The sequence below is a fragment of the Schistocerca americana genome, chromosome 4, assembly GCF_021461395.2.
Source record: "Schistocerca americana isolate TAMUIC-IGC-003095 chromosome 4, iqSchAmer2.1, whole genome shotgun sequence".
In the NCBI taxonomy this organism is placed as follows: Eukaryota; Metazoa; Arthropoda; class Insecta; order Orthoptera; family Acrididae; genus Schistocerca; species Schistocerca americana.
The window spans coordinates 384,984,538-385,128,716 of NC_060122.1; the positions used below are offsets into that span (position 1 = coordinate 384,984,538).

The following is a 144,179-nucleotide window of genomic DNA, read 5'->3' on the forward strand; positions in this document are numbered from 1 at the left end:
AGTGCAATTTGTTAGCTGGCATTTTTATCAGTCCCATTTGGAATAAAAGTCCCATAAGCTGTTCAGTTTCAACCTGTGTACAGTTGAGTACCTCTCCATCTTTTCGATTAGCTTACAAGTTGCTTTGAATACAGATTTCATTTTATAATATCATGTGTAACAAATGTTTTGAAATACATGAGGAGTTTTCAAATTTGCTGGAGGGGGCAGGAGATAATTCCACCATGTAATGTTGGGCAGTTCTAAATCTATTTTCTTGCATTCCACTCATCTGTATGTTCTTTTTTTTAAAAAAATCCGAGACATTTTTGTGCATATATTGTCTGAGAAGAAGGTGAATTACTCGATAAATTTTTGGTTGTAGTAGGCCCCGATACAGACAAATTTACATCAGATACACTGGCAGTAGTTATTGCAGGGATGGACAGAAAGGACTTAATGAACTTCGCTGGCAAGTGAACTTCACTGGTATGATCAAGATTTTGAGCTTCGTCACTAGTTCACTCTATCACACAAAAATAAAGTGTTAATCAATATTGTCGGATGTATCATTAATTTCTGACATATTTCCATAGTTTACAAAATCAAGAAGTTCAGGAATTTCTTCAATGGTCATTTGTTTTTTAATGTAATGTTCCATTGTCACAGTCTAGTTTGTCTATAAAAAATAAAAGTCATTACAATATACACAAGTTTTCGCCCCTGATCAAAGCCCAGCTTGTTGACTAGTCACAGCAGAACCTGAAACAAAGAAAATGTAATGTGTATAGGAATAAGATCTCAATTTATCACTCATTTTTTCAATATAAACAGCAAAATATAGGCTATTATTTATTTATTTTTTCTTGACAGTTACTAACCTTTTAATCCCTACATTGTTCATGGACATCGCACATTTGTATCAAGGTATATTATTATGTCAGACATTATTTTGTTGATGGTGACCATTGTCAGAGCAATAATGCAAGTGTAATCTTCATCATAGTACCAAAGAAATAACAATTCATTCGTAAAATAAAAGTAAAATAAACATAAATACACCACATCAACAGCCACGTGTAGACAATAATGTAACACGACGTCATAGCTGGAGAGATTCATGCAAGAAGTGGGTACATGCACCAACAAGTGGCAAAATGTCATACTAGAAGCATGCTGTCCCTTAACAACAAGATGACTTTAAGGATTGATACACAGTATACTGTATTGCCTAGGATCAACACTGGGAATGAAAGGGTTAACTCATAACTCACAAGGTGACTTTTCTATAATGCGTACGAGATGTGGTCTCTGGACCTCTATATTTAAACAGATTTAAGGTGCAAATCATTTGAAAATTTTAATTAAAGTTAAATAACATTTAGTTTTAGAATTACTTTAGTGTTTTTATATATTATTGACCTTATTGCGAAGGGTTAAGCTTGCTGGAATTTACTTTTTATCACACATTTTGCGTGTTCTTTTTAGGTACTACACATAAATGAACTGTTACAGAACTGAATTTTACATTCTCAAAAATTATGTCTTGGGGGTTCAAACTTGCACATAAAAATTGCCCTCAATAGGTACAAAAAGACAATCTGCGAAAGTTACAATCAGTGTTGTGATCCACGGTTTTCTTTATCACCACAGAGAATACATTCGATTTTAAGAAGCACTTTAAGTGTTTTATACGGGAAACAGAGGACCCCACCACAATTGTTCTAAGCTTCTTTCTCTGAATGATTCTCCGCTAGCAGAATTGTGATCACTGGTTGTTGTAAAAACACCATCTTTTCCAGCCCTTTGATCTATATCACTGAAATCTTCTTCCATCAACCGACAAACAATTTCTTCAAAAAGATCATTTAAACTGACTTGATCCTGCAAGGTGTCAACAGCAAACAAAGAAGGTGACATCAAGAAAACGTAGGGTTGCGATTCAAGGATGGTAGTGGGAATATATAAGCAGTCTGCCAGAACTGACCTTGGAGAGCGAGCTCAAAAATTTTTGCTCTCTCTGAGACCACACCTTGTGAGTTAAGGGTTAATTATTTTTCTGACATTTCACCAGCATGATGGGTTGCTATTGTCAAATATTCTCTCTCTATTACTGGGTAGGACTGTGGGGGTAGCATCTTTAATTCGTAATCCAAAATTTAGATATCCACCACCAGCAATGGAGGATGAATCTTTGACGCGTGTGACACCCCAGCCCACCCTGGGTGCTGCAGTGCCTAGGCAGAGATAACCAACATACTGCCTCCACACGTTGATAGGAGTGAAAATGCTTCTTAACACATCTGGTATGGTTAATACTGTTGAATATCTGTGAGTAGATTTTTTTCAGCCACACTTTTCCAGTTGATAACTGCTTGTAAAAGAATAGCTATTTGTGTCACGTTTTACATCACGTCAGCTAACAAGCGACAAAATTATTAGATATGTAGTTGTCACTTCTTTTTTAAATGTGGCAGTCTTCCTGTTATGAGGAACATCGACTATTTTCTTCACATTCGCTCTAGAAATCTGTAGCTGTTAACCTATAAACTCTTACCAGCAATTCCTACCCATTCTTCGATACTTAGATGGAATTTTTGTCATTTGTTACATCTGTGTTTGTGTATGCATCTGTCCAACACTTCCAATGGTTTAGATATCCCCGTATAATCCAATAATCCAAAAGCGTTTCTCCTCTAACATTTCCACCATTTTACAATTCCAGTTCCAATGCTGGCACTTAAGTCAACATTCTTCTTCATAACAGTGGATAGCTTCACCTTCACTGAAAAACACACACAGAATGCAAGTAAATACATTATAGCTTTTTAATTAAGTAGTTCTGTTTTTAAAAAAGTTAAGAGACTGAGAAGATTGTGCAGAAGGTAACTGATGGATCTGCAAATTACTACATCCACACCTGTACTTTGCAAGCCACTATGAAGTGTGTGAAAGAAGGTTCATAGTGTACCTTTCCACCCCCATCCTATTCTATTAGCAGATGCTATATGAGGAGAAAGATTATCAATATTCCATGTATGTCTCTAATTTCACTGCCATCATTAAGCAAGAACAACACTGCTTCATAATTGCTATAAGGAATAGCTGACACTTACTACATGACACCCAACCAATGATAGTAAAGTGAAATGCAAAGGTTGAGACGTGTTAACTGCAGCAAAGCCTGTGCATGAATGCACAGTGTGCTTTTGACCGTTCATGCAGTACCGGTGTTTGATGAAGGTAGATGGACAACTCATTAGTGCGACGTTCTGTGTGTGGTGCAGCAACACATGTGCAAGGCATCATTTGAGTGCAAGCCAGTCAAAGTGTCACTACTGTGGCCACAGTAATGGGTGTGTCCCAAACATGTCATCTCATGATTTAAAAAGGCCACTGTAAGTGCATATAATATGTAAAAGCATGCCAGTGGTTTTAGACAGGCCATCACGCCACAAGGGGATCACTACATAGCCCTACTGGCGAAAAGGAACAGACATCTCATTCCTTGGCAGGTCGCTGCAGACCTTGCAAGCGCTACCGGTATTGGTGCCAGTGCATATCTCTTTGCCAGAACCATTTTGTGACAATTAAATTGGGCTGGTTTGTATGCTCAAAAGCTTGTTAAATCCATCCCACTTCAACTACGCCGTCATCGAGAAAGAACGTTGGTTGGGGTAAACAAGAAAGATGTTCTCCGATGAAACCTGCTTCACTGTGGCAAGTGATTCTGGCTACTTGTTAGTGTGGGCAGAGGGGGAACACATTATACACTACAGAATATCCATAAATGTCACTGGTATGGTTCAGGCATTATGGTGAGGGGCAGGTAATATACATAATGCCTGAATGCCACTACATATTTTTGCTTGACATACTGTTACAGCACCAGTGTTGCAAGGAGATTATTCTGGATCATGTGTGTCTGTTTAGGAGTGTGGTAGGCCTGGATTTTCTGTTTATGGATGATAGTCCCCGCCCACACAGGAAAGATGAGGAGGTGGACACACTGGAGAGTGAAGATGAACATATGGAATGGTCTGCCTATTCTCCTGGATCTAAACCATGCAATAACTGAAAACCTCCTTGAGAGAGGAGTCCCCAAGGACTCCTCAGCTGTCTGGTAATCAGAATGAATAACAAGTGCAAAATATGCATTAATGTTCAAGGAGGGTGTGTATCTTACTGAGAGTCCAATATCAATCTTTATGTTGGAGGGAGGTCTCATTGGTGTCAAATGTAGACGTTATTAATGTCTGTTATTTTGCTTTTCCATAGCATTTGTCAAGCAGTGTATGTTGAAGGAAGTTTACATTTATTGACATGTTTAACACTTTGGAGACTGGCCACTTAGGAGAACATCAGGCCTACGAAAGCGGCCATTTAAAGCATTATTGGCACGTGTAACGGATGTATCTTCAAGAGTAATACATACTAAAAAAGGACCAAGCTCCAAGATTATTCTTTACACTTACTTTAGTTCTTTGATAGGTTACAAATTTTTAAAATATGATGACAAAGTATAATTATCATCCCAAGGAAAAAGTATAAGGCGAGTTATTGAGGGTGGTGGGGTGTTTTTTTTTTTTTTTTTTTTCATAGCATAGCAGGATTTTCCTTTTCAGGCTGAAGCTATTACATGTGCTCGACTTTTTTTTTATGTAAAATTGATTTTAAACTTTGTGCACAAAGTAATAATTTATAAATCAAAACATAACAGTCCACAGAAATAACATACTTCTAACTTTGCCAATTGCTGTGCAAAGCTCAATTGCAAAAGAAGAATGGAAAATGCAGATAATTTTTTATTTGCGCACAAATGTGGCTGTTGCCAAGATGGTGAAGACAACATTTGTACCTCACATAATTACATTATGGTCCTAGTACATACATTAATGTACTACGCAATAGATTAAAATTGCCCGTATTTTATTTTCCGTAGCCTTTGGTGTTTTTCTTCTGTTGCACAAGGTATTTGAATTTAGTGATGCTTTATGGAAATGGAATGAGGTTATCCTGCGGTAAACTGTTCCACTACTTCACTCCTCTACTGGCATATGAGTATTTACCTCCACTGCTGTCCCTGGTTTCACACTTACTTGGTACTAATGGTTTTTCATTCCAACATATACACCCTCATAGACCATGTACATTGTATATCCTCCGATGCACAGGGCTGGCCAGAAATATAGTAACACCAAAAATGCAAAGCTTTAGAATGTCTAATACTGTGCAGGTAGGCCGTTGGAATTCAAAAGAGCTTCCAGCCATGTGTAAATACAAGTCCTGTATGGTTTTCAAGGAAATCTTATACCATAGTTCCTACAAAATAGTAGCAAGTTCAGGTAATGGCGACAGAAGTGAGTACTGATCACACTCCCCTCTCTCCGGAGTAGACCACAAAGGCTTAATAATATTGTGATCTGGTAATTGCAGTGACAATGGGAGATGCAACAATTCATTCTGTGCTCACAAAACCAGTTCTGTACGATGCAAGATGTGTGAACAGGAACCCTGTTGTCTTGGATCACAGCACCACTACTGGAGGACAAATAGTGTATCATGGGATGGACCTGAACCTGATCAGCCAAAATGGTCACATAATCCCTGGCAGTAATGTGATCTTGCGGAGTAACCTTGGGGCTCATGGAATATCATGATATGGTTGCACAATTGTCACTGATCCCCCGCCACATTTCCCTCTTGGGATGTAAACTCAGCCAGAAGTTGGAAATAGTTTGAAACAAGACTTTTCCGACTGAATTACTTTCTTGCATTGCTCCCTAGTCCAGGTTTTATGGCTCTGGCACCACGTTTTCCTATTACAGGCATTTGCATCACTGATGCGTGGTTTCAGAATTCCAGCATGTCCTGTATGGAGCACCTTTTGTGTTGTTTTGGTGCTGACAGGGTTCCCACATGTGACATTCAGTTCTGCACTGGCTTTTGTAGGTGGTGTAATCTTATTTTTCATCACAATCCTCTTCATTGACTATCTGTCACAATTACTTAAAACACATTTTCTTTCGCATTGGACTTGGCAGTTAATATTTTTCTGCTTTCCCTTTATGCGGTATAAATCTTCGATATAGTGCCTCTTGGAACACACATTTTTTGCTCCCTTGATAACGGAAGCACACATTATATGAGCAACAACAATTTGGCCACGTTCAAATTCACTTAGTTCGGACATAATACACCACAGCTACACAGAACACTGTTCTGACCATGACTGACACTTTTCACAGGTGCCGTTCATGGTAAAATACAGAAGCACAACCTGGATATGCATTTATGTTCAAGCACACATTTCTCACAATGTTTCCATATTTTTCCACTCCTGCAGTTCCCATTAGATACTTAGTTGCTCTCCATTGCATTTCTTCTATCTGCTTTGACAGGAATATTTGCTGGGGATCCCATGACCCTGCAGCTGGCGTCTTACGAGGGACACGTAGGCTTTCTCCTTCATACCCTTGGTTGCCCCATTCAGCACCCTCATTAATATGTGCAGAAAGCAGGTGCCTTGTTGACTGCCTCACCTATGTGTAGCCCACAATATTTCACTGCATTCAATGTCACAGTATTGGCATTGTTGTCCTGCTGTGTTGTTGTCCAGTTCTAACTTGTACTAACATCTTTTCCATCACATCTAGTGCCAGTATCATGGGTCCACATGCCAACACAATGTCTCCGTATTCAGTGGAAGTAACTTGTGCGAGCGAACTGTACAATGGCAGGAGTAGATTTATTCTACAGTCAGTTGCGAATGCTGGTTCTGTAAATTTTCTCAATAGTGTTTCAGGAAAAGAACGTCGTCTTCCCTCAAGTGATTCAATTTGAGTTCACAAAGCATCTTCGTAATACTTGTGTACTGACTGAACTGCAGGGAACAAATCTAGCTGCACGACTGAATTTCTTTGTCAACCATTTGCCTTCGTTACTATTAACATTATGTGCTGATTCCACTTCATGTCACTTTGCAATGTTATGCTTGGATATTTAATCATCGTGACTATGTCAAGCAACACGTCACAAATATTTTATTCGAACATTACAGGATTGTTTCTCCTACTCAACAGCATTAGCTTACATTTTTCTATATTTAAAAGCAAGTTTCTATTCATCACTCCAAGTAGAACTTCTGCATAAGTCATCCTGTAGTATCCTACATTAATGCAGAAGTCACACTTTTCCGTACATGCAGCCAACAGGCACAGGTTGCTGTTCACCCTATCCATCAGATCATTTATGTCTATAGAAAAAAAGAATGGTCCTGTCACATTCAGCCCTTAAACTAACTATGCCACATCCATTAATAACCATGTCAATCCTGCATCAATGTGGGACAGAGGCACAAGCAAAAGAACAAAAGGAAGATAGATGCCTTTCTGGAAGCCAAACTGAGCTGTTGTTAAAAGGTAATTCTCAAAAATTGTCAACATTCTGATGTAACCCCTCTTCTCAGAATCTTTTGAGAACACAGGAAGGAGGCAGATGGTACTATAATGGTCAATTCCTTACCTCAAATTTTATAAATGAGTGTTACTACCGCATATCAGTCTTTCAGGGAATACACCTTGACTCGTTGAGGGTACTGCCAAATTTGCGGAAGATATTAGTACTTTGAATATAACTACAAAAATTATCACTTGTTAGTTACATAATGATTTTTGTGACCTTTTTAACAGATGACTGGCCAAAACTGTTGTCAGATGCAATGCCTTTCTATGTACATCTAATCTCTGACAAACTATTTTTTGGCCTGGTGTTTTCCGCTAGCATTAGGAAGATTTATTGAATTTAATGGCCAGTTATTTGCATTTAATAATCTGTCTCACTGCTACTCTCATCAGAGAATTTAATATAATCTGCCTTGCCAGGTTTGTTCGTTTCGTTCCTAATATTGCGACAAATTCTTCTCAGAGTTCTGATATTCTTTTTCGCATAGTTCATGGTTTTTTGGTGAGATGATGAATTTTGCAATACTGCTTGTATTGCAGTTTTAAGTTTTGATTAGAGGTAATCCTTTGGACTAAATAAGGCCCTCTTCCCATCATAAGGTACATTGACCACAGATGTTAGCCACCCTTTCTCTCAGTTTCCAGTGTAACTGGCCTTGATTCATCGAAAAGGAAAGCTGTATTCCTTGTGTAAGATTTTTAGGAAAAAAATTAATTTTCTTATCTACTGTTTGTCCTTGACAAACATCTTCCAAATTTTCATCCTGTTTATTCTCCCTGAATATTGGAACTGAGTCAGCATTTAAAATTCTGTGAAATTTGATTTTTCCCTTTCAAGTTAAACCTGACTAATTGGGAGTATTTATTATGAGGCCTCATCTATTTGAAGAAACACAACTGGATTCAGAAACCAATTATCTGATGTTCATTATGTCCTCCTATTCTTGCTGGAGAACTCATTGTGAGGATCAAACCAAAGCTGGAGATCAGTAACTGTACGTGCCCTTCATCAAAACTTATCAGAGATGACATCAGTATTGAAAGCTCCACAATCATTTCTCAATTATTTATGCTAAGTCTTGGTACTCCCTCTAAACTGCTTATTAAAGTTCAAAACATTTCCTGTTTGGGGGCTGTACTTTCAGAATTGCTATCTTGTATGTTTCCAAGTCAGTTACTAAAGTACAGCATTCAAAAACTTGTGCAATGCAGTACTCATTTAGGTCTATTGTCTGGGATTTTATTCATTGTTAGCTTATCTTTCCTTTTTAATAAGCTTGTTATGTTTTGATGGAAAAGTCCAAATGTATTATGATTGTTATTTTTTGCTCTTTCCAAAGTGCTGTTTTTCGTTTCTCCACTGATCATTGTGACCGTTTACAGTTATTTGGCATTTCTATCTTTAGGAAACATTTACCCTAAAATGCTGAGTGAAAATATTGGAAACAACAGCTTGAACACACAGTGATCTGCGTACAGTGAATACTTCTGAAAATTAGTCATGCAAGTAGCTCAGGTTATCGTCTTAAACTGTTCCCTGCACCCCGAAAATCACTACATGATCATCTTCACCAAGACCTTTCTCCAGAAGGCCTAAACCCCATGTGGCAACATTGAGACCTGTACATCGCTTAAAAGTACTAGTTAGCTGGTGTTCACTACCCAAGGAGTTTTGTATTGTTTCAGACACCAGTAAAAACCTGATTCTGTAAAGAATCTATTTCTCCCATTCAAAACAGCTTCAAACTCCCGACTGCTTTACAAATGAGTTAATGTGTTAAATATTTCACATTGTGCATGTAAATGAGGAAAAGTTTAAAACTATGTTTAAAGTTTGTTGTGAATCATGAAGTGTATTAAGTCAGGGTAATTTGCACTCCACTTTATGCAAAAGACAGATTTTCACGCATCACAATGTTTATGTCACATCTTCTGAACCTTGTGTCATATAGTGATATAATTTTGCCAGTACATTTAGTGGCATGTCTGGATACTCTCTGCAAAATGTGTTACGAATAGAGGTAGTAATAAAGGAGTTATAAATTAAAACATCATGTCAGATGCCGCAGTTTTACTGCACGAACAATGACAATGTAGTAGCGACAAACTTTTTTCCTTTTATCAGTTTATGGGGGCATGCCATGAGTTACGCTGCCATATGTATACCACCTTATGAGTGGATTTGAAGTTCTGAAGGTAGCATGAGTAAAATACAGGGAGTGAAATGTTGTGTACAACTTGTGCAGAAACCAGATAGTAGTTATAAGTTGAAGAACATGAACAGAAACCAGTTGTTAAGAAAGAAAAGGAAGCAGAGGTTGAAGGGAGTGAGACAGGGTTGTACCCTACCCCAGTGCTGTTCAATCTGTACATTCAGCAAGCAGTATAGGAAGCCAAAGAAATATCTGGAGGAGAAATAAAAACTCTGAAGTTTGACAAGGACATTGCAGTTCTGTCAGATAGAGCAAAGGACATGCAAGTGCAGTTGAATGGAATGGAGAGCATCTCGAAAGGAGGATATAATACGAACATTAACAGAATCAAAACAAGGGTATGTAGTCTAATTAAATCAGGCCATGCTCAGGGAATCAGATTAAGAAGTGGGACACTTAAAAGTAGCAGATGAGTTTTGCTATTTGGGCAGTAAAATAACTTATGATGGCTGATGATAAGAGGGTATAAAATGTAGACAGCAATGGTACGAAAAGCATTTCTGAATAAGAGAAATTTATTGACTTCAGATTAAGTATTAGGTAATCTTTTCTGAAGGCATTTGTCTGGAGTGAGCCTTGTATAAAAGGCAAATGTTCACAATAAGCAATTCACACAAAAAGAGAATAGAAGCTTTTGAAATGTGATGCTACAGAAGAGTGCTGAAGATTAGACGGATAGTTCATGTACCTCAAGAGGTGCTGAATAGAATTGGAGAGAAAAGAAATTTGTGACACAACTTCACTAAAAGGAGTAGTCGAATTCATTCTGAAACATCAAGGAATCTTAAGAATTATATCATGACTGTGCTTTTCGATAACAGTGCACATAGAAGCTTTATAAGATTGGAAAATAACAGCAAACTAGTTGTAAAATGAAAAGTTTATTAACCCTTTACCATGGTTTCAACAAACATAAATTTGTCTTCTTCAGAAGAAAAATGGACCTATTGAACAAATTATTACAAAATAGGTACAAGGGTCAACCAGAGAAGGGTGAAATATGACAAACAATAATAACAAAAATTTTCACAATTTTTGCTCTTGTGAAAAGGATATTGAAGCCATAAGGCTCTTGTCTAGTACAGTTTACTTGTCACCCACAAATATCAGCTGTTAAAATGCATACCAGAAGGTGGTAGCCCAATACTGTCGGGCTTTTAAATAAAACCCATGTGACATTTGTGCAATACCTAAACAACTAGCTTCCAATATCACCTTTTTCTTGTTATTAGGAATGTTTTCTTTTCTTCAATAGTAATAAGAAATTTGTACATTGTGCAGAAGACAGCAATGATAGGCTTTTAAAATTATCTTTGTAACAGAAGAGCAATGTCCAGGAATATTCAGTTTTTTTTTAACAACCTTTGTATCAATCTCGCTTGAGAGTATTTAGCTTTAAGCTCTCACACAAAATGGGCATGTAATTTTTACTCGTGCATTAACAACGTGTGTAGTAAATGCTATGTGTGTATAAAAATGCAAGAATGTGTGTGTGTGTGTGTGTGTGTGTGTGTGTGTGTGTGTGTGTGTGTGTGTATATGAAAAGTTATCATAGGCGCAATAATAATTTTATTTATTATGCCAATATTTGTTCGCAAGCATGACTTTTGCCTGCAATCGTAAGAAGAGGCAGTAATTTCTTCCATCCTGCAAGACATCTTAAAATATATATATGCTAATCATCAAGATTTAGTGGATGGACTGTATGATCAGCAACCACAGGTAATTAGAGGTAAATTAATGATGTCAGCATTAAAATGTGTGTGTGTGTGTGTGTGTGTGTGTGTGTAATTGGACAACTGACATTTTGCTAAGCACTAAGTTTGCTGCAAAATCAGACAGTTTAAAAAATCTGCAGCTGACAGAGTAAGAAAATTTATCCTAGATACATTATTCATTTTTGCGCTTTTTCAACAAGACTCCATGCTTTTAATCCAGTACTGCAAGTAGTAATTATCTCTCATTACGTAAATTTCAAGCAGATTCATACTCTTTAGTCACTAGCCAAAATCTAAATTTACCTAATAAAACCAGAAAGAAAAAGATGGCTGATTGCTGTGTTCTATTATTTGAAAGTCATATCTCAGTCATTGAGTGCAACCACATCCCTAATGGAAGATAACTTGAATTGATTTCATTAATTTGACATTTGAATTTTAACTGTGCAACCCCACATTCCAACAGAGTGCACATGTATCATCACCATTATGCATGCTCCTGCACGCCATAGGTGGACCAATTTTCAAAGGGGGCACTAAATTGAACAGATGTCACTCATGCAGGGGCTGCCCTTGCGTATGCATTATCATGCCAATTTTTGGTACTAATTTAGCAATATGAACTAGCAATCTCCAGTGCACAATTCTCACCTGCAGAGGGCTGAATGGTTGTCAGCCAAAATATCCTGCCAAGAAATCGACATCATTCAGCTGCAATCCCAAAACTTCATGGAATAAATAATGAACTGTTTAACATGCTGTGTGACAGCTGGAACTGTCATGAAGAAGAATGAAGCAATGTTTTCAGTTGTTTTCCTGATTTCATGGACTTGTGGCAAACACATTGTTGTACCATTCAGCATTAACTATTGTCCGATCCATTAAAGCAATAGTCACAATACATCCAGTGTAACCAAAGAAAAAGGTGATCATTCTTTTGGGAGTGCTTTAAGAAAGAAGAACATTTCTTGGTTTCAGTTCATCTTTGAACATCCATACAGTCAATTACTGCCAAGTTTCGAGATCATACAAATATATCAAGTTTTGTTGGATACAAATTTTGCATTTCCTCGGTCGAAGTTTTTGAATATTTCCTAATACTAATTGACAGAAGACTTTTTTTGAGCTATGAACAAATTGTCCCTTAGGAACAGATCCTTTTCAAAACTGAATGTCCATGCGAAATCAAATGTACTGCCATCTTACATATTCCTTGAGATGCCTCTACCTCACCGTTAAGTCACATACCAATCCTCTCCAAATGATGATGTGTAGAGCGTTGATGCTTTTTGAAACCAACAACTAATTTTGGTCAGCCTTCACAACTGGAAGCACATCCAAGGCAAAATTCTGCAAAACCATTGTTGACAGTCTTTTCTGAAGGTGATTGATTACCACAAAGTTGAACAAAGTGATCTGAGGCATTGGTACTACATAAGGCCTTCACGAAAATCATAAAAAATTATTATCCAATTGCAACCTTTTTCACTTTTTTAAGATCAACTTCTCCTTCTGCGTACCGGTAATCATGTGGTGGTAAGCCCAACTACTATAGCACAAAGGGTAATCACATCTACATCCAAGCTGTCTGCATCACGGTATACAATATGAAAAGAAGTGTAGGCCAGGCATCATACTGTTAACTATTTCTCACTAGCCTGCAAGCAGTTTCCATATTTGCCTACAGTGGCATTTCTTTTCTTCTTCTTCTCTTTTTTTTTTTTTTTTTTTTTTTTTTTTTTTTTTTTTTTTTTTTTTTTAGCTCAATCAAAAATGACTGACATGATTTCTTCCACTTGTCAGCTTGGGTGGACAAACTGGAAGTATCTGTATGGTTGTCTTGAATGTGTTCAATTATACTAGAAGAAGAGCTGTGGCTTGAAAGTTAATAACATCTCAATGGCGTTAATGTCTTTATAAGTATGACACACCAATCAGCTCAAGGTGAGTAGCTAATTTTGCTCATGTTTTTTTTAATCAAAAACGTTATTTATTAAATAACATTGCTGAAGCTGACAATGCTGCAGCCATTAAGCAAATTTTCACTTGAAGAAGTTTTTAGCATCCTACTTCAACAATGAATGGACATCTATAAGATCAAATATGGATACAGAGGACGTATGAGCAGAGTTCAAACAGATTGAAAATCACATTCTGGTGAAGCATTCAGTAAGTAAGTCGATTAATGATACAGGCCCACTGGGGTCTAATAACACATTTCAAAAAATCATGAGAAAACAGACTGATGCATTCTTTGTTCAAACTAAAATGCAGAAATGTCATCAGTAGTGAAAGACCTTGCCATGAATCCTAGAAGATTCTAGGATTTCTAAGTGGATTTAAGGCTTCTATTAAGTTACTTGTAGATCATTCTGATGGTCAGCAAAATAAAAGCAGAAGTTTTAAATTCATGGTTACGAAATCATTCGCGCAGAGGGATCGTGCCAAGATGTACCATCGTTCCACTTCCACACAAACTTCCATGTGGAGGATATATAATTAGGCATGCTGGTGTTGAAAAACAGCTGAAAGGTTGTAAGTGAGCAAGCCACACTTCTTGGTGGTATCGCTATTTGGTTTAACAGAGGTAAGACTCTTCACATTGGCCCCTTAGTTAACTTGCATTTGTCACTAATCTCTCACACAATGCAAAGTCCCAAGCAAGTGGAAAAAAGTACAGATAACCTTCACATATAAGAATGGTAAAGGAACTGACCAGCAAAATTATAGGCCAAGAGGTGTAATGTCAGTTTGCTGCATAATTTTTGAGCATATTCCAAGTATGAATATACCAGACAGGGAAACACCTATCCATAACTCTACACAAATTTAGAAAACGTCGCTCAGGTGAAAAATAACTTGCCCTAGAACTGCACAGTATCCTGCAAATTATAGAGGCAGGGCAACAGGCAGATTCGATATTCCTCAACTTCAAAAAAAAGCATTTACTACAATGCCATCCTGTAGATTGTGAACAAAGATCTCATACAGAATACATTCTCAGATATGTGAGTGGCTCAGAGACTTTAATAGAACCATGTAAGTGTTCATCAGAGACAAGTACCGCCAGGAGTGCTCCTGGGATGTGTGATAAGACCACTAGTTTTCTACACACGTAAATGGCCTCTCAGATTGAGTGAGCAGCAATTTGTGGCTGCTGACCATGTTGTAGTGATTCATTGAGTGACTGTATGAGGATTTAAGATGACTTTTATGGAATTTCTATTCGGCATGATGAATGGCAGCTTGCTTTAATTGTAGAAAAAAGTAAGTTAAGGCAAATCAGTGGGAAAAGCAATCCTGTAATGTTCAAATTGAATAAAGTATTGGTGGTGTGCTGCTTGGTACAGTAATGTCGATTAAACTATGTAGGTGTAACATTGCAAACCAACAGAAACATAACGAGGATGAAAGGTTTGTGATTTGAAAGGCAAATGTTTCGGTTTATTGTGAGAATTCTATGAAAGTATAGCTTACCTATAAAAGAAACTGTGCACACAACACCTGCAGAACCCACTGTTGAGTACTGCTGACCTGTATGGGATCCTGACTTGGTGAGATTAAAGGGAAACATCAAAGCAGTTCAGAGGTGTTCTGCTAGATTTGTTAGTGGCAGGTTCAATCAACAAGCGAATATTACAGAAATGCTCCATTAACTCAAATGGGAATCCTTGAATGGAAGAAGATGTTATTTCATGAAGCACTACTGAGAAAGTTACGAGTACAGAATGCAGAACAATCTTACTGCCACCATGTCACACGTAAGGACTGTAAAGAGAAGGTAAGAGAAATCAGGGCTTATAAAATTTTTTTCCCTCAGTCTATGACCAGCACTGGTACAAGGTATCCTCTACCATGCACCATATGATGGCTTGCAGAGTACGTTTCTAGATACAAAAGAAGAGAACTGTAGGTATAGACTGGTAGATAACCCACAATAGCTGCACAGCACTTCATACAGTCCTAAGGTCGCAGAATGATGCAATGTACCCAGTCTGCAGTTATAACTCGCAAGGAGAGGTCCAAAACAGTGGGAACGACTTTTTGAAACTTATAGATTCGATCATGTAGGTTAAGGTCCAAGATATCACTCCTTGCAGCCATTAACCAGATGGGCTTTCGTCTGGGGGTAATTAAATATAAATAATAATAATAATTTCAGAATTTTGCATGCTGCTCTACAGCTTTTAAAATAATAATATTAATGAAACTGTTGCAGTAGCATAATAGTCATCGTGCAATCCTCACATGCATGAGGTTCTTTGAAACTTTATTTTTAAATCTTTCTGCAATCATTACTTTTATTCAATTAAATGGTTAAATTTTTTTTATTTCTATTCTTTGTCACATCATTTTAATCAGCATATTAACAGTTTCAATTGCTCTTATTTCTTCTCACAGTTATTAGTTTCCTACTTGGAATCTTTGTTCATGTGAATTTCATTATGTGAATTTCATTATTTTTATTTATCTCTCATACTATGCTGTGAGATCAATAGTATCCGGACACTTGGCTGAAAATGACTTAAAAGTTCATGGCGACCTCCATCGGTAATGCTGGAATTCAGTATGGTATTGACCCACCCTTAGCCTAGATAACAGCTTTCACTCTCGCAGGCATATGTTCAATCAGATGCTGGAAGGTTGCTTGGGGAATGGCAGCCCATTCTTCACGGAGTGCTGCACTGAGGAGAGGTATCCATGTTGGTTGGTGAGGCCTGGCATGAAGTCAGCGTTCCAAAACATCCCAGAGGTGTTCTATAGTATTCAGGTCAGGACTCTGTGCAGGCCAGTCCATTACAGGGATGTTTTGTCATGTAACTACTCCACCACAGGCCGTGCATTATGGACAGGTGCTTTATTGTGTTGAAAGATGCAATCACCATTCCCAAATTGCTCTTCAACAGTGGGAAGCAAGAAGCTGCTTAAAACATCAATGTAGGTCTGTGCTATGATAATGCCACATGAAACAACAAGGTGTGGAAGCCCCCTCCGTGAAAAACACGACCACATCATAACACCACTGCCTCTGAATTTTACTAGTGGCACTACACATGCTGACAGATGATGTTCATTCGCCATACCCACACTCTGCCATCGGATCACCACATTGTGTACTGTGATTCGTCACTCCACACAATGTTTTTCCACTGTTCAATCGTCCAATGTTTATGCTCCTTACACCAAGCAAGGTGTCACTTGGCATATACAGGTGTGATGTGTGGCTTATGAGCAGCTGCTCAACCATGAAATCCAAGTTTTCTCACCTCCCGCTTAAGTGCCATAGTACTTGCAGTGGATCCTGATGCAGTTTGGAATTCCTGTGTAATGATCTGGACAGATGTCTTCCTATTACACATAACGACTTTCGTCAACTGTCGGCAGTCTCTGTCAGTCAACAGACAAGATCGGCCTGTACGCTTTTGTGCTGTAAGTGCCCCTTCATGTTTCCACTTCACATGACAAGTGACACCCAATCACCTGGCCACATTCAAAGTCCAAGAGTTCTGTGGAGTGCACCATTCTGCTCTCTCACGATGTCTAATGACTACTGAGGTCGCTGATATAGAGTACCTGACAGCACAATGCAACTAGTTCGAAAAACTTATGTTTTTGGGGGTGTCCGGATACTTTTGATCATATAGTGTACTTAAAGATTTGAAAATGCCTGTTTATCAGTTAAAATCACAAGACGAAATAATTTACTCTTATCAACTATGCAATGGTGTCAAAAATGTATTTTTCGTTACAATACAAAATGTACATTTTTTAAATGGCAATCATCATATAAACATTTAAAACATAAATTCTCATTGTGCTATATAAAAAATAACACAGATGAAGATTGAAATGCAAGAAGGTATTATAAGTGAAACGAAATTCCAGCAAAATGAAGAATAAAAATACTGAATGCAATAACATGGGTGAGAATATGATAAAAGGGAAGAAATTACTCAAAATCAATCAATAACAGTAATTAAATTAAATGCAAAAAGCTTCCTAGTGGGTAAAGAATGATAGGGAGAAAAAATGAGATCAACTGTAATAGTTAAGATAAACTGGAATAGTTAGTATGCTGATTAAAATGATGTAACAAAGGAATGGAAATTTTTAAAAGTTACATTTCAAGCGTTAAATGAATAAAAATAATGATCAAAGTCATTTCAATAAAAATGAAAAGATTTCTAAACAAGTAAAGTGATTCGAACCTACATCCTTTAGCATGCAAGGACTCCATGATAACCGTTACATTAGGGTAATAGATTAATGTTACTACTTCAAAGCTCTACAGCACAGTGCAAAATTCTAAAATAATTTTTTCATATGTTACAAACGAAGGCCCACCAGTGTGAATGGCTGCAGGGCACTCTTATCAGCATACTTTTAATGTCAGTAACACCTGTGCACTATGATAATAATATGAGACTGGTGACAACTGCAGTGAAACAGCTAATATCTATATTTGGTGATTTGTGAAATCCTCATGCTCACCCCAATTAAATAATCTGTTATTTCTTTTTATGGGAGACATGAAAGCTAGGGTGAATGCAGAAAAATCTTGCCCAACGGTGGCCTTAAAAGGTGACACTCTTCAAGCAATTTGTTGCTATCCTGGCACGAATGTTAATGAGAGTGTGATCGACAACTTTGCACAGATTGAAATCAAACATTATAATGAAAAGGGTCGTTGCTACTCACTATATAGCAGAGATGCTGCGTTGTAGAAAGCCACAACAAAAAGACTGTCGGAAAGTTAGCTTTCAGCCAAGAAGGCCTTTATCAGAAGTAGCCAACATACACACACATCCATCCAGTGAGATGATCTCATGAGCACGTAGGAAAATAAAGATCAACTTTGACACAACCGTAAGTTCAGTAGATGCTTGCCCTTTAATGACTGTTTCACATCTACAAAGAAGTGGCATACGAAACACTTCTTCAACTGATTCTTGGGTACTGCTCATCAGTCTGAGATCCTTACCAGGTTGGATTAACACAAGAGAGAGATAAGATCCTATGAAGAACAGTGTGTTTTGCTATGGGACGGTTTAGTTGTCGCAATAGAGTTGCAGAAATCCTCAACAAACTCCAGCAGCAGATACGACAAGAGAGGCAATCGCAAATAGGTTTATTATTAAAATTCTGAGAGTGTACATTCTGGGAAGATTCAGACAGCATATTACTTCCTCTCACACATGTCTAAAGAGAACTGATGTGGAGGTTTAGTGACAATCATTCTTCACAGACACATTTTCAAATGAATTGGGTAGTGTTATCAGAAGCACTGTCTGCTACACACTAGATATAAATACATTCCTTGTGCCACTGATTTACCATACCGCAATCATCCAACATGGAGGTTACAGTTACAGAGGATGGTGGTAATCATCAGCTTCCAGCTCAAGTACCCTAAGTTTATCACATAAACTCTTAACCAAAACCAGTCTAGTCCTCTCCAGTACTTACTATGTGGCATGACCCAAGAGGTACACATTACTTATTGAAGACTACGGATGTGGGAGATATTACTCGTCTTCTATGGGATTCTTTGGACTAACATGGTCAAATAATAATAATAATAACAAAAACAATGTATAAGATTTGGTTTTGACTGCAAAAGAAGGAAAAAATATGTTTCATCAGGACAAAGCACTTTCCACAAAGGTGCTCTGACAACAGGAAAAAATTAAGTACAAACTGTTGGAGCATCCAGTCCTTTCCCCAGATTTGTAATCATCTGTCACTTATTCCTGTAACCAAAGAAATTTTCTGGTTGGATAAGTTTTGAATCCAATAAAGTTACTATGGCAGTTGTAGATAGATATTATGCTGATATTCCAGAATAAAACTAAATACTGAATCTATTCATTGGCAGAACCTTTGACAATCTGTATTAATTGTACATCATAAAATAAGTTCACACATAAATACATAACATCTTTCATTTTGAGGCCGACATCAGGCTCATAGGATAATCAATGAAAGAGACTGTAAATATAAAAACATAATCATGATTACAGTGATAAGCAACAAATTATTGAATGTAAATATTTAACATGTACAAAGTTGTCACATGTCGGGTTATGACACTCCCGTAACACTCCTATCATAGTACCTTTTTAGGAAGTGTGTTTTCTGTTTTCACTTGTATGCGTAGAATCTGCATACAGTAGCACCTTTTATTGTAACATTTTTCCAGTGTTGGAAATTGTGATTGTGATTGTGATTTTTTGTGTGTGTGTGTGTGTGTGTGTGTGTGTGTGTGTGTGTGTGTGTGTGTGTGTGTGTGTGTGTGCGCGCGTGTGCGCGCGCGCGCACACACATGTGCGCATGCTGAAAACTGTGTTTAGTGATACAAGCAGAACAGCCCTGCAGTTCAGCAAGAACACATGTAGAACAGTACCAACAAACACAACCACTGATGCCATAATAAATTGAGGTGAAACACGTGGCAAAACAAATGCTGCCTTTATTCAGTTGCAAACAGATGGTCATAACATAAAAGCCATAAATGTAACATTCACTTGAAGTTTATAAACAGCAGAAAACAGTTCACTTAGTAAATTACCTTACATCAGGACCCTCCACGCATGGAAAGAATTTTCATTCTTTATTTAATTAGTGAAACACAGTGGCAGTTACGTATTTTTTCATATTTAGCATGAGCATTTTGAGAATTTATTCTTATTTCCAAGGGCATTTGTTTACATAAGTATTTTGTGTGCTCTCTGCATGTCTTTTCTTCTGCCTCTCTTTCACTGTAGTAATATTTTGAGATAATACTGCTATCAGACAAAATAAATCTTGAGATGTTTTTTATATGCTAATGTATTTTCAGTAGCTAATCTACATCTACATCTATACTCTGCAAACCACCCTGAGGTGCATGGAAGAGGGTACATCCCATTGTACCAGTTATTAGGGTTTCTTCCTGTTCCATTCATGTATGGAGCATGGGAAGAATTATTGTCTGAATGCCTTTGTGCATGCAGCAATTATTCTAATCTTATTCTCATGATCCCTTTGCGAGGGATAAGTAGGGGGTTGAAGTACATTCCTAGACTGATTATTTACAGCCAGTTCTTGAAACTTTGCTAATAGGCTTTCTCGGGATAGTTTATGTTTGTCTTCAAGAGTCTGCCATTTCAGTATCTCTGTGACACTCTCCCATGAATTAAACAAACCTGTGACAATTCATGCTGCCTGTCTCTGTATACATTCAATGTCCCCTGTTAGTCCTACCTGGTATGGATCCCCCACACTTTTCAGCAATATTCTAAGATGGGTTGCACAAATGATTTGTAGACAATCTCTTTTGTAGACTGATTGCACTTTCTCAGTAGTCTACCAATAACCCTAAGTCTAAGATGGGTACCTATGTTATCATTCCATTTCATATCCCTACAAGGTGTTAACCCAGGTACTTGTATGATTTGACCAATTCCAACAGTGACTCATTGATATTATAGTCATAGGATACTATGTTTTATCATTTTGTGATGTGCAAAATTTTAGATTTCTGAACATTTAGACCATGTTGCCCATCTCTGCACCAGTTGAAATCTTATTATGATCTGACTGAAAAATTTATGCAGCTTCTCTCAGATAATCCTTCATTATAGATACTTTCATCATCTGCAAAAAGCCTAATTTTACCATTAATATTGCCTGCAAGGTCATCAATATAGAACATGAACAGCAAGGGTCCCAACACACTTCCCTGGGGCAAATCTGGAGTTACTTCTACATCTAATGATGGATCCTCATCAAAGATAACATGCTGTCTTCCCTACCAAAAAGTCCTTAATCCAGTCACAAATTTCACTTGATATCCCATATGATTGTACTTTTGACAATAAGCATAGGTGCGGTACTGAGTCACATGCTTTTTGGAAATCAAGAAACACTGCATCTACCTGGTTGCCTTGATTCAGAGCTTTCAGTATGTCATGTGAGAAAAGTTCGAGTTGTGTTTCATATGATCAATGTTTTCAAAAACCATGCTGGTTGGCATTGAGGTGGTTATTCTGTTCAAGATACCCCAAAATGTGCTAAGATTCTAAAACAAAATGATGTCAAGGATATTGGAGGGTAGTTTCGTGGATCATTTCTACTACCCTTCTTGTAGATGGGAGTACTGTGACTTTTTCCAAGAACTCTGCATGGTCTTTTGTTCGAGGGATCTATGATAGATTATAATGAGAAGAGGGGCTAACATAGCTGCAAATTCACTACAGAATCTGACAGGGATTCCATCAGGGCCTGGAGCTTTGTTCAGTTTTAACAATTTCAGCTGTTTCTTGACATCACTGACACTAATACTTATTTCATTCATCTTTTCAGTGGTACAAGTGCTAAATTGGGGCAATTCTCCAGGGTCTACCTTTGTAAAGGAATATTTGAAAACAGTTAAGCATTTCAGCTTTTGCTTTGCTACCCTCAATTTCAGTTCCTGTCTCATTTGCGGACACTAACTTTGGTGCCACTGACAGCCTTTACATATGACCAGAATTCCTTTCTATTTTGTGAAATGTCATTTGTCAGTATTCTGCTACAGCAGACTCTGAAGGCATCACACATTGCTCTCTTGACAGCCAAATGTGTTTCATTCGGCATCTCTCTGTCTACAGCCCTACACTTTATTTAGCACCTATTATGCAGTAATCCAGTAACAGTAGCTAATAAAGTAACAAAAAACATAAGAGTGATGTATTTTAGTTATAACTTAAACTTTTGTCATTCATGCAGGCCATGTTGCACTGTGTTTGTTTATACAACACAATTAAAACTATAGCCTCTTCATACTGGCTAATAAAAAGAGTTTGATGCAAATTTTACTTCTATAATAGTATTTTAATTATCATTATTTTTGATTCTCATTTCTGCTTGCAGATTTATGATGATTTCTTAAATATCACCAAGAAGTTCTCAAATAATAATATAAATAAATTTCTTGTTTGCAGAGAGAGTTGTCTCTCATGCTGAAATATAACCTCACAATGGTGAAAATTGCTGCATTCAGTGTGTAAGGACAGTGCACTAAAATTACATATAACTGAGCTTTCCAGAAATTTGTTGCAATAGCAGCACTACACTCATGAGCATTTGAATTAAAGATAGTTGATATATTGGGAAAAGAGTAGCCAGATCACCAGGGCAAACTCAGTAGTTCAACATGCCGCGACTGGAATGTTGTTAGACTTTGTACTGGCCAATGGTGTGACTTGGTAACCATAATGTAAGCAAGCTGTGTGATATTAATACAGTTTGTGTTTGTAGTAGGCTCTATCCACGGCTGCCTATTACTTGAAGCACCCCATCTCTGAGGGATTGCACACAATGGGCTTCTCATATGCCACTGTAACAAGAGTGTACCCTGATTTCTGGAAAAATCACTACCAGCAGTTAACTTTTGTGGTCAAGAATGTGTTACTGACAGGTTGCAGTCAGCTATCGTGGATCATCAAACTGGATAAATAGACTGCAGAACCACAAAGCAATCTCCAATTTAACACTGCAGAACAACTCAACTCATGTAGTCATACCAATTAGAATTACCTCTTTGCTACGAGTTATCCCACAGATATTCCTCTGCTCACCAATCAACACAAGATGCTCAAAGAATGGAACGTCACCTGAACTGTGATGAGTTACAGTACATACTGATATGCAGAGACAATGGATCCAACTTGCCAAAAGGGCATTCAAGGCATTTGGTGGAAGGAAGCATACACAGAATAAATTGGGACCCCTGAAGTGTGTGTCATCTCTCACTACGCAAGATAAAGAAACCTGCTGTCTGCAGATGTACATCCATAATTCACGTACCAAATTACGTCCCTAGACATGAGTGTGTTGATGTGCCTCCTGCTCCCATCTTTTCTCCTTTTCTACACAGTGTAATATTAGTAATTTTCGCCTCACAAACATTAATATACGCTCAATAGTAAACGCCTGATGGCCTAAAGTTATCGAACAATTGTAAAGTAAAAGAAATGAACCATTGCATAGCAGCGACAGAATCTATTATTCTTTATCTTTACCGTTCTTGCGCGGTGCCAGTAAATCTCTATGTACATGTATCGATTAATGGTGTAAAAAAGAATTCTGTTGTTTCAAGACAAATGAGGCTTTTGGCGCCTCACCTTTTACTGATTGTATTCCATGAGAGGCGGACGCGGACTTGCTGCGTTCCGCAACTGTATTTTATATTTTATGTGAAAATATTTAGTGAATATGCTAATTGTTATTTTTTCCAATCAGAAAACATGTAGTTTCTTGTAACTGATATCGAACAGACAGCGTCAAGAGGACATTTTGACTGTTATGTATAAAGTATTTAACCACAATGGTCATCTATTGTAATTTAATATGAAAAGGTACGTAGCATTAAAAAAAACGTGTGTTAAAGATAAGTGTGCTTATTTTCGTAAATTAACCTTGATGATTCCATCTCCTTATTTACTTAACTTAATTATTTTGTGTTACTTCATCATCAGAAATTACGATCACGCTGATGGGCCGAACGCAGCATGAGGCAGAAGGAACATTATCGTTTTCCTATTATTTCTGAACCAACTCTTTTTAATTGTGTAGTGTTGCATTTCTTTTAAAGTCTATAAATCTTCTGGTCCCTTAGTGTTGATCCGGGTATGACTACATCGCGACTATAAAAATGCACAGAAATGATAATGTTTCTTCCGAGCGATCTCAAATATATATATATATATATCAATATGCTGCTCTTATTCAGGTATTTAATGATCAACGTATGTTATTATAATAGCGTAATAAATCCCTGATTCTGTTGCCAAGTGGCCCACCAAAATATTCACTTTTTCGACATTAAAAAAAAAAAAGTAACAATTCTTTTTATTTTTTGTCCCCCAAGAGCAACGCTACACTTGGCGCCCGAACAGGGACTTGATCAAAAAATCATTTCATGTATGTGTTTAAAAAATTTTCTTTGCTTGTTCTAATAACTGTTTCATTTTTTCATGTGGATGCAATTCAACCGAGAAAGAGAAGTGGGAAAACCTTTTAATTAATTCAGAAGAACGATTGATGAAATTACCAAAAAACGCGAGTATCCAGCTGTATCATTATCAAGACAGCCATAGTAAGTCAAATTTTTATACGCAGTAGCCAAGCTTTCGTAGTGACGTAGCATCTTTCGAGTTGATCAGAACGTAAACCTGTCTTTCCTTGCCTTGAAACAGCTTTATTTCAATTTGTCCATAGTCCATTCTTATGTAGTTAAATTCAGTGAAAGTGTACCATTGTTGTCAGTGCATAAAAAAAATTACGATATGGCGGATAACTACGCTCAAAACCGGTAAAACGTGTGATATTTCATTTGTTTGTAATTAGTAGGAACCATCTTGTCTTCTTGGCGTAAATGAACGTCAGTTGTTACCCAGAGTTAAAATTTTATCTTAGGTCCCAGTAAGCCATAGCACTACGTCACAGACAAACGACTGACGGCAGTGACAAACAATATCTGTAGCATTTTGACGTTTGACAAATAATTCATGAACATGGCTGACGGTAAACAGCGGACACAAACAAAACCAGACGACAGCGGTGATGCGAATGGACCTCACTATCCATTACGATCACGCGCGATAGGTACACGAGCGGAGGCAGAAGCAGCCTCGACCGAAGTTTTAGAAGCTGGTCCTAGTGTGCAAACTATTCCCGCTTTTGAAAAAAATGACTTGGCTGCAATGATCGAAGCAATAATGGAACGCAAGTTCGAAAGTCAAAGACAGAGAGAGGCGCAAAGACAGGAACGTGAAAAGCAGGAAAAATTAGATGAAAAGGCCCGCGAAGAAAAAGAGAAGGCCGAAAGACGGCATAATAAAAATCAGGTCCTTACAAATCTGCGCAACTCAGTAAAAGAAGACATAAATTCAGTAAAAACAGAAATAAATTCGGTAAAAACAGACATAAATTCAGTAAAAACAGATCTGCAAACGGAGATAAATGACCTAAATACACGGTTAAATTCGGTAAAGGCCGAACTAAAGGCAGACATAACAGCTGATTTAAATACCCTGTTGGGTAATGTCCAAAGCCAAATCAGCAGTCAGATCACGATCATGAGGCTAGAAATTGACACACAAGTAGAGTCAAAAATAGAAGATATTTCAAAACGGTTAGATGAAAAAATCGAAGCAGCCAAGGGGGAGATAAATTCAAAAGTGATAGAATATCAAAAACAAGCTGCGACCTTAAAAGAAGATTATACTGCAATCTCTGATGAGGTCAAAGGAGTTAAAACCGCAGTAGACACGATCGAGAATGTTGTTGATGATCTTTCGAAACAGATTGAGACTCTTAATGTAGAGGACCAAATAAAGAATACTGTTAAGGCACATGCTGAAGCATTGTCTGATCACTACCAAGAGTGGATTAAAAACAAAGACGGATTCATAGAAAACAAGGTCAAGAACGAACTCAGGGAAACTGTCAAAAACGTGGCCTTTGAAATATTGGCAGCCCCTGGAAAAACAGGAGACACGGTGATGTCAGAATTAGGCCAGATAAGACGAGCGTTAGCTCAAGATTTACCTGAATGGCGTCAACAGATAGTTGATGAAGTTCGTACACTAAAATGTCAAGTTGAAAATTCCCCACCTCCCGTGTCAGGAAACTGGAATAATTCACCACGAAGTAATGAACAACAGCAGGTACATTACCGTTCACCATTTGATAACGCTCAAACTCATAGTTCTATAGAAGCACAAGTTAACCAGACTACCAGCCCATCCACTTTTGTCAGTTTGATGCACGAGGAAAGCGTGATCAAACATCGTATTTTTCCGACCTTTCACCCACAGAAAAGAGAAATTCATCCTATAGTGTTCCTCCGAAATTTTTCAGGAATTTTCCCGAGTAGCTGGAGTGACCGCCAGCGAATTCAATTTGTTAGTGGATTTATCGTAGGCGATGCTGCCTTATGGGGAACCGAAATGGTCGACTCTTGTAAAAGTTACAAAGAGTTTGAACAGATGTTTTTAGCTAAGTTCTGGAGTTCTGGTGTGCAGCAGCGCCTGAGAAAAGAGGTTTACAACGCCGAAGTGTTTAACAGTAAGCGCGGTAGTTTGAGAAGATATTTTGAAAAGTATTTAGCGAAAATCAAGTTCTGGGATTCGCCGATCACCGCCAAAGACGTTATTATGATTCTAAAAACTAAGCTACCGATTGCGATCAGAGAAAAGTTAGTAAACGTGTCTGAGGACGATACGGACACTTTCCTATCTGTGTTAGACTCGTTAGATCTGATTTACGAGGACGCTAGAGTTGATGTTGGCAACGCCCACTTCAGTGCAGGCGGCCAGCACAATACAGAATACGCAGGCAACAATGGTGGCCGAGCGAAAGCGCGTCACAGCGACAGCCAGTACCAACCCCACAACGGTTTCAAAAATAAACACACTACGTACTCCAACAGCAAATACAAAAATAAGTACAATAACGGCCAGAGATACAATCCAATATATAATTCGTCACCACCTCAGTACGAAAATACACATTATAGCACACAGCCCCAGCAATATGGAAACACGCAACCGATCAACGGTAATTATCAAAACGATCAGTCTTACGATTCAAATCGTCAGTGGAAAAGAAATAAATGGCATAATCAAGGTGGAGACCAATGTACACCTTTCAGTAACGGTTACAATCAACACAAGCCACAGCAAAATACCTTTCAGCCACAAAATATACACTTCACGCAACAAGCGAACGGACCTTCGGGAACTCTGAAGCCTAAACGCCCGCATAATACGCAAATTTATTATGCGCAAGCGAATACGCCAGGACAACAAGATCCGTTTCCAACCGAGTTCGTACCACAAAACCAACACCAGTTCCAGACGGAAGAAACATCAAGAAATATAAATCAGCAGGAAAGTAAGCGTCGAGCGGAAAATTAAAAGCAGCACCTTTGAGCCTCCTAGAGGATGCTGCAGGTTTGAATGGGGGCACCCTGTCCCTTAGTCCACACGAAATTAAAGCAATTAGGTATGACAAAGAGACAAACTTACGGGATGATCTAGTAGCAGACACTGAGACGAAAGACAATGATGACGTATGGGACGAACAAGTTCAAGCTTCCATAAGGGTATCAATTGCCAACATACCTGTAACAGCTATTGTAGATACAGGAGCTAATATAAATGTCTTATCTTTATGTTTATTTAAGCAAATATCCTCTGTATGCAAAGTTTTATCACTTCCAATTCAAGGTTGCACCATATCGGGAGCAATTGGTCCACTAACACAACGTGTAAATCTTCAGACTCAGCTTCAAATCCAGATAGAGTCTATTTCAGTAACGTGCATTTTTCTTATTGTTAAAAACCTATCAGTGCCATGTATCCTGAGTATGGAATTCTTGAGGCAGACGAAAGCTAAAATTGACATCGAGTGTGGAATCTGTACTCTAGTAGCGAGCCAGCAACAAGTAACTGTAAATTTGTTAAGAAGTAAGGTGAAGACAAACTTTGGGGTGCTTCAAACAGCAGTACGGCCATGGACTAAAAGACAACAGTACAGTCAGACAGAAGACATGACAGATCTTGAAAGTGTTAATGACGATGAGTATAAAGACCTAATTCCCGGTCAGAATGAATTATACGGTAAAGCTAGTGAGTCCATTGAATTATCCAAACAACAGAAGAATGAGCTTTACAATTTGTTAACAGATTACGTTCAAGTATTTTCTAAGAAACCTGGACTAATAAAAGGCTTTGAATATCGAATGGATGTCCTGCCCCATTCAACCTACTGTAGAACAAGCTATTCCATTCCATATGCGAGACGCGAAGCTGTCAAGTGCGAGATCAAGAAAATGTTACGCTGGAATGTGATAGAAGTATCTCATTCACCTTATTCGAGTCCTTTATTGTCTGTGCTAAAATCAGATGGTAGCGTAAGGCTAGTCCTAGATGCAAGATTAATCAATAAAATTATAGTACCCATAAGAACGAGACCAGAGGCTCTTGAAGAGCATCTGCAGAAGTTTCATGGAGTTAAGTATTTGAGTACCCTTGATTTGAAAAGCAGTTACTGGCAAGTAAAACTTGCGCAGGAGTCTAGGAAGTACACTGCGTTTATATTTGCAGGTAGATCTTACCATTTCAAAGTTGTACCGTTTGGACTAAATGTGAGTTCCGGAATTTTTATTTCTGCCCTTGACTATGTACTAGGTCCTGAACTTTTAGATGAGGTAACAGTCTATGTGGATGACGTTCTTGTAGCATCGAAAAATTGGGAAGATCATGTGGCCCTTCTGCAAAAGATATTTCAACGATTCAGAGAGTATGGTGTTACAGCAAATCTTAAGAAATCCAAGTTTGGAAAAAGTGAAATTAAATTTTTAGGGCACATCATCACCCCTGAAGGAATTAAACCCGACCCGGAAAAATTATCTGCTATAAAAAACTTTCCAACCCCTGTTACAAAAAGGCAACTGAGAGGATTTATCGGTCTTACGTCATTTTTCAGACGTTTTGTTCCCAATCAGGTATTGAACAATCCCGCTCTTCACAACCTTTTAAAAAAGAATTCACATTGGAATTGGACGCCGGAATGCCAAGACGGATTTAAGAAAATTAAAGACAGTCTGGTTAACAGTAACATTCTCCATCATCCTCAGATGGATAAGGAATTTTGTATTACTGCAGACGCTTCCTTTGTGGGTATCGGCGCTTGTCTTTTCCAGATTCAATTAGTAAATGGACACGAGCAAATCCAAGTGATTAGCTTTGCGAGTCGAGTGTTATCAGAGTGTGAGAAGTCTTATTCGGTTACGGAGTTGGAGGCACTTGCCGTAATATGGGTTTTTAGGCGATTTAACTATTATATCTATGGAAGAAAAATTAAAGTCTATTCAGACCATCAAGCCTTATCATTCCTCCTTACATGCAAGTTGCAACACCCTCGTCTTACTCGATGGTGCTTATTCCTGCAGGAATATGACTTTGACATTGTATACATAAAAGGTAAAGATAATGTTATAGCAGACGCACTTTCTCGCTCACCTGAGGGCTTACTAGAAACCAGCGAACTGGTGGAACAAATGTCTAATTATAAAGTCTTGTTAATGAAAGATCCAATTCACAGAAAGTATTTTCTTCAGTTATGTAGGCAGATTCAGATTCTTCAAAATACAGATCCAAAATGGAAAAAGGTTATACAAATTCTTCACGAAAATCCAGCCCACAAGTTGTCCAAGTTTTATAAAGTTCATAACCAAGTGCTATTTCATAAGACGTCTGAGTCATCTGAGAGGTGGTGTGTTTGCATCCCTCGAAATTTCATTGAACATCTTCTGTGGTACACTCACATTTCATGGGGTCACTACGGACCAGAAAAATGTAAAAGGAAAATCTCGACTTACTGTTATGTTCCGAATCTACACCAGAGAATTCATAAATTATTGAGAAACTGTGTCATCTGTCAAAAGGCAAAATCCTTAAACATTTCCACTTCAATTCCACTAAATCCAATAGTTGCTGAAAGGCCAAACCAGCTTCTTAGTATTGATTTAGCAGGTCCACTACCCACCGGTAGGGGAGGCGCTAAATACTTAGTAGCAATCCTGGACAATTTTTCTAAGCACATAAGACTGTACGCAGTAAAATCTTCTTGTGCAAATCCAATAATTCGTCGCATTGAAAATGATTATTTCCCACGATTCGGGGTTCCAGAATCAATTTTGTCTGATAATGCTTCAAATTTCACATCACGCCCGTGGCGTGCATTTCTTGCTCGCCATAGAATCAAACAAATTTTGATATCCCTGTTTCGACCGCAATCGAATCCGACAGAAAGAATCTTCAAAGAATTTAACAGATTTATAAGGACGTACATTCCGAATAAGCAATCTAAGTGGGTAGACTTCGTAACACCATTCGAACAGATTGTAAACCACCTTCCTCATCTGTCGACCGGATTCACGCCACATGAGTTAATGTCAAGATCAAAAGAGAGGAATGAATGGATAGACCCCCTTCCAAAGTTACAAGACAACGAATTGGACCTAGACGCAAAAATCAGGCAAGCTCTCATATCATTGACAACGTATGCTAACCTCCGAAAAAAGGCATTTGATAAGAAGATAAACAGAGTTATAGATTTCAAAGAAGGAGAAAAGGTATTAGTCAGGACTCACTTTAAACCATCCCTGTTGTTAAAGAAGAATCGTAAGTGGCAACACATTTATGAAGGTCCCTTTGTGATAATGAGGAAACCACACATTGGTAGCTATTTGTTATCTGACCCTGCCACGAATAAAATCAAAGGATTGTTCCACCATCAAGATTTAAGAAAATTTTATAACGCCAGGAATTAAGTTAATTTAAGCTGTAAGAAAATTCTAAGGTATTGGAGATCAGGATTAACCAATGAGTAACAAGAACGGATCTGAACTGACTACGGACGTTAGCCGGTGCTAAAAGGAAACCTTATGTATCAAAACAACGTGTCTGGAAAATAAAATACAGAATAAGTTGCAGCAAGTATTTACATGAATAATCTTTATGTAAACAGGAGGACATGTCCTAGAGGCGATTTTCAATTTTAGTTATAAGTTAGTATGTAAGGAAAATGATGTACTCGAGAGGTATTAATTAGCCCCGAGGTACTAAAATGAGGAAAGAGGAAGGAGCGAATAATGCACTTCTCTCGCTAAATAGTAATTTGAGAATGAGCAGGAAGGAGCGAATAATGCACTTCTCTCACTAAATAGTAATATGAAAATGATGATTATATGTGCTTAGTATTAGTAAGTGAAATTTAATCTAGGACAAATTAATGGCCTGTTTTAAAAGGAAAATACTTAAACGTCCAGACAAAAGAGGTGACATAAATAAGGCACCACCTGTTAGCGTAAAACAGTCGGTAGATTTAACTTGTAAATTCCAGCACAGTGCTGTGCCAGCGATAAAATGTCATCTCTTTGAAGTGAACAGATACCTAGGATTAAGCAGGAACAGATTGATGACGCAGTGCAATTGTTCTAAAAAGGCCTGACGTTAACCTTAAGTAAAAGCGTGATGGAATAAAAAGGAAGTTTATTGTATAACGCAAAGTAAGATGAGTCCAGACTATAAACAAGCTGAGTCAAAGAAGATATGAGTAACATGGTTTATTATGCCAACTTCACGGTACTATTGAGCATTAGCGATACTGCAAATTCACAAGCTAGCAGCACATATAATAAGGATCTCGCCCAAGCTTCACAGGTAGCGACAGCAGCAAACAACAACACTCTAGTGAGAGGCTTATATATACAAATGATAATTAATACCCAAATGCGTAATGCATAAACTTGACTTAGTCTAAGAAATGAGCAAAGAGTAGTAAGCAAGCTGCAGCAAGATACATATTAGATATACATGCTTGAAGTGATAGATTTTATTTTAAGTGTACACTGCAATATTTATTGTTTTCTCTGTGATTATGTGATTATTGAATCCCTTTCCTAAGTGCAAATCCTTTAAGATCCTTGATCCTATCCACTCCTCAGGATCAACTTGTAAAGATGCACGTGTGCTTAGGAAGTGAGGCACTACATATAAAAATGAGTAGGTTCGCGACGCGCATATTGCTTTTGTAATGCGCAAGGTAAATTAAATTTTCGACCTGGTTGAGGAGTAATTTAGATTCTGTCGACGATCCGCGAGTAGACCCGCTTTTCCCACCTTTCTTTTTTCGACTGTTTGTATTTCTACACGAAACTCAGAGGCGGAATTGCTATTTTCAAATCTGTCCTCGAACTTTCTTTAAGTACAAGCACATACGAGAAAAACTTTTGACATAAATGAAGCTCCCCTCACAAGTCACTAAATAAGACGAGCACTAAAAAAAATGTATTGGTCCTACGAAATGAATAAGCAAGCGTGATAAAGATTACTATGAATGAAATTAATTTGTAAAGGAGATTGGAATGGATTCGGTCAAAGAAAAAGGACTCATAATAGCCTACCTGTGACCGTAGGCTTAAATAAAAAAAAAAGACTAATTAAGAAACAATTGTTTTGATTCAAAGTGGTCAATTAGATTATTTATCGATTTAAATGAACTCTTGTAAATATTAGTATGTAAATCAACTTGTAAACACCGTGTGATGTTATGACGCGAGAATTTCTTTTAATACACCGTTCACGCAGACGCTCACCACAGTGCAAGTGAAGTTTTAAAGTTTGACGATTGTCAGTGGCAGTATTCTACTGCACCATATGTGTGAACAATTTCGTTGATGTGTGCAGTGTGTAATAATCAGTGTCATTCCACACATGCAGTTGCAGCGGTAGCTACCACTTACCTGTGAATCCGTAACTGGATAGTGGACATGAAGTGATGTGAGGCAGTTTCGGTGGCAGAAGCTCCCTCCAGCAATCTAAAAAGCACAAAGCCACGATCCGCCGAACAAAAGCGACGCACGGCACCTCAAGCGCGAAATCAACGCTCTGCAAGAAAGCTCCGGTCACGTGCGCGCGCACAGACTGAATTTCAAGACTGCTCGCAACAGTGGAGGCGGACAGCCACCACGTGACGAAATAATGTAAACGTTCAACCGACAACACAGTTGCTGTGCGCTACATTCTGTAGCAAAAACATTCACACCCAGTACTGAAAACATTTTGTATGTATCATAAACCTTCCGAGAGACTCTAAAATAGAGAAGTTAACGTAATTATTATAATGACTGATTGTACACAGAGACAAGTCACAAGGTCACCTCTGAACACTGTTGAAATGTAAACTTTAACGAACGGTCACGATACGAATGAAAATAAGCACACGAAAATACGTCAAAGGATCCGATCCTTCCTATATCCCATCCCACATGTATATAAAATTAGTTTTGTAAGCTATTCTAATATAAGACATTTTATCTGTTTCATATGTGAAATAATTCGGAGAGCCACACTCGAGCCCTGAAAGTGAAAGATATGGACTATCTTTTCGAAGCCATCACCAGTGGCCGCTCTACAATCCAAGTCTATCATAAATAGTGTATGTGCGACGAAAATAAATGTATAATTAAATGCGACGACGGACAAGGCAATCAATCGGCAAGACGATGACAATATAATGAATACTGTCAAAACTGAAAGTTGTGTACCAGTTGTGATAGTCAAATTACTTTTGCAACGATGAAAAATGAAGTGTGACTCTATTTCCTTATAAATCTTGTAAATATGTGTACTTATAGCCTTAATTTTAAGAATCACCAAGAAAGACTGAATCCATGCAAACACTGATAGAAAACAGAACAAATTCACAATGATCCACCGTCAGTAATTACAAATTGAAACGTTAATTCTTTTATTATGGAATGAATATGAAATGAGACTTTTAATAACCTGTATGTTACATCCGAAAATTACAAATATTCCAATGGGCATGAGGATGAAAGTAATACCTTCGGTATTGCTTCCCTCCTCATGGGAGGCAGTGTAATATTAGTAATTTTCGCCTCACAAACATTAATATACGCTCAATAGTAAACGCCTGATGGCCTAAAGTTATCGAACAATTGTAAAGTAAAAGAAATGAACCATCGCATAGCAGCGACAGAATCTATTATTCTTTATCTTTACCGTTCTTGCGCGGTGCCAGTAAATCTCTATGTACATGTATCGATTAATGGTGTAAAAAAGAATTCTGTTGTTTCAAGACAAATGAGGCTTTTGGCGCCTCACCTTTTACTGATTGTATTCCATGAGAGGCGGACGCGGACTTGCTGCGTTCCGCAACTGTATTTTATATTTTATGTGAAAATATTTAGTGAATATGCTAATTGTTATTTTTTCCAATCAGAAAACATGTAGTTTCTTGTAACTGATATCGAACAGACAGCGTCAAGAGGACATTTTGACTGTTATGTATAAAGTATTTAACCACAATGGTCATCTATTGTAATTTAATATGAAAAGGTACGTAGCATTAAAAAAAACGTGTGTTAAAGATAAGTGTGCTTATTTTCGTAAATTAACCTTGATGATTCCATCTCCTTATTTACTTAACTTAATTATTTTGTGTTACTTCATCATCAGAAATTACGATCACGCTGATGGGCCGAACGCAGCATGAGGCAGAAGGAACATTATCGTTTTCCTATTATTTCTGAACCAACTCTTTTTAATTGTGTAGTGTTGCATTTCTTTTAAAGTCTATAAATCTTCTGGTCCCTTAGTGTTGATCCGGGTATGACTACATCGCGACTATAAAAATGCACAGAAATGATAATGTTTCTTCCGAGCGATCTCAAATATATATATATATATCAATATGCTGCTCTTATTCAGGTATTTAATGATCAACGTATGTTATTATAATAGCGTAATAAATCCCTGATTCTGTTGCCAAGTGGCCCACCAAAATATTCACTTTTTCGACATTAAAAAAAAAAAGTAACAATTCTTTTTATTTTTTGTCCCCCAAGAGCAACGCTACAACAGCCTGCCTCATCCTACCAAGAACATGCAAGTTCACATTGAATAACATGTCCACACTTTGGATTCAGCTCTGAACAATATGCATGATGCACAAATAATGACAGGCAAACATTTGTAGAGATTTGTGCATCTGTAAAAAGATCAAGGCATGAAGCATACAACTACCAAACCTTAGCAAAACAGAACCCAAGAAAATTCTGGTCCTAAGTAAAATTGCTTGGCATGTCGAAGACTTCTATCCAGTCACCTGTTGATCAGTCTGGTGTGGCAGTAGAAGATAGCAAATGGGAAGCTGAAGTTTTAAATTACGCATTTAAGAAGTCATTCATGCAGGAAAATCATGCAACCATACCCATTCTTTGACCACTGCACACAAAGAAATATACATATCGCTGGCATAGAAAAACAATAGGAAGAGTTGGTGGTGGTGGTGCTGTGGGGGGGGGGGGGGGGGGGGGGGAGTTGCCAGATCTGGATGGAAACCAATTTGGTTTTACAAAGAGTATACTATGGCATCGGCCCTTTACTTAGCTTGCATTAATCATGAAGCTCTCACGCAGCATGAAGTCCCAAGTGATTGGAAAAAGTGCAGATGACTCCTGTATATAAAAAGGATACAAGAATGGAGCCATAAAGTTATAGACCAATATACTTAATATCAATTTTCTGCAAAATTCTTGAACATATCCTCAATTCTAACATCACAGATTTTCTTGAGATGGAAAGGCTTCTGTTCACAAATCAGAACAGTTTTATAAAGCACTGCTTGTGTGAAACTCAGCTTGCTCTTTTCTCACATGATATTTTGCAAACTATGGATGAAAGGCAACAGGTAAGATTCCATACGCCCTTATTTTCAAACAGCATTCAACATGATGTTAACAAATATACAAACATACAGAATATTGTTTCAGATATGTGAGTGACGACGACTTCTTAAGTAATAGAACCCAATACATTGTCCTCAATGACGAGTGTTCATCAGAGACGAGAGTGGCTGTAGGAGTATACACGATGACAGAGAAAACTTCTAATTGCCATGATGAATGACAGATAGTTCTAAATGCAGAAAAATTTAAGTTAATGAATATGAGTAGGAAAAAGAATCCCCCGACAGTTATGTCAATTAAAATACCTAGAAGTACCGCTGCAAAGCAATATGAGATAAAACGAGCACATACAGATGCTTTGTAAACTCAAAAGGGAATTCATGAGGGGGTGGGGGTGGGGTGAGGGAGGGGGGGGGGGGGGGGCGAATGGCACCATTCTTTTTAAGGAACACTATTGAGAAAATTTGGAAACCAGCATTTGAAGCTGACTGCAGAACAATTCTATTGCTGCCAATGTACACTTTGTATAAGGACCATGAAGATGAGATAACAGGAATTAAGCCTCGTACGGAAGTATACAGACAGTTGTTTTTCCCTCAGTCTATTTGCAAGTGGAACAGGAAAGGAAATGACTAGTAGTGGTACAAGGTGCCCCCCCCCCCCCCCCCCCCCCACGCACCATACAGTAGCTTGCGGAATATGTATGTAGATGCAGATGCACACATTTTATGTTACCTGGGACTGCTCTATTTTTCTCAAAATTTAAAGGAGAGCTTTTCTCAGAGAAAAGATACAAAAGTGCTGCACAGGCTTATTCAGTACGTAATTCTTAAGAACTATAACAAATTTCAGGATGTTAGCTTTTATAGTTCCTGAGAAAAGGTAAATTATAGCTAAAAAGTCAGTTTATGACAGTTCACTTTTAAAGTTTTTATTTCAATTTTTGACAGTATTGCTGTACCTCTAGTGACTAATGTTGTCCATATCCATAATCTTTATTCTCTTCCTCATCTTCTGGAGTAATCTTTTCCCCTGCCTCCTTTGCCTAGCCAACTTTTGCATTTTCTCTTCTGCTGCCTGAGCTTTGTGCAGTCACACTTCATTGATGCTTCTGAACATCTTAAGAGTGAATGCAACTGTATGGAAGCCTAGTCTCCCTAGTCTCCGCAGGCACTTAATCCTACCTACATTTACACTATTGAACACTAGACATGCATCATATGCAGCTAATCTTTGCAAAAATTGAACACAGATACTGTTTTTGGACAATGCATCCATATAAGGTGATTGTAGTTCTCATTTGTATTCTGTGTTTTCCCTTGTACACATTTTTTCAGTAGTTCAGTATCGGCTGGGTATCTGAAAGTTGGTTCTACAATATCTAAAACAGCAAGTGGCAAACCATGTTTGTTGGTGTTTGGCTTCCCATCGGCTACTGTCTGAAGATATTCGCACCACAATATGTCACAAAGGGAATATTGGGGATTATCATCTGCGAAAAGTTTGTGAAAGAATATTACCCACATGGCTTGCTGAATTGTTTTCGCACTATGTAAGTTATCCCTGATAATTTTCCATAATATATTTGTAAAGTGTGAATTTCCTTGTCTGTCAGTTTGTTAACACCATCCAGTCATTTTCCATTTTCTAATTTCTTGCCTTTCATTTCTTCCTTCAATCTGAGAAGTCTACCTCCCATTTGCTTTTGAACATGCCCCTCACATTCCAGATTTTCAGTTTTAGTTTATGAGCCATAAGGATTAGTCTCTAAATCAGTCTTAAAACCACTGGAATCTCCATCACCTAGATACTTTACGTACCTAACACCATATTGTTCAATTGACCTTTGGAATATTAGTTTCATCCCAGCTGCTTCCCTACCACCCCTTGGCCCGTGGTAATTCTTGCTGCATGCTTTCTTGTGTTCCTACTGCCACCTTTCTTCTTCACTGCCATCATTGTTCTTTCTTGTGTCACATTGACAGCAATATTTGCTAATTTCTTGGAAGATTTTCCCCAAATCCACACTAATGGCAGATGATTCACCATGAAGTGATGTATGGGGCCCTCTTCAACAAGTTCCATCACAAGAGACACACAGATCTGTCTTGACTATACAGTGTCCTCCTTCTTCTTCATTGTTCATATCTGCAGCTTCCTCAACAACTGCTTTCATGACCTCATTGTACTTAACTTCAAGAGCACTGAGGAGTGTCCTGATGTAATCACTGAACCTAGTCACTGGTGCAGGCATGCTCATCAAGCCAAAAAACAAATATGTACTTTCTCAGCCTACACCTAAGCATCTCATAGCATAACACAATCTTGTATTCACATTCATACATCTTCCCGTGGACAGCAGAAGTCTTGAACTGATTTACAAACAATGGAAGATCAAGGATGGAATGTAACACTTTTATGAAAAGGAAACTTGCTACTATAATGGGGTGTAGTTTGTGTTCTTGCCCCAGATGATGATTACACCAATATTTTGTCAGGATTTGAAAGCAGTAGGTCTTTGAGGCATGGTAATACGCGAACACGAGAAGTAAGTTTAAACAGTTTTACTAACAAACGTGGATTATAAAACACGCACGCTACGCGCAGCCATCATCACTGTATCTGACATCCTCTGGCTAATTACAGTTGTATCGAAGGCACCGTGCTGAGCTAACAAAAGAGATATTCACACCCGAGGCCACGCTAGTTAATACTGCGGGCAGCGGCCAATCGCGTACTCTCCGTTGCAGTGCGGCCGGACGCACGTCTACTGACCAAGCGAATTGTCAGCATTCCAGACAAATGCTGTTCACAAAAGACAAATCAATAAAAGCAATAAAAACACAACACTGACAATCAAGTATGCATTAAAAGTTACTGGATGAATCGGAGGATTTAATTTTATTTGCTGCTTCAATGAAATTTAACTCTTTATTTGAAGAGATTACATTTTCATGGATGTCCTTCAGAAAAACTTGATAAGGAATGCTTTCCATATGTTAATATGTATGAATCATTGTAATAAACAGATAACATTCTCGACAATGGCAAATGTGCAGTTGCATGAAATGTAGTTGGCAACACACTAGGTGCATAAAATAGTTCACATGATAAATCACAATGTGTGACATTCAAGATTAATCCACTATTGTTCAATTTTAGTGTAAAGGGTAGCTCAGGTGTATCATAGCTTTTACATCTAAATGTGACATCAAGGGTGGAATTAAATGAGAAAATTATACCTTCAGAACATCGTTTAAGAAATAGATGATAAAGATGTGTTAAAATTCTAGGGCAATCATCTCTTGGGGGTGATTCATAAACAATTCTTTCTCACAGCTGCACACTCTACTGTCTAAGAATACTGCCGATTCAGGGCAAATTAATTTATGACTACGTTTATACATATGCAAATCATTTTCATTCAGGGACACAAAATATCTTCAATCCTTGCTGACCAGTAGATAATGATTAAGTACATACTTCACATGAATACCTACCTGTCTCCATTTCACAGGGTAAGTATAAATCTTATACATTTCAAAATTATGCTTTGATCTAGCAATGGGCATAGGAACAACAGCAGTTAATTCATCTTCAGTCATTAAAGAGTGTGTGGTGGTTAACTTGTAGTAAGCATATAAATTTTAAGAGTTAACAGGGTAAATCATAGTATATGTTGCATCTAGCTTTTGTTCAATTGATAGTAGGATCTGCAAAAATTGTTCTGGATATAGGCCTAGTAGTACACTGCTCAAACAATAATCTGAGCTACTTTCTAAGGCTGTTCTTGAGTTAAGGGCATCAATTCTAGTATTTGATAAACTATCAGTAATCCTTAACATAAGAGTGTTTAAATCTAAGTGTGCGCTCACAGTATTTAATCCTTGGAATAGTTCTTGGATATTTGCATTCATTTCATTACGAATTATGTGGAAATGTGAGATAAATTGTTTTACAATCTGTTCAATGAAAACCGTGTGGTTAGTAATGGTTCTTTGCATATTATTAATATGATAATTTCATTAGAGAGGTTAGTTGAATCTGTACGGGAATGTTGTTCAAGAGCTAATATTTTGCCTTTAACTTCCAGTAGATCTCGACTAGTTAAAGTACCGAATACAGTACAAAGGATACTCCCTCCAAAATCAAACCAGGCACATTTATGCCTAATTAGTTTTGTGTGGCAAAAGCTTTAAAAAACAGTAAATTTCTTGTTCATAATTAGCAAATGTAGACTCTACCTACATTTTGGCTGTGATCCAGTTATTATACCAAGTACCAAGAAGTACCCATTTCCAAAATTGTATCATTGCCCTTAACAGAACGAATTAGGTCAATTTGCTTCTTTACAGAATTGAAATGTTGCTGGATTTCACCCAGATTGTACTCGAGGACAAGTTTTGTATTACTTGTTGAAACTACCATATCTGATCTTGGGTCAAACAAAACACCTGTACTCTGTGGTACTATTACTACAGCATTAGTAGAATACGCTATCATAGCAAACATTAGAATAAAAATGAACATGGTTAATTAGTTCAAAATACTAGAGTTAACAATGAACATAAAATAAATGAGTTTCTTGTGGTAACCTGTAGAATAAAAGGTTTAGTTTCACTTGTGCACTCGTGCAATAGCTTCAATACTAAATTTTCACAACACATTCACATAAGCACGCATTGCACTCCACTCTCACATGCTACACACGTTTACGTAGATTGTAGGGACATCTGGAATAGGATCGCTTGGAACGTGGCGATGGTGCGGCCTCGAAGTCTGGACTGTGACCTCGCGATTCTTGCTTCCCGGGTTTGAGAATAGCAGGTCTGCCTCTCGGTCGGTTGTCATCGTCTTGCGATACTACAGGAAATCTACCCAGAAATGGCTTTACATGATTGACATGAACAACAATCAAATGAAAGGGCAGTTGGAGCTTAAGTGTGACTGGCGACAACACCTCCAAGATTGAAAATGGTCCTTTCCAAAACTTCTTAAACTTTTCAACTTGACTCTTCTTTAACACCACATTGCTCAGATACATAAGATCTCCAATTCGATACTGTGGCACTGCTGCTTGGCAGTCATCTTGTCTTGCTTGCTGAAGAAAGGATTGATGATTCCGCTGTTTCACTCCCCTCCATGCTTCCTCTAGCTTGTGTGCGAGATCCCTTATGTGTCAGATCCCTTAATTGGGCAGGTAGGTTAGAAAATTTAAAAAGGGAAATGGATAGGTTGAAGTTAGATATAGTGGGAATTAGTGAAGTTCGGTGGCAGGAGGAACAAGACTTCTTATTCAGATTGTGAAAGGAGACGAAAATTTAATAGTCATGGGTGACTGGAATTCGAGTGTAGGAAAAGTGAGAGAAGGAAATATAGTAGGTGAATATGGATTGGGGCTAAGAAATGAAAGAGGAAGCCGCCTGGTAGAATTTTGCACAGAGCACAACATAATCATAACTAACAGTTGGTTTAAGGATCATGAGAGAAGGTTGTATACATGGAAGAACCCTGGAGATGCTAAAAGGTATCAGATAGATTATATAATGGTAAGACAGAGATTTAGGAACCAGGTTTTAAATTGTAAGACATTTCCAGGGGCAGATGTGGACTCTGGCCACAATCTATTGGTTATGACCTGTAGATTAAAACTGAAGGAACTGCAAAAAGGTGAGAATTTAAGGAGATGGGACCTGGATAAACTAAAAGAACCAGAGGTTGTACAGAGTTTCAGGGAGAGCATAAGGGAGCAATTGACAGGAATGGGGGAAATAATACAGTAGAAGAAGAATGGGTAGCTTTGAGGGATGAAGTAGTGAAGGCAGCAGAGGATCAAGTAGGTAAAAAGATGAGGGCTAGTAGAAATCCTTGGGTAACAGAAGAAATATTGAATTTAATTGATGAAAGGAGAAAATATAAAAATGCAGTAAATGAAGCAGGCAAAAAGGAATACAAACGTCTCAAAAATGAGATCGACAGGAAGTGCAAAATGGCTAAGCAGGGATGGCTAGAGGACAAATGTAAGGATGTAGAGGCCTATCTCACTAGGGGTAAGATAGATACTGCCTACAGGAAAATTAAAGAGACCTTTGGAGATAAGAGAACGACTTGTATGAATATCAAGAGCTCAGATGGTAACCCAGTTCTAAGCAAAGAAGGGAAAGCAGAAAGGTGGAAGGAGTATATAGAGGGTCTATACAAGGGCGATGTACTTGAGGACAATATTATGGAAATGGAAGAGGATGTAGATGAAGATGAAATGGGAGATATGATACTGCGTGAAGAGTTTGACAGAGCACTGAAAGACCTGAGTCGAAACAAGGCCCCTGGAGTAGACAACATTCCATTGGAACTACTGACAGCAGGTGTTGACAGATGTGAAAATTACCGAACTATCAGTTTAATAAGTCACAGCTGCAAAATACTAACGCGAATTCTTTACAGACGAATGGAAAAACTGATAGAAGCCGACCTTGGTGAAGATAAGTTTGGATTCCGTAGAAATGTTGGAACACGTAAGGCAATACTGACCCTACGACTCATCTTAGAAGAAAGATTAAGGAAAGGTAAACCTACGTTTCTAGCATTTGTAGACTTAGAGAAAGCTTTTGACCACGTTGATTGGAATACTCTCTTTCAAATTCTGAAGGTGACAGGGGTAAAATACAGGGAGCGAAAGGCTATTTACAATTTGTACAGAAAGCAGATGGTAATTGTAAGAGTCGAGGGGCATGAAAGGGAAGCAGTGGTTGGGAAAGGAGTGAGACAGGGTTGTAGCCTATCCCCGATGTTATTCAATCCGTATACTGAGCAAGCAATAAAGGAAACAAAAGAAAAGTTTGGAGTAGGTATTAAAATCCATGGAGAAGAAATAAAAACTTTGAGGTTCGCCGATGACATTCTAATTCTGTCAGAGACAGCAAAAGACTTGGAAGAGCAGTTGAACGGAATGGATACTGTCTTGAAAGGAGGGTATAAGATGAACATCAACAAAAGCAAAACAAGGATAATGGAATGTAGTCTAATTAAGTCGGGTGATGCTGAGGGAATTAGATTAGGAAATGAGGCACTTAAAGTAGTACAGGAGTTTTGCTATTTGGGGAGCAAAATAACTGACAATGGTCAAAGTAGAGAGGATATAAAATGTAGACTGGCAATGGCAAGGAAAGCGTTTCTGAAGAAGAGACATTTGTTAACATCGAGTATAGATTTAAATGTCAGGAAGTTGTTTCTGAAAGTATTTGTATGGAGTGTAGCCATGTATGGAAGTGAAATGTGGACATAAATAGTTTAGACTAGAAGAGAATAGAAGCTTTCGAAATGTGGTGCTACAGAAGAATGCTGAAGATTAGATGGGTAGATCACATAACTAATGAGGAGGTATTGAATAGAATTGGGGAGAAGAGGAGCTTGTGGCACAACTTGACTAGAAGAAGGGATCGGTTGGTAGGACATGTTCTGAGACATTGAGGGATCACCAATTTAGTATTGGACGGCAGCGTGGAGGGTAAAAATCGTAGAGGGAGACCGAGAGATGAATACACTAAGCAGATTCAGAAGGATGTAGGTTGCATGCAGTGGGTACTGGGAGATGAAGAAGCTTGCACAGGTTAGAGTAGCATGGAGAGCTGCATCAAACCAGTTTCCGGACTGAAGACCACAACAACAACAACAACAACAACAACATATGCTACTCAGCATCTCCACTATACAGTGAGTAGCAACTACCCTTTTCATAATATTGTCATATTTACAAACTTTACACAAAATATGTATATTACTTAACAACACCAATTCTGTCACTGTCATCATACAGTCTAATGCCCTTTGACCTAGAATTACCATGTGCACATGAAACATTAATCATATGGGCAAGTATTTCAATATCAATCAACCGAAGTCCACTGGAAACTTGTCTTTAGTATTGTACATAGCATCATCAATTCCTTCACTAATTTTCTTCTTCAATGAACACAGTGAGGTTGTCAATAACTGTTCTTTGTGTTTAGGAGCAGCATCTGTAACATTGTTATTTAAATTACCTATACCATTTACATCTGAAATTCGGCATTTCTTTACTTTTTTAAATATGTGTCCACTGTTACGACCCACTTCAAACAAAACATGTTGACATATGCAAGACTAAAAACTGATTAAGCTTGTAGCATATAATATTAAACACATTGTAAACAGAGGAACAGGCAAGGATAATCTTTCTCATAGCCTTCTAGATTCATCTGCATTTCATTTCAATTGTGTGAATCAAAAATGAAGGCACAAAAAATTTCGAGCATTAAGAAGGTGTGGATCGCTGCATGGAAAGAGGGGGCGTGACAGGCAAAGATACCCAAACAAACTTTTTTAAAACATATTTCTAGCCAGAAATTGATTATGAAACTTTGCGATGTTGTTCTTAAAGAATCAACCTAATAAATTATGCAATTAAAAAAATTCAAACTTTTTCACAATTTTGCCCTACATCTTCCCTTAACAATGGGGGAAAGCTTCAGGTTCAGGTGATGACTGAAAAGGCAGATCAAGTGTACTCTTTGGATTCAGTCAGCACTTTTCTCGAAAATTTTATACTAGTCCTTCATATTAGCGAAGACAGCAGTTGGCTGAACCTGCACCTTCTAACCGTAGAGAAATAATGTTCAGTGTTTGAAATTTTGTAAGTAGATGTTTGCCTGCTTTATTTCTTGTTCTACATCTACATCATTACTCTGCAATTCAAAAATTAATTGGTTGGCAGAGGGTTTATCAAACCACCTTCAAGATATTTATCTACCGTTCCACTCTTGAACAGTGCATTGGAAAAACAAGCACTTTTAATCTTTCTGTGTGAGCTCTGGTTTCTATCATGATGATAATTCCCCCCTATGTAGGTGGACACCAACATAATAGTTTTGCATCCAGATGAGAAAGTTGGTGACTGAAATTTCACGAGAAGGTTCTGCTGTAACAAAAAAACACCTTTGTTTTAATGATCACCACCCCAATTCATGTATTACGTCCATGGCACTCTCTCTCCTATTTTGCAATAGTACAAAACAAGCTGCCCTTCTTTGAATTTTTTGCTGTCCTCTGTCAGTTCCATCTGATGCACATCCCACTCCACAATACTCCAGAAGAGGGCAGACAAGGATGTTGTAAGCAATATCTTCAATAGACACTTATTACACATTGTAAGTGCTGTGCCAATAATCCACAACCTTTGGCCTGCTTTACCCACAACATTAGCAATGTGGTCTTTCCAATTTAAGTTAATTGTAATTGTAATCCCTAAGTATTTAGTTGATTTTATAGCCTTTAGATCTGTGCAATTTATTGTGAACCACAATTCAGCAGATTTATTTTAGTACTCACGGGGGACGACAATATTTTTTTCATTATTTAGAGTCAACTGCCCCTTTTTGGACCATACAGATATATTGTCTAAATCATTAATGATTGTTTTTGATCATATAATGACTTTACAAGATGGTTAATGACAGCATCATCTGCAAACAATCTAAGAGGACTGCTCAAATTTCCTCGTATGTTGTTTATAAAGACCGGGTACAGCAAAGGGCTTATAACACTTCCCTGGGGAATGCCAGATATTACTTCTGTTTTACTCAATGACTTTCCATCAACTGCTACGAACTGTGACCTTTCTGACAGGAACTCAGAACCCTGTCGCACAACTGAGGCCATACTCCATAGTGCAAGCAATCTGATTAGAAGTTGCTTGTGAGGAACGATGTCAAAAGCCTTCTGAAAATCTAAAAATATGGAATCAATTTTACTCCCCTGTCAATAGCACTCATTACTTTATGAGAATAAAGAGCTAGTTGTGTCTAACAAAAATTATATTTTCTGAGTTCGTGCTGACTATTTGTCAATAATTTTCTTCAAGATAATTCATAATGTTCGAACGAAGTATACGTTCCAAAACCTTACTGCAAATTGATGTTAGTGATACGGATCTGTAATTCCTCCTATTTCCTTTCTTGGGTATTGGCGTGACTTGTGCAACTGTCCAGTCTTCAGGTACAGAACTTTCTATGAGTGAGCTGTTGTATACGACTGCTAAATATGGAAATATTGTATCAGCATACTCTGAAAGGAATTTGGCTAGTATTCCAAGCTGGGCCAGAGAGGCCTTGCTTTTGTTAAGTGGTGGCGCTCACCATGTGCTTTGGTGCATGAATGAGAATCCCTACTGAGCCTTCTTAAAAACACAATCACAAGTGTCCACAGCTCGTGGTCTCGTTCTCGCTTCCCGAGCACACGATCCCAGGTTCGATTCCCGGCAGGGTCAGGGATTTGGACCTGCCTTGAGATGACTGGGTGTTTGTGTTGCCCTCATCATTTCATCATCATTCCTGAAAGTGGAGAGATTGGACTGAGCAAAGATTGGGAATTTGTACGGGCATTAATAACTGCGCAGTTGAGTGCCCCACAGACCAAACATCATCACAATCGCAAGTGTGCACATTGTACGCAACCAGTAATAAAAGGTACTAATTGGTGGAACTGAAAATATTAATGATAGCATTTTGTTGAGAGTTTTCATAAAGATTATGGTAATTGTAGATCGGGCATGTGTTGAAGTGGTGCATGTACCTTGGGAGTAAGTTCGCCATCCATGCTGCTGTAACTATCGAATCCAATTGCCTATTATAATTCACACGGTCAAAATAAGTGTGTTAGCTTCATCATAATGAGGAGCAACTAACACGTCCTCAATGTCCACCTTATTGCCCAGCTCGAGCACACACAGGCCTATTCTAGATCTCCATGAAGGCACTGTGCTTTGAAAAATTCCAGAATAGCACTTTCCCGGGAATCGTATTTTTGAGCCTTTATTATGCGATTGGTGAATGAAAGAACTTCATGAAGATTACTTTGAGAAAATGTGAAATTTAAGTTCTATAATAAGCAAGAATTTGCATAAAACTCTAAAACATCCATGTATACCTGTCTATTAGCATGATCATTTACAACAGTATCTATTCTATAACAATGACTACAGTTCCTCTTCCAAATTATGAAAGCTCACCTCTTACTTTTTACTTCTTCGAAATATTGTTCATGCATCTTGGAATGATATTAAATGATTTTCCAAGTTTGTGATGCTATTTTTGCTCATGGGCGAGCATTTCTGCATCCACTGAAATGCTGCATCCTTCTAGATTCACTGACTGCATTTCTGTTCAGTACGACCAACGCTTTTTCCTCTAGAGATCTGCAGCAAGAACTGAACTATAAAACTGTTATGGAAGTCTCAAGAGACATTTATTTAGATATTATACAGATAGGATAAACTTACGGTTATTGTTACCCAACATTTATACATGTAGAATCTTTTCTGTAGACATCATATACAAATTTTCATTAAATGCTCCATTTTATGTCATTTTCTGAAAAATTCATTAGATATAATCTCAGACTGCCCATTTCTGATAAGAACATAAAACAGAAAAACAATTTATGCCAGGCAGAAAAGTTTTCATGTGCAAAAATAACAGTGCACCTTGCATGACACTGAAAGTTAACAACATACAGGGTCGCAAATTGCTCTCGAGGCACTACCAAGCTGTAGTTGCTTTGTAGAAAGAGGGTGTTCCTAGCAGTGACAATTATAAATTAAAAATCAAATAAGGTACTAACAATAATATTATGACAAGGATAGACTGCTACCTGCCATACAGAGGAGACACTCAGTCACAGACAGATGCAACAAAATGACTCAGCCAAAATCCTTTCTTCTGAAGTAATGCATTTTCTATAAAGTGAGTAGCAATCCATCTTTTTCATTATATTGTTAAAAATAATAAAAAACTATGTAGGGCTGCTTCAATGATTCACTTACATTCTCTGCAATAAAAGAAATTGCTTTTAGGAGCAGACAGACACGCTTGATGCGGTAGTGCTTGGCATATATGTATCACTACCCCAATAACTGCTTCTTGAAGTGATGAACCTTTCACAGCAGAAGTATCAATACATTAGGCCTTTTCTGAACCCACACCAATTAAAATTGCACACAAAAGACAGCATTATTTCTTTTATTAAAATTAAGGAGAAGTGCTATGTTGCCATTTTGTAAGAAACTCATTGTACACTTTAATGTAGTGCCTAGTCTATGTAGGAACATTATTGGACATTAAAAACATGATTGTGTCAACTGGAAAGTGCTATTTTCTCAGTCAGATGTTCTCAAGAAAGGATTTTAAGGAGACGTTTCTCAAAATGTGTCTGATGTTGCACACAAATTACCTCATGTAATTGACTGTAGCTAAAAACTTCTTGACACTAAAATTCACTATCAGAATACAGCAAGCATTAGTGAACTAGGATAATAGTCCATATAGTATCTGATCTGTAGGACTACCACCATGTCTTACAAATTAATTTTCTGTGATGACCTCAGATTTTATTGTAAGCTGTAATGCATCTGGGTACAATGTGCAAATGGTTTAGAGGATACACTTTCAAATCAGATGCTTCATGTTAGTCTTTAGTAATGTTGTTGTTGTTGTTGTGGTCTTCAGTCCAGAGACTGGTTTGATGCAGCCCTCCATACTACTCTGTCCTGTGCAAGCCACTTTATCTCCAAGTAACTACTGCAACATACATACTTCTTAGTGTATTCATCTCTTGGTCTACCTCTATGATTTTTACCCTCCACACTTCCCTCCAATACTAAATTGGTGATCCCTTGATGCCTCAGAATGTGTCCTATCAACCAATCCCTTTTTCTAGTCAAGTTGAGCTACACAATCCTCCTCTCCCCAATTCTATTGAGCACCTCCCCATTAGTTATGTGATCCACCCATCTAACTTCAGCATTCTTCTGTAGCACCACATTTCAAAAGCTTCTGCTCTCTTCTTGTCTAAACTATTTATCATCCACATTTCACTTCCATACATGGCTACACTCCATAGAAATACTTTCAGAAAAGACTTCCAGAAACTTAAATCTATACCCAATGTTAACAAATTTCTCTTCTTCATAAACATTTTCCTTGCTATAGCCAGTATACATTTTATATCCAGTCTTTAGTAATACACAAAGATATCTAGATGATTTACCATATGGCCAATCCCAATTCAGTTGGAAGATAACTACACCAATAGCTCATTAATTAAAAACCACGATTTAAAGTAAAAACTACTGTGTAGTTGTTATTTTGGTACACGGTCACAATACAAAATTTGTGAAGTTACCTGTGTTTCCAGTGCTTTCTGCCAGTTCTCACAGTTGCATTTACTGTACTGGACCTAAACACTCCTCATAAAAAAAAAGTTAGCCACCACTGTTGTAATTCTTCCTGCAGTTCATCACTTCTGGTCTCAAACATTTTATATATGGCTTCTGGCACCTCCAGAACACCACTTTTCAATTCTTGTAGGAGTAACTGTTTCTTTAAAATTAAGGATTGCTTATTTTTACCAGCAGCGGTGCTTGCAGATAGTTGCTTTATTTTACTACCTATAACTTTCCGCAGAGCAATATCAGCTTCATGAATGAGATTAGGAGCACATTTTTTATGTGCATTCTCATCATCTTCATTATTCACAGGTAAAACTGGTTCCTTAAGGCTATCCTCTATAACCCGGAATACAGTTTGTGCATCTCTCTTATCAAATGGCGATTCTGAAGAGAGACAACAGAACCATTTCTCCCACGAATTTTTCTTACTGGGGCAGCACAGTTTTCCTGCCATTCTAATAATAGTATCTTGTGCCACACGATCATCTGATCTCTGAGAGTTGCGACTACAAGCCACCTCTGCTGAACAGTGTAAACAGATTTCTGCAAAACTTATTGTATATCTTCTTGCCATTTTAAAATATTCATACCGCATACTACTGTAATACATATTGTCATCTATGAGGACCATTGTAGTTTCGTCTGTAGCTTGTGAAATGTGCCTTTTGGTCTTCTCTATTTGCATACACTGCAAGTAGTCGTCTAGTTCTGAATAGTTCTGTGTTTTCAGGAGGCAAATAATATTTTCAACTACAGCAACAACCTTCTTACGAGTTTCACTCCACTTAGTTTGTTCAAGCGAAAGTAGTGGCACTAATGCATCATAACAAATATGAATTATACTGTGATTTTTTTCACCCACGGATCCAGAAACATTAACGTCGCCACTCAACTTCATCAACACTTTTGAGAACGTTGTTTTGCCACTAGCTGGCAAACCAAGTAAAATAAGCAACACAATCTCACTTTCCTTATTTTCCATGACAGCACAATATTTGCAATTCTTAAGAGTAATTTGGTATACAATTGCTAAATATGACTTAACCCAAACTCATTTGACAATGTCTACATAACGTTACTATTATTTCATGGCATCTGCTTATTCAACTTCGACAGTGAGCTCTTATTTCCAACAAATTAAACGTTTCGATATAATCAACTATTCAACACGGTTGCCGGCAACTCCACACCATTTTTGAAATTGTCACTGCAGCACAAAACACTAAATCTGACACTTGACTCTTTAGCGCAAAAAACAGACAACTGTCGAAAATGTGTGACCAACACTGAAGAAATAAAAAGCGAAAACATTTTGAGAAGGACCTAAATTTTGGAACAAGACACTCGTATGATTTTAATACAAATAACAAAAAAATGAATAATTTATATAGATCCACCAACAATAGCACTATGCGGCCAACTACTGACAGCATATTTCACATTGTACCGCCACCACCATATCCCTGCGACGCGTTGCCACTAAACTCACAACCATCACATTTTATGCTTCCGTCTAGAGCTAGAGCGAAGCAAAACATGCGTCATGCGTAGGAATGAGGAGTGTAAGATGTGAGCTTGCAACAAAAGGTCATCTTTTATAAATACGATGATGTATATCTGGGCGAGTATTCATGAACTATATCAGCAGACAAGTGCTGATTATTGCTCCCAAATTACGGGAAACTTGTAAATTTTCGATAGCTGTAACACAATCAGATATAACTGTAAAAAACCACACCCATATCAGTGCCCATTAGCACCGAGACACCTGTAATTTTCTGAAAGTTAATAGAAGAATAACTTCAAAGTTGAGCAAATTTAGCAGTGTATTATCCCAAAAATGAATAATATTAGGACGCTACTCACTGCCGATACCACTCCATTATTTTAAGTGTCTTGTTATCTGACTTACCTGTTAAAGACAGCCTGACATCAGTGGAAACTTGCTTGATACTTGTAAGGATGTCACGAATCGGGACATAGTAAAAGTCTTATTGTGAAATCCATTGCAAATTTTAGCTCCCAGATGTAAAAATTGGCGCTTCAGCGTTTTTATGATTAGGTCTTAACAGAGGTTCGGTTGGACAAGAAAAGTATTAACAAGCTGCTTCCTTGAATTAACAAACAGAAACTAGTTTTCAAGTTATTTCTTGCCTTGTGGTATAGACTACATGATATGTACACCAAATAAAATGTTATGTATTGTCTTTCCCGACTCAGTGTCGGCTGACGTATGCAAGGATTTTCGTTATATTGGCAGCATGCTGGTGAAATGAAAAACGAGAAGCATGAAAGCGTGCTTTACACCAGATCAGCTGTTTATATAAACACAATGTTATCTTCATGAAGCAACTTTCTTTATCAAGAGAACCATTATTTCTGTCTTTTTATTTTTTGTAGCCACAGTTACATCACGACAGAGAAGTGACGAGCACTTTTGGTGTCATCATTAGGGTAGTTCTCTCATACGTGATTGTCGTGAGACTAAACAGCGAAATTGTAGAGAAGATTTTTGATAGATAGTCCAAACAGATACTGAAATTCTGAGTCAATCCATGATGAACACTATACGCTTCGTAATAGGTAAGTGCTCTCTCTCTCTCTCTCTCTCTCTCTCTCTCTTTTGTGTGTGTGTGTGTGTCACATAATACGAAAAAAAGTTTTAGAAGTAGAGTGTGTGCAGGCATAGCCGTCACGCTCTGCCGACGAGCTAACAAGACCGACAAATTATCTGTGATTTGAGGGAAAAGAGAGAGAGAAGACAGTGTAAAACACAATCCAATTCGTCTTATTCTTTCTTCAAATACTTTCGCCGCACTTGTTAGATACAAAACGTTCTCATCCGCGAATATTAGTAATTACAGTGTTATGGAGTCATAATTACTTTTCTTTTCCCCAGAAAGAATTGTAATAAGGTTGCAGACAGAAATTTGACACTTAGAGAACTTCCGAAGCAAGATATAACTTATACAGTGCACGTAACAGTTATATTTCCCTCTACCTCTTCCTGCTCGATCTAGTAACTTCGACCTCCATCCCCCGCCACTGCTTTTTTTCACCCCTCTGCAGCGTACAGTATCCAGGAAACAGCATTCACAAACCAAGTATGACTGTATTTGGATGTACCAGTACTGTTAATCTGCTCCAACATCTGCATCTACACTCTGCATACCACCTTTAGGTGCATGGCAGTGGGTGTATCCCATTGTACCAGTTATCAGGGTTTCTTCCTGTTAGACCTACTTTCACTTGTGGAGTGTGGGAAGAATGATTGTTTGAATGCCTCTATGTATGCAGTAATTATTCTAATCTTATCTTCATGATCACTGTGTGAGCAATACGTACGAGGGTTGTAGTATTCCCTGTAGTAATCATTTAATGCTGGTACATGAAACTTTGTTAACTGACTTTATATGGAAATGAACCTGAACTCCACTGACATAATTTCTGGTTTTGTGCAGAGACAAATACAGAATATTTTTGTATAAGGCACTCATGGTCTTCAGTGTATTGTTGTAGGGTGACTACATTTAGTTTGATCTCTTACTGCCATTTCTCTCAGTAAGAGCATTGTGCAGACTGACCTCTTGATTATGTCCCATAAATGTTTGATGGGATACATGTCAGGCAATCTGAGTGGCTGAATCATTCAAAATGTTCTTCAAACCAATGATGAACAATTGTGGCATTGTCATCCATGAAAAAAACATATTTGTTTAGGAACATGAAGTCCATGAATGGCTGCAAATGGTCTCCAAGCAGCCAAACATAACCATTTCCAATCAATGACTAGTCCAGTTGGACCAGAGGACACAGTCCACTCCATGTAAACATAGCCACACCATTATGGAACCACCTCCAGCTTGTACAATGCCTTTTTGACAACTTGAGTCTATTGCTTCATGGGATCTGCACCACACTCAGAACCTACCATCAGCTCTTGCCAACTGTAATCAGAATTCATCTAACAATGCCACTGTTTTCCAGTCATCTAAGGTCCAACCAATATGGTCGAGAGCTCAGGAGAGGGACTGCAATGATGCCATGCTGTTGGCAAAAGCACTAGCATTGGTCATTTGCTGCCATTGCCTGTTAACATCAGATTCCACTGCACTGTCCTAATGAATACGTCCCACATCGATTTATTCATGTAGTGTTGCTTGTCTGTTAGCACTGACAGCTCCATGCAAATGACATGGCTCTTGGACATTAAGTGAAAGCCATCATGCACTTCGTTGGCCATGGTGCGAGGTAATGCCTGAAACTTGGTATCCTGAGCACACTCTTGAATCTGCAGAAATTGGAATATTGAATGCCCTAATGATTTCTGAAATACAATGTCTCGTGTGTCTAGTTCCAATTACCATTCCACATTCAGAGTCTGTTAATTCCTGTCATGCATGCAGCCATAATCACTTAGGAAAGTGTTTTACATAAATCGCCTGAGCACAAATGACAGCTCTGCCAATGCACTGCCCTTTTGTAACTCGTATACATGATACTACCACGAACTGTATATGTGCGTTTTGCTATCCCATGACTTTTGTCACCTCAGTGTATGCTTGCATTCAGGATAGTGCTTGCATTCAAGGTAGTGTTAATTGTGTTAACAGTGATACACAGCAGTGTAGATAGGTTTAACAATGGAAGATTTGGACAGTAATCACATTGTGCAGTGGAAAATGGCACATTTACACCCCAATGAGTTCTTCCTGCTGTAAAGCCAACTATATCACAGTACTTGCATTACTCTGTGATTTGTATTTTACCTTTCGGTGTTTCCATATCACAGACTTGTTCACTGTTGTGAGGACATTTTCACAGAAATAAAGTTAACTGGAACAACAAAATGACTAAATCATAATTATGTTATCACTCTAATCAGTTGCCAGAGGTTGCAGATTCCATATACCAAAATACACAGGAGATATCCCTGAATGATCTCCAAAATTTTGGTGACAGAGTTCAGATTCACCGTGCATAATATTCATGAAGGTATATAGTTACATTAGAAACAGAAGATAAATTTTGTGCTTTGTGTTCCTCTAAATTGCAAGTTATCTCATTAATCAAGCAGTAGAAAATCCAGGAAGGATTGCAACAATATTATGAAAAGGAAAGCTGCTACTCACCATATAGAGAAGATATTGAGTTGCAGACTGTCACACATAAAGCTTTCGGCCAATAAGGCCTTACTGGCCGAAAGCTTTATGTGTGATAGTTTTTTATTGTGCCCATCAGCAACTCAGCACCTCCACTATATGGTGAGTAGTAACTCCCCTTTTCACAATAAAGTTATCTCTTTCCTGTACTGATATGCTCTTTGAAGGACAAATAAAAATATTTATTATTTTGTACAAAATACTCCTCATCTTTGACATAGGTCATCCACAACTGTTGCTATATTTGATTAAATAACAGTTCCAGCTGCATGTATGTATTTATTTTCACTAAATAAGATACGTTTTTTATGTAGCTGGAGCTGCTATTTAATCAAATAAAAATGTTGTCAAAGTATGCGTAATATGCAGTTCTTATATTCTGTGCCCTTAATGGGGTTAAAAGCTGGAAACTCTTAGCCTACTTGCTGAGATATTTGGCAATGATCAGCATTTCATGTGAATATTTCGTATCTGAAGTGGTTGATTCCATATGATTGGTGAAAGCTAATTTGGAGATATGTCTGACTTGGCTTCTGAATTGGGCATTACAGGTTATTTCACAATCTGACAGCTATTCGCACAAATCTTCCAAGTGGATTTACAGTATTGGTATGTGGATTTACAATTTTGGTATGGATTATGCTATGTTATTATATGTCAGGGGCTTCTAAATTAAAATGCTGAATGGTTATTTGTGCTATTCACTCAAGAGACCCTTCTACTCAGGAAATTTTAATCAAAAGTAATCAGATTTGCAACTTATTGCAGTAGAAATTGCTGATAAATAAATGTGAATCTCAAGACAGGATCAAATGTAAATCAAAACTGTTAACTAGGGAAAAATTTCTATGATTTTTATAATTAAATTTGAGTGACTTTTGTACATCATACTTTAAATGAGAAATTAATATCAGTGATTACCTGTCATGTGCCTTTGTGTAGTTTGATTTGTATATTGCAGAGAGGATGATTATGGAGAAATTTAACTTGTCATGCTCCCATTCCCTTGTTATCTCCTCATATTGGCTCACTGTTGTCTGTAGAATAACTGCAATTTTTAAGTTTTACTTATCACTGTTTCTGCGTATAAAAGACATCATTCTGATAACATCTGAATTCTGACGTCATAAGCTTTCTTCTAAATTTCCATTTCTATTTATTCAGATTATTTTCTTGTTTTAATTTGATGGGACTAGCTCATGTAATTTTTCTTCATAGATGAACATTGAACATGTATTTTTGCAGGATGAGCTCATAAATCAGCATTTCCTCAGCATGTCAGTAATCCCATTAAATTAATTTTATAGTTAAAAGAGGAGATAGACTGGAATTTTATCATTGGGGAGAATACTGAAAGATATAGCCTTGTCGACCATGTCAGTCTGAAGTTTGTCATTTGCAGTTTTTAATTTTGTATAAAGAAGAAAATATATTGTTTTATCAGTGTCTTTAGAAGTGGAATAGAAACTTCAAATAAGCTTAACTCTTATGTGAAAGAGTTCAGTATATCTATGTAGCAGTATGTCACTCAACTGTGACTAAATGTATTTTCTTCATAAACTAGCTCAATCTTTGTGAGATACTATGCGTATTATTGATGGCAGACTTCAATCAAAGGAAAATTCAGTTAAAGTTAAAAAGAGAGATAGAGATTGCTCACACTGTGACAGCCATTACTGTGATTTGAAAGTGAGTTGTTTGATAGTATTTCAAATCATAGAAAATGCAATAAAACAGCAGACCATTTATTGCAGATAAATTTACTGCTTAACGATGACATTAAAAAAAGTCATCCATCATAACATCATCAGCAAGGCGTGCTCGAATGTTTCACAGAAGACTGATAATTGTTAGGAATCTCATGGCAGATTGGTAGTGATTTACCCTCAATTTTACCCTTGGAATGAGTTAACAAAAATAAATGAATAAATAAATAAATAATCAAGTTGGATGACAGGCATAGACCTTGCAGATTTTCAGAAAAAATGAAACATCTCAGAGATACAATGTTCAACAGGGCACTCTGAGCTGTCTCCACTAAGGAAAAGACACACAGTTTCCCATATCACAACTAGAGGCAGTTGAAATTGTATTTCCTGCTTCCATATACTGTACAACCAATAATTCCAGTAGTGATATTTTGCAATTAGCCTGCAAACTTGAGCCAGATAAGACGACCAACCACCCTGCAAAGTTGAATTTTATCTTCGTTGATGACCACACAAAATCTGAGTGATAATGACTGTTGGGGATTGGTAAGTGTTTGAAGAACTCTATGATGATTTGCATGGATCTTTCAGAACATTCTGGTAGAGTACATGTGCCTGTACTGAGGACATGGTAGGGTTTTGGACAACGATAACAGTGGAGGTTCAATTGCAAGCAGTCATTGCACAGTGGGGGAGGTGCAATTCAGAAACTGAAGGCTACTCACAAGCAGAACTTCTAAGCTACAGCTAACAAACCTGTGAATTATACTGTTAAAAAGATACGCCAGTAAGACAAATAATTTGACAACTCTGATGGTTGCTTCTAGCAGGTGAAGTGCACAGCTCAGCAGACAACAGCATACTAAGGTGAGTGCCCTTCAAAACAAAGAAGTGGACTCATCCAGTGTTGAGAATAAGAATGCGTTTCTGCGCAGGTGCCAAGTTATTTTACACTAGCCCTACATGCACTTTATCATTCACACTGTGCAGAGAGACTGCCACAGTCACTACTGTTTCTCCAAAATGACGATCTTCTCTCTGAGTATTTCATGATTTGACTTTTTCCAAAGTCTCATAGTTTTTTAAGCATTTGTCACACATATGTTTGTTATATTGTTACTTGCTTCTAGATGAACTCAGTTACATAATGGTTGTGTCAGGCAGTTACTGGGTTTTATGTCACTCATTTTTAAGGATCACCATGTAGCCTCTTTAGGTAACTTCTTACTTTATGTATTCATATCAGGAAGAAAGCAGCTACTTTGAAAGGTTGAAACAAGTGCACCTAGTTTCTGCAGAAACACTTGACTTTGTTATTATAGTGTGACTCCTCTTTATGACCAGTGTCTTAAAAATTGTAGCCATTCAGTCCCCAGGAGGATAAGAGTGCAGTTTTATTCCCATTCAGGAAATTTATTATTTCAATGTTATTTTCCAAATGTAAAACTTCCACTATAATATTTTACTATGCTTCATTACCTCCTGGTATTCTTTGTGGTCAGGTCGACATCTTCCAGTAACTAATAACATGAAACAACTGAAATATTTGTCTACAAAAGCAGCATCACAACCCTTGTCAGAATCTGTGACTGCACCAAAGACAGCAATCCTTATGCTGAACATGGGTGGTCCCAAGACAACAGATGAAGTCCATGACTATTTGCTTAGAATAATGACAGATAGAGATATGATTCAACTGCCTGTACAAGGGTAAGTAAGAAAGTGTATTTCTGTGTTCTGCAAAATTGTCAGGAAATTATGTGCTTTTTGTCCTAGGTTAGAATAGTCTGAAGTGGAGCGTGCTTCTACTATGGAGATTTTTGTTCCAAGTTAGCCTCAATAATTTTACATAATTAAATTACTTTTACATCTTTAAATTTACTGGAACACATAAGTTGATGAAGGATTCACCCCTCCCATTAAAGATAGTCACTGCCTTCCAGAATAAGAATGATAGGCAAAATATTCATGACAAATAAGTAGACAAAGTATTAAGTGAAAGTCTTTGGTTTTTTTTACACATTATATTCGCTCTGTTCCCCTAGATTGTGTCAAAGAAAAATACAATACATTCTTAAACAATGATACAGTCATTACTCTCCCTGATCTCTGTATAAAATAAACAGTTAAAATAAAATGCTGGTAAAAAAAAGAGCAGCAAGGGGGTGGGAACTATGCACATAGATGATGATTAGTAGTTGTAGGGGAGGAGGAGGGTAAAGTAAGATAAGCCATCAAAACATACAACTGGAACAGTACAGGTTACGGTTAATATGCTAATACTGAAATTTGTGCAAAGGTCATTCATTTTTGAAGTCTCCTGTGCTGCAGTTGACTGTTTCAGTTCCAAGAAATGTGCTTGGCAGTGACACCAGTTCTTGGTAAAACATGCAAGTTTCACCTTGCTTGGTCTACTAGGTGGGACACCAGCCATACACTTGTTTAGTTTTGTGCACCAGTTATAGTGAGGTAGCAATGGGGTTGACATGAGAGCATTTCTGCATGATGATTTTGTATGTAAGGTAGGGTCAAATGCAAATTGGTGTGTGAATATTTGCAGCTGGATTAATGAGTTCAAACATGAGAGAAACTCTTGAAGATGAAAGTTGGTTAGAATGCTAAATGAAACATGGTTAGCTGTCAAAAGGTGATGCCCAAAGTCGTGAATGAATACTATAACAAAATCCTATTGAAAGACCTGTCTAAAAACCCCAAAAAAATTGACTGTCAGCAGCACCAAAGTTGGCATTCAGACACTTGTGCACAACACAGAAACATGAACTGAGGGTAGCAAGCCAAAAGCAGAATTACTAAACTCAACTTTCAAATATTTATTTCTAAAGGAGGATCCAGGACTACCTTCTCAGATCGGTTCTTATACCACTGCATATGTGAATGATATAGATGTTGTTGTCAGTGGCATCAAGAAACAGTTGAAATTGCTGAAATTGAACAAGACCCCAAAATCAAGTGGACTCCCTTTCAAATTGTGTCAGACTTTGCTGCTGAGTTAACCCCTCCTTTTAAACAATATGCATGATAGATCCCGTCCATCTCGACAGCTAAGTGGTCATGGGACTGCTATGTGGAGAAGCCAGGTTCCATTCCTGTTACTGCCAGAGATTTTCTTTGATGGAAGGAGTGATATGATGTGTACTCAACCTCAAGGTGCCAATTGAGTAGCTTCTTGGGTGATAAGTGGCAGACCCAAGGTCAAGGAAGCTGACAAAGGTCAGTAGAGCTGTAGGCTAACCCCATACCACATCTGAATGGTGCCATTGGCAGAGGATGTCATGACAGCCAGTCAGTACTGAATGGCTCATCAGGGCCAATACACGGAGTTGAGATATAGCCATACATCTCCCAAATAGAAAACTGTGGCCAGTAATTGGGAGATAGCATACTGGTATCCCCTGGCACATCCTTGCCCTCGAGGCAGAAAACTGTCCCCAAAGGAAGAAAAAATTAGCAATTATCAACACCATGAGGATGCAGAATGCAATTGAAACCACTGCATCAAAGGTACACAATAGGGATCCACAACAGAAAATACAACATGTAATTGGAAAACAGTGTCATTTTGTGCTGTCCATTGGCAACAAATTCTGGAATAGTTTCCCCATTCACATCTCTGGAATGGAATTGCCAAGGGAAAAATGATCATGAACAACACTCGAAAACCAATGAAGAGGTAACATTTTATGAATTGAAGCATGCAATTTTAGAAACCTAAATATGGAAGGAAAGATAGCAAATGTGAAAAGGCCACAATTAGATGCAGTAGAAAAGAAGAGGAATATAGGGTAATATCAACAGCAGTAGAAAATTATATTACAGGTCTAAGATTTGTTATGAATAGGAAGTTAGGGTAAAGAATGAGTTATTGTGAACAGTTCAGTGATAGTATTATTTTCATCATGAGGAATAAACAGCCAGCATGCCAAAGTCAGAAGCAAACAATTGAGGGGGGGGGGGGGGGGGGGAGAGAGAGAGAGAGAGAGAGAGAGAGAGAGAGAATCGTAGGTTAGGTGATGAGGATACAGCCTTGGTAGCAGGAATAGGAGAAGCAAAAGATTCCTTTAGTTGTGCTATGTATATCAGCTGGTAATAGCAGATAAAGAATCACATGTCAGGAAGCATCAGTGTGTAAAGAGGGCTACTGACAGGTTGAGGAATGTTGGTTTGTGCCTGAAGTTCTCTGAGGCTGTAGAAGCTGTGATATGAAAAACATAGCTGACAGTTCAATTTAAGAGAAATTAACAGCCCATAAAAGGACAGTCACAGATGTTGGATAGATAAGTGCAGGTCAAGGAAGGTAACTGAAAGAAACTGTGGGTCACGGAAGAAATATTTCACTTGATTGGCAAAAAAAGGAAATACAAAAATTCGCCAGAAGAAAGAAATAAAGCAATATAAGTCACTCAGAAATGAAATCTACAGAAATTATAGAGAACCTAAATGGAAATGACTACAGGATAAATCAAAAATGAAACAATTATCAGGCCAGATTCAGCATATAGAAATGTCAAAATAATTTCAGTGAAATTTAAGGTAAAAATGCCAAATTAAAAGTGCAAAGGAATTCCACTGTTAAACACAGAAGAGAGTTTGGTTATCTGGAAAGGGCACACAGAGGGTCTCTATGTGGGGGAAGAACTGGGTGTTGATTTGGAAGACATAGGGGATCCGATGCTAGAATCAGAGTTTGACAGACTTTTATGGTGCAGAAGGAATAGATCACATTCTTTAACAATTTATTAAATTGTAATCCACTTGATCATATTCAAGTTAGACTGTAGACGTACTATCAGAAAAATATCATCTACATAATCCCTAAGACATAAATGAGAAATAAATGCGAAAACTATCACACAAGCAGCTTAACGACTCATGAATCTTATAAATGATTTGCCATCATATATACAAGAGGCAGAAATAATTTTCTTTGTCCACAATGTGAGTGCTACAATCATAACTAATGGAGAAGCATTTACTCTTCAAAATGTAAATAAAATTTTCTTGAAAATTAATAATTTGTTCTCTGCAAATAGACTGTAGTTAACTAAAACACAATACATGTAAGTCTGTACTGCATGAGGCATGATCACACTATTAGAAATAATGTGTAAGAATAAATAAGAATAAATCAAAAAATGAGACAGACTATTGTAAATTATTAAGTATTTATATAGATAAGAACCTGAACTGGAATGCGCATTCTACAAATCTTCATAAACATCTAAGCTCTGCAGCTTGTGCATTACAGATTGTATCAGATTTTTGGAGAGGAAAATGTCAAAAAGTTGACTTTCATTCCTATTTTCATTCACTAATGCCTTATGATGTCATGTTCTAGGATAGTACATCACTGAAGAAAAAAAAGAAAAAACCTATTTGCTGTACAGGAATGTGTAATATGGATATATGTGGTGCTCACTCCAAAACCTCTTCTCAGTATGCCCAGTTGTTTAAAGAGTTAACTACATTTACTTCCTTAGGAAATATTTTTATGCATATATTTTTATGCATATGAACAAAGAAATATTTATATGCCAACACAGTGGTAATTTACATGCCTACTCAATAAAAATTACTAATTATTTCTATTCAAGTATTCCTCCTAGTATGGAAGAAATTGTTGAGGAGAAACATCTTTAATTTTAAAAACCCTGGTGGTATCTGGCAGACATTTCATTTCCTTTTGTAGATTGTCAAACAGTTTGACAGCTGCCTACATTATATCACCCCTTTCTGTGCTAAGGCTATATTCATTAAAAGGTAATCAAGTTCCTTTTTCTTTCAAGTGTTATACTTGTGAATATCTCTGTTATTCTCAAACTCAGATGGATAGTTGATAATGAATTTCTTAACTGAATAAATATACTGTAAGGTTTTGGTTAATATTTCCATCTGCTTAAAGAGATTCCTGCAAGTTGTTTGTAAGTGTATCTCACAAATAATTCTAATTACTTTCTTTTGTGCAATGGATACTTTTAGCCTAAGTGAAGAGTTACCCTAGCGTGTTATCCCATAAGACATTAGTGAATGAAAGTATACTAAACATATTAATGTACTGACTTCTGTATTCATAAAGTTGGTAATTATTCTTATGAAAAAAGTAGTAGAAACTGAACCTTTTAGCAGGTCTTCTATATGGTTTTCATCGATATGCACACATAAGAAATTGGAGGTTTTTTTCCCCAGATTTTAACGCTAGCCAGGTTGTGAGAACCAATCGGTAATTTTCAGAGAAACGTCATTTGCTGTTTTATCTATCGATGCTTGTTTGCTTGGCTTCACAACAATGCTGGAATAATCTGCAAATAGGACTGATTATGCCCCATGATTCAAATGAAATGGTAGATTTTTAACTTATAGCAAGGAAGGTGGCATATCAAATACCAGATTTTACTTTTCTTTTATGTTTGACTACTTACAAGTAGTTGTGGCAACAAAAGTAAATATGTTTCATGATCTGATAATAATTTTGGTTCTGTATGTCTTCAGTATTGTGGTATCTGATACACTGACGGGGATGATTACATTTGTGTTCAGATATTTATTGTTACTTTTACTATGAGACACACTAAGTTTTGGATTCAGTACGATCTATTTTGTGAAATATGCTTAGTTCAATGTGTTCCCTTATTTACTATTCAAAAACAAATCACCAACTGTATATTTTTTGCCTGGGTAAAAGATTATACTTTTTTTTAAATTCAGTAGAACTAATAAGTTCCTTAACATGCTGTGAGCTCCCTACCAATATCTCTGCTGCAGGCGTATTATTGCATAGACAGTTGCATAAAAGAAACAATTGCCTTTATTCTTAAACAAAAAAAGAAAAAGAAAGAAATACAGACTTCAGTTTGTAATTTAAAATGATTTCGCATCTGACTTTTACTTTTAATGGTGTTGTTGCTTGACCTATTTTTATTTAAATATTATTCCTGCTTCAGTGTAGGTATGACAACTTATAAATGCAAAAATGTGCAAAATGAAATAATTTCTTCTAGCTACAATTATATCAGTTCTGCAGGACCACTGGAGCTTTATTTACCACAATTTGTACACTTGTTGGCCTGATGTTTAGTCAAAATATGCGTGTGACCATGCCACTTTCCAAATTAAGCTTACTTGTCATAAAAAATAAAAGAAAAACCATATCTATTCCATTTTTCACCTTAAAAAAACTTTTCCTCTTCATATGTTGCCTCCTATCATCAAACATCTCCCAGTATGATGATATCTAGATGCTGTTAACCATACTCCTTTAATATCTTCTACATCTACATCTACATTTATACTCCGCAAGCCACCCAACGGTGTGTGGCTGAGGGCACTTTACGTGCCACTGCATTACCGCCCTTTCCTGTTCCAGTCGCATATGGTTCACGGGAAGAACGACTGCCAGAAAGCCTCTATACGTGCTCAAATCTCTCTAATTTTACATTTGTGATCTCCTCAGGAGGCCTCTCTTGCAGAGTCTGCCACTTGAGTTTGCTAAACATCTCTGTAACGCTATCACGCTTACCAAATAACCCTTGGATCTTCTCTACCTCCTCTGTCAACCCGACTTGGTACGGATCCCACACTGATGATCAGTACTCAGGTATAGGATGAACGAGTGTTTTGTAAGCCACCTCCTTTGTTGATGGACTACATTTTCGAAGGACTCTCCCAATGAATCTCAACCTGGCACCCGCCTTACCAACAATTAATTTTATATGATCATTCCACTTCAAATCTTTTCATACGCATACTACCACGTATTTTACAGAAGTAACTGCTACCAGCGTTTGTTCCGCTATCATACAGGGTGAGGCAGTGAAACGGCACGATTTCGATAGTGGTTGTCGGGCGCGGAGGGGGGTTGCGAGAGTGGGGGAAGTGACCTTGGGCGTCTAGAGTGGTGGAAGTTTCAGTAGCCATGGAGCGTTGGTCGATTGCGCAACATGCATATGCCGTAAAGGGATATTACAAAAACGCGGATAGTGTGGTTGGTGCTCAACGCGCCTTTCGTCGTGAATTCAACCTGCCGCCACGGGCTCCCGTGCCATCAAGGAAAGCCATTCTCCTTCGGGTTAAAACCTGTGAAGCTACTGCTAGCACAACAAAGAAAAGAGGCGGCAGCACAAAAACAATCCGGACACCCGAGAACATTAATCGTGTGCACGAAGCGTTGGGACGAAGTCCGCGAAAATCCGCGAGACGGCACAGCGCAGAACTTGGTCTCAGCAATCGATCAGTAAGATGGATTTTGAAGAGTGACCTTCACTATCATCCATACAAAATTCAGGTAGTGCAAGCCCTTAAACCTAGTGACTACAATAACCGTATACGCTTTTGCCAGTCAATGCTTAACGTTATTGAACGAAATGAAGAAAGAGTGCATAACTTATGGATGAGTGATGAAGCCCACTTTCATCTTAGTGGGTACGTAAATAAGCAAAACTTCAGATATTGGTCCTCAGATAACCCGCACGAACTTCATGAAAAACCTCTCCATTCTGAAAAAGTAACAGTCTGGTGCGCAATGTCATCTCGTGGAATCGTGGGGCCCTATTTTTTTGAAGATGAAGATGGCAACACAGTGACGGTAAACTCTGGACGTTATGCTGACATGTTGACCATTTTTGGTCTGCCTGGAATTGATCGACATGATCCAGATGCTGAAACACTCTTCCAGCAAGATGGTGCAACAAGCCATACTGCTAATGTCTCAATGGAATTGCTCAGACTTGCATTTCCACGACGTCTAATCAGCAGGAATGGCGATTTCCCCTGGCCTGCCCATTCACCAGATCTGACGGCACCAGACTTTTTTCTTTTGGGCTACCTCAAGTGCAAAGTCTTCCAGGAAAATCCACCAAGAACAAAAGAAGACCTGAAGGAGCGAATTCGACAGGAAATTAACAACATTCCAGTACAGATGCTACGAAACGTCATGGGACAATTTCATCTCATGCTTAGACAATGTGTGCAAAACCAAGGACGACACCTCACTGACACCATATTTAAAAAATGATTGTTTTTAAGTTAAATCTTTAATTTCCACTCTTGTACTTGAGATCCATGTTCAACTATTATGATTTTACTTGTAAATAAATCTTTGGTGGTTTTACAAAATCGTGCCGTTTCACTGCCTCACCCTGTATAATCATACAATAAAAGATCCTTCTTTCTATGTATTCGCAATACATTACATTTGTCTATGTTAAGGGGCAGTTGCCACTCCCTGCAACAAGTGCCTATCCGCTGTAGATCTTCCTGCATTTCGCTGCAATTTTCTAATGCTGCAACTTCTCTGTATACTACAGCATCATCTGCAAAAAGCCACATGGAACTTCCGACACTATCTACTAGGTCATTTATATATATTGTGAAAAGCAATGGTCCCATAACACTCCCCTGTGGCACGCCAGAGGTTACTTTAACGTATGTAGACGTCTCTCCATTGAGAACAACATGCTGTGTTCTGTTTGCTAAAAACTCTTCAATCCAGTCACTCAGTTGGTCTGATGTTCCATAGACTCTTACTTTGTTTATCAGGCGACAGTGCAGAACTGTATCGAATGCCGTCCAGAAGTCAAGGAAAATGGCATCTACCTGGGAGCCTGTATCTAATATTTTGTGGGTCTCGTGAACAAATAAAGCGAGTTGGGTCTCACACAATTGCTGTTTCCGGAATCCATGTTGATTCCTACAGAGAAGATTCTGGGTTTCCAGAAATGATATGATACGTGAGCAAAAAACATGTTCTAAAATTCTACAATAGATCGATGTCAGAGATATAGGCCTATAGTTTTGCGCATCTACTCGATGACCCGTCTTGAAAACTGGAACTACCTGTGCTCTTTTCCAATCATTTGGAACCTTCTGTTCCTCTAGAGACTTGCGGTACACAGCTGTTAGAAGGGGGGCAAGTTCTTTCGCATACTCTATGTAGAATCGGATTGGCATCCCGTCAGTTCCAGTGGACTTTCCTCTGTTGAGTGATTTCAGTTGCTTTTCTATTCCTTGGACTCTTATTTCGATGTCAGCCATTTTTTCGTTCGTGCAAGAATTTAGAGAAGGAACTGCAGAGCGGTCTTCCTCTGTGAAACAGCTTTGGAAAAAGGTGTTTAGTATTCCCACATATTACCATAGATGCATGCTATCTTACACATCGCCAAATTTGCAAGTTTGGCTCCAACTTCATACACCCAATAAAACTTCCACTGACTATTTGACTAAGGATGTCAACAACAACAACAACAACAATAGCCTTTGCTGTTTTTGGCCAGATCTACTCAGATTCATGTTATAGATGCCCAGCAGCCTCTGTGGTCCAGGTTATCTCTGATAGGTGGCCCTGCTGTCACCACACCTTGTTCAGGTGGTTTACAATACATGCCACATAATAATTACACCACTGCATAGGTTTGGAAATCATAAGTGGAAGCATCAGTGAAACTTCGAGCTGGAGGCATGTTCAGATAGGCAACTGCTTGCAATGAACAGGAAATCTGTATTGGAACACCAGTCCGATACAAATTTTCAGTTGTCATTCCATATTCATAGATTTCAATCCTATCGATCTATTTGTTTCATTTTAGTTCATTTAGTTATCTTAATGTTGATGTATAGTTAATCAGTGTTAGTGAAATGCAAGCCTGATTTTATGGATCACATGATAGTCTAGCTGTTACATGCACATTGATTGTTCAAATATTAAACCAAGCCAGTACTGAAACTCGTGAAACACTGCACACCACCAACCCTTCTCCCTTCTACATAACCACACAACCTTCACCACAGTCTAAGTGTAGTCCACTGATACTAAACTACACTAAACTCCATCCGAACAGGCTTTGGAAGGCTCAATGGTACCGACCAGCCATTGTGTCATTCTCTCAGCCCAGGGGTGTCACTGAATGCGGATATGGAGGGACATGTGGTCAGCATTCCACTCTCCCAGCCATTGTAAGTAGCTCCTCAGTTTGCCTCACAAGGGCTGAGTGCACCCTGCTTGCCAACAGCACTCGGCAGACCGGATGCTCACCCATCCAAGTGCTAGCCCAGCCTGACAGCGCTTAACTTCGGTGATTTGACGGGAACCAGTGTTACCACTGTGGCAAGGTCGTTGGCGTAGTCCACTGATACAGAGATAAAAACAGTAATTACTTTCTCTCTGCAGCAAGGAAAAAAAAACTCCATTTACAGAGCATTTTGAGTTAGTGCTGGAAGTTTGATGACTTGAAGAGCATTTCTTCATTTTGGGCTAAATAGTAATATGAAAGTTAAAAAATATATGTCAAAAGTGAATAAAAATGAAACAGTATGATAGGAACGCTGCTACAGAATCTCGGCGAGCCGTTTCTTTTCAGTAGGGACTACAGTTCCAGTCTTATATAATACTTCACAGAAATCTCAGTGCAGCAGTTGCTGGCTTTGCCATAAAGTCTTCATCAGCAATAAAATTCGTTTATCTCAGCATAAATCATACTAATTTTTTTTTTTTAAATCATATTAATGCAGCAAAACTAAAGTACTTTCAGGAATGCATGACATATTCCTACAATCTGTTGTTCACATCTGGCATATAGAATATGCTAACATACTTGGTGTTAATGATTTGAAAACTAGCATGCCTACTGGTTAAATATTAAGGTTAAAAGTTTATCGTATTGTAACTGCTAAGAAAATGCACCATGGTGGTAAAAGTCCTTGACAGCAGTGGTAGAAAATCACTATCCCATCTATGACCAATTTTCACCAGATAAAGACACTGTCCTTCAGAGGGATTGATGTACCAGAGGCAATAATGCTAAACATATAACTGCACCAATGAAAACAAATATGATGGACAGCCATATAATTTGACCCTTGATTATAAGCAGTCTCCCCAAGACTTTTCACAAAAGAAAAAAAAAAGACCATTAAATAAATCCAAACTTTCTAATTTTTGTTTCTTGTGATCTTATTGTATAAACGGAACACACCAGTTGACCGATGCTTGCATTTACATTTAGCATATTATTGTGTTAATGAAAAGACTTTGATGGTGGGAAATATTTTTTCATAGTGGCTTTTAAAATTTGATAAAGAGGTGTACCAGAAGGGAAAAAAAATCTCCCTTCCAATAGCCAACTGATCCACTCACAGACAGATTCCAGTAATTTAAAATGTAGAAGAGACATAATTACTTCTCAGCATCGCATAACCTTTACAGCTATGTGAAACAGATATGGACAAGAGCTTACAAGGCAATTACAAGACGAGCATTGTCAGTAAGAATACACACACACACACACACACACACACGCACACACACACATATACATATATATATATATATATATATATATATATATATATATATATATATATATATATATATATATATATATATATATATATATATATATATATATATATATATATATAAAAAAAACAAAGATGATGTGACTTACCGAACGAAAGCGCTGGCAGGTCGATAGACACACAAACCAACACAAACACACACACACACACAAAATTCAGGCTTTCGCAACAAACTGTTGCCTCATCAGGAAAGAGGGAAGGAGAGGGAAAGACAAAAGGATGTGGATTTTAAGGGAGAGGGTAAGGAGTCATTCCAATCCCGGGAGCGGAAAGACTTACCTTAGGGGGAAAAAAGGACAGGTATACACTCGCGCACACACACACATATCCATCCACACATATACAGACACAAGCAGACATATTTAGAGACAAAGAGTTTGGGCAGAGATGTCAGTCGAAGTGGAAGTGAAGAGGCAAAGATGATGTTGAATGACAGGTGAGGTATGAGTGGCGGCAACTTGAAATTAGCGGAGATTGATGCCTGGTGAGTAACGGGAAGAGGGATATATTGAAGAGCAAGTTCCCATCTCCGGAGTTCGGATAGGTTGGTGTTGGTGGGAAGTATCCAGATAACCCAGACGGTGTAACACTGTGCCAAGATGTGCTGGCCGTGCACCAAGGCATGTTTAGCCACAGGGTGATCCTCATTACCAACAAACACTGTCTGCCTGTGTCCATTCATGCGAATGGACAGTTTGTTGCTGGTCATTCCCACATAGAAAGCTTCACAGTGTAGGCAGGTCAGTTGGTAACTCACGTGGGTGCTTTCACACGTGGCTCTGCCTTTGATCGTGTACACCTTTCGGGTTACAGGACTGGAGTAGGTGGTGGTGGGAGGGTGCATGGGACAGGTTTTACACCGGGGGCGGTTACAAGGGTAGGAGCTAGAGGGTAGGGAAGGTGGTTTGGGGATTTCATAGGGATGAACTAAGAGGTTACGAAGGTTAGGTGGATGGCAGAAAGACACTCTTGGTGGAGTGGGGAGGATTTCATGAAGGATGGATCTCATTTCAGGGCAGGATTTGAGGAAGTCATATCCCTGCTGGAGAGCCACATTCAGAGTCTGATCCAGTCCCGGAAAGTATCCTGTCACAAGTGGGGCACTTTTGGGGTTCTTCTGTGGGAGGTTCTGGGTTTGAAGGGATGAGGAAGTGGCTGTGGTTATTTGCTTCTGTACCAGATCAGGAGGGTAGTTGCGGGATGCGAAAGCTGTTTTCAGGTTGTTGGTGTAATGGTTCAGGGATTCTGGACTGGAGCAGATTCATTTGCCGTGAAGACCTAGGCTGTAGGGAAGGGACCGTTTGATTTGGAATGGGTGGCAGCTGTCATAATGGAGGTACTGTTGCTTGTTGGTGGGTTTGATGTGGACGGATGTGTGAAGCTGGCCATTGGACAGATGGAGGTCAACGTCAAGGAAAGTGGCATGGGATTTAGAGTAGGACCAGGTGAATCTGATGGAACCAAAGGAGTTGAGGTTGGAGAGGAAATTCTGGAGTTCTTCTTCACTGTGAGTCCAGATCATGTAGATGTCATCAATAAATCTGTAACAAACTTTGGGTTTGCAGGCCTGGGTAAGCGACCCATGAATAGGTTGGCGTACGAGGGGGCCATCCTGGTACCCATGGCTGTTCCCTTTAATTGTTGGTATGTCTGGCCTTCAAAAGTGAAGAAGTTGTGGGTCAGGATGAAGCTGGCTAAGGTAATGAGGAAAGAGGTTTTAGGTAGGGTGGCAGGTGATCGGCGTGAAAGGAAGTGCTCCATCACAGCGAGGCCCTGGACATGCGGCATATTTGTGTATAAGGAAGTGTGTCAATGGTTACAAGGATGGTTTCCGGGGGTAATAGACTGGGTAAATATTCCAGGCGTTTGAGAAAGTGGTTGGTGTCTTTGATGAAGGATGGGAGACTGCATGTAATGGGTTGAAGCACGTCCAGGGCCTCGCTGCAATGGAGCACTTCCTTTCACGTCGATCACCTGCCACCCTACCTAAAACCTCTTTCCTCATTACCTTAGCCAGCTTCATCCTGACCCACAACTTCTTCACTTTTGAAGGCCAGACATACCAACAATTAAAGGGAACAGGCATGGGTACCAGGATGGCCCCCTTGTACGCCAACCTGTTCATGGGTCGCTTAGAGGAAGCCTTCTTGGTTACCCAGGCCTGCAAATCCAAAGTTTGGTACAGATTTATTGATGACGTCTTCATGATCTGGACTCACAGTGAAGAAGAACTCCAGAATTTCCTCTCCTTTGGTTCCATCGGATTCACCTGGTCCTACTCTAAATCCCATGCCACTTTCCTTGACGTTGACCTCCATCTGTCCAATGGCCAGCTTCACGTGTCCATCCACATCAAACCCGCCAACAAGCAACAGTACCTCCATTATGACAGCTGCCACCCATTCCACATCAAACGGTCCCTTCCCTACAACCTAGGTCTTCGTGGCAAACGAATCTGCTCCAGTCCGAAATCTCTGAACCATTACACCAACAACCTGAAAACAGCTTTCGCATCCCGCAGCTACCCTCCCGACCTGGTACAGAAGCAAATAACCACAGCCACTTCCTCATCCCTTCAAACCCAGAACCTCCCACAGAAGAACCCCAAAAGTGCCCCACTTGTGACAGGATACTTTCCGGGACTGGATCAGACTCTGTATGTGACTCTCCAGCGGGGATATGACTTCCTCAAATCCTGCCCTGAAATGAGATCCATCCTTCATGAAATCCTCCCCACTCCACCAAGAGTGTCTTTCCGCCTTCCACCCAACCTTCGTAACCTCTTAGTTCATCCCTATGAAATCCCCAAACCACCTTCCCTACCCTCTAGCTCCTACCCTTGTAACTGCCCCCAGTGTAAAACCTGTCCCATGCATCCTCCCACCACCACCTACTCCAGTCCTGTAACCCGGAAGGTGTACACGATCAAAGGCAGAGCCACGTGTGAAAGCACCCACGTGAGTTACCAACTGACCTGCCTACACTGTGAAGCTTTCTATGTGGGAATGACCAGCAACAAACTGTCCATTCGCATGAATGGACACAGGCAGACAGTGTTTGTTGGTAATGAGGATCACCCTGTGGCTAAACATGCCTTGGTGCACGGCCAGCACATCTTGGCACAGTGTTACACCGTCTGGGTTATCTGGATACTTCCCACTAACACCAACCTGTCAGAACTCCGGAGATGGGAACTTTCCCTTCAGTATATCCTCTCTTCTCTTTATCCGCCAGGCCTCAACCTCCGCTAATTTCAAGTTGCCGCCACTCATACCTCACCTGTCTTTCAACAACATCTTTGCCTCTTTACTTCCACCTCGACTGACATCTCTGCCCAAACTCTTTGCCTTTACAAATGTCTGCTTGTGTCTGTGTATGTGCGGATGGATATGTGTGTGTGTGCGCGAGTGTGCTCCCGGGATTGGAATGACTCCTTACCCTCTCCCTTAAAACCCACATCCTTTCAACTTTCCCTCTCCTTCCCTCTTTCCTGATGAAGCAACCGTTTGTTGCGAAAGCTTGAATTTTGTGTGTATGTTTGTGTGTCTATCGACCCGCCAGTGCTTTTGTTTGGTAAGTCTCATCACCTTTGTTTTTAGATATATTTTTCCCACGTGTAATGTTTCCCTCTATTATATTCACACACATATATATATATAAGTACACTGCAGCCACTGTAGTGTACAAGTATTGTTCTGGCCGGTCTTACAGTTTTTTTTACTCAGGGACAACTGACAGTGCACCTCAGGTAAGCCTAAATTTCTCTCATTTCATTAGCCATGATAATTATGTGAGATTTATATGGGAAAAAGTAATATCTTTGTTGCTTCATCTTGGGAAACACACACACACACACACACACACACACACACACACACACACACACACACACACACACCACTACTGTTCTGACCACAGATGGCCCAATTGGGCCTGACTGACCGCTGTGTCATCGTCAGCCAATGGCATCGTCTGGATGCAGTATGAAATGGTGTGAATCATCACACCACTCTCCCTCCTGGTATTGGATCAGCAGATGTGGGATGCGACTCCTCCTTATTCAACTACTCTTCAGCTCAGTTGGTATCATGATGCTGAGTAGATCCCATTCCAATACTCCCACCACGGAAAGCCCCTGGTAGTGACCAGAACTGAAACAGGTCACCTGCATGGCAGTCAACCACGCTCTCAGAGTTTACATCATGCAATGTCTTTTCTACAGCATCTCCTATTCGAATTGTTAATTGATAGTCTCGCACTGACTAATCAAGCATGTAATAGACTGATGAAGAAGACTCAGTAATCATTAAAATAAACAGAAAGCTTCCAAACCTGGTTGTTTTTATCTCCAGAAAATCAGTGAGATAACTGACTGTAGTAATAAGTCATGTAGAAATGATATCTGGCCATAGAAAATGGTGTGTGTGTGTGTGTGTGTGTGTGTGTGTGTGTGTGTGTGTGGGGTGGGGGACTTATTCTACTTGAGAACTGACTGTAAAAATATTTAAAAATTGCATAGAAAAATAAGAGTGAGTTGATGATATTGAAGTTTTCCCTCATAGAGAAAAACACAGTAAAGTAGTTCCATTATAATCAGGGGAGTGAGAAGGGGGAGGATAATGATGGAGAACCCAGTCGTTCTGTGTGGTATTTGTATTGCAGTCTAAATTTCCAGGTTTGATGTTCTGTTTGTTGGAGAGTGGCTGTATTATCCATTTTTAGTTTATTAACCTATGTGCAGTAGTGTTTCGTATTTTTATCTGTTAACATGTTCTGTAAATTGAAAGGTGTTTAATATTTGTTATAGTGATAATTTTTAATGTACAATCATTTTTATCAACTCATTATTTTGGTAAGTGCACTAAAGATGACAATGTAAAGTAAATTATTTCCTATCATCATGATCATCATCATAATCATCATCATCATCATCATCATCATCACCATCATCATACACCATTAGCCATCACAGTTTGTGCAGTTAATAGCCATTGATGTGTCTGAACTGGTTCATTTCATAATTCATTTAAAAGAAATTTATTTGTTTAACAAAGTAACATAATGGTTTTTGTTTTTTCAGAAAGTGGAAACTGCCATATAAAACTGGAAGCACTACACTTCATCATCCATATGTTTATTTATTTGGCTCCATATGCTTTGTTTTCTAAATTAATACAGATCTCGTTGGTAGTTCTATTTGATAATGTATGATATAATATTTTTTCATTGCATTTTAATTCAAACATGTATACTCTCTTCTCTAAGATGAAAGTCTTTTTATAATCGTTTAATTCAAGGAGCTTCCCCAGAATTTGTTATATAGTTAGAAATTAATAACTAACAAAATCCAGTAACAAAATTAATTAATTGGGCCTGTTTCAGTAATGCCCAAGATAACAATAAACTATGATTATCTTTGCTCCCATCTTGTAATTGGTCTCCTCTTGTTATATATAAGAAGTTATATTCCTAAATTTGCCTTTATTTTCCAACCCACTTTGGGGTAACCCAATAAAATAAGAAATTCGAAATGCAATGGATACTAGCTTGTGAGAAATATATATAAATAAGACAAATTGTAGATATTATGGGGTTAAATTTGTTCTGTATTGTTTTATTGAAGAATTTAATGGTGATTTATTTTACCAGAACATTAGGTCCATACATTGCCAAAAGAAGAACGCCTGAAGTGCAGAAGAAATACACTGAAATAGGTGGTGGCTCTCCAATTCTAAAATGGACAGATCTGCAGGTAATGAAAACCCTTAACCTCCGGTTTTTTAGAAGATGATGACATGCAATCTATAAGATATACAGAAAATAGAGACCTATCAGTGTTAGAGTATCTCTATTAGTTTTTAACTGGAATTACAGGTTCTCAATATGGGTGCCATTTGTGACATGGCAAAGATCAGTATGCTCATACTTTTTTGACACACTTGCCACCCAATGCAATAATGACATGTTGCATAGTTGTAATTTTTGTGTGTATCTTGTAGTTTTCAGCAATTGTTTGCAGAGAAATTAATAATTGTATTACATAATAAATTATTTATTTCCTCTAGCATATAATGATTTTATTTAAAAATGCATGATGACTTTGTTAAAACTGCTTCATTTTATTTCAGGGAAATTTATTATGTAAGAAACTTGATCGTGTGTCACCAGAAACTGCTCCGCACAAACATTATATTGCCTTCCGATATGCTAACCCTCTCACAGAAGAAACTCTGGAAAAAATAGAAAAGTAAGTCCAGTGTTACAAGTGAAACATCATTTTCTCAGAAAATAAATTTTTACTGGCTGATGTAAGAAACAGTAAAAATTGAGTACAGGAAATGACTCACAGAAGATAAATGGTGGATATGTAGGCACACTTGAAAAGAGTCTGTCTGTCTATGTGTTTCAACACACACATATAGATGTACTAATACTATAAAAAGAATTGAAACTTAAAAAGTTGTAAATTTTTCCAGTTTTTTAAATTTGACACATCATTCATCTGCAACTGCCTTTCATCATTTTTTGTAATTTTCTATTATTGCTGTTATTATTATTATTCTTTCCTTTCTCAGACATTATGTCTGGTTAAAAATGGAAAGTGACACGGACCTTGATCATGCGTGACTTCCTTTTAACTGTACGGTATATGTTACATTGCATTTAGGAACTTTCGGGTAATTGAATATGTATCAATAATTACAGATTTCTGTAGTTGTATATATACTTTGGATGTAGCTGTATTGTGTTGATGTACTGGTGGATATTGTGTGGTATGACTCCTGTAGTTGATAGTGTAATTGGTATAATGTCAACTTTATCCTGATACCACATGTCCTTCACTTCCTCAGCCAGTTGGATGTATTTTTCAATGTTCTCCCAGTAAATCATGGTCTTTCGTTCTGTTTCCCCACAACATTATCTGTGTGATCATTCCAGTTTATGTTATTTGCCGTTGCAATCGCTAAGTATTTTGTTGAATTCCCAGCCTTTATATTTGCGTGATTTATCTTGGTAGCTGGAATTTAGCAGATTTTTATTAGCACTCATGTGGATTATTTAACAGTTTTCACTATTTAAAATCACTTGCCACTTTTCGCACTACACACATATCTTGTCTATACCATTTTGCATGTGGTTTTGGTCAGCTGACAAGGCAGCAAATGACAGCATCATCTGCAAACAATCTAAGAGGGCTGCTCACATTGTTTCCTACATCACTTATACAGATCATGAACAACAGAGGGCCAATAACGCTTCCTTGGGGAATGCCAGGTTTACTTCTGTTTTAGGTGATGACTTTCCATCAGTTGCTATGAACTGTGACCTTTCTGATAGGAAATCACAAATCCAATGACACAACTGATACAGTACTCCACAGGCACACAATTTGATTGGAACTTGCTTATGATGCATACTGTCACAAATTTTCTGGAAACTGAAAACTATGGTATCAGTTTGACATCGCCAATTGATAGCACTCAATACTCCACGAGAAATAAATAGCTAGTTGTGTTTCACAAGAACAATATTTTATGAATCCATGTTGGCTGTTTGTCAATAAATCATTTCCTTTAAGGTAATTTGTGAAGTTCGAACATTGTATATGTTCTAAAATCCTACTGCAGATCGATTCAAATGGTAAGGATCTTTAACTCAGCAGATTACTTTTATTTACTTTCTTGAGTATTGATGTGACCTGTGCAGCTTTCCAGTCTTCAGGTATTGATCTTTTAATGAGTGTGTGGTTGTGTATCATTGCTAAGTATGGAGCTGTTGTATCAGCGTACTCTGAAAGGAACCTAACTCGTATACAATCTGGACAGGAGGCATTACCTTTATTACGTGATTTAAGCTGCTTCACTACACTGAGAATATCTACAACTAAGTTACTCATGTTAGCAGTTGTTCTTAATTTGATTTCTGGACTATTTAGTTCATCTTTGACGAAGGAATTTTGGGAAACCGTTAGTGGCAATGTCATCAGTAACATTGCCATTGCTATCACACAGTGTCTATACTGAGTACTGATTGCATCTTGTCGCTGTGTACTTTACATATGACAAGACACTCTTTGGGTTTTCTCCCAGATTCGAGACAAAGTTTCATTATGGAAACAATTAAAAGCATCTCACACTAAAGTTCACACTAAATTTGCAACCTTCTGTAAAACTTCACCAATCCTGGGGTTTTGTATTCTTTTAAATTTGGCATGTTTTTATCATTGCTTTTGCATCAGTGTTCTGCCCTGTTTTGTGTACCATGGGAGGGTCAGTACCATCCCTCATTGATTTATTTGGTATGTATAACTCAAATGCCATCAATACTACTACTTTGAACATAAACCACATCTGGTCTATGCTTACATAGTCAGATTTTGGTGGATTTGAATGTTACAGTATTCAGTCTTGCTACAGTGACGTTATGCTCACTAATCCCTGTATCCATCACAGTGCTCTCTATTTGCACAGAATTATTTGTTGCTAAGAGGCCAAGTATGTTTTTACAAGCATTTACACTTCAAACGGGCTTCTGAACTAATAGTTCAAAATAATTTTCAGATAAAGTGTTCAGTATGATTTCTGACCATGTTTTATACCTACCACTGGCTTTGAACAAGTATTTTCACCAACATATTGAAGGTAGATTGAAGTCACTACCAACTATGATAGTACAAGTCAGGTACGGATTTGAGATGAATCAAGTTTTCCTTGAACTGTTCAGTAACTTCATGATCTGACCTGAGTTGGGGGTTGGTAAAAGGAACCAATTATTAAATTATTCCAGTTATCAACTGCAAGCTTTATCCATTCTGACTCACAGTAACTATCTACTTCAATTTAACTACAAGGTAAAATACTTCTTACAGCTGTAAAATCTCCACCACAAACTGTATTTAATCTATCCTTTCTCAACATGGTTAGGTCCTTTGTAAAAAATTCATCTGAATTTATCTCTGGCTTTAGCTAGCTTCTTGCACCTATAATGATTTGAGCTTCAGTGCATTTGGTTAGTGCTTGGAGCTCTGGTTCTTTCCCAACACAGCAATGACAGTTTACAGGTACAATAACACTGGTTCGCTAAGTCTGTCTTCATCCTGCATCCTTTGAGACTAAGACATTTCTACGCTTTCCAAAGCCCTTCTAACCTAAGAAACCACCCAGTTCATACAGTATAGGCCCTGCTACTCATGTAGCCACTTCTTATGTGTAGCGGACCCATAACATGTAAAGCAGAACCTGAAACCCCATCATCTTATGGCACAAGTTGAGGAATCTGTACCCTACACAGTCACAGAACTGTCTGAGCCTCAGATACAGACCCACCACTTGGCTCTGTATCAAAGGTCCGTAGTCAGTTCTATTGCAGTGCTGCAGATGGTGAGCTCCACATTCATCACAAAAGCAGGACTGGCAACCTTTACCACTTCAGCTACTGGCCCAAAACCAGAGAGAATCTCTTCCAATCCAAAGTGACACACATCATTTGTACCAACATGAGACACCACCTGCAGTTGGCTGCACCCTGTGCTCTTCATGGTGTCCAGAAGCACCTATTCCACATCTGGAATGACTCCTCTCAGTATGCAAACACAGTGCACACTGGATTCCTTCCTCTTCTTGGTAGCCATATTCCTGAGGGGCCCAATACACACTAAAATGACTGCCCAGATCTAGCAGGCTGAGAGGCTTCCCCTGAAACATTGCAAGCAAATGCATCTGGCTCAGGATATTTATCAGACACAGACAGTGCCCAAAACCTATTTGTCAGATGAACCAGTGAGGCCCTTCGATCCCCCTCCCCCACCCCCACCCCCACCCCCTTCCTGAAAGATCTTTTGCTGAAGCCATAGTCATGGAAAGAGATCAGTTTAACTGTGGTGGAGTCCTCGTTTTAGGAGATATCATGTTGGACGAGTGAAAGAAGTTTCACATTTCCAATGGTGGTTTGGGGAATATTGTTAATGCCTGTAGATACTTGAATGATTTGTTATTCCTGAGTCACAGATATGCACAGCAAAAACACAGTTGGAAAGTGAGCATTCGGCCAACCAAGCCTTTGTCAAAATAGACAAAAAACACACACTTAAGACCACTGTCTCTGGCTCCTCAGGTCAGCCTGACTGTGTGTGTGTGTGTGTGTGTGTGTGTGTGTTTGTCCGTGTGTGTGTGTGTGTGTGTGTGTGTTTCTGGTGTACCATTATGGAGAAGTGCATGCAAATGGTCTGTAGTCACCATTGTTTTGAACTGACACAATTGATTTTAAATGAGACTGATTAAATTTACAAAAAGTAGTTTTGAAATGATATAAGGTTAGACATTGTGCACAGTAACATTGTTGAGCAGGTTTTAAAATTTCAGTATATAAAACATATCTGTTATTATTTTATGGACAATATTAATCCCAGTTTAAGTTGTCGTCTGAGATCATGTCTCAGCCGTGCAGTCCAAATTACTTTTTTTTTGTATCTTCACTCTGCAAACCAGCATGAGGTTCGTGGTGGAGGGTACAACCCATTGTACCAGTTATTAGGGTTTCGTCCTGTTGCATTCACGTATGGAATGTTGGTAGAATGATTGTTTGAATGTCTCTGCGTGTAAAGTAATTTTTCTGATCTTATCTCCACTATCCCTATGTGAGTGATAACTAGGGGGTTGTGGTATATTCCTAGAGTGATCATTTAAGGCCGGTTCTTGAGACTTTGTTAATAGACTTTCTCGGGATGGTTCACGTCTATCTTCAAGGGTCTACCACTTCAGCTTCTACAGTATCTCTGTTGTACTCTCCCACAGATTAAACAAACCTGTGACCATTTGTGGTGCCCTTCTCTGTATACGTTCAGTATCTCCTGTTAGTCCTATCTGGTATGGGTCACACTCATTTGAGCAGTATTCTAGAACTGGTCACGCAAGTGATTTTTTTTTAAGCAATCTCCTTTGTAGATTGATTGCACTTCCCCAGTATTCTACCCTTAAACTGAAATGTGCCACCTGCTTTACTCATGACTGAACCTATGTAATCACTACATTTCGTATCCCTACAAAGTCTTGCACACAGGTATTTGTGTGAGTTGGCTGATTCCAACAGCGACTCGTTGATATTATAGTCATAGGATACCAAATTTTTTTCATTTTGTGAAGTACAAAATTTTACATTTCTGAACATTTAAAGCAAGTTTGCCAATCTCTGCACCACTTTGAAATCTTATCAAGATCTGACTGAATATTTATGCAACTTTTTTCAGATTGTACTTCATTGTAGATAACAGCACATCTACAAAAGGCAGATTTTACTATTAATATTTTCTTCAAGGTAATTAATATACAACATGAACAGCAAGGGTCCCAATACACTTCCCTGGGGCACATCCGAAGCTACTTTACATCTGATGATGACTCTCCATCCAAGATAACATGTTGCATCATCCCTACCAAAAAGCCCTCAATCCAGTCACAAATTTCACTTAATACCCCTTATGATTGGACTTTTGACAATAACCATAGGTGTGGTACACTGCATGCTTTTCAGAAATCAAGAAATACTGCATCTATCTGGTTGCCTTGATCCGAAGCTTTCAGTATGTTGTGAGAAAAGTGCGAGTCAAAATCCCTGCTGGTTGGCATAGAGGGGGGCATTCTGTTCCAGATACCTCACATTTGAGCTCAGAATATGTTCCAACAAATCGACATCAAGAATATTGGATGGTGTTTTGTGAATCACTTCTACTACACTTCTTGTAGATGGGTGTGACCCATGTGTTTTTCCAAGAACTGGACATGGCTTTTGTTCAAGGAATCTACAATAGATTTTAGTTAGAAGAGGGGCTAACTCACTGCAAGTTCAGTATAGAATCTGACAGGAATTCCATTGGGCCCTGGAGCTTGTTCAATTTTAACGATTTCAGCTGTTTCTCAGCACCGCTGACACTAATACTTATTTCATTCATCTTTCCAGTGGTATGAAGATTAAATTGGGGCAATTCTCCTGGGTTTTCCTTTGTTAAGGAACATTTGAAAATGGAGTTAAGCATTGTAGCTTTTGCTCTGCTACCCTCAATTTCAGTTCCTATCTCATTCACTGAGGAGTGGAAACTAACTTTGATGCCACTAACAGCCTTTACATATGAGCAGAATTTCTTTGGGTTCTGTGAAAGATCACTTGGCAATATTCTGATGTGGTAGTCATTGAAGGCATCATGCATTGCTCTATTTACAGCCGAATTGTGTTTCATTCAGCACCTCTCTATCTGTAGCCCTACACTTTATTTTGCACCTATTGTGCAGTAATCTCAGTTTCTTTAGAAGTTTCCTTACAGTGACTTTATACCACGGAGGTTCCCTCTGATTATGTACTGGTCTGCTGGCTACATATCTATCCCATGCAGGATCAGCTATTGTTTTAAACTTGAGCTATAGTTCCTCTAGACACTTGTGCCCTGTGCTGTAAGCTTCAAGTTCCTCGTTGAGGTATGACACTACTGATTTTTTTTATCTAGTTTACTGAACATATATATCTTTCTGCTTGTTTCAATTGTTACCACAAGCGCATCATGGTCACTGATGCCAATTTTGATGTGGGTGTCCTCAAGGTGGTCAGATCTATTTGTTGCCATTAGATCAAATATATTTCCATCTGAGTGTGGTTCCTAGCTATATGTTCTGGTTAATTTTCAGAGAGCAGTTAGTAAAGTTTCACAGAATGTCTTATCATGCCTATCACTAACAAAACTGGAATTTTCCCAATTAATTGTTGGACAACTAAAGTCTCCACTCATGATTACAGTATGGTTGGGAACTTACATGCAAGCGAAATGAGGTTTTTTCCAAAGTTTTTAGTTACATTAGGAGATGAGTCTGGTGGGTAATAGAAGGACTGAATTATCAATTTATGCTCACTGTTGATATTGAGTCTTGCCCAAATAATCTCACATACAGCTTCAATTTCTACCTCAATGGATTTGAATTTCTTGTCTACTGCAACAAATACATTACCTCCATTTCCCATTTGTGTATTCCCCCAATATACACTTAAATTTTCCACAAAAATGTCACTGCTATCAGCTTCAGGTTTTCACAAGGGGGGGGGATCTCATTCTGGAACAACATGTGTGACTTTTCAGAGGTGCTGTTTGTCTAGATATTCTCATCATAAACAGTAATGTACATTACCATGAGCTACTTTGATGGATGAATTCCTTAGAGGTCAACAAAAAAAGACTGGCGAAAGGAGTCACCTGATTTGAATCCGTAGAGCATTTTTGGAATGCAGAAAGGAGATAAGGGGGTGAATTGCTGACAGTCAACTACCACCAAGAAATCTTCCAAGTCTACTCACAGCCCATTTGCTGGATAGAGACTGACCATCAACAGAACTTTTGACACACTTCATAGAGAACATGCAAAGCATGTGAGACAGTTAGGAGTGATGCTACACCATAATAACTCTGTTATTGTGGCACGAATCTGCTGTTGAAAAGTTTCAGAACTTTCTGAAGAAATGTTTTGGACATTGTTGTATGCCAAATGTCTTGTCATTAAGATATCCGTAATTCTGTAACCCCTTCCAGCATGCTGTCCAGGAAACAAGCTTATGTTTCTTGAGTATGTTTTCTGAAGTCAGTGGAAAGTGAGGAAATGATCAAGGACTAGATTGTAATGCATCCTATATTAATTGAAATTTAAGTGCTTTGATGTTATGAAAGTAATCTTAAGTCTGATTGTGTCATGGACACTTAAACTGCTAATGGACCAAAAGAGAGATATCCATAACTATTGAACTGTTTCGTGTGTTTTGGCGTAAGTGCACCGACTTATTTTACTCCTCTTAAGTTTCTTATGTTTTATGATACTGTACAGTATTTTGCTGACATAGTGCAGAAAATTAGACATTTGACGTTAAATAAAGAAAATGTAATTCATGATAAGGACCTTGAATTTTCTGTGACAGAGTTGTTGCAAAGTTTAGTGTGACTTGAGTGGAGAATTTGTGAGACCTGCATAATAACAGAAACCAGGCCTGTCAGTCCTTATTAACTGTCAAGTAGTAGCAAAGTGAACAACATAAATCCATGTCCACCGCAGAGCTGCCTTCCTTGGAAGTATTAAATCTGAGTCAGTTGTGATGATGTGAAAGACAAGTGCCAAGAAACTAAATAATGTGCGTGATGTTGCTTTTATAAATTGGTACAGAAAGGGAAGTAACAGAATGTCTGCATGTACATCAATACAATAAATCTAGCATGAAAAAAGTAATCACTTTCATTCAGCACACATGAACTTACTATTTTTCTTGCAATTCTTTCTCCATGATCATTCCAAGTTAGTGAAATGTCATTTGTATCAAGCACCTGAAGGCATGGTATTGCTGGACAGTGTGCCAAATAAGCCTGTAGCAAACATTGGTCACCCTCCAAATTTTCCAAATCACACATCTTTGGCTAATGTTATCCATCCTTCTCAGAATCACTTGTGCCACACCTAGACCTTAGTAACAGACATGCAGTGGGCTCCATACACTTGTGCCACTATTTGATGAATTTCTGTTCCCCACACTCCTTCTATTATTATGAAACACAACACCCCACTGTTCTTCTGTTGAAGCCCCTGTTTCATTGTTTGCAGCATGAATGAGTGCAGCGGACAAGGTTGTCAGCTACTTTCTCTGACACCTCCCCTTTATTCTTGTTCCCCTTCATGTTCACAACGGGGAGGGGGGGGGGGGGCCTCTCATCCTGGGATTTGAGTGATCTGTGTGTCCCTTTCAACCTTATGTAATGCTCCGCAAGCCACCACATGATCCATGGTGCAGGGTACCTTTTACCATTACTAGTTATTTCTCTTCATATTCCACTTGTAAATTACGCAAGGGAAATATGTCTGTCTGTATGCCTTCATTTGTGCTCTAATTTCTCCTACCTTATCTTGGCAGTCCTTATGGGGAAATGTATGTTGGCAGCAGTGGAATCATTCTTCAGAAAATGGCAAATGCTGATTTTCTAAGTTCTCTCAATAGTCTTTTGCAAAAAGAACATCACCTTCGCTCTAGGAATTCCCATTTGAGTTCATGGAGCATCTTCATAATACTCGTTTGTTGACAGAACATGCCGGTAACAAATCTAGCAGCATGCCTAGTAATTGCTTCAATGTTTATTTTTAATCTAACATTGTGGGGATCCCAAACACTGAAGCAATATTCAAGAATGGGTCACACCAGCATTGCATATGCGCTCTGCTTGACATGTGAGTTACTCTTGTGTAAGATTCTACCAGTAAACTGAAAATGACTACTTGCCTTTTCTACTACCCACCTTACATGCTCACTGCGTATCATATTGCTTTTTGCAACACTAGATTTTTAGGTGATATGACTTTGTCAAGCAGCACACCACTGATACTGTATTCAAACAGTACAGGATTACTTTTACTAGTCGTCTGCATTAACTCACATTTTTATACAATTAGGGCAAGCTGCCATTCATCTCCCCAATTAGAAATTCTATCCAAACCATCTGTATCCTCTTACAGTCACCAGAAAACACACAACAGTGTCATCAAAAAGCAGTCACAGAATGCCACTCACCCTGTTTATCAGATTATTTATGTATATAGAAACAAGAGCAGACCTCACGTTCTGTGGGGCACTATTGATGACACGCCTGTTTCTGATGAACACTTATTGTCAAGGACAACAAACTGGGTTCTATTACTTAAGGAGTTGTTGAGCCAATCATATATCTGGAAACCTTATTTCATATGCTTGGACCCTTGTTACCAATCTAGTGTGGCATTGTGTTCAAACACATTCCAAAAATCTAGGAATATGAAATCTGCCTGTTTCCCTTCATCCATGGTTCACAGGATATTGTGTAAGAAAAGACAAGCTGAGTTTTACACGTGTGATGCTTTCTAAATCAGAATCTGTTCATGAGTTCCACAGCAGTTCAATGTTAAGAATACTTGCCTGTAGTATAAAAGATGCCAATCATTTCCTCCATGGACTCTCCACACTTCCTGTTCCTTTACCGCATGGTGCCCTGCTCATTACTGTTTATATCACCTCCCTAATGCTCATTGCCTAGCTGCTATTGAACACTACCTGATCCAAGGCGTGAAGTATTCCAAACCTACAACCTCATTCGTTGTCACCATGACCAGCTACATCTTCACTGAGAATTACTTCTCCTTAGAAGATATCACTTAAAACAAATCTGCAGTACAGCACTGGACACCTGCATAACACCATTTTCTGCCAACGTATTTGTGGGCCATCAAGAGGAATTCTTCCTAACAACCCAGAATCCCAAACTCCTACCTGGTTCCAATGCACTGATGACATCTTCATGATCTGGATTTAGGGCAAGGACACCCTATCCACATTCCTCCAGAACTTCAACACCTTCTGCCTCATTTGCTTCAGCTGGTTGTCAACCCAACAAGCCACCTTCCCCGCTTCCCCGAAGTTTAAGTTTGATCTCCACCTCAGAGATTTCTACATCAGTACCTCTGTCCATACCGAACCTACCAACCACCAGCAATACCTCCACTTCAACAGCTGCCATCCATTTGACGCCAAGAAGCCCCCCCCCCCCCCCCCCATACAAGCCGCGCCACCCGTGGCCGTCACATCTGGAGTGATGAGCAGTCCCTCTTGAAATATACCAAGGGTCTCATTGAGGCCTAAACAGACTGTAATTACCCTTACAACCTTGTACAGAAACAGATCTCCCATGCATTATCTCTCCATTCACTCACCACCTCCCAAAGTCTCACCATGTGATCACAAAAGAGCATTCTCCTCATGACTCATTATCAACCAGAACTTGAGCATCAGAATCGCATTCTCCTCCAGAGTTTTGACTATCTCTCATCATGCCCTGAAATGAGTAATGTCCTACTCACTTTCATCCTCATTGCTTCCACCGAAGCTAAACGGTATCTTCATCCACCCTTGCACAACCTCTGCTCCCAACCCCTTGTCTCATGGCTCATATCCCTGTAATAGACTGTCCCATACATCCTCCCATCAGCATCTACTCCAGCCCAATCATAAGCATCACCTGTCCATCAAATGCTGCACTACCTGCGAAACCAGCTAAGCTGCAACCAACAAGCTGTCTGATCGAATGAATGGCCACTGACATAGAGTGTCCAAGAAACAGCTGGACCACCCAGTTGCTGAGCATGTTGGCCAACACAACATTCTTTATTTTAATGACTGCTTCACAGCCTGTGCCGCCTGGATCCTTCCTACCAACACCACCTTTTTTGAACTGCACTGGTGGTAACTCTCTTTGCAATATATTCTTCATTCCAAACTCTCCTGGCCTCAATCTTTGTTAGTCATTGTTCTTCACCCACCTATCCCCTTCCCTGTTCCCACTCCAGCACTACACAACCTTCTGTTCCACATATGCACCCATAGTCCTTTTACTTCTCTCCTTTTCTGCCCCTCCTCCCCCTCCCCCCCCCCCTCCATCTATCCTCCCGACCTAGCTGCCCTACACTCTCTCCACCTCACCCCTGTAAGCCCTCACAGACAGCAGTTTACCGTTCCCCACTGGTACCCGTGCACTCCCTCCTCCTTACTGCTACCACCCAGATTGCTTCTCCCATCTTGCACAGTTGCTCCCAGTCTGGCCTCAGCAGCCAGAGACAGTGGTCATGTGCATGTGAGCTGTACTTGCATGAATGTGTGTGTATGTTGTCTATTTCAGAAGGAGGTCTTCTGGCCAAAACCTAATGTGTTTATTAGTCATTTTCTTGTGCCTGTCTGCTACTCAACACCTCTGCTATGTGGTGAGTAGCAATCTATCTGTTTCATAATATTGTCGTCATTCCATTCCGGATTTTCCATTGTTTGGTCTATGATTTTGTAGGTCACTTATTTTATGCTTTTATGTACAGTAGTCATTTGCATATTTTTTCAGTCATTTAGGACTTTGCAGTGGATGAGAGATTAGAGGTAAATGCTAATTAAGTAAGGGGACAGTACCATAGAGCAATGTCTGTATAACCAAACTGGGATTCCAACTGGACCATGTGACTTACTTGTTTTCAATTATTTCAGTTACTTCTCTATGCCACAGATGCCTATTACTATGTCCTCCTTATGGGAGTCTGTGCAAAGGTCAAACAATGGCACGTCTCTTCGATCCTCTTGCCAGACTGACACCTGAATGGTTGATGAATGACTAGACAGAAGCTCATGATTGACTTAATGATTTCGCTTAGAACCAGAATTTTCTTGAGTTCTTGGCAAGATCTTTCGCTATGTTATGCCAATGGAAGCTGTTTACTTCACACATCAATCTTTTTATATACACATGAATTTCTATTAACTTTTTCCTCATGATATTCCTGCATTATTTATTGAGCCCAGAGTTCAATGGTCTCTGCTTTCTCAGCTTTTTTCTTCCACCCCACAGTGCAGGTCCAGAAATCTGCATCCAGTACCATCCTACCCTATTCTTCTTTCATCCCTGAGGAATGAACTAATAGTTCAAAAGGTAGGATAGTTTCATGACTTTTAATGTGTGCTTATTAGTGGCAGTAAAAATGTCACCTCCTGTTTGTAAGTATTGGGCAGTAACTCTGTTTCATTACTTTATGTTTCTTTCACTCATTTAATTAAGTAAAAAAAGAGAGAAGAAAAGAAAAATGTTGGAATGTGTGAAGATTACTAGGAAACTTCTAACTAAATGCATAATACATTAGCACATTATAGATATCCCCACAATGAAAGGAATTTAATAATTAATAAATATTTACAAAATTTAAAATTAAAAGTTTACTTTTATTATTGGCAGTGAAGAAAATCTCAATGTAGTAGTATAGTTCTGCTTCATATTTTTGTTAGGTACTGTAAGTGACTGTTTATAGTGAATGCATTTTCTATCAGCTAGACTTGTCACAGATATAGGTCTATGACTGAAATTTTTTTTTCATTGTTCATTTTTACTTGCCCTTTTTCAAAATATTTATAACAAATGTATACCCAAGTTTAATTTACTTCTTGAATATTGCAATTTTATTAAGATAATTAACCTCCTTTAACACTAAAGAAAGGAAGAGGAATGAATAAAATAGTATTTTTGTCCTCGTAAGAGTACATATGGTATTGTTAAGACAGCTCTAGAGAAATTTTATATAATAGAAGTGCTTCACTACATGAATTTGTAATGAAGTAAATATTAAGCCACTAATAGCGGCAGCATGAAAAGGATAGTTGGCTACTCACCATGTAGAGGGGGCACTGAATCATAGACAGGCGCAGTGATAAGTTTTTGACACATTTAAGCTTTCGATTAAAAGGCATTCTTCTGAAAGGGGCAACAAATTCACCTGATGGTGGCAGTAATCAGTTGTAGGTAGTGGTGATAAGGAAGAGGCATGGGGTGTGGTGGTGATAAGGAAGAGGCATGGGGTGGGGAGAGGGAAGATAGCATGACAGGTGGGGGAAGGTGTAGTGCTGCTTTTAGGAGAGTGCAGGGATGTGGCAGGGACAGGTGCATTTGGTATATTTGAGTAGGGGATTGGAAAGGGAGAGAAGTAGAGGAGGAGGAAAAGATTAGTGGGTGTGTTGGTGAAATAAATGCTGTTTTATGCTGGAGTGGGAACAAGGAATGGGAGAGATAAGTGGAGGGCAGGGACTAATGAAGGTTGAGGCCGGGAGGGGGCTTATAGGAATGTAAGGTATTTGGAAGAAGAGTACCCATATACAGTTTAGAAAAGTTGGTGTTGGCAGGAAGGATACAGATGTCACAGGTTGTGAAGCAGTCATTGAAGTGAAGCACATTCTGTTGGGTAGAATGTTCAGCAACTGGGTGCCCAGCTTTCTCTTGGGCACAATTTGTCATTGGCCATTCATCATTCATGCAAATAGACAGCTTGTTAGTTGTGAAGCCCACGCAGAAAGCATCACAGTAGTTGTTGATTAGTGTGTAGATCACATGGCTGCTTTCACAGGTAGCCCTGCCTTTGATGGGATGGGAAATGCCTGTGACTGGACTGGAGTAGGTGGTTGTGGGAGGATGTACGGGACAGGTTTTGGCAATAGGCCTCTTGCAGGGATATGAGCCATGAGGTAAGGAGATGGGAGCAGAGAGTGTATAGATGGACAGGTGATTGGTATAGTGGACAGTGGAATACCACTGTGAGAGGGGTGGTAAGGAAAGTGGGATGGATTTTCCTCGTTTTAGGGCATGACGGGAGGTAATTGAAATCTTGGCTGAGAATGTGATTCAGTTGCTCCAGTTCTGGGTGGTAGTAAGTCAGGAGGGCAACACTCCTCTGTGGATGGATGGTGGGTCTTTGGGAGGTGGTGGGTGACTGGAGAGAGAAGGCATGGGAGATTTGTTTCTGTACAATGTTGGGAGGGTAATTATGGTCTGCAAAGGCCTCAGTGAGACCCTTGGTATATTTCAAGAGGGACTGCTCATCACAACAGATGTGATGGCCACAGCTGGGTAGATTGTATGGGAGGGACTTCTTGGTATCGAATGGGTGGCAGCTGTTGAATTGGATGTGTTGCTGGTGGTTGGAAGGTATGATATGGACGGAAATAATGGAGTAGCCATCTATGAGGTGGAGCTCGAACATCAAGGAAGGTGGCTTGCTGGGTTGAGGAAGACCAGGTGAAGCAAATGATAGGGAAGGTGTTGAAGTTCTGGAGGAATGTGGACAGGGTATCCTCACTGCTGCTGCTGCTGCTGCTGCTGCTGCTGCTGCTTTCTACATAGGCGTGACTACTGACGCCTGTGTGTCTGCATGAATGGCTGCCAACAAACTGTGGTCAGGAGACAGTTGGACCACCCAGTTGCTGAACATGCTGCACAACACAATATGCTTCACTTAAATGAGTGCCTCAGAGCCTACACCATCTGGATCCCCCCTACCAACACCAGCTTCTCTGAACTGCTCAGATGGGAACCCTCCTTGCAATGTATCCTATGTTCCCTTAACCTGCTTAGCCTCAACCATCACTAGTTCTTGTCCACCTCTCTATCCCCTTCCCTGCTCCCATTCCATCACTACACAGTCTACTATTCTGCCAATACACCCACTAATCTTTTCCCTCTTCTCTACTTCTTTCTTTTGCTGCTGCCCCTCACCCCAAAAAATCTCCCATAAGCAGCACTATACCTTCTCCCATCCCTACCCTGTTATGCCTCCCAACACGTCTCCTCCTTACTCCCACCACCTATGCCAGACTGCTGCTCCTGTCAGGTGCATGTGATGTGCTCATAGTAGTTGTGTGTGGAGGGGGGGGGGGGGGGATTTGAAGAACGCCTTGTGGCCGAAAGCTTAAATGTATAGCAGTTTTATCATTGTCCCTGCCAGTGACTCAAAGTCTCCTCTATATGCTAAGTAGCAATCTATCGTTTTCATAATACCATTATTATTCTATCCTAGATTTTCCATTGTTACAGATAAACAACAGCTGTATAATAAAAACTAAGGAGCCAGCAGCTTTTTTTGAAGTAGCAGCTTTCTAACTAATTTAGTCAATAAAACTTAGTGTAATGATAGTTTATTGTTAGTGTAGTATACAGATTAAGTTTATATGATGTCTTTGGCTCTTGTTAATGTATATCTGAACTTGTGCCACATCTCAGAAGTTTCTCCTTCTTTGTGGGATCCACAGATCATGAAGGAATGAATAATTTCATATGCCGGACTTATCTATTATTCCTCTAACATTCACTTAGGAATATTTTGGTGTGTTCCACTGAGCATGAAGAATAGTTACAACCACACTTATCTTAGTATTAACAGTCAATAATCTTAACCACACATTCTGTAGCACCCTTCATTAATTCTATTCACAGTGACCAAGTGGAACGTGTTGTCATATTCTCCCAGTATCCACAATACAGCTGCGCTACAACAGGCTCCAGCTTCAATGCCATTTACAAATACTTTAAAGGAAGGTAAGTTTTACTTTTCTCATGTTTGTAAGTGGAAATTCATTACACCATTGGTAATTAGTGTGTGCATTAAATGCAGTGTTTCACTGCATGGACTATAAGAAAGATAAGAAGATTTTTAACAAAATAAGACACACTCTCACTGTCTTGTTGCTCTCCACTCTTTTAACTCAGTATGGACCAAGCAGCAAGACAGTACAGTCATAGATAAGATTTTTGCATTATTTTAGAAGAAAAAATGCTGGCAAATTTCTGAATTTAAATAGTTTCATTGTGGTTACATTCATGTATAGGTAATCAAACACTGTGGATGTTAAGTAATAAATGAAGCATATGTGCTTTATAATCAATGGAGGAGAAAGGGAGCAGTGAAATCTTCCTCATGACATAGAGTTCTAGCCAACCTTCTCCTTTGATGGAGGATTTGAGAAAAATTCTGAATGAAAAATTTCTAGAGATCAAACATTTCATTTCAAAGTTTGCACACATTTGTCTTGAGATTACAAGGCCTATTCATGATATAAACAGTCACACTGTTTTTAAAAAATGAGCTAAATAAGTAGTTTTAGTTTTGAGAGATAACAACACAGGCTGAGGAGTATAGAAAAAAATGAAGTGATCATGTCACAAGAATGAAAGAAGGTAACTACCCAAAATAATAAAGAACTATTGACCAAAAGCAGAGAGATCATTAGATAGACCAAGAAAGGGGTGGAGGCACCAGAAATGAAGATGTTTGCTTGCAATCTCTGTGTGTCCTGACTGATTCACTAGACTCATCATCACCCAGCCCAAACTGCAAAAGACAGAAACTTGAAAGTTGAAGAGGATGTTGGTCTTGCACTATAACATCATTAAAGAAGAGATTTTTCAGAATTCCATTCCTAAGGGGGTGAAATATGGGGCAGAAGGTTTTCTGAAAATATGTCACAAGTAAGACAATTTTGAAGTTAGAACTATGAAGATTGGCATTTGGTTTCTTGGTAAGGAATAAAAAAGAGATGTGTTTCAGAATTTTTGGAAATTCAACCCCCTAAGGGGTAAAATAGTAAAGAAAGCTTTTTTAAAAAATAAATCATTCTTAAAGAACTAGTGCAACTATGGAAATTGGTATTTGATTTATCAGTTACAAATTTTTAAAAGAAGGTGTTTCAGTACTTTAGGAAATTCAATCAGTAAGGGGCTGAAAAATGGAATAAACGCTTTATGAAAATATTTCGTGAAAAAATTTTTAAAGCTAAATACATGAACTTTTGTATTTGGCTTCTCTGTCAGAAATTTTAAAAAACATCTGTTTCAGTGTTTTGGAATTCAACCCTTAAGTAGGTGAAATAGGACATGAAAAGTTTTATGCAAATATTTCATTATGAAAGCATTTTTGAATCTATAGCTATGAAAATTTGTATTTGCCTTCTCAGTTAGAAATAAAGAAATATGTATTAGGCATAAAAGTCTGTAACAAGAACTCAAAAGGCAGGATTAAAAAAACCTCTTGACTCCCCACCAGAATTGCTGTTTGGCCAGAAGTACATTTGGAAAAGGTGATGCTCCTACGGCCTTAATGAGCGTGAAAGATTTATACAGTGCTGCAGTTTGTGAACTAAATCAAAGAAAGCTATTTAATAGCCATCAGGACAAATGGACTCTGTCAGAATTGCATAGAAAAAGGAACAGATTTTTAATACGTCAGTTTTTCAGTAAGCCTACTGTATGTTTACAAAATTATTTTTGTTGTAGTTACTATGCAGGTTTAGCCCAAACTCTTTGCCTTTACAAATGTCTGCTTGTGTCTGTGTATGTGCGGGTGGATATGTGTGTGTGTGTGTGTGTGTGTGTGTGTGTGTGCGTGCGTGCGAGTGTATACCCGTCCTTTTTTCCCCCTAAGGTAAGTGTTTCCGCTCCCGGGATTGGAATGACTCCTTACCCTCTCCCTTAAAACCCACATCCTTTCGTCTTTCCCTCTCCTTCCCTCTTTCCTGACGAAGCAACCGTTGGTTGCGAAAGCTAGAATTTTGTGTGTATGTTTGTGTTTGTTTGTGTGTCTATCGACCTGCCAGCGCTTTTGTTTAGTAAGTCTCATCATCTTTGTTTTTAGATATATTTTTCCCACGTGGAATGTTTCCCTCTATTATGTTCATATCATTAATTTGAACCCAACAATTACGTTTGTTGTTGTCACTGTTGCATTTCGAAATCTTTTCTGTCGTCTTATTTTCTCTTTCTGTTTTTGCCAGTAGTTTCACTTTGTATTCACCTTCTCCTTTTGACCGTAATCTACTATACAATTTTATCCCGCTGATATATACTCAATAATACGTTACCCACTTCCAAACCATAACAAAAAAAATTTTTTGCCACTTTCAACACTACCGCTGCTATAAAATCCACCGTTTCTAGTTCACAAACAGTTCCTTCCACCTATTAAACAACCATTTCGGGTAGTTCTAATAATGTTTGCTTTATTTCCATTTCCGTTTTTCTCACATCACTGATCATTTTTAGCCGCTTCCCACAGAATTTAACGTCATTATTTCTTCGTCAGACAATTGTTAACCTCATTTTCATAATCTGCCACCACAAAACCACTCCTTTTAATACATTTACACGTAGTTTGTTCGAAATTTTCCTGAATTTCTCCACCCTTTAACGTGTTTTGGCGGCAACACAACCACCTAACCTTTATGCACATCGTTGTCTACCAACCCAAGTTCACCACAGGATCAACATAAGCCCAAACTCTTTGCCTTTACAAATGTCTGCTTGCGTCTGTGTATGTGCAGATGGATATGTGTGTGTGTGTGTGTGCGAGTGTATACCCATCCTTTTTTCCCCCTAAGGTAAGTCTTTCCGCTCCTGGGATTGGAATGACTCCTTACCCTCTCCCTTAAAACCCACATCCTTTCGTCTTTCCCTCTCCTTCCCTCTTTCCTGACGAAGCAACCGTTGGTTGCGAAAGCTAGAATTTTGTGTGTATGGTTGTGTTTGTTTGTGTGTCTATCGACCTGCCAGCGCTTTTGTTTGGTAAGTCTCATCATCTTTGTTTTTAGATATATTTTTCCCACGTGGAATGTTTCCCTCTATTATATTCATATCATTAATTTGAACACAACAATTACATTTGTTATTGTTACTGTTGCATTTCGAAATCTTTTCTGTCGTCTTATTTTCTCTTTCTGTTTTTGCCAGGAGTTTCACTTTGTATTCACCTTCTCCTTTCTACCGTAATCTACTATACAATTTTATCCCGCCGATATATACTCAATAATATGTAATAATACGTTACCCACTTCCAAACCATAACCAAAAAAATTTTTTGCCACTTTCAACACTACCGCTGCTATAAAATCCACCGTTTCTAGTTCACAAACAGTTCCTTTCACCTATTAAACAACCATTTCGGGTAGTTCTAATAATGTTTGCTTTATTTCCATTTCCGTTTTTCTCACATCACTGATCATTTTTAGCCGCTTCCCACAGAATTTAACGTCATTATTTCTTCGTCAGACAATTGTTAACCTCATTTTCATAATCTGCCACCACAAAACCACTCCTTTTAATACATTTACATGTCGTTTTTTCAAAATTTTCTCGAATTTCTCCACCCTTTAACGTGTTTTGGCGGCAACACAACCACCTAACCTTTATGCACATCGTTGTCTACCAACCCAAGTTCACCACAGGATCAACATAAGCCCAAACTCTTTGCCTTTACAAATGTCTGCTTGCGTCTGTGTATGTGCAGATGGATATGTGTGTGTGTGTGTGTGTGTGCGAGTGTATACCCGTCCTTTTTTCCCCCTAAGGTAAGTCTTTCCGCTCCCGGCATTGGAATGACTCCTTACCCTCTCCCTTAAAACCCCCTTCTCTCTTTCCTGACGAAGCAACCGTTGGTTGCGAAAGCTAGAATTTTGTGTGTATGTTTGTGTTTGTTTGAGTGTCTATCGACCTGCCAGCGCTTTTGTTTGGTAAGTCTCATCATCTTTGTTTTTACTGTGCTGACCATATAGTCAATGCAAATGAAGCAGTGGGCACTAAGGTAGCAATTTTTGAGAAAATTTCTAATGGGGCAGTTGACATACATGTATTAACAACACTCATTCCATTCACCACCACCACCACCACCACCATGGTATGAGAGTCTGGGATGGTCAGACACTGACCCAAACCTGTCACTGCTGAAATAAATGTTTTTGCCATCAAGGCTGTTTTTTAATCCATTTTTAAAGCTAAGCTAGTAGATTCATATAACAAATGAGTGTAACAGCAAAACTCTAATAGATGAGGAATCAAGATGAATGAAATTGATCCAAAGTTAAAGATTTATAAGTGTCTGATACTCCATTTACAACAGTTAAGAAGTGGCTGACCGAATGCAAATGAGTCCTATTTTCTTTTAAAAATGATCTGCATAAAAAACATTTCAATCATTAAGAAAGTGCTGTGCATGGAATGAACAACCGGCGTAACTGAAGGAAAAGAGTAGTACACGTACATGAAGAACTAAGTACAAGATGAGTGTCATATTTCTTGACTGCTGACAAAATGCAATTTTGAGGATGGGGAGGGTAATGATACCCTCCCCCCAAAAATGCAAAGCATATGTCACCTGTCAGTGTTTTGCAGGTTGCAGAGGTGATTCTTTTGATTGGTTACATTGCAAGGGGTCAAACAATAATTGCAAATTACTACACAAGTCTTCTTGTCCAACAGGGTGTAAAAATACATGAAAAAAAATTGTTTTATAAAAAGGAGAAAACAAGATTGCCCTGGGCCAATGAAGTGGTGGATAAAGTGCGTTAGCTATGGGAAAAACTGAGAGATCTGACTAGGAGTTACTAGCAGATTTAACACTTTTTGACTTACTCTTATTTCCACAAAGAATTTTGTGGCTGAAAAATATTTTGAATCTAAAGAAGAAGTTATTTAAACTGCTGTTGAGGGTTTTGCAGACATTCCACAATCGTGCTTCACTAGCACGAGCCAATAAAATACTGGATAACATGCATTGAACTAAAATGGAACTGCATCCAAAAATAAATGCAATTTTTAGGTTAGGAGACTATTTTACTGCTGGGCTGATAAATATTCTCCTTGTCCTCATATCTGTCATGGTGGCCATTTCTTTCGAGCAATATAATATACACATGCTTTAGAAACCTGTTTACTAACCATTGAGTACAACAAAAGCTTTGTAGACTATGATATGAAATGATACTTAAAAAATTAAATGTAAGAGAATATAAAAGTTGCATAACATTTGAGTTAAGAAATGAGCTTTCAAAGCTTTTCACAATCGTCATTGTCAGAAACTGATTGTCAGCACCAATGTATGGTTTATATATAGAAGTGATCTGATTTATTATTGGTGGACTGATAAGCCAGGAGATGGAAAGCTAAGAAAGTACAACTTTCCCCTATCCACCAGGCCATAATTTTGGGGTGGAAGCAGAATGGATGCTGTCTCCATTAACATCACTTTCCTTTGAAAGCAAGTTCTTACTTTCAGTTTTTATATAGGCCCAGCCTCTGACTATGCTAAAATTTTATTTACCATTTCTATTAAATTTGCTAGTGCACATCTGAATTTTATTAGAGAGTTCAATTAAGATTAGTGAGAATATAAAACCTTCATTTTGTTTAAGCAAATTTAATGTCCTTTCGTGAAATTATGTTCTGCTATTACTCTTTTATTGCATTTTAACTCAAAGATAACACAGTTAATGCACTTAAAATTATATTTGGATGGTGCCACAAAACTCTTCAGTCCATATGAGTACACCAGATACATTCTGATCCATGTCATGGTAAATTTTTGGGAGCATTTTATATGTTATATTTAACAGGATTTGCTACAATGGTTTTGGAAAATTTTGAAAACTCATATTGCTGGGTCAAGTAAACAAGGTTGATCCTCTGTACAGAATATTGCATCCCTGCTTTCCATTTAGTCAGTTACGTTTAACACAACAAATAACACATGAGGAGACATTAAGTATGCACATGTGAATGGTACAGGGTGACAATTATTGAACTATATGAGATAAAATCGTCATAACTTCTGAATGGTTAGCATTAAAATGTTTAAACTGCACAGTTGGCTGCAAGTGAGAATTAGTGTGCACTGTATGGGTTGGTCTAGCAACGAAGCCCACTGTCGTTTGAATAAGTTCATCAATAAGCAAATTTGGCACATTTGGGGGACTTATAATCCGCATTTCATGATCAAGAAGTCTCTTCACTCTCAGCGGGTGACTGTGTGGTGTGCAATGTCCAGTCATGTTATAATGGGTGCTGTATTCCTTGATGGCATGGTGACTACCGAAAGGCACGTGAAGGTTTTGGAAGATGATTTCATCCCCATTATCCAAAGTGACCCTGATTTCGAAAAGATGTGGTTCATGCAAGATGGAGCTCGACCCCATCAAAGCAGGAGAGTGTTTGATGTCCTGGTGGAGCACTTTAGGGACCCCATTCTGGCTCTTTGGTACCCGGACGCCACTGATATGGGCCTCGATTGGCTGCCATATTATCTGGATGCAAACACATGTGACTCCTTTTTGCGGAGCTGTATTTAAAGACAAGATGTACATCAATAACTCCAAAACCCTTGCTGAGCTGAAAACAGCCATTCAGGAGGTCATCGACAGCATCAATTTCCGACACTTCAACGGGTCATGCAGAATTTTGCTATTCATCTGCGCCACATCATCGCCAATGATGGCAGGCATGTCGAACATGTCATAACCTAAATCTGAATATCTGTAGTGATGATTACGTGTTGAATAAAGTGTGTGCATGCCGTAGTTTGTAACTAATTTACATTTTTTTCATATACTTCAGTAATTGTCACTCTGTATTTGCTGCTTTTCAATATTTCAATGAATTACTTTTCCATAACACAACTGCACCTAAAGTGATATCTTATGGAATAAATCATTTTGGAATCATTATTACATAATCCACAGCTTTTAAATCAAAAGGAAAAAGGGTACAGTTCTTCTGGGAAATAGGACATGTGAGAATACATAAAAGTCTTTTATTTGATGCAACAGCAAGCGAGACTTGAAAGAAAGAAAGTGTCTTGCTACAAATTGCCATTGTGATATACATTGTCACTTCACTGTCTTTGGAAAAGTTATGCCTGCAGAAAATTAGTGGCTTGCATTGGTTGCCATCAGTAAGCCAAAAAATCTTGCACTTTTGACCTAAGGATGTAAATGGTCTTCCCTATTTTTAGAGATGGTGGTACACTGACATGTTGCTTTCTCTTACAAGTAAATACACCCAGCATTCTCTCTCCTGATGATATTCCAGTTACTTTATCCATTTTGGTCTCATTAAAATGTTTTGCTTTCCATGACAAGAAAAAGAAACTGAAAGAATGTAATTATTAACTGTAGTCGCCTAGCACAGCATTAGCTATTCTTCCACTATGCATTACACTTGAGAATGAATTGCTACATTATCACTGTATTGTTGAAGCTTTTGAGGGATGGAGCTTCTGCTTCAGCGTATTTATTATGTTTCAAAATAATTTTGTTACATTTTGGGCTATTGAACATATTTTTGAGACTACTTCATAAAGACCTCAGCACAGTTGTATAAAAAATTAAAAAAAAAAAACTTTCTTATTGAGTAGTGTCCTGTCTTGCTATTATAAGATACAGTTTGACAAATAAGAAGCATTACATATGATATATAAAGCTGTATTTCTTAAACTTCTTTGTATCAAAATATTATGGTCACTTTCAATGTGTGGAGTTATTGAATGAATTCAGTATCCTTAAATTTATGGAACTTCCTTTTCAGACCATTAAGGAAAGGCTGTCAGTGGAGTGTGATAGATCGCTGGCCAACTCATCCACTGTTAGTTAAGACAGTTGCTGAAAGAATTCGCACCGAGTTACGAGAATTTTCTCCTGATGAACAAAAAAATGTGATGATTTTATTTTCAGCGCATTCACTTCCACTTAAGGTAATGAAACATTTGCACCATATAGCTGTGTTTCCAGATTTCAGTGTATTAATCGTGATCCACAGATCTCATCAACAAGGAGAAGCTTCTGTGATATTAAATAAATCAAAGCATACATAAACAAAAGAGAAGAAACTCAGAAACTTAATCTGTATATTTATTAACAAAAAACTATCAGTATACCAACATAAACTGTCAGTACACCATATTCATAGAAGGAGTAAAATCTGGAGGATGCCATGTACTAATGACAGGCAGCTGGGTGTGGAACTAAATACTATTAAGTGGAAGCAGGGACATGAAAAAGAAGTGGATCAGATAGGGCTACTGTCAGAAAATGTCTTTTGCTATTGAGGTGCAGAACAAGGGGTGGGTTTTATCAGTAATAACAAAATTAAAGATGAAATTGTTCTTTTTGAAGAAAACTTGGACAGAATAGCAAGAATATTAAAAATAATGTAAGAGATGCTTGTTGGCGAAGGAAGTAATAAAGGTAACAGTTAACATGTAGTTGAGTCATTGGTAGTTACATAAACAGGACTAAGAATGTAGCTGATATTTTTTAATGAACCTTTCTTTGGAGACACCAGGGCATTTGTAAAAAAAATGCATGCATACATACAGGTACACCTGCACTGCTACATTGCACTGGCACTATGACTTAAAGGTTTGTATTGAGTGGAGTGAGTGAGGGGAGAAATTGTGTGCAGCGTGTTGGAGGGAAGGATGACTAACAACTGGAAGGAAGGAGTAACAATTGCACAGGAAAGAAATTGGCCCCAGTGAGATGTGTCTGATCCCACCTACATAGATTACAACTCGTTATTCGTCTACCTGCTTACCAGACTGCCAGGTTTCAGTTCAGCATTATTTAAACATTAAATTACCTCATTTCCCCTAATCTATGCAGTCCTCCTCCACACATGGTTTCCTATCATTGTGTCGTGATATTTACATGCCAATAATACCTACAGGGAAATGTTTTTGTCCATATAATTGTCTTGAAATGTAGCTTTTATGACGTCATGTGAGAAAAATGTGAATTACTTTTCAAATGGCTTATGTTTTTGAAATCCATGCTATTGGGCATAAAGGAAGTCATTCTGTTTAACATACCTCAGTACAAAGATTTTACAAGAGTTTAACGTTGATGATATTGGATGGTTGTTTCATTAGTCATTTCTGCTACATGCTTTGTAGATGGGTATGGCTTGTGCTTCATCCAGCCACTGTGCATAATTCTTAGTATGAGGAATCTACAGTATGTTGCAGTTGAAGGGAATCTAACTCGTCTGCAAATTCTTTACAGAACCTGATGAGTATTCCATCAGGCCCTACAGCTTTGTTCAGTTTTAGCAATTTTAGTTGTTTATCAGAACCTCTGACACCAATGTCTGTATTACTCATCTTTGTAGTGATATGAGAATTAAAATTCACCAGAATGCTTGTATCTTCCTTAGTAAATGATTGTTTCAAAATAGAGTTCTGCTTTTACTTTTCTATCCCCAATTCTTATTTCTTTGTCATGCATGGGTGTCTGGGCAGTAACTATGGTACCACCGACAGCCCATACATGTGACTGAAATTTCTTTCAGTTTTGTGAGAGCTCTTTCGAGAAGATACTGCTACAATGGTTATTGAATGCTTTATGCATAGTCTTTTGACATCCAAATGCATTTCATTCAGCAACTCCATATTTATAGCCCTATCCATTGTAGTACACCTATTGTGCAGTGGTTGCTGTTTCTTTACGGAGTCAGTATTGTGAGGGTCTTTCTGTGAGAATGGGAGAAAATGTTTGTTCCACCATTACAGAATGACACCATAAATTGTTTATTTCTATTCTTCCAGGCATGATTTCAAAATCTCCTCTTGTGAGTATTTTTCTTCTGTAATCAACAAACACTGATCCCATTGCACATTCTGTCTCTTTGTATGAAGAATTTCATCCAGGATGTTACTTATGAAATGCTTACTATCGTACAAATCTAGTTAACCTTAATGCTGTAGCTGTCTGACACAATACCAAGAATTTCATCAATCATTTCCTCAGAAGAAATCTTAATTGGGTGCCAAATAGGCTGTGCTTGTTTGTTCCTTTATAAGCAGTATTGAACTCTGATGTAGAGCCCAGTGAACTGTCTTCGCATCTGTCTGAATCTGGGCCTCAGTCCATAATTTCATATGAAGCTTATTTATTTCTGCATAGTAGCTTGTTTGTACAAAACATAATACTGACCATTTAGGACCACAGCCAACAAATACATTTTTGTTTCATCTGTACTGAAGTTACAACAAAATTAAACAATGGAAAGTCCAGGATGGAATAACAACATTATGGAAAGGATACGTTGCTAATCACCACAAGAGGAGGCACGGAGTCGCAGATAGGCACAATAAAACAGAATGCTGTAAATGGTCAGCTTTCACATTACATGGTCCGAAAGCTGAACATTTAAAGCAATCTTTTCCATTGTGCCTGTCTGTGACTCAATGCCTTCTCTATGTAGTATCCTTTCCATATTGAAGTTTCAACAAAATTGTCACAAGAATAGTTCTTACCCAACAGTTAACAGAACTGGACACAATTCTATTGAACTCACCAGTCCACACTCATATTTTATAACATGCCATTTTCATACTATAAATCACACTAAAAAAGCTCAGACTTTGTTTGCAGTAAGAAATGCAAGCATAGTTAATTATTTTTTTCTGTTTTCTCATGAATGAATTTTTATCAGTTTGTACATTAACATACATGTGTTAATAACACTTTCATTATTTCTAGTGCTAGTGTGTTATGACTTGCATCTTCTAATCTTGTGTTTTATTCTGCTCTTCTCATAAGCTGATGATATGTATAGGGGGTGTTGCCTGACAAAGATGTTACAGTTTATTGTAAAGCTTCTGTGTGTATAACATTGTCTGTATCACTGCCTATTATATAAATAGTTCTTATACCTGTTTTTTTTTTTTCTTTTCCATTTCTGATTAACACTGAAACATTATTAGGTAATGAAACTTTCTGGCAGATTAAAACTGTGTGCCCGACCGAGACTCGAACTCGGGACCTTTGCCTTTCGCGGGCAAGTGCTCTACCATCTGAGCTACCGAAGCACGACTCACGTCCGGCACTCACAGCTTTACTTCTGCTGCTGCCGCTTCTACTCCGCTGCAGAGTGCAAATCTAATTCTGGAAACATCCCCCAGGCTGTGGCTAAGCCATGTCTCCGCCATATCTTTTCTTTCAGGAGTGCTAGTTCTGCAAGGTTCGCAGGAGAACTTCTGTAAAGTTTGGAAGGTAGGAGACGAGATACTGGCAGAAGTAAAGCTGTGAGCACTGAGCGTGAGTTGTGCTTCGGTAGCTCAGATGGTAGAGCACTTACCCGCGAAAGGCAAAGGTCCCAAGTTCGAGTCTCGGTCGGGCACACAGTTTTAATCTGCCAGGAAGTTTCATATCAGCGCACACTCCGCTGCAGAGTGAAAATATCATTCTGGATTATTAGGTAATATTTTCCATTTGACATGAATGTATCACTATGCAACCACAGGCATGATAACTAAATCATGCCATGTTGTGGTACTTAATTCAGATACATCTGATTATTATTCTAGGGCTGAAATTGAGATGGTACAGTTGTTAAGAAAGTAGATTTGCAATCAGTAGAAACAATGTTAAAATTCCCATCCCCTACCCTAGATTTGGTATCTTCAAATGACTTGAGCAAGTGTTGATACATTCCCTTTGAAAAGGGCGTGACCAGTTTCATTGTTCATTCCAGTCTTAAGCTTCATCTGTAATGACCTCATTTTTGTTGATACATTAAACCTTAATCTTTTTTCCTTGCTTCATTCCCAGGGCTGAAAAAGGTTTTACAAAAGTACAGGGTGCTCATAAATTACTTATACAAAAAGTAACCTTCAGTTGTGAAAAAGGTAAACAACGGATAGAAATGTTTGATACAGCTCTGAATGCAGTACCTCATCAAATTTTATTTACAAATGTTCACTGTGGTTACCTTTTTAAATGCAGCATATGTCCCATCTGAAATCAGTTTCCTGCTGGTCCTATGAAGCAAGCCTTGATGCATGGTGGCAACTGCTTGCATCATCTGTTGTCGCAGCTCATGAACTAACATTGTTAGTCAGAAATAAAACTTGAAGATATACTGAATTCAGTGCTGTATCAAACATTTCTGTAAAATCAAACAATGGAAAATCCAGGATGGACTGTAACAGTATTATGAAACGGAAAGTTGCTACTCACCACATAGCGGAGATGCTGAGTCGCAGATAGGCCCAACAAAAAGACTCTCACGATCAAAGCTTTCGGGCGTTAAGGCATTCATCAACAATAGATCTTTCTCTCTCTCTATCTCTCTCTCCCACTCACTCACACACACACACACACACACACACACACACACACACACACACACACAAAAATGCAAACGCAACTCACGCACACACAAAGCAACTCGCGCACACAGAACTGCAGTCTCAGGCAACTGAAACCACACTGCGAGCAGCAGCACCAGTGCATAATTGGAGTGGTGACTGGGTGGGTGTAAGGAGGAGGCTGGGGTGGGAAGGGACAGTATGGTGGGGGTGCTGGACAGTGAAGTACAGCAGGTGAGATGGTGGGCAGGGGAGAGGTGGGGAGGGGGGGGGGGGGACTAGCGGAAAAGGGGAGAAATACAAAGACTGGGTGTGATGGTGGAATGATGGCTGCGTAGTTCTTGAGTGGGAATAGGGAAGTGGCTGTATGGGTGAGGACAGTGACTAGAGAAGGTTGAGGCCAGGAGGGTTACGGGAACGTAGGATGTATTGCAGGGAAAGTTACCACCTGCGCAATTCAGAAAAGCGGGTGTTGTTGAGAAGGATCATGCTCAGAAAATGGGTGGTCTAGCTGTTTCTTGGCAACTCTGTCAGTGTCCATTCATGTGAACAGACAGCTTATTGGGTGTCATGCTAATATAGAATAAAGTACAGTTGTTGCAGCTTAGCTTGTAGACCACATGACTGGTTTCACAGGTAGCCCTGCCTTTGATGGGATAGGTGATGTTAGTGACCGGACTGAAGTAGGTGGTGGTGGGAGTATGGATGGGACAGGTCTTGCATCTAGATCTATTACAGGGGTATAAGCCATGAGGTAAGGCATTGGGGGCAGGAGATGTGTGAGGATGGATGAGTACGAGTACATTCTGTAGGTTCGGTGGACTGTGGAATACCACTGTGGGAGGGGTGGGAAGGATAGTCAGCAGGACATTTCTCATTTCAGGGCATGATGAGAGGTAATCAAAACTCTGGTGGAGAATGCAATTCAGTTGCTCCAGTCCTCGGTGGTACTGAGTTATGAGAGGAATGCTCCTCTGTGGCTGGACGGTGGGACTTTGGGAGGTGGTGGGAGACTGGAAAGATAAGGCATGGGAGATTTCTGTAAGTTATTTACCCTTTTCACAATTAAAGCCTACTTTTGTGTAACTAATTTATAAATATCTTGTGCTTTGACCATAGCAAATGAGAAAGAGGAAATTTATTGTATCTTGACCAACAGTTGTCCAGTGTCCAGTGGATAAAAACTTTATGCCTATTGTGTTGCCCACATTGTGTTATTTGAAATTCATTAAGAAAGGTTTTAGATTGGTGCAAGTGAAAAAAGTTTTATAGTTTATGTACTGAACTACTCTTCAAGTTCATCCAATTAAGGTGACTCATGTCTCTGTAACTCAATGATCCCAAAGCGTTGACAACAGCATTATTGGTATTCCAACAAATACAAAATGAAAAATTTTCTTTCCTAATGTTGCAGGCTGTGAACCGCGGAGATCCATATCCATCAGAAGTTGGTGCAACTGTACAAGCTGTTATGAATGAACTGTCTTACTGCAACCCTTTTAATTTGGTATGGCAGTCCAAAGTTGGACCATTGCCATGGCTTGCGCCATTTACTGATGATGCTCTAAAAGGTAACAATATTTTTTAAGTATAACTAAGTTCACCATCATTTCAAATGGGTAACATGTAAGATTTTAGATGTTGTAAAGGAAATGATCTTTCCAAACTGATAGTGAAATTCACTTGATAGCCAATTAACTTTAATATATTTAATCTGGACTACATCAGTGACTTATTTAATCTTAACTACCTAACTTTCATTACTTGGTATTGATCGGTACACTTCTGGAATTCAGCACTGACAGAGTATGTTTTTCTCTTAAAGATTAAAAGACATCAAAAATTGTTGAATGTGTGACTAATCCACATAGTTTAAGAAACGTCAAAATGTCATTTTTATTTGTCTGATAATATACATTTCTTGAATTATACACCAAATTTCAAAATACAACACCATTTTCATCTAGGCTGATTGTGTTGTTGCAAAGGGCATCAAGAGGTATTGTTATAAATTACTTTAAGGGTGGCTGAAACCTGACAATAGAGTTTAGATGCATAAGCAGCATAACATTATCAGACTATTTCACTTGAGGTGTGCTCAATAAAAGAATACTGATTTATTATCACTTTTTTTAACAGTGAAAATGAAAATATAAAGAAACTTACAGAAGAATAATGATTTTGTATGGGGATGTGTGTTTGTCAAAGCAGCAAGGGGGAAAACAGACGAGGAATTAATGCTCCTTATCTAAGCCAAAGATTTATGCAAAATCGGCCACGGTGATGGCCAGTTGCTCAGTGATATTGAATTAAACTGAAGCAATAAAACATTCATCAAACTCCAGTACACCACAGTACAAAGTCTCTGCAAGTTGTATGTTGTTGGGATGTCGTAACTGGGCGTTACAATCAATTCAGCTCAAACATCCATGGTAGCAGAAAATGTATTTCTACTACAGTTCACTAAATAGGGAGCAAGGTCTGTACACACACTAGTCACTGGCAGCTGGTGCTCATTTTCATTGGCGGGGCCCAGAAAAAAGTTAATAAACTTTATAACAGAATTGCTCTGAATATTTTTATATAACTTCCATTTATGTCTTATGGCTTAAAAAAGATTAGAAAAATTGTAAGTATGGTAATTATATACTTATAAATGTGTGCCTAACTCAAAAAATACTATACCTAATAACAACATTTTTATGTGTAATTTTGTAGTTGGTTGATGTACACCTAACCCCCTTGATTTCTAGCTTCTCTTCCATACTTAGTACAGTAAAGGGTATGTTTAGCAAACCTTCTACTTTATTTATTTTAAAAACAATGCAAGAATATATAAGTTTCAATGACATTGCTCCACAACGGAACACTACTGACAGATGGGCCCATTTGCAGTTTGCAACATTTCCCCCATGAATGGCAATAGAGTTGGGGGGAGGAGGTTAGAATGCAGGACTAAACATGCATAATTTTGGTTATGTGTCAACAGTGCATGTTGTTCATACGGCTGCTGTCTATGCAGCTAGCCCATTTCAACAATGGAGTTTTTATTGTTACTTCTCTACTGTATTGTAGGACCTCAAAGGTTAGCCACTGGATGTTGAGGCAAATAATATGCTATTTAATGGTAGGCTTCCTAGTTTTGCCAATTCAGCAACTAAGGAGTGGAGTGAAGCTGTTTAAGCTAGATTGCTTCAAAATATTGACAGAATAATCAGTGCACGGGAAATGTATATGACATATAACACATTATGTCAACTCAGTTTAATTTCCTGCCAGGAAACCGTTCAACAATAGTTCTACATCTTATTTTGAGATATGTGCAGCCAAAAATAACATAAACATCGATACAGCAGAGCTAATTAATGAAATAGCTGGTTTCAAATTCCAGTAGAAAGAACTGATGAAGAGCAAAAAACGGATTGCCATTTGGATATTTTGAATTTATTTTGTTTCTGATTCACAGGTTACGAGATGCTGATGCAAACATCGAAATAACATTGAGGATATGTATGACAGTTATCTAAATTCAATACATAGAGGGAGGTGAAAATATAATAGTCACCCGAGACTGGAATGCGATTGTAAGGGAAGGAATGGAAGAAAGGGTTATGGGAAAACATGGGCTTGATACTAGGAATGAGGGAGGAGAAAGACTAATTGACTTCTGCAATAAATTTCAGCTAGTAATAGAGACTACTCTGTTCAAGAACCACAAGAAGAGGAGGTATACTTGGAAAAGGCTGGGAGATATCAGTTACATTACAGCATGCTCAGGCAGGGATTCCAATATCAGATACTGGATTATAAGACATACGCAAAAAATTGGAGTATGGAAGTTCTAAGGAATGAAGAAGTATGCTTGAAGTTCTCTAAGGCTGTCACAGGTTTATCCTATCCCATCAGGGATCAGCCACCTGTGAAAGCAGCCCTGTCGTTTACCAGCTCTGCTGTAATCATTGTACAGCTTTTTATATTGTTATGACGGTCAACCAGCTGTCCACCACAATGAACAGCCACTGCCAAACTGTGGCCAACAGCAAAGTAGACCACTCTGTGGCACAACATGCAGCTGAACATAACATAACAACATGCAGCTAACATAACATACTTATTTTAGTGGTTTCTTCACCACCCAAGCCATCTGGATCCTTCCCCCACATCACCAGCTTTTCTGAATGGCACAGATGGGAGTTATCCTCACAATACATTCTCCACTTCCATAATTATCCTGGCCTCAACCTACTGTTAACATACTGTCCCCACACCGTCCACCCAAGTTTCGATCCCCTCTGTCCTATCAACCTGTCCCCATTCTCATCTCCCAACATGTTTATCTGCAACCTTCTGCCAATGCACCTGCTCATCTTTCTCCACTCCTCTCCTTTCTCACTCCTTTTTTCCCCACCTCCCTGCCCCACAACCTCCTGACACTACATTTATTGGCATTCTAGTCCCTGAACACTCCACCAGACAGCATTTGTCTCTCTCCCCACCCGTATACTACTATCCCTCCCCTCCCTGCACCCTCCAGGTTGCTGCCTGCACCCCACATGATAGCTGCATTCTGACCCGAGATGAGATTGGTGGTTATGTGTGCATAAGGAGTGCTTGAGGGTGTTATGCTGAGTATCTCAGTTTAAGGATTTTTTATGAAATTTTGTAACTTTCAGAATTGCAAAAGATGTTTTCTGGGGACAGAGAACATTGAAACAATGTAATAAACACACCTGATGTATTTTGACTTCAGTCAACATTACCCATACCTGTCAGACCTATGAGTTTCAGGTACTGGAAGACATTTGTTTTACATGATAAAGCCTTATTCCAGGCTATAAATCTTTGCACATGGAAACAATGAAAACAACTTTTTTACAGGAATTAATATGCTTATAACCACTGTAACATGCTGTTCCAACTTGAGTGCCTGCCATGACATGTGCAATGGGCAGAAGTGGCTGGGGGGAGGAGGGCCGGGGGGAATATCTCACGAGTAGGTAGTCGGATAGAAGGGTGCTTGCCTGCAAAGCTGAGCTAATGGCTCTTGCACAAGCAGTCAACACCTTGATTACAATAATTTGAATACCACTTACCAAATAAATGTTAACAAGATGTGTTTAACAGCAAAACTCAACCCAAGTAAAAAATACTAAAATTTTATTACATTTGTGAAATGTGACATTTCTTTAAATTCACACATGAATGGTGGGCTCCATATGGTTCCCAAGTTGTGCAGCAACTGTAAACTATAAAATTACCAAATAAGCAGCAAATACCAATGATGGCTGTTAATCAGTTGAAATCGATTTGCAAAAGTAAATAAAGAAAACATGATTTTGTAACTGGTTGCTGCTTATTTGGAAATATTTTGTGTCAGACCCCGTATTGCCACAATGTTTCACCACTGTTGTATTGTGAAACTGGACCTTTCTTCAGTTTTTATTCTTTTTACAACAGAAAAAAGCAGTTTGCAACATGATGTTGATGCGTAGACTTGGGTCAAGTGCATTTCTATTTAGCTTGAAAATAAAATGATACCATTTTAATAAAATTTGTGCTCCTGTAATACCTATAAATTAATAGAGTGCAGTTTTCTTAATCATTAACTTCTAATTACATTTCTAAGATTGCAGGATATGGTGCAACTAAAGAAATAGAATGATAAATAATTTCTATTCATTTTGTAGCTGTGCAGATCCTGTACCCTTATGTTAAAACTCTGATTGAAATTGTTCAATATTTTGTTAATAAACCACAAAGTCTGTGTCTTTATGTAAATTTCCTGTACTAAGCGATCTTTCAGATTGACACAGTTCATTCATTGATGCATTAATTGTGGCACACATGTAAATAATTAGTAGCCTGTCCCCTGAAAGTGTTGTATTGAAATTATTTAAATGTATTGTTACATAAAATGCACCACAATACAGCCATCTTATAGCTGGTAACAATTCCACCCCACCCCCTTTTGTATTATATGCCTCTGTAATCTGTAACTGAAAAATTATGACAGGCACCAAAAAGTGAATCAAACCAGTGGAAACACTACACCTATGGAGTGCATGTGTGCTTCCACTTTTCATTGCTGTATCCAACTACAGTGTTCATTTTATAAATACTGATAACCTTTTCTCTGAACACAAATGAAGAGTACACATATTACAAAACGTTCCACATACAATTGATCCCTGTAGAAGTATGTAACTGTTATTACTACCTGTCACTGCCTCCTCATGATAGGTAAATTAGCCAGATGTCATACCATACTCAGCTTGCAACATTTATTGACTGTGTCTGTATGGCAATGTTTATTTCCCATTTGTTTCTTTGAATAGTTATACTGAAATGCATGATGGTATTCCCACTTGGTACCCTGGAATCTGTATTCCATGGAATCCACTGCTACACAGAAACTACACTGTAATTTTCACCAGGCACATTCATAGTTAAAGGCTCTCTGGTGGAGCCACCCCAGAAGGTATGTTAAAATATTATTCTCAATAATGGATTATAGCCTGTCAAGCTGCATTTCCAATGTGTCACAAAAACTTTTGGAGTACACAAGTACAGTATGAAAACCAACAAATATGGCATGTTAGCTTTGCAGATACTTAAACAAACATGGGGGCTGCCCATTTGGTTTTATCAGCCAATCACAGGGAACATCACTGTTTCATCACACGAACTAATTAATTCCAACAAAAAAAATGTTAAATGCCTCAGCTTCAAAATGGAAAATGTGATAAACATTAAGCATGCAGCTAAGCTAACACACACCACATGAAAGATCTGTTCAAAATATGCCATTTTTAGTATGATGGTTTAGAGAACCCTAGCACCATAGTTCTGATCTCTAAATGTCGCAGCCTTCGCCAGTATGGAAATTATTAATTATGCCTGATTTGTGCGTTGGGATCCACAGGAACTATACAGGTAATCTTTAAAACCAAGTGTTCAATGATTTCCATGCCCCTTTTCATTGAATATAGTGCTACATGGTATGAGTACTAAAAGAGAAATGCTTTGTTACAGGAGCACTTGTAATCCCCAAGAAAGTGTAGACATTTGAAGATTATATGAAATGATTCAAAACTGATTTTATTTGGTGTGTTCACCAAGCACACCCCTGCATCCGTTTATAACTGTGCTTAGTGCGTTAGTGTCACTGTGTGTAACATTAAAACTACTGACTTCAAAATCTGGTGAACTAAATTCGATCACAAATATGTCAGCTTACGTTTATGCTCTTCAGTTACAAGACCAATACTTTTAAATGGAATTTCATAATTAACTAAAATACCCAGTGGTAATTTTTTTGGAAAACTTTTGCTTTGATAGTTATAATTTCTATTTGTTTTTCTTTTTCTTCTGTTAGATGTCATAAAGTTCTGTATCTGTGTTTTCTATCATAACTATGAGCAAGGACAGTATTCAGTAGCCGTATTGTGTTGTCTTACTGTTTATCCTTTGACATCTCCTATAGCCCAAGACATATGCGACCCTCATTATCACTCTGCTCAACAATCCCATTTTGTCAGCCCTCTTTCCTCCATCGTTTTGGGCAAAGGAATTCCAAAAGTTGTAGTGTCATTCTCTGTTTATGTTATCTGTAAGTCTGCTGCCACCTATTGAATGTTTTTTACTGTCTTTATTTGGTTGTATTTTCTAGTTTAGCTATATTTTATGATTGTCTTTCTTTATAGGATATGTGAAACAGGGAAGGAAGAATTTCATTCTTGTTCCCATTGCTTTTGTGAATGAACACATTGAGACTCTTCATGAAATGGATATTGAGTATTGCAAAGACCTAGGAAAAGAGGTAATATTACTCACTGAACTTTTATTTGCTGCAAGAAATTTTGACGTAATAAATTAGTCAATCTGTAGAGACGCATTTGTAGAGGTAAAAGTGTTGTCAGTGTTGGAATTTATATTTTAACAAGATGATCAGGAAGTCAACCAATTGACTCCTGTTTAGGAAACACTACATTAAAACTTAGATCAGTTACCAAGCTTTAAGTCTTCTGTAGTTTATGTGAATAATTCCAAAAAAAATAAAAATAAAAATAATAATTGCAGGAAAAGTTGTTCTTAAAAACAAATGTCTTATTCTCTGCCATATAGTGATGCCCCCCCCCCCCCCCCCCCCCCATGAACCATGGACCTTGCCGTTGGTGGGGAGGCTTGCGTGCCTCAGCGATACAGATAGCCGTACCGTAGGTGCAACCACAACGGAGGGGTATCTGTTGAGAGGCCAGACAAACGTGTGGTTCCTGAAGAGGGGCAGCAGCCTTTTCAGTAGTTGCAAGGGCAACAGTCTGGATGATTGACTGATCTGGCCTTGTAACAATAACCAAAACGGCCTTGCTGTGCTGGTACTGCGAACGGCTGAAAGCAAGGGGAAACTACAGCCGTAATTTTTCCCGAGGGCCTGCAGCTTTACTGTATGGTTAAATGATGATGGCGTCCTCTTGGGTAAAATATTCCGAAGGTAAAATAGTCCCCCATTCGGATCTCCGGGCGGGGACTACTCAAGAGGATGTTGTTATCAGGAGAAAGAAAACTGGCGTTCTACAGATCGGAGCGTGGAATGTCAGATCCCTTAATCGGGCAGGTAGGTTAGAAAATTTAAAAAGGGAAATGGATAGGTTGAAGTTAGATATAGTGGGAATTAGTGAAGGTCGGTGGCAGGTGGAACAAGACTTCTGGTCAGGTGACTACAGGGTTATAAACACAAAATTAAATAGGAGTAATGCAGGAGTAGGTTTAATAATGAATAGGAAAATAGGAATCCGGGTAAGCTACTACAAACAGCATAGTGAACGCATTATTGTGGCCAAGATAGATACGAAGCCCACACCTACTACAGTAGTACAAGTTTATATGCCAACTGGCTCTGCAGATGACGAAGAAATTGAAGAAATGTATGATGAAATAAAAGAAATTATTCAGATTGTGAAGGGAGACGAAAATTTAATAGTCATGGGTGACTGGAATTCGAGTGTAGGAAAAGGGAGAGAAGGAAACATAGTAGGTGAATGTGGATTGGAGCTAAGAAATGAAAGAGGAAGCCGCCTGGTAGAATTTTGCACAGAGCACAACATAATCATAACTAACACTTGGTTTAAGAATCATGAGAGAAGGTTGTATACATGGAAGAACCCTGGAGATGCTAAAAGGTATCAGATAGATTATATAATGGTAAGACAGAGATTTAGCAAACAGGTTTTAAATTGTACGACATTTCCAGGGGCAGATGTGGATTCTGACCACAATCTATTGGTTATGACGTGTAGATTAAAACTGAAGAAACTGCAAAAAGGTGGGAATTTACGGAGATGGGACCTGGATAAACTGAAAGAACCAGAGGTTGTACAGAGTTTCAGGGAGAGCATAAGGGAACAATTGACAGGAATGGTGGAAAGAAATACAGTAGAAGAAGAATGGGTAGCTTTGAGGGATGAAGTAGCGAAGGCAGCAGAGGATCAAGTAGGTAAAAAGATGAGGGCTAGTAGAAATCCTTGGGTAACAGAAGAAATATTGAATTTAATTGATGAAAGGAGAAAATATAAAAATGCACTAAATGAAGCAGGCAAAAAGGAATACAAACGTCTCAAAAATGAGATCGACAGGAAGTGCAAAATGGCTAAGCAGGGATGGCTAGAGGACAAATGTAAGGATGTAGAGGCCTATCTCACTAGGGGTAAGATAGATACTGCCTACAGGAAAATTAAAGAGACTTTTGGAGATAAGAGAACGACTTGTATGAATATCAAGAGCTCAGATGGAAACCCAGTTCTAAGCAAAGAAGGGAAAGCAGAAAGGTGGAAGGAGTATATAGAGGGTCTATACAAGGGCGATGTACTTGAGGACAATATTATGGAAATGGAAGAGGATGTAGATGAAGATGAAATGGGAGATATGATACTGCGTGAAGAGTTTGACAGAGCACTGAAAGACCTGAGTCGAAACAAGGCCCCCGGAGTAGACAACATTCCATTGGAACTACTGACGGCCTTGGGAGAGCCAGTCCTGACAAAACTCTGCCATCTAGTGAGCAAGATGTATGAAACAGGTGAAATACCCTCAGACTTCAAGAAGAATATAATAATTCCAATCCCAAAGAAAGCAGGTGTTGACAGATGTGAAAATTACCGAACTATCAGTTTAATAAGTCACAGCTGCTAAATACTAACACGAATTCTTTACAGACGAATGGAAAAACTAGTAGAAGCCAACCTCGGGGAAGATCAGTTTGGATTCCGTAGAAACACTGGAACACGTGAGGCAATACTGACCTTACGACTTATCTTAGAAGAAATATTAAGGAAAGGCAAACCTACGTTTCTAGCATTTGTAGACTTAGAGAAAGCTTTTGACAATGTTGACTGGAATACTCTCTTTCAAATTCTAAAGGTGGCAGGGGTAAAATACAGGGAGCGAAAGGCTATTTACAATTTGTACAGAAACCAGATGGCAGTTATAAGAGTCGAGGGACATGAAAGGGAAGCAGTGGCTGGGAAGGGAGTAAGACAGGGTTGTAGCCTCTCCCTGATGTTGTTCAATCTGTATATTGAGCAAGCAGTAAAGGAAACAAAAGAAAAATTTGGAGTAGGTATTAAAATTCATGGAGAAGAAATAAAAACTTTGAGGTTCGCCGATGACATTGTAATTCTGTCAGAGACAGCAAAGGACTTGGAAGAGCAGTTGAATGGAATGGACAGTGTCTTGAAAGGAGGATATAAGATGAGCATCAACAAAAGCAAAACAAGGATAATGGAATGTAATCTAATTAAGTCGGGTGATGCTGAGGGGATTAGATTAGGAAATGAGGCACTTAAAGTAGTAAAGGAGTTTTGCTATTTGGGGAGCAAAATAACTGATGATGGTCGAAGTAGAGAGGATATAAAATGTAGGCTGGCAATGGCAAGGAAAGCGTTTCTGAAGAAGAGAAATTTGTTAACATCCAGTCTTGATTTAAGTGTCAGGAAGTCATTTCTGAAAGTATTCGTATGGAGTGTAGCCATGTATGGAAGTGAAACATGGACAATAAATAGTTTGGACAAGAAGAGAATAGAAGCTTTCGAAATGTGGTGCTACAGAAGAATGCTGAAGATTAGATGGGTAGATCACATAACTAATGAGGAAGTATTGAATAGGATTGGGGAGAAGGGAAGTTTGTGGCACAACTTGACCAGAAGAAGGGATCGGTTGGTAGGACATGTTCTGAGGCATCAAGGGATCACCAATTTAGTATTGGAGGGCAGCGTGGAGGGTAAAAATCGTAGAGGGAGACCAAGAGATGAATACACTAAGCAGATTCAGAAGGATGTAGGTTGCAGTAGGTACTGGGAGATGAAAAAGCTTGCACAGGATAGAGTAGCATGGAGAGCTGATCAAACCAGTCTCAGGACTGAAGACCACAACAACAACAACATAGTGATGCCAATACTGAGCTATTGGTCTGTTATTGATACACTCACAAAAAACATCGTTATCAAATTAAGTTAAAATACTTGCAATTTCTATACTGTAGATCACTGGTCATACACATTATACACAGATAGGTAGTTTACTGAATCCTGTTAACATCTTCTACTGCAAATAATCAACAAACACTGTTGACAATATTATGAAAAGGATAGATTGCTATATTCACCATATGGCAGAGATGTTGAGTTGCAGACAGGGACAACCAAAAGACTGTCAAACAAGTAAGCTTTCAGCCAAAGAGGCTTCTTTTGTATTAGATAAAACATGCATGCACGCACACACACAGGCACATGCTCTCTCCCCCCCCCCCCCCCCCCCCCCCCCACACACACACACACACACCTCAGCAACCAGAGTGTTGTCATGTGTGTGAGCTGCGCACGGTCGCGCGCGCGCGCGCGCGCGCGTGTGTGTGTGTGTGTGTGTGTGTGTGTGTGTGTGTTTGTCTCATTCAGAACAGTGGTAACCCACATCTTATTACAGTAATGATTGTATTGTTTTTTCTGTTGCTTCTACAAGAATTAAGTACATTAACTGTGCAAGCTATAGTCAGTCTCCTTTTCTAATTTTCAAATTTTTTCTGTGATTTTTCAAATGGCTCTGAGCACTATGGGACTTAACATCTGTGATTTTTCCTTATGTTCGTTATGTAGAGGGTCAATTGAACAATTTTAACAGTACCCACAAGTTTTCGACTCACACAAATTATAATAATACAGTTATGATTTTTATAAAGTGAAAAATATATCATAGTTGTCTTGTGCAGATTGCGATCCACAGAGCCTTACACTTTTTGGAAGAGAACAGGTTTCCTATAGAATCTGTATTTTTTTATTTCTACATTTGGTCATTATCAGGCACACATCAGAAAAAAAGTTATGCATAAGGCTTGATAAGTTCAGGAATTATGATACCTGGGCAAGACTTAGGGTAAATGTAAGAGCGAGTAGTACTTAAAATTTTAGTGTGTAACAGATGACATAAATCCAAATGCAAAAGTCATAAATACCAATAACTTTCCCAGACTGACAGTTACCTTATCCCAGTTTCACTCCTGCACAATTTCTTTTAGAGAAAAACTGGTATAAATGCCTAGACTCCTGGGATCTATGACAGTGACGACAGAAAAGAGGATTTGTCTTTGACGGAAATTTAATGCCAGACTCCTGGGAATGGTGAGAAAAGAAGTACTTCAAAATTTTGTGAAGTTTGCTAGAAGAAAGGCTCTGCAAAACCAGGAGTTGATGATGTGGTTCTGTTCCCTGGTGATAACCATCTGCCACACATATGGATTGCTAAGAAAAGTGAAGTCACTGCATCCATACAGTCTGTCATCTCCTTAGAGGACAGAATAATAATATTTGATTGCGTAGTAAAAGATTTAGATGTTTGAAAATTTAGAAGAAATTAAATCTCTCATGTAATAGGTTAGGTAGTTGTGTGATCACATATCCTCTGTAAATTTGTGACAACTTAAGTTATGTTACTTGTATAACTTCCTATTTGTTTCTTTAAAATCAAACATGTGTATAACATTTCACATAAATCAAGCCTGTAGCTTTACATTCATAAACACAATTCTGCAACATCTGGTGATTAGCTTCACAATTAAAAATGAGTACTCACATAAATAAATGTAATTTTGTGTCACTGACTGCAGTATCTAGTCATCAAACATAAATAAAATATTTAATGAACAATTTTAGTTGAAGAAAAGTCTGCAGAAAAGAGCAGTGTTCATATAAAACTTAATATCACTGAGAGAGATGGCACAACAGGAAGATAGTGGACTCAAATTCAGGAGGATGGTCATTCAAATCCCCAGTCGACCATCCAGGTTTAATTTTTGGGAGATGTCCCTAAATCATAGGCCAGCAAACTGCAGCGTGTGAGCCACATCTGGCTCTTTGGCATTTTCAGTGTGGCTCTTCACAAAACCTCATATGCAGCCACCGCTCATGTACATTTCCAGAAGGATAAAATGTCAATGTGTATCATCAAGTCATGTCTTTGCATCATGTTCTGCAACATACTACTGAGTGCACATCCCAGCAGCAAAGACTAATGTAGTTAAAATCCATACTCCTGCAGGTGGCAATTCAACCTGTCTCTGTCTTTCCTTATTGAGGTCTACGTATTCATGTGAATAGATTTTCAAGCATGAAATTGTGCTTAAAATTAAAATCAGCAATGTAGAAACTTGACTTGCCCAAACTTTCTAAGGTGATGCATGGCCACTATTCGCATCAGTTTTTGTCAGTCATTGCCAGCAAATAATTTAATGGATACCTTTCAGTTTAATTTTATCAGAGAATAATTGAGTTTTTAAGTATGATATTAAGTTTTATTCATTGTACCTGACATTCAACTAAGACTTAAAATTTTAAATAGAGTTAATTAAATAAATTTTGGTGAAGGTTGTGGAGTGAATGAAAATGTAGTGTCAAATTCTGAGAGAGGTATGTTGGACCTATAGAGAATCAAAGGTTGTAGACAAAAGAAATATTTATTTATGTATTCTTCAAAATTACGGCTTGTTATCTGGGAATGTCACATGGACGTAAAACTGAGATTTGTGTGAGTCTTATAAGTAGATGGGCGAGTTGGAAGAGATCAATCTCAACTAAAGTACCTCAGTCATATGGACATAAAACTGAGATTTACGTGAGTCTTATAAGTAGATGGGCGAGTTGGAAGGGATCAACCTGTAGATGGGCGAGTTGGAAGGGATCAACCTCAGCTAAAGTACATCAGTCACACTGAGGTCTTTTTAAGCAAGGCCAGCTTAGAAGTATCTTCATTAAGTTAATAACAGTCAATGTACTGCTGATATGTGGCTCTTTTGACTAATGAGTTTGCTGATCACTGCCATAACTCATTTAATGTGAACACCAATATGGTTTGTTTACTAGGACATGGCTGATTTCCTTCCCCACCATTTTCCTATAGGAGCGTGTGCTTTAATAACCGCATCATCAACAGGCTATTAAACTTTAGTATGGTATTCTTTCTTCTTTTAAAAAACATTATCATATGTAGAAAGCAGATAGTACTTCCTACAAAATGGATTAGAGATTGAAAAACAAGTACACAAATTTTACTTTAGAATCAACTTTATTTCTATGATGGATATATATGTGAATCCAAATTATGTACAAGAGGGCAGATTTCCACTACTCATCAAATAGGGGAGATGCTGAACAGCAGATAATCATGTAAAATGGGCAGAAATTCACTTAAATTTGAAAGTTCACTGTCAGTGGCATTCTGCCACATATCCATCCTACATTCATACCCATGCTCCTACCTGTTCCAACCTTCCTGCTCCATGAATCATTATGTCTGTGGAAGGCCAAATGATAGACCTATTCAATATAGTCACCCACCACCTCGTATTCCATAACATCTATCAACTGCACTTGGAGCACTGCACACCAAGAGCATAAACTATCAATGCAGATGAAAGTCCACTGCTAAATAGTGGCTGAAGACCATCTTAGACTATCCTACACAAAGTAACGTAAAATCAAACAATGGAGAATCACGGTTGGGAACCAACAATGTAGGAAAAGATAGACTGCTACTTACCGTAAGGATGACACATTAAATTGTAGACAATCACAATTAAAAGACACTTACAAATAATCTTTTGGCCACAACCTTTGTCAGAAAAAGAAAACACACACCAATCATTCACACAAGCAAGCACATGTCATGTACATGACCGACAACTTTGGAAGCTTGTGCCAGAGACCTTATGTGTAAGTGTCTTCTAATTGTTCCTGTCTGCAACTTAATGTGTCATCTTTACAAAATAATGCAAATGACGTTATCAACTGCTCCGCAACCCAACCCATTTCAGTTATCAACCCATTACATGATCTTTTCTGATCTGAGCAAATGATAACTAGCTCTGCAACATATCCTTCATTTGCATAACCGCCCCTGGCTTCAGTCCCCACTGCCCGCCCCCTCCCCCCACCCCAGTCTAACCTCTCACACTCTGTCCCATGTCTGCTTCACCATCTGAACTACCTCTTTGAAATCTATTCCTGTTTCTGATCACTCTGCCTCACAATCTTTATCCTTCTCCTTACACTTCACAGCACATCCTTTATTTATCTCTATGTACCATCCAGCATACTCATCCCCTAACCTTTCCCACAGGCAGTTGCTTGCCCCACCCCAACATGAGCTTTTGTAAACCTTTATGACCTGTTCCTCCCTTTCCTCATTTCTCTTCCCATTTCCTACCACTCACCCAGTCCAAAATTACTACTCACTTAAGGTCTTTGAACATCTCTAGCAACTAATGGATTTTAAACAGAGACTAAAATCTGGAAGCTTGTAGTCCAGTTGGATTGGACCTAAATATTCCTGCACAAATATAATGTGTAAAAATGTTATTTGTTATATTGTTTGCCTAATTTTCCAATCTATATATACTTATACTCATCTTACCTATTTTCAGCTTGGAAATGTGACAATACGACGTGCTGCTGCGCCAAATGACCATCCACTTTTCATTGAAGCACTTGCAGATATTGTTTTGACACATCTAAAACGTGGCCAGACAGTTTCACCAAAATTTTTGACACGGTGTCCACATTGTGTTAACATTAACTGTGAAAAAACTAAATCATGGTTTCAGGAAATCTGTAACAATTATTGACATTGAGTGGGCTGTCAGTGACTCAAGTCATCATTTGTTGTAGAAGTATATGTGATGATCATCATCTAACAAAACAGTCAACAAATTGCCCAATTTACTTTATTTTTATTTATACTGATACGTTAAAGTATCCCATTTTTCCTCATGGGCTGCTGTTTGGTGTAATTTGTAAGTTGATGATATTTGTTTGCTGTGACTTCTATTGTGCTGTCTGCATTGTCATGATAGTAACTGGAATTACTTCAGAAAGACTATTAAAGAAGTTATATTTGTTTACATTCTCTAATTACTGAAAGACTATTAAAGAAGTTATGTTTGTTTACATTTTCTAATTACTGCACTAGTATCAGTGACTTATTTTTTATCTAATGTGTACTTTTTCCATACACCCCTATAGTAATTAGCTTATTTGGATCTAGAATGTGTCAAGCTTATGGCTACAAAGATTTACTTGGTCATCAGATATCAATTACAAACTCAACAAGCTTGCAGATAAGATACTTCCATAATGATTAAACAAGCAACAATAAATTATTAGTTTCTTCAGCCGCAACAAAAGATGATACTGCTGAATCAGTAATCTCCAAGAAGAGCTTACTTTGTAAAGACTGCTGTCGTAATAGCCATGACAGTCCTAAGGAGAATGGATTTAAGTTATTGTAACTGATCCCATTGGCTTCACTAATTTTCAAAACTAGTTTGCATAGCTTCTGGAAGCAAGTTCTCCAAAAATTTTCTTGAATGTCTTAGGATTTCTTGCCCTCGTAACAAATAATAGCTCCCAGACTCTACCGTATTGCTTCCAGATTTGTAACAGTACGCTCATGCTGTGCAGCTCTTACAGGTGTAACTGAGTCACAGTTAATGAAAAAGGAGTAATATAATAGCCCCCCCCCCCCCCCCCCCTTGAACCATGAACCTTGCCATTGGTGGGGCGGCTTGCGTGCCTCAGCGATACAGCCATACCGTAGGTGCAACCACAACTTAGGGGTATCTTTTGAGAGGCCAGACAAGCGTGTGGTTCCTGAAGAGGGGCAGCAGCCTTTTCAGTAGTTGCAGGGGCAACAGTCTAGATGATTGATTGATCTGGCCTTGTAACACTAACCAAAACAGACTTGCTGTGCTGGTACTGCGAATGGCTGAAAACAAGGGGAAACTACAGCCATAATTTTTCCCGAGGGCATGCATCTTTACTGTATGGTTAAATGATCATGGTGTCCTCTTGGGTAAAATATTCCGGAGGTAAAACAGTCCTCATTCGGATCTCTGGGTGGGGACTACTCAGGAGGACGTTGTTATCAGGAGAAAGAAAACTGGCGTTCTGCGGATCGGACCGTGGAATGTCAGATCTCTTAATCGGGCAGGTAGGTTAGAAAATTTAAAAAGGGAAATGGATAGGTTAAAGTTAGATATAATGGGAATTAGTGAAGTTCGGTGGCAGGAGGAATAAGACTTCTGATCAGGTGAATACAGGGCTATAAATACAAAATGAAATAGGGGTGATGCAGGACTAGGTTTAATAATGAACAGGAAAATAGGAATGTGGGTAAACTACTACAAAACAGGATAGTGAACGCATTATTGTGGCCAAGATAGATACGAAGCCCACACCTACCACAGTAGTACAAGTTTATATGCCAACTAGCTCTGCAGATGACGAAGAGACTGATGAAATGTATGATGAGATAAATGGAATTATTCAGATAGTGAAGGGAGATGAAAATTTAATAGTCATGGGTGACTGGAACTCGATAGTAGGAAATGGAAGAGAAGGAAATGTAGTAGGTGAATATGGAATGGGAATAAGGAATGAAAGCGGAAGCCGCCTGGTAAAATTTTGCACAGAGAATAACTTAATCATAGCTAACACTTGGTTCAAGAATCACAAAAGAAGGTTGTATACATGAAAGAAGCCTGGAGATACTGGAAGGTCTCAGAAAGATTACATAATGGTAAGACAGAGATTCAGGAACCAGGTTTGAAATTGTACAGCATTTCCAGGGGCAGATGTGGACTCTGACCTCAATCTATTGGTTATGAACTGTAGATTAAAACTGAAGAAACTTCAAAAAGGTGAGAATTTGAGGAGAGGGGACCTGGATAAACTGAAAGAACCAGAGGTTGTAGAGAGCTTCAAGGAGAGTATTAGCGAACGATTGACAAGAATGGGGGAAAGAAATACAGTAGAAGAAGAATGGGTAGCTTTGAGAGATGAAATAGTGAAGGTAGCAGAGGATCAAGTAGGTAAAAAGACGAGGGCTAATAGAAATCATTGGGTAACAGAAGAGTTGTTGAATTTAATTGATGAAAGGAGGAAATATAAAAATGCACTAAATGAAGCAGGCAAAAAGGAATACAAATGTCTCAAAAATGAGATCGACAGGAAGTGCAAAATGGCTGAGCAGGGATGGTTAGAGGACAAATGTAAGGATGTAGAGGCGCATATCAATAGGGGTAAGATAGATACTGCCTACAGGAAAATTAAAGAGACCTTTGGAGAAAAGAGAACCACTTGCATGAATGTCAAGAGCTAGGATTGAAACCCAGTTCTAAGCAAAGAACGGAAAGCAGAAAAGTGGAAGGAGTATATAGAGGGTTTATACGCGGGCGATGTACTTGAGGACAATATTATAGAAATGGAAGAGAATGTAGATGAAGATGAAATGGGAGATATGATACTGCGTGAAGAGTTTGACAGAGCACTGAAAGACCTAAGTTGAAACAAGGCCTCGGGAGTAGACAACATTCAATTGAACTACTGACAGCGTTGGGAGAGCCAGGCCTAACACAACTCTACCATCTAGTGAGCAAGATGTATGAGACAGGAGAAATACCCTCAGACTTCAAGAAGAATATAATAATTCCAGTCCCAAAGAAAGCAGGTGTTGACAGATGTGAAAATTACTGAACTACCAGTTTAATAAGCCATGGCTGCAAAATACTAACACGAATTCTTTACAGACAAATGAAAAAACTGGTAGAAGCCGACCTCGGGGAAGATCAGTTTGGATTCCGTAGAAATGTTTGAACTTGTGAGGCAATACTGACCCTACAACTTATCTTAGAAAATAGATTAAGGAAAGGCAAACCTACATTTCTAGCATTTGTAGACTTAGAGAAAGCTTTTGACAATGTTGAATGGAATACTCTCTTTAAAATTCTGAAGGTGTCAGGGGTAAAATACAAAGAGCGAAAGGATATTTACAATTTGTACAGAACCAGATGGCAGTTAGAAGAGTTGAGGGGGATGAAAGGGAAGCAATGGTTGGGAAGGGAGTGAGACAGGGTTGTAGCCTCTCCCCGATGTTATTCAATCTGTATATTGAGCAAGCAGTAAAGGAAACAAAAGAAAAATTCGGAGTAGGAATTAAAATCTGTGGAGAAGAAATAAAAACTTTGAGGTTTGCCTATGACAGCAAAGGAGCTGGAAGAGCAGCTGAAGGGAATGGACAGTGTCTTGAAAGGAGGATATAAGATGAACATCAACAAAAGCAAAACAAGGATAATGGAATGTAGTCGAATTAATTAGGGTGATGCTGAGGGAATTAGTTTAGGAAATGAGACACTTGAAGTAGTAAAGGAGTTTTGCTATTTGGGGAGCAAAATAACTGATGATGGTCAAAATAGAGAGGATATAAAATGTTGACTGGCAATGGCAAGGAAAGCATTCCTGAAGAAGTGAAATTCGTTAACATCGAGTGTAGATTTAAGTGTCAGAAGCCGTTTCTGACAGTATTTGTATGGAGTGTAGCCATGTATGGAAGTGAAACGTGGACGATAAATAGTTTAGACAAGAAGAGAATAGAAGCTTTCGAAATGTGGTGCTACAGAAGAATGCTGAAGATTAGATGGGTAGATCACATAGCAAATGAGGAGGTATTGAATAGAATTGGGGAGAACAGGAGTTTGTGGCACAACTTGACTAGAAGAAGGGATCAGTTGGTAGGGCATATTCTGAGGCATCAAGGGATCACCGATTTAGTATTGGAGGGCGGTGTGGAGGGTAAAAATCGTAGAGGGAGACCAAGAGATGAATACACTAAACAGATTCAGAAGGATGTAGGTTGCAGTAGGTACTGGGAGATTCAGAACTTTGCACAGGATAGAGTAGCATGGAGAGCTGCATCAAACCATTCTTTGGACTGAAGACCACAGCAGCTACATTAGTAAAAAATTCAATTCATAACGTTATGGCTGTTTTTCACCTCTTTAGATATCAAGGGATATTGACTAGCAAGTATAACTTCACATCCTTTAAGCTTGCTCTTGACTGACTGAGTCACATCCATCTGAGTACGACCTCTCTCCAAAAACTTCTGTTAATCAGTATGTCTGTACCAGTTGCTACTTTTAGAAGAGCATTTTCTAATGTCCCATTCTTATTCTAACATGCAGATGTCAGGAAACAAAATGCCTTGGACAGGATTTCCCTCAGTTGTTCTTGAGAGAGTATATACAGTACATAAATACTACATCATGATGTTCCAGACTGCACACTGTAATTTTATGGACAGCCAATTTTGTTGTATAAAAAACCATGTTTTCCTGTAAATGTGTACTTAATTTCATGACTTAAAGTCCATGGTATACAGTGAGCTTTTTCTAGTGGATATCTTTCTTATTTTCTTCTTCTTGTATGTGGTTGCTGTCTCTGTGCTGCTTCCAAATTCCTTCAGTCAAGTTTCCTGTGCATTCAACTCCAACATAAGTCTCTCAGATTTTTCTTTATGGAAAATAATGTAAGGTTACTCTCGTCAAAAATCAAACTGTCAGTGGCCACACTAAGAGATGGAAAATTCTCCTCATTGCATTTTATTTGTAGAGCCTGTAAAGGCATAGTTTGGATTGTACAACAGGCTCAAAGTACAGATGAGGAAACAATTTCGTGCAGTAAAGTGGTGACAGTGTTGGAAGGCTCTCCAGGAATTCTTTCATGGAGTTTTTCTCATTATATTTCTTCATTTGTTTTGTTTAACAATGTGACATATCTGAATCAGGGCTCAACTCACATCTCAAATCACCAGCTAATATCAAACAGTTCATTGTTTGATTTCAAGAGTGTTCACCTCTCTTTTCTCAAATTATAAACCAATTTGCCTTTCCTCCTTTATTCACTTGTGGTCTTTCCAGTATGTATGGTTGGAATAATGATCAAAAAGTTCCTAGATGATTTGATTTGATTTGATTTTTTATTGGTCCAGTTGAATCATACAGCACAAATTGTACAATGGATATTGGACAGGTCAAAGATAAGTTAAATAATACATAGTACAGGGTGATTCAAAAAGAATACCACAACTTTAGGAATTTAAAACTCTGCAACGACAAAAGGCAGAGCTAAGCACTATCTGTCGGTGAATTAAGGGAGCTATAAAGTTTCATTTAGTTGTACATTTGTTCGCTTGAGGCGCTGTTGACTAGGCGCCAGCATCAGTTGATGCTAAGATGGCGACCGCTCAACAGAAAGCTTTTTATGTTATTGAGTATGGCAGAAGTGAATCGACGACAGTTGTTCAGCGTGCATTTCGAACGAAGTATGGTGTTAAACCTCCTGATAGGTGGTGTATTAAACGTTGGTATAAACAGTTTACAGAGAATGGGTGTTTGTGCAAAGGGAAAAGTTCTGGATGGCCGAGAACGAGTGATGAAAATGTAGCACGCATTCAGCAAGCATTTGTTCGCAGCCCAGGAAAATCGACTCGCAGAGCTAGCAGAGAGCTGCAAATTCCACAATCAACTGTATGGAGAGTCCTACGAAAAAGGTTAGTTATGAAACCTTATCGTCTGAAATTGGTTCAAGCTCTGTCTGCAGCTGATAAGATTAAAAGAATCGATTTCTGTGATTTTATCCTTGCTCAAATGGAAACAGATGAATCTTTCGTTTCAAAGATTGTGTTTAGTGATGAAGCAACTTTCCACACTAACGGGAAAGTCAACCGTCACAATGTCTGTATATGGGGCACTGAGAATCCGCAGGAAACAACTCAGTATGAACGTGACTCACCTAAGGTGAACGTTTTCTGTGCCATTTCAGCCAGTAAAGTTTTTGGTCCCTTTTTCTTCGAAGGTGCTACTGTAACCGGACTACAGTATCTGGAGATGTTAGAGAATTGGCTGTTCCCTCAGCTCAAACAAGAAGCACAACAATTCATATTTCAGCAGGACGGAGCACCACCACATTGGCACTTATCTGTCCGTAACTACCTGAACGTCAACTACCCGAGGAGATGGATCGGCCGCCAGGCAGCCTGTGACAGAGCACTTCATCACTGGCCTCCAAGAAGCCCTGATCTTACCCCCTGCGATTTTTTCTTATGGGGGTATGTTAAGGATATGGTGTTTTGGCCACTTCTCCCAGCCACCATTGATGATTTGAAACGAGAAATAACAGCAGCTATCCAAACTGTTACGCCTGATATGCTACAGAGAATGTGGAACGAGTTGGAGTATCGGGTTGATATTGCTCGTGTGTCTGGAGGGGGCCATATTGAACATCTCTGAACTTGTTTTTGAGTGAAAAAAAACCTTTTTAAATACTCTTTGTAATGATGTATAACAGAAGTTTATATTATGTTTCTTTCATTAAATACACATTTTTAAAGTTGTGGTATTCTTTTTGAATCACCCTGTATTATCAAAATAATAGACAAATTAAAAATAGGTACCTATTACAATTAATTTTGTTACGTATTCAGAAATTCTCTGACACTAGAAACAGTGCTTTATCAGAAATGCCTTTAGTTTAGCTTTAAATATTGGATAAGTAGCATTTTTTATTTCCTCTGGTCTCTTATTGTGTAGTATTACACCAATGTTAATTATGTTCCTCTGATACATGGTTATTCTGTGATATTTTTATGTATATTTGATCTCCCTCTGGTACTATAGATGTGTACATTTTTGTTCTGTAGCAGTTTGTCTGTTTTCAGGAGGTAGTCCCTAGTGAACAAGATAGTTTCATAATTGAATAAACTTGGAACATTTAGAATACCAAGCTCAGTAAAATGGGACTTACAAGGCTCCATCTTTTTAAGGCCACAAATTATTCTTAGAGCTCTTTTTTGCATTCTGAAAACCTTTACACTGTGAGTTGAGTATCTCCAGAAAACAATCCCATATTGGACTAGTGAGTGGAACTGTGCATAGTATGCCTGCAGTACTGTTGTTTTGCTTGTTGTAGCCTATAAAATTCTTAGGCCATAGCACACAGATGATAGTTTTCTAGACATGTTATTTATATGTGTGTCCCACTTTGTCTTGCTAAACCCACAGTCCCAAAAATTTTGTGACACATTTTCTAGGGGATCATTTTTTAATTGTGCTTGAATAAACATTTGATTAGTTGGGGGAATTAAATGAAAATCAACACACACAGTTTTTTCAGTATTTATAATGAGTTTGTTTTTTGCGAACCACTCAGAAAGTCTTTTCATAGAACTTTCTGCTGTGAACTGCAAAGTTTCTTGACTGGATCCAGTGAGCAATATGCTGGTGTCATTGGCAAACAGGATAGGTTTTGTGGGACTCATATATTCAATTAAGTTGTCCACATAAATCAAGAAGAGTAGTGGACCTAAGATTAAGCCCTGTGGTACACCATATTTGATTGTTAATTCGCTAGAAAAAAGGAGTTGTTTCTTGTTTGATTCATTTTGTTGAATTCATACTGAAGTGATACTTTCTCCCTGCGTGTTTTTTTAATGTGTGAACACAACCAGCTGTGTGCTACACCTCTTACTCCTCGTCTTTGTAATTTTTTGAGCAGCATGTTATGGTCCAGACTGTAAAGGCTTTTGATAGATCTAGAAAAATACCTGCAGCTAATTTATGTTGATCAAGGGATTTTAAAATGCAGTCTAAGAATTCGAAAATTGCTGTCTGTGTGGATTTAGACTTTCTAAAACCATGTTGTTGTACTGTAAGAGGTGCATATTTATTTATGAAACTTAAAAGCCTGTCATAGAAGAGTTTTTCTAGAATTTTTGAGAAGGAACTTAACTGTGACATGGGTCGGTAGTTTGATATTTTTTCAGAAGAACCTTTTTTTAGCAGTGGAGAAACTTTTGCTACTTTAAAAATATCTGGAAATAGACCAGTTTTTAAAGAGAGGTTGAAAAATTTTGCCAATGGGTTTGCTATGTGGTGAGCACATGCTTTTAATATGAAATCAGGTACTTCATCAAGACCACTTGACATTTTATTGCTTAATGATTTAATTTTACTTATTATTTCATTGGAGTTTGTTTCGTAAGCGTACATAGAAGCAGTCAAGATCACTGACTTGCTGTAGAAACTTGAGACTGGTCCTTGACAGTGTACTTGAATGAGGTCTTCAGCTAGTGAAGTGAAGTATTCATTGAACTGTTCCACAAATGAAGTTGGGTCTGTGACTTGAGCCTTCTAGTGTTAATGATGCATTCTTTTTCTTTGCCGCTGAACTACAAGTTTCTTTCTTTATAACTCCCCATGTGGATATCATTTTGTTAGATGAGTTTCTTATCAAACTGTCATTCCACATAATTTTTGCCTCTTTGACTACTCTACAATAGATCCTTTTGTAGGCTTTTGAATAATCTGTGAATTCTTGGCTTACTCTATATTTCTTACAACAGTACTGCAGAAGTCTGCTTCTCTCACTGCAAGTTTTTATGCCTTTAGTTACCCATTGCTTATTATTGTTAGATTTTACTGTTTTTACTACTTTTGGAAATGCTACATTAAAATAGTGAAGAAAGATGCTCTGAAAACTCATGTACATGCTATCAACATTGTTCTGAGTGGCAGTGCTTTCCCAGTTTGCCTTTGCCAATAAGAGATTAAAAATTCTAATGTTATCTTCAGAAAAGGTTCTTTTTTCAACTACTTTTTTGGAACTGCTACTGCTTGTTGGCATTTCTATACACATCAGCTGTGCCTCATGATCACTATAACCCATGCACAGTACTCTGCTTGTGAATCTGTAATTTGTTTCCGAGATGAATATTTGGTCAATAATAGAATTTGTGCATTCTGTTAATCTTGTTGGGCAGTGTACTGTGGGGATCATACTGAATGTGTTGGTCATATTTATCAAAGCATCTCTGGTGCTGCTGTCTTTTGAAAAATCAATTCTGAAATCCCCACAAAGCACTATCTTTATATTTAATATACTGATCCTGTTCAGCAGAACCTCTAGTTTATTCATGAAGACTGGCAGGTTTCCACTTGGTGCTCTATATATGATAATAACTATGAAATTAAGCTCTGGCAATTTAATAATGGAAAGTTCGAAGTCCTTTTCAATTGAGTCAATATGACTTTTACTGACATCACAGAACTTTATTTGTTCTTTCACAAAGATAGCAGAGCCACCATGTTTGGAAAACTCTTGGCTAAAATGACTTGCTAATCCATATCCTGAGATTGAGGTTAATTTTACTTCGTTATTTCGTAGCCAATGTTCGGTAATGCAAATTATGTCTCCATTTAGTGCATACTGGAGTAGTGCTTCCAACATGGAAACTTTATTTGTGAGTGACTGAACATTATGGGGTAGTACAGCAAAATCTGGGTATTTAGTAATTTTAGTTCAAACCGTTTCTGAGTCTTTATCTAATGGCATTTCTAATACAGCACTTACCCTAAAAAATTTTCGGTATCTTTCTTGTGTGTGGCTTCTGTTTGCTGGTGGCAATCAGCAGGTGAGTTAACTTCTGGATCTTGTATAAGTTTTGCTTCATCTACATCTGTCCTCTTCGGTTTAAACCATTTCGTAATTTTTGTTTGGCTTATGACTTCATTGTTTGTTTCTCACCCAATCAGTTTAAACCACTTGATAATTTACATTTGGCCAATGGCACAGCTTGTAACTCATCTAAAGCACTTCTTAATCTCCATTTGTTTGTCACTTATACTTTTTTCTTCACTCTTCTTCGAAATGCGAGTACATATTTTTTCGGCTAGTAATTTCTTTCCTGGCATATTTAAATTAAGTCCATGGACTGTATGGAACCTTCGCTCCAATCTTTTTCTATCTACAATATCGACATCCTTAAAGTTAGTGCATATTTCAGTGATACACTCTTTTACAACATTAATTTCGCGGTTCACACGCGGCCGCAGTGGTAAATCATGACAATGTGGGATGTTCACAATGAGTACATTTGTGTGGGCTAAATTATTTAAACATTTCCTCATTTCTGTAATAACCTTGTAGGTCTTGTTTCTATAGACATTGTTTGATCCTCCTATTAACATCGAAATCGTCTTTATTCAAACTAGCTACGTCAGTTGATGTTGTTAGGTCCGTTATTTCCCTCAGTGGAGCCCCTGACTTTATGAAACCAGATGCCTTGAAACTACATGTTCTCATGAAGTATATTTAGAAATCAGTTTAAGAAACTGAAAGGCCGATAATAAAAATCACAAATGAAATTAACTGCATCATCTTTATCTTGAAGAAAATTGAAACCGCATGTAAGTGTGTCAAACAGTTTCAACAAAACTTTAAAAAGAACACCCACTATGAAGTTTGCTTAACTCATTAGTAAATAAATTGCTCATTATTTAATATTGTATTCTGAATTTTCGTATTATGTGTAGGTTAGGTCTAAGGCAGATACTAACTCATAGTTTCACTTTCATTCTTTGGGACAGGGCGATTGTGAAGTGACATTGTGTTGACTGTCTGCCCAGTGTAAATACACCATCATTTGACTGTGATGGCGCCCGCCGTTCTGCTCCATTGACTTCTGGTGTGATCTGGCCTTAAAGTGCACAGCTCCACTGCATAGTGACTTCTATGAATAAAACACTAAGTCTAGAGACAATTATAATTTTTGATAATAAACTGCTTAAAATAACTAAATGGTTCAAATGGCTCTGAGCACTATGGGACTTAACATCTATGATCATCAGTCCCCTAGAACTTAGAACTACTTAAACCTAACTAACCTAAAGACATCACACAACACCCAGTCATCACGAGGCAGAGAAAATCCCTGACCCCGCCGGGATTTGAACCCGGGCGCGGGAAGCAAGAACGCTACTGCACGACCATGAGCTGCGGACTTAAAATAACTGATGGGGACTGTGCCTAATAACAAACTTCCACTTAGCATTAAGAGTGTGAAAGAGCTGATCATATTAAAAATTGTCAAATCTCTGGATTCTAGTACTGATGTAGTGGAAAGTACTTCTTGCATATGAATACATAAAGTACACTCAAATTATAAGAAAAAAAGGTATAAATGAAGCAGACTTCACAACCTGCAATGAGGTGGGCAAAACTGTTGTCTGTAAATTCCTGCTCCTGGGACCACAATGTTGTTAATGCAGCCTGGTGCTAGAATCCAGTCCATTGTAGTGGTGAGCCGTGGCCTGATGCTGTGCTGCTTCAGAGGCAGGGCCCTGTCATAACAAAGTAAACCCACTATATACACTCACCATTCAGACCTAGCAGTATCTTGTGTTTGACTGCTGCCACGCTGAGGCATAATTCATGCCCAAGATGGTTTCATGTGGGCCAACCAGCTCCATCTACATCAAGTTGCTTCATCCATGTGGTGCAGAAAATGGTGGAAGCGGAAAGTGACTGGGGTTTGTATGGTTATAAAATCTTAAGAAAATGTAACTTTATTAAATAGTATAATAACACAGAGCACATGCATGAGAAGGAACAAAATGATAATATAATACACTACGAAATATTTGCTCAACTGGAATTAAACAGCTTTAAAAAATGGTGTATGGATACATATACTAAAATAATGAAGCACTAACCTAATAATGTAGCCCTCTGAGATCAAAAATTTTACAATAAAGGAGGCACCAAATTTTAGACCAAAATAACAAAACACGCAACAACAAGAGAACTCAAGGATACCCAAAAAAAGATCTTAGTCCATACCGGACCTGACATGGCTCACTGACAGCTTGTTGGGCCTGCAATTTGTAGAGGAGAGCTGTATTTGACTGATTTTTGTCTGTTTTTTGCTGCTGTTTCCCTTTGTCTTATGTGATTCTGGGACTGGAGCTGGAGCCACCAAGAAAGGGCCACCTCAAAGGTAACTACATCCAATTTCTGGGCATCTCCAAGGTGTCTTGGGTTCAGAGCCTGCTGACAACACAAATTGATATGCACTATTAACTGTAAGGTATTAACCATATGAACACCCTGTGCTCCAGCACATATTGCACCTGACCCACTGCCAGAGCTGCTTGCTGTCAAATACACTCTCACCTACTGCTGCAGATATTCCTTACCTCAGTTTCACATCCATAAAGCCACATGCTGATGTCCCTATTTCACCGAGGCCACTCTCCTGGCCAGTGTCCACACACCACCGCGGCTAAGCACACACCGCCTTGTGTTATGCTGAGGTAGACGCTGCTGCCAAGGGGTAAACACACACCACTGAGTCGCCACCTCAGCCATCTTACTGATAAATAGTGAATGTTTCCAAATGAACTCTTGTGATTCCATGAACCACTGAGTGAGTGAGTGATGTTACAAAACTCAGTGCCTCATGTCCCAAGTTGTGAGATGGCCATCCTGGTAATTAATCAGTGTTTGCAGCACCCAGCCCCATTACACTGGTGTCAGGACAGAGCCAGAACAACAAATGATATCGTGGGCTGGTATTCAGCATCGTCATCTCAACATTGTAATTGAGAACAAACTGTTTTTTGGCTGCTTTCGATTAGTGATTGACAACAGAATGGTTATGGTGGAGGATTGAAAGGTTGGTTTCAAGGTTCAGTTCATGAAATTGGACTCAGGCAGTGGTCTGAGTGCATTTAGGTTGAACACTAGAGAAACTGATGTAGGCTGTGCCCAGTTATGTGTGGACACTGTAATTTGCTGGGGTGTAGTGCTCCATATGCATAGCCTTCAGCAGTGATTGGTTTTAAATGTAGGCAGCCTGGGCAATATACTAGACACTGTAGACAATGCACATGGTTAGCACTCAGGTGAATGGATTTGGAGTGTATGCAGTCATGAGTTGATGTAGATATTAGTATTAAGTTCTTTCCTTTTGGTATTCTTCCTGTGATATTTTTCTAATTATACACTACTGGCCATTAAAATCGCTACACCAGGAAGAAATGCTGATGATAAACAGGTATTCATTGGACAAATATATTATACTAGAACTGACATGTGATTACATTTTCACACAATTTGGGTGCATTCATCCTGAGAAATCAGTACCCAGAACAACCACCTCTGGCTCTAATAACGGCCTTGATACGCCTGGGCATTGAGTCAAACGGAGCTTGGATGGCGTGTACAGGTACAGCTGCCCATGCAGCTTCAACATGATACCACAGTTCATCAAGAGTAGTGACTAGCGTGATGAGCCAGTTGCTCGGCCACCATTGACCAGACGTTTTCAATTGGTGACATCTGGAGAATGTACAGGGTTATTACAAATGATTGAAGCGATTTCACAGCTCTGCAATAACTTTATTATTTGAGATGTTTTCATAATGCTTTGCACACACATACAAAAACTCAAAAAGTTTTTTTAGGCATTCACAAATGTTCGATATGTGCCCCTTTAGTGATTCGGCAGACATCAAGCCGATAATCAAGTTCCTCCACACTCGGCGCAGCATGTCCCCATCAATGAGTTCGAAAGCATTGTTGATGCGAGCTCGCAGTTCTGGCACGGTTCTTGATGGAGGAGGTTTAAACACTGAATCTTTCACATCACTATGCGCGAAACTTGCCCGCACGCGTTCAACCGTGTCTTCGCTCACTGCAGGCCGACCCGTTGATTTCCCCTTACAGAGGCATCCAGAAGCTTTAAACTGCGCATACCATCGCCGAATGGAGTTAGCAGTTGGTGGGTCTTTGTTGAACTTCGTCCTGAAGTGTCGTTGCACTGCTATGACTGACTGATGTGAGTGCATTTCAAGCACGACATACGCTTTCTCGGCTCCTGTCGCCATTTTGTCTCACTGTGCTCTCGAGCGCTCTGGCGGCAGAAACCTGAAGTGCGGCTTCAGCCGAACAAAACTTTATGAGTTTTTCTACGTATCTGTAGTGTGTCGTGACCATATGTCAATGAATGGAGCTACAGTGAATTTATGAAATCGCTTCCATCATTTGTAATAGCCCTGTACTGGCCAGGGCAGCAGTCGAACATTTTCTGTATCCAGAAAGGCCCATACAGGATCTGCAACATGCAGTCGTGCATTATCCTGCTGAAATGTAGGGTTTCGCAGGGATCGAATGAAGGGTAGAGCCACAGGTCGTAACACATCTGAAATGTAACATCCACTGTTCAAAGTGCCGTCAATGCGAACAAGAGGTGACTGAGACGTGTAACCAATGACACCCCATACCATCACGCCGGGTGATACGCCAGTATGGCTATGATGAATACACACTTCCAATGTGCGTTCACCATGATGTCGCCTAATACGGATGCGACCATCATGATGCTGTAAACAGAACCTGGATTCATCCGAAAAAATGACATTTTGCCATTCATGCACCCAGGTTCGTCGTTGAGTACACCATCACAGGCATTCCTGTCTGTGATGCAGTGTCAAGGGTAACCGCAGCCATGGTCTCTGAGCTGATAGTCCATGCTACTGCAAAACATCGTCCAACTGTTCGTGCAGATGGTTGTTGTCTTGCAAACGTCCCCATCTGTTGACTCAGGGATTGAGACATGGCTGCACGATCTGTTACAGTTATGTGGATAAGATGCCTGTCATCTCGGCTGCTAGTGATATGAGGCCGTTGGGATCCAGCACGGCATTCCATATTACCCTCCTGAACCCACCGATTCCGTATTCTGCTAACAGTCATTGGATCTCGACCAACGAGAGCAGCAATGTCATGATATGATAAACTGCAATCGTGATAGGCTACAATCCGACCTTTATCAAAGTCGGAAACATGATGGTACACATTTCTCCTCCTTACACGAGGCATCACAACAATGTTTCACCAGGCAACGCCTGTCAACTGCTGTTTGTGTGTGAGAAATCAGTTAGAAACTTTCCTCATGTCAGCACGTTGTAGGTGTCACCACCAGCACCAACCTTGTGTGAATGCTCTGAAAAGCTAATCATTTGCATATCACAGCATCTTCTTCCTGTCGGTTAAATTTCGCTTCTGTAGCACGTCATCTGCATGGTGTAGCAACTTTAATGGCCAATAGTGTATTTTCGTTTTCTTCCTGTTGTTGTAGACACAGTCTTTACAACAGAAAATGAGGGGTTATGACTATGGAGGTAGTTCAGGTTTTGCTAAAGCAAATGGCTCAAATGCAGGCAGATAATATGAACTTACAGAAGCAGGTAGAAGCATTAAGAGAGGATAGACCCTCATCCAGTTTGTCAGTACCCATCATAGATGCCAATAATGCTTCCCTAGTATTTCCTTTCTTGGGTAAGGCAGGGGAGGATCTGTCAGGATTTGTAGGTAACCTGTTGACAGCTGTAAATATGAGTTGTTGATCAGAAAGACAATGATATTAAATATGGCCAAGCTATGCTTTGTGGGAGATGGAAAAATATAGATACTATATCATGAGCAGTTAAGAAATGCTCAGGTATTTTTGAAGCTCTGAAGAAAACCTTCTTACAGTGTTGTAGGAGGAAGAATAAATGTATGTACTACAGGGATGTGTTAACCAGCATGTCACAAAGGCAGGGTGACTTCATCGCGATTTTCATGGCCAGAATTAGGGAGCTTAATGTGAATACATATGAGCTGACATACAGTGATGTTACTAATAACATACTTCTGCATGAAGCAGCCTAGAGAGCATCAGATGCATTTTTTCAGAGTTACCATCTGATGTATAGAGAAAGGTATGGGCTGAGATTCATAAAGACTTAGCAGGAGCTATAGGAGGTAAAATTTTTCCCATTCCATCATGTCGTGGTGATAAAGTAACCTTGTTGTGACCAATATTACAAATAGTCATAGATTTCACAATGTTCTTTATTAACTTAAGAACATCACATTTCACATAGGTAGGGCATCATCAGGTTATCTGGAAATATAAGGGGAGAATGACATTACAATGAATCCAGCATGAGCCGGCCATTGTGGCTGAGTGGTTCTAGGCGCTTCAGTCGGGAACTGCTGCTGCTACAGTCACAGGTTCAAATGCTGGCTCAGGCATGGATGTGTGTGCTGTCTTTAGGTTAGTTAGGTTTAAGTTGTTCTAAGTCTAGGGGACTAATGACCTCAGATGTTAAGTCCCTTAGTGCTCAGAGCCATTTGAACTATTTTTTGAACCCAGCATGATACTAACCTGGACTTCAATAACAGCAAAGTAGGAATCAGAAAACTAGCCAAATAAATGGCATAGCAATATGTATATGATAACTTACATAATTTTTTTAAAAGTTACTGGCAAGAGGCATGCATCAATTATATTATGATGCTAAATGGAATAAACCACAAAACAAACCATAAAAATGGACTGGAGGAAAACACCGGGAACAGGAGCAGTTGAGAACAAAAGGAGAAACTGAGACAGCTAGGTAAGTAACAGAGACCTCAGTCATAACAAACTAGAGGAACTAAAAAAAATCATACTTTATTTAAAAATGGGAGCATGGAACCATAGAAAACTTGATTTTTATTGGTCATCTGATCATTAAGCAATATACCTTTCTTACTTTTTGAAAGTTTAACAATTTCAATCTTGTCAAGAAGGTTAAATCTATTCCCTTTGGGAGCATGGTGTAAAACATTATGTTCCTGAGTGCGGGTTGTTGGTGGCCGCTGGATTAGAGGTGTTCTGCAATGGCGGAATTTTGTTTATCCTGGCCTTTCCTTGTGACTAAATGTTCCTGAAACCTAGTTTTAAAAGCCTTTCCTATTTCACCAATGTAAGGTGCTTGATATTCACAGCACTCAAGTTTATGTACACCAGAGGCAGCATATTTATCTTTTTGTGGACACCCACTATGAATATAATGATATTGGATTTTATAATCATCATTACGATAGGGCCTGCGGCTGCAATGAATTTTTTGAACGATTTTGTGATGCCTTCAGCAGCTGTTCTCTTTGTTTGATCTACAATTGTACAGTTTCAGCCTTAGGCCATTTTCAAGTATCTAAAACGGAAGCATTACACATTGGATGCATTACTATCACTTATGAATTTAATGTAAGTGATACTAATGCAACTAATTTATAAAGCTTCCATTTTATAAACTTGAAAATAGCCTAAGGCTGAAACTGTACAATCGTACATCAAATAAAGAGAATGGCAGCTGAGGGCATCACAAGATCCATAAAAAATATTGGATTTTGTTAGAGGTGGTAAACAACATTCTTATATTTTGATCTCAAAAATGTTTAGTTAGACCATAAGATACATTACCAAAAGATGGAAGCTAATAAAATATGCAGTTTTGAAGTACAGGACTAACAGTAGTTTCTTTGTCACAGGCAGTGTTGTTTGCATATACAGGGTGGTCCATTGATAGTGACCGGGCCAAATATCTCACGGAATAAGAATCAAATGAAAAAACTACAAAGAACGAAACTCGTCTAACTTGAAGGGGGAAACCAGATAGCGCTATGGTTGGCCCACTAGATGGCGCTGCCATAGGTCAAGCGGATATCAACGATATCAACTGCATTTTTTAAAATAGGAACCCCCATTTTTTACTACATATTCGTGTAGTACATAAAGAAATATGAATGTTTTAGTTTGACCACTTTTTTCGCTTTGTGATAGATGGCGCTGTAATAGTCACTAATGTATAAGTATGTGGTATCACGTAACATTCCACCAGTGCAGACAGTATTTGCTTTGTGATACATTACCCGTGTTAAAAAGGACCGTTTACCAATTTCAGAAAAGGACAATATCGTGTTGATGTATGGCTATTGTGATCAAAATGCCCAACAGGCATGTGCTATGTATGCTGCTCGGTATCCTGGACGACATCATCCAAGTGTACGGACCGTTCGCCGGATAGTTACATTATTTAAGGAAAGAGGAAGTGTTCAGCCACATGTGAAACTTCAGCCATGACCTGCAACAAATGATGATGCCCAAGTAGGTGTTTTAGCTGCTGTCATGGCTAATCCGCACATCAGTAGCAGACAAATTGCACAAGAATCGGGAATCTCAAAAACGTCGGTGTTGAGAATGCTACATCAACATCGATTGCACCGTACCATATTTCTATGCACCAGGAATTGCATGGCGATGACTTTGCACATCATGTACAGTTCTGCCACTGGGCACAAGAGAAAGGACGATGACAGATTTTTTTGCACGCGTTTAGCAACGAAGCGTCATTCACCAACAGCGGTAATGTAAATCAGCATAATATGCACTATTGGGCAACAGAAAATCCACAATGGCTGCAACAAATGGAACATCAGCGACCTTGGGGGGTTAATGAATGGTGCGGCATTATGGGAGGAAGGATAATTAGCCCCCATTTTAACGATGGCAATCTAAATGGTGCAATGTATGCTGATTTCCTACGTAATGTTCTACCGATGTTACTACAAGATGTTTCACTGCATGACAGAATGGCGATGTACTTCCAACATGATGGATGTCTGGCACATAGCTCACGTTCGGTTGAAGTAGTATTGAACAGCATATTTCATGACAGGTGGATTGGTCGTCGAAGCACCATACCATGGCCAGCATGTTCACCAGATCTGACGTCCTCGGATTTCTTTCTGTGGGGAAAGTTGAAGGATATTTGTTATCGTGATCCATCAACAATTTGTGACAACATGCGTCAGCGCATTGTCAATACGTATGTGAACATTACAGAAGGTGAAATACTCACTGTTGAGAGGAATGTCATTACATGTATTGTCAAATGCATTGAGGTTGACGGACATAATTTTGAGCATTTATTGCGTTAATGTGGTATTTACAGGTAATCATGCTGTAACAGCATGTGTTCTCATAAGTGATAAGTTCACAAAGGTACATGTATCACATTGGAACAACCGAAATAAAATGTTCAAACATACCTACATTCTGTATTTTAATTTGAAAAACCTACCTGTTACCAATTGTTCATCTAAAATTGTGAGCCATATGTTTGTGACTATTACAGTGCCATCTATCAGAAAGCAAAAAAAGAGGTCCAACTAAAATGTTCATATTTATTTACCTACTACACGAATATGTAATAAAAAATGGGGGTTCCTATTTAAAAATACGCAGTTGATATCCGTTTGACCTATGGCAGCACCATCTAGTGGGCCAAACGTAGTGCCATCTGGTTTCCACCTTCAAGCTAGACAAGTTTCGTTCTTTGTAGTTTTTCAATTGATGCTTATTTCGTGAGGTTTTTCACTTGGCCATGATCAATGGACCACCCTGTATAATTTCTCAATGGTGGGTGGGCTGGAGCCATTATTAAAAGTGACATATTTAAGAATTTCTATTTCTTTTGTAATGGATTGTGTGCTAAGAGGAATTCCTGAGAGACAATGTATCATAGATCTAATGTAATTCATCTTGTACGTATGAGGATGACATGATGTGGCACATATAATTGAGTCACTTCTAGAAGGCTTAAGGTATGTGTCAGACTTGATGACACTATTAGTGAGGCAGAGTTGCAGACCATGGAAGTCAAGAATGCCTTTACTATTCATAACTTCTTAGATCTGCAACTTCACCTCATTAATAATGTCATCAAATTTGACATTTACCGTAAGCCCTCTACAAACCACTCAGTTATACATGCCATGTTATGTCATCCTCATAAGTACAAGATGAGATATTTTAGATCTATGATATTCCTTATAACTGAAATTCCTCTTAGTGCAGAATCCATTACAAAAGAATTGGAAAATCTTAAATATGTCACTTTTAATAATGGCTACTGACAAATTATATATGTGAGAAAACATCATGGGATGACTGAAAAACTACTGTTAGCCCTGCACCTCGAAATTACAAATTTTCCAAGCTTCCATTTTTAGGCAATGTATCTTACACTCTAGCTAAACTTTTTCAGGGTCAAAATGTAAGATTAGTATTTACCAGCTCTAACAAAATACAATATCACTACATTAACAATGAACATCCCTGAAAAGATAAATATGCTGCCTCTGGCCTACGGTATATAAACTTATGTGCTGTGAATTTCAAGCATCTTACATTGGCAAGCCAGGAAGAGATTTTAAAACTAGCCTTCTGGAACATACAGTCACAAGGAAGGGGCAAGTTAAACATAATTCTGACTTTGCGGAACACCTCTAATCCAGTGGCCACCAAACACCCACACTCAAGAACCCAATGGTTTTACACCATGCTTCTAAAGGGAAGGGGGCTCAACCTTCTTGAAGAGACTGATGGTGCTAAACATTTGTACACTAAAAAGGATTTGCTTAGTGATCAATTTCCCAGTAAAAAATCAAGTCTTTTATGATTCCATGTTTCCCAATTTGAAAGAGCTTGAATCGATCTCCTGGTGCTCTCCTCCCTCACGTTGCTGGGGTGCTGGCATGGTCACTGCTGTCGATAGTTCCAATGCAGGTCACGTCATTGTGGGCTCGGAAACCAGTCCCTCAGGGGTCGGTAACTGGTGTGAAATAAGATCCACGTCTGTCATGTTCCGTTCTATCTCAACGTATGTAATAGGCAGCGTCGTCGGTTGACATGTAGGCATCGTGTCTGCATGTGGTATCTATATGAGGCACCTATGCAGGCATTCAGAACAAACATGCCCTCCCTGCCCGCACTCTGAAAACGTCTGCACTCGACAGCCATCAAGTCATGTGTGATGGGATGTGTTTGCGCACTTCGATTTGCACACACATGATGCACTCCGTCCAGAACAGGATACATCTCGAACAAGTGCTGCTTTTTTCTACATGACTTAGTACTTCCATGAAAGGTCGCAGCTTGTCCATAACAAGTGTGGCCAGAATTTCAAATGGCAGCTCAAAGATTTGCATGTTCCAAACACCAAGTCTTGCGTGGTCAACAGTCACTTCACCCTCATTGCCGTCTGAATGGTGGAAACGATATCCATTAGTGGAACAGAGAATAAGCCGTTCACAAGCTGCTTCATTGAATAATTTTAGATAAACTGTGCTGTAGACAATTTAAAGATGTATACTGAGTAGTTCCTGTGGATCGACTTGCATTACTTCATGCAGGAAAAACTCTACTTCATATACATTAGGCCGTGCATACTGGGCGTGGAACATTAATTTTATTGTGGCCTTTCTGTACAAGAGCCCCATTGTCATTCAAGGTGATCTTTTTACAATAAAATACCACTATCAGTGAAAGTAAATAATGGCCCGCTCACAGAGCCCCACACAGACCCCACACACGTCCACTTCAAAGTATGGCCTAGAGCCAACTGCCACTGAGCCACGCCACTAGTGTTCAAAGATTCATTACGTAGATTAATGTGTTGGGCACCAAACTTCTACTTTGAGGCAATCCATCGACTTGCTGGCACAAATCAGGTTATGCAGACAACATCAGGAGGAATGTGTGTGTGTTATGAAGAGTGAGACACAACTTTGTGGAGTTGAAGAAAGCACAAGCAGCTGATGCGAACTGTAAGTTATTTGCAATGTACCCATCATTCATTGTGCACAATGGTTTGTTACGCAAGAAAACAAAACTTGGACCTCATGTTACATTTCTGGTGATGATGCATGAGGAAGTAGTGAGGCACGAATATGATACATGTTATCAGGCCATGGGGTCATACGAGGTGTGATCAAAAAATAATGGAAATTTTTTAATTTCATGGGCTTTATACATCCAATTTTCAAATTTTTTTTATCTTGTTAGGACACATGTTCCTGGTGTGCGTTTGCATTTTCAGCTATTTTGAATATTTAGTTTATTGTTAACAATTGAAAATTTCAAGTGTGTTTTCAAGTGCTTGGCGAATTTTTACCTTCGAAAATGTTAGATCAAACAATTTGCATTGAATTTTGCTTGAAAAATTGAATAAATTGCAGTGCCTTATTTGAAACATTGACTGTGGCTTTTGGCGAATCTAATATGAGTAAGAGAAGCATTTATGAATGATATAAATATTTCATAGTAAGTCAAGAAGACAATGAAGAAGATGACTGCCCTGGACGCGCTGCCATAATTAGTGACAAGAATGTGGAAGAAGTAAAGAAAATAATTCTACAAAATTTCCAAATCATCATCAGAGTGGTTGCTGACAATGTCAGCATATCCTTTGGCTCATGGCATACAATTTTTTCAGATGTTTTGAGTGTGAAACATGTAGCAGCAAAGTTTCTTTGAAAATTTTTGAATTTTGAGCAAAACTGATGTCACTCAGGAAATGCTGAGTGAAGTCGACAGAGATCCAGAACTTGTAAAGAATGTTATAACAGGTGATGGAACATAGTTATATGGGTATGACATTGAAACCAGGGCCAAATTGTCCCAATAAAACTGCCTGAAGAGCCAAGTCTGAAAAAAATTCAAGTTAAGTCACATGTGAAGGTTCTTCTCACTATTTGCTTTGAGTAAAATGGGATAGTGGATCATGAATCCCTGCCTTATGGTCATACTGTCAATAAGAAATACTACCTGGAACTTGTGTGCCGTTTGTGTGAAGCAGTCCGAAGAAATGACCAGAATTGTGGCAAAATCACTCATGCAAATTGCATCATGATAATACTCCTGCTCATACCTCAATGCCTGTTTGTGATTTTTGGACAAAAAACAAAACCATTATGTTGCCTCTGCCCCTGTATTCACCAGACATGGCCTCCTGCAAATTCTTTCTATTCTCAAGGCTAAGAGAACTATGAAAGGAAATTGTTTTGCCGCCAGGGGATCAGGTAAAAGCAGAATCACTGATGGAAATGAACACCATAATGAAAAGTGAGTTCCAGAAATGCTTCCAAGCAAGTGTGTTATATCTGAGGGAGATTTTTTTGAAGGCAACAAAATTCATGTTGATGATTAAATAAGGATTCTTTAAGAAAAACGAAAACTCCCATTAATTTTTGATCACACCTCACTGCTCACTGAACCATGAAACAGTGTGTGGCCAAGTGTTACTGGTGGCATACTTGTAAACCTAATGTGGAACAAATCATGAAGAAGGGGAGTCCACACAGCATCTAGGGGTACCATCTTTGACTGAATTGAGCAAACGAAAAATTCCACTGTGGAAATTACTGGAGGCTAAGTGGTATGGACATCTTAGGTCCTGACAGGGAATCACTATGTGCTAAAAATAATAGATCATTTCCCCTTTGTGTGGGAATGATGGCTATCCCAAATCAGTAAGTCAACACTGGGCTCAGCCCATAGTAAATAACTGGTTGTTGCACTGCAGTGTTCTGCATAAATTAATTATGGGTCAGGGCACCAACTTTAAGTCAGAATTAATGAAAGAGCTTTGTCATTCGCACAATCATCAGTTAAAGACGAGTGTGATGCACCCACAGGCATATGAGAGAATGGAACTAGTTCATCACACAATAGGGAAGATTTTAAGCCATTATTAAGTAACCATCATAATGACTGGGATGACCTGTTGCCATATACTACCACATACAATTCTAAGGTTAATGAAAGTATGGGTCTATCACCATCTGAGGTAGTATATGGCTGGAAAAGGCCATCATTATTCTTAACAGTCAGCCTAAGAAAGGGACAGATGGAGAATAGTACAAAATTTCACAAGAACTTTGTGGGAGGTAGAGAAGCAAGTACAAAAAGTTAATATAAAGGCCCTCAAACATCAGGAATGAATGGGACAATGAAATGTGAAGTTGCATGAAAACTGTTTAGGGCAATGGGTGCTGTTAATGAGTCTGAAGGGAAAGACAAATAAATTCTTCACTCACTATCAAGGTCCATGCCAATGATTGAAATCACCTCACCAGTGAACATAAAGCTACAACTTCCTACCCGTACTATGATTGTCCATGTTGGATGCATTCGTCCCTTTCAGGGCATGCCAGGATCTTTTTCTACTTTTACCAGTACTATTCCCAAAAAAGGGGCGAGGGGGTAGGAAAGGAAGGCAACACAGCAGATAGAGCAGAAAATGTATGCAGGCATTATCTTACATGTTAAGATCTAGAGTTAAGCCAGTGTAAGAGGAAGGGATGGTGTATTAGAAATTTTAATTACATTAGGTGCACTTCTGTGTCATGTACCATGGTGATGAGGATACAGGGAGGGAATGATGCAGAAATGTTGAAGAAGTTTTGTTTTTGTTTGTATATATTTTGTTTAACTTTGAGGTTGTCATTTGTGGATTAATTTCATTCTTGTAGTGTGTTAACATTTATTTAGTGCAGTAATTTTGGAGAATGTTTTGTATTGCAGTACATACAGTGATTTTGCTATGGTAATGCAAACTGTCACAGAGATGGGCAAGATAGAGTTGTTTCTAGGGGGACTGGTATGGAAGGATGCACACTGGACATCCTTGGAACATTAACATATTTCCAGAAGGCATGACCTCACTGGATGTGCTCAGCATATTACCCAATTTATCACCACTTCCTACGAGCATGTAGAGCCAGCCTTAGGCATGTGCAAATCATGCAAATGCACAGAGTCCCTTGCTTCCTGGGAACCTGCACAAAACATTAGAAGGTAATTTGAAAACTGTCACCCATAATTTTGTTATTACAAATAAATTGAAAAAATAAAGTAAAATGTTCCTGAAACAAATTTTAATCTAATGTAATTCAATTATATACCCATTGTGAAATGACTACGCTCACTGGAGTATGTTTCATAAATTATGCCTGCATCGGTGTCGAGGGAACTGTGGGGTATCATACTGATGCACTATAGTAACATCTAGTGTCAACATGTGACTTAGAGTTCACACATAAGTTAGGATGCATGCAATTCATTGTTTCTTCCCACCCCTTCATGACATTTCTACTCATTGTTGTGGCTAAAAATCAAGCATTACATTCTTCCATCAGCAAGTGTTTTTCTCAGAATAAGTAGTTTAAATGTACGGAATTTTCCAGTTCACGCTGTTCCATGTGTTGTATGTGCACTCTGTGTGAAGATAAAGTGTTTTTGCCTGCCTGTGAAGTTCAAAGTGCCAACAGAGGAATGAACAGTTTTTGAATTCATAAAAAGGCACTTTCAAAAAAATTCTTCAATCAACATCTTGAGACAGTGAGTGTAAGTCTGCTTAACAGATGATGGCATTTATACTAGCCTCTCATCAAGTGATGCTTTAGATACAAGCGAATGTGAAGCATTGGAGTGTGGATCACCTGCTATCACACATTCATGCAGGCCTAGTAGTAGCAATTCTGAAGTAATCACAAATTCGGGCCCAGGCACTCGGCTTAATGTGTAAACATACTCCATGATAAAAGAAACTGTACAGAAAAGCCCTACTAAAATTGCAAGTTTTGAGCATCCCTTAAATGAGAACAGAAGAAAACTTTCAACTAATTTTTATGTAAGAGCTTTAACAAATGGAGAAAAAAGGGATCATAAATGGCTTGTGTATTCAAAATCTACTGAAAAAGATTTTTTCTTTTTGTTTTAAACTTTTTGAATTTTCTTCAAATAAGCTGTCAAGCAATGGACTCTGTG

The 144,179-nt window shown here is 38.6% G+C and overlaps 2 protein-coding genes across 3 annotated transcripts; one reads left to right on the forward strand and one right to left on the reverse strand.

Moving 5' to 3' along the window:
* Positions 1-296: 296 nt before the first annotated feature.
* On the reverse strand, positions 297-50,185 carry LOC124613999 (L-seryl-tRNA(Sec) kinase). Of its 2 annotated transcripts, none has more exons than XM_047142799.1 (3): positions 48,899-50,185; positions 2,537-2,759; positions 297-741 (listed from the first exon to the last, which is right to left on the reverse strand). In XM_047142799.1, the coding sequence occupies exon 1, from the start codon at positions 49,924-49,926 to the stop codon at positions 48,964-48,966; it is 963 nt and encodes a 320-aa protein (XP_046998755.1). In that variant the 5' UTR covers positions 49,927-50,185; the 3' UTR covers positions 297-741; positions 2,537-2,759; positions 48,899-48,963. The 2 variants fall into 2 exon arrangements, with proteins under 2 accessions (XP_046998755.1, XP_046998754.1); XM_047142798.1 differs by having other exon boundaries at positions 2,537-2,764.
* A 1,012-nt stretch (positions 50,186-51,197) lies between these two features.
* LOC124613998 (ferrochelatase, mitochondrial) lies at positions 51,198-118,979 on the forward strand. The gene is made up of 9 exons (XM_047142797.1): positions 51,198-51,527; positions 57,318-57,525; positions 73,831-73,933; positions 74,310-74,428; positions 90,008-90,109; positions 97,916-98,081; positions 103,894-104,050; positions 110,183-110,298; positions 118,444-118,979. Exons 1-9 carry the CDS (start codon positions 51,500-51,502, stop codon positions 118,642-118,644), a joined length of 1,200 nt encoding a protein of 399 aa, XP_046998753.1. The 5' UTR covers positions 51,198-51,499; the 3' UTR covers positions 118,645-118,979.
* Positions 118,980-144,179: the final 25,200 nt, after the last annotated feature.

Coding starts and splice junctions, on each gene's coding strand:
- LOC124613999 (XM_047142799.1), bottom strand. CDS start 49,926: ATGGAAAATAAGGAAAGTGAGATTGTGTTGCTTATTTTACTTGGTTTG.
- LOC124613998 (XM_047142797.1), top strand. CDS start 51,500: ATGATGAACACTATACGCTTCGTAATAG. Junction 57,526..73,830: donor ATTCAACTGCCTGTACAAGG/GTAAGTAAGAAA, acceptor TTATTTTACCAG/AACATTAGGTCCATACATTG. Junction 74,429..90,007: donor ACTCTGGAAAAAATAGAAAA/GTAAGTCCAGTG, acceptor TTCTATTCACAG/TGACCAAGTGGAACGTGTTG.